The following is a 114792-nucleotide window of genomic DNA, read 5'->3' on the forward strand; positions in this document are numbered from 1 at the left end:
AAAAAAAAAGACAAGCCATTTGTAAAATCAGAACTTTTCCCCTTGGAAGCCCCTGTTTAATGGTGACTCATGTTTTTTATTCTGAACAGGCAGCATCACATCCAGAAATAAGCAAATATCCTCATTGGGATCACTGCAATTCCCCACTTCCATAGTTCTTTAATTCTTCACAGCTGTGGTCACTTCAATCCATCTTGTAGAATCCTGGACTTGGCATTTCCCTAAGCACGGGTGTTGTTAGGACACAGACTTGGCAGAAGACGAATCTTATCTCTGGTCATGCTTTTTTTTTTTTTTTTTTTTTTTTAAATTGTGGTAAACCATATGTAAACATAAAAATTGCCATTTTAAAGTATACAGTTCAGTGGCATTAACTACATTCAAAATTCTGTGAAACCATCACTACCATCTATTTCTAAAACTTTTTCATCATCCTAAACAAAAACTCTGTCACTCAGGTCGCATCTTGTATTTATCAAAGGAACACACACACAGAGTTAAAAGCTACAGTCTCTTTCCTCACCACTTTCTGACTCCAGTCCAAGTCCTAAGAGGCACCACTTCCAGGTCTGGGAAATTTGCTTAACCTTATCTTTTGATCCAGACACTGATTCTTTTGTTCCCCATGACATTTCTATATTTATTTTACAAGTGTTTATCCTTTTTCTATTGTTACTTTTTCATAACAATTTGTTTTTGTTTTATGAAAGCAATAGCTCCTCTGATAACTCAGAATCCACTAACTTGAGGTCTAATTATTAATTATTATGATTTTATCCCATAGTTCCTGCCTCGTGATGTTTGCTTTTACTTCATGGTTTTTTTTAACTGCAATTTTAAAGAGATATGGAAACCACTCAATATGTGAAGAAAATTGACTTTGCAAACAAATAGGACTAATTTTGTAGCCCTTGGAAAAGTAAATTTCTCTTTAAAATAAAGGGAGCTCAGGGGTGCCTAGGTAGCTCAGTCAGTTAAGTGTCTGACTCTTGGTTTTGACTCAGGTCATGATCTCATGATTCGTGAGTTCCAACCCTACATCGGGCTCCATGCGGACAATTCAGAGCCTACTTGGATTATATGTACATATATATTAATATATGTATATAAGTATATACATATGTGTTCAGATGTGTGTGTGTGTGTGTGTGTGTGTGTGTGTGTGTGTGTGCGTGTCTGTGCAATACAAGGGAAATGGTAGATGCTGAATTTATGGTGAGTCTAATTTTTTTTTTTTTATGTGTTCACTTCTCAAAAATAACTCCACAGTATCTACAATGTGTATGAGGTGTGCCAGCAGATGGCACCAGTGCACAAGTCTCATGATTGGAACTATAAAAACGGGTCCCAAGCTTTCTTTAAAAATTTGAGACATGGGCACTCATTTTACTGAATAAGATTAACCAATAAGTTAATCATAATTTTCTCTGGATGACAGAATTATCTGTGAAGATTAACCAATAAGTTAATCATAATTTTCTCTGGATGATAGAATATGGTTAATTGTTTCAATAGTATCTTAGTCTTCAACAATTAATATGCATTACTCAAGAGATTAAAATCAAAATGATATACCTCTGTAAAACAGTTCAGTTTCAAAATCAGATGTTACAATACAGCTCTTAACATTTGGAAGGGAAAGAAACTAACATAAAGGTACAAATTGCTGACTCATTAATTATTTCCTTGTCACTATTTTAAATTATTACTCCAAAGCTAATCTCATGAACAGACTCATCAGAATGTTCTTTTTCACCTAATTCTATTAAAAAAAAATTAAAAGCACTTCCATCTCCTCTGCCTCCTGTCTCCACATTTAAGGACTCTATAATTAAGTCTCTTTGATCTCTTTCAAAAAACAATAATATAAATCGACGATATAGAAAAGAATAAAAATAATACTAGAACACACACACTTCCATCAATACTTTTAAAATGTAAATGATTGGTCATATGTGGTTCAGATCTTTTTTTTAAATTTAATTTAATTTAATTTAATTTAATTTTATTTTATTTTATTATTTTACTTTTAGAGAGAGAGTGTGAGTGGGGGAGAGGGGCAGAGGGAGAGAGAGAATCCCAAGCAGTCTCCACGCTCAGCATGGAGCTGGACTCAGGGCTCCATCCCACTGAGCCTGGAATCATGACCTGAGCGGAAATCAAGAGTCTGACTCTCAACTGACTGAGCCACCCAGGCGCCCCTTACTATTTTTTAAAAGAATTAAGAGACTGCAGATGCAGCTAATGTTATTCCCCCATTGTTTTCTCTTCATTTTCTAGCTGTAACTACTCCAGAGACATTAGTACTATTTTCCCTGTGGATATTTTTATGCTTTTACTAGCTTTGCATATACCACAAACTATATATATATTATATATATATATTATATATATATAAATACATAAAGTATACCACTTTGTGTTTTTAAAATGTACATAACTTAATTCATGTTGTGCATATCCTTTTGCCACTTGCAATTAACAACCAACATCGTTACTGGGATTATCAACACTACTGTATGTAGATCCCATTTGTTGATTTTTTTTTATTAGTGTATTCTATAAGTATACTGGATTATGTATTTGTTCCTTTATAAATGGGCATTTAAGCTTCCAAATAGTAATTATATAAATAGCGCTTTAATGAACTTTTTTGTGCATCTTCCTTTGCCTGTATGTGTGTTTCTCTTGGGTATATACTTGGAAGAATTCCAAATTATAATATGTATGCAATTGTATCTCTTTATCATAATAGTTTACATTTCCCACATTGCCAGTGGGATTGAACATCCCCTCAAGTGCTTAATGACCATACATATTACTGCTTCTGCTACTCTGAGAATTGCTAGTTCATATCAGACTTAGAGAAAATTTGTAAAAATACTAAAAAAAAAAAAAAATCACAACTTTCTATACATCTTTAACCCCATTTCCCTAATTGTTAACATTTCACATTTGATTTCAGAATTCTATCTATAATTTTGGGGGCAACCATTTAAAAGTGAGTTTCAACATGATGCCTTTCTATAACATTGTTTTTTGTTGCTGCTAAAATTCTTAGTCTTACTATATTTGTCATTTTACTGCTGTATAACAAATTACCGCAAATTTAGTGGCTTGAAACAATACCTATTTATTATTTCACAATTCAGTAGGTCTGAATTTTGGCTCAACTGGGTTCTACGCCCAGCATCTCACATTCCAGGAGCTTCAGCCAGAAGCTGAAACTAGTGAAAACATGTTGGAGTATTTCTTAAACATCAGTACAATTGGGTTTCTATCTTGCAACGTACACTAAAAAAGATTTAATATGAATTAAAAATTTAAGACATTGAAAAATTACATTATAAAAGCAAAGCAGAAGATAAAGGAAAATGTATTTATAATGTTAAAGGATATGCAAATCATTAGTTGTAATTCACTGCATAAATTTTAAGACCTCTGGATGATGAAAGATACCATAAACTAATTTGTAAAAGAAACATCTAAACAGAAAAACTATTTGCAGCATACACTAGAAGGATTGATACCTATTGTATGTAAAGTGCTCTTAAGATCAATCAATAAATATAAATAACCCAGTAGAAAAATATGCAAAGTGTATGAATAGGGAATTCACAAAAGAAAAGAATAAACTGTCAGTAAACATTTGAGATATTTAACCTCACTAATAACCATAACCAAAAAACAGATTTTTTCTATCAGAATGGAATATGATATCTTTGATAGCAATGTTAGAAGGATTTAAATAGACTCTCTATAAGAGTATGCATTGACATTGCTTTTTTGGGAGAAAATATGTGAATATACATTAGGTTTAAAAATGTAATTTTTCTTTGATCCAGAAACAAATGTAAGACCCATTAAAGTTGAAGTATAACACAGTTATAGAAAAGCATGTAAAATATGTGTACATTTCGGTGACAATCACAAATCAAATACTCACATAACCAGTAAAGTTTACTTCTAGGACTCTACTTCTTGGAAATATCTCCAAAGACAAAGAGGTTTATTTAAGGATGCTGACTGCCACATAGTTTATTGCTGTTTGAATTTTTTTTTTAATTCCAATTATCTTAACATTTAATTTTTTAAGCTGTCTCTGACTAATCACAGCTATGCTTTGGATAAGTAGGGGAATGAAATAGTAGATCTTAGGGCCTAGGAGTCAAGGGGAAGCTGTGTTCTCTCCCTTGAAGCCAAGGCAGTGCTGGAAGCAGAAGCACCAGTGTGGAGGCAAGCTTGCAACATCCTCTGACAGGACAGTCAGTGGACATGACCCCTGAACAGAGAGAAGGACCTGAAGGATCTGTGAGATTGCAAGAAGTCAGCAACCCCAGGAAATTCAGAAGTTCCCCAAAGACAGTAAAGGGAGATTACATGCCTGTCTGGGGAAATGAGCACTTAAAAGTCTTTAAAATGAGCTTTTGTATTGGAAGTGTAGCTTTATTTTATACTTAGAGGCTATTGAAGCCTGGAAATTTAGCTTTCATGATTTTTTATGATTTTCATGATTTTTATCATTACTATTTGAAATTGGAAGGAAATCAGTACCTGTTCCCATGTAGGGAGAACACCTGACCTCTGATACCTCCTGAATAATGAGGCAAATGAGGTCAGTGTGTGCATGGACTACACATATCAGAATGTTCCTAATTTCCTACATTATTTTTTTTTAACCCATCAACTCTGTCCTTTGATCATGCCCAAGCTCTGCCCCAGGGGTTTCCCAAGGTCTCCAGTAAGGTCCAGAATCATCATTCTACTTGTCTTGGCCCTCGGCTAGAAACAGAAGTCCCAGGGCAGGCACTAGGCCCTAGCATCATTAAGATTTTTCTGTATGCTTGGCACTGAGCAGCAACTGAGGGCATGCAGACAGTACAGACTGTTAAGGAGCAGGGGTGTGAGCGTGGATGTGAGGTTTTTTGTTGCACTCAAGGCAGTTTTTCCAGAATTCCTATTAAGAATTTTATTTTGGGAAGGACCAAGATGGGGGAACAGCATGGAAGGTTTTTTTGCATCTCTTGTCCCTTGAAACACAGCCAGATCAACACTAAACCATCCTGCACACCTCGAAAACTGATTTGAGGATTAACACAACAATCTGCACAACCTGAACCAGAGAACTCAGCAGGTACACGGAACGGAGAGGTGAACTGGGAGAGAGAAGCCACAGAGGGCAGGGACCTGTTTTTGCATGTGGAGAGAGGATGGAGCCGGCAGGGGGAGAGGGGGAGTATGGAAAGCATCCCGCCGCCTGAAAGCAGCTGGAGAGAAAAGAAAGAATATGCAAGGGACTGAACAAAAAAGGGATAAAGGAGAAAGGAAAGGATTTAAATTCCATTAAGACTTCATACACAGGGGCAGTGCAGAGTCTAAAACTCCGCAGCTTGATACCTGGTGGTGCTCTTGTAAGAAGGGCGAATCTCCAGGAACAGAATGAAGTCCGAAGTTCTTTGGGCCAAACAGGGAGAGGCAGTTCCCCTGCTGGAAGGACCCCCCATAGGCAAAGGCCCCAGTGGACCCCAGAGAACAACTACATTCACTGGTGCTGGAACAAGGACGTTAAGGGTGAAGCCTGCAGCCAGATGCGTGTTGTGATTTGCCATAATCCCTGAAATGCTGCTGCTACATGATCATGTGAACTTTTTCTGGAGCAGGCTGGCACCCAGCCTCAGTCTCTGGGCATCAGCAGCAGCGCGGTCTCCAGAATGTTCCTGGGGGCAGTCTGGTCCCTGGCCTTGCTCAGTGAGACCCTCCCCCAGAAGGTCTGAGCAGGTCAAAGCCACAGTCCCACAGAAGTAAGGGGGTCAGGAAATAGCCACATCTGAGATAAAACTCAGGAGGGAGGTGCCACCTGGCAACCTGACGGCTTCATTACAGACAAAGCAGTGATGGCTTGGTGACGGTGTAAAAGCAGGAGTGGACGGAGGCTGGAAGCAAAGGAGGGGTACACGACTGCTGGTTGGGGAGAGTACAGAGTTCCGATACAAGAGACTGGGTAGCTGGTTGATGCCATTTTCACCTCTCCTGCGCATGCGTATACACACCTACAGGCACCACAACAATCCACCCGAGTAAGCTAAGCAGCGCCATCTATGGGAGAATGGAGCCATTACACTAAGCTCCGCCCAACTGGGCCAACCTCGCTCTTCAGGAACAACACACATCTCTCTGCACATTTAGTTTATGGACTATAAAGTGCTTCATAGTTTGACTTCTAGGGGAAACCAATGTAATTTCAATCATACTTCAGTCGGTTTGCTGGACCATCTATTCGATTTTTTTTCTTTTCTTATTCTTGAATACAGAAAGAGAAAAAAATTATCTTTTTTTATATCTCGATTAAAATTATTTTTCTTTGGGGCACCTGGGTGGCTCAGTCGGTTAAGCATCTGACTTCAGCTCAGGTCATGATCTTACAGTCTGCGAGTTCGAGCCCCATGTCAGGCTCTGTTCTGACAGCTCAGAGCTTGGAGCCTGCTTCAGATTCTGTGTCTCCCTCTCTCTCTCTGCCCCTCCCCTGCTCATGCTCTGTCTCTCTCTGTCTCAAAAATAAATAAAAACATTAAAAAAAATTTTTTTAATATTTATCTTTAATTTTCTCCACTATATTTTTTACTTTTTTGTAAATTTTTAAATCTATTTTTTTACTTCCATCATTTCATTTTATTCCATTTCATTGTATTCATTTTTTCAAATTTTCAAATGCTTTCCTTTTTTGTCTTTTCTTATCTATCCCTTTTTTCTCTAATCTATCAACCTCCTTTCAACAACCACCAGAACACACCTAGGATCTAGCAACCTTATTTAATTTTTTGTGTTGTTTTAAATTTTTTAATTTTAATTTTTTTTACCTTATTAATTCCTTTTCTTCCTTCAAAATGACAAATGGAAGAAATTCACCCCAAAAGAACAACAGGAAGAAATGACACCCAGGGACTTCATCAATGCAGATACAAGCAAGATGTCTGAACCAGAATTTAGAATCACAATAATAAGAATACCAGCTGGGTTGAAAACAGATTAGAATCCCTTTCTGTGGAGATAAAAGCTAGTCATGATGAAATAAAAAATGCTATAACTGAACTGCAATCTCTAATGATTGTCACAGCAGCAAGGATGGATGAGACAGAAAAGAGAATCAATGATATAGAGGACAAACTTATGGAGAACAATGAAGCAGAAAAAAAGATGTAGACTAAGGCAAAAAAGCATGATTTAAGAATTAGAGAAATCAGTGACTCATTAAAAAGGAACAACATCAGAATCATAGGGGTCCCAGAAGATGAAGAGAGAGAAGAGGGGGTAGAAGGGTTATGTGAGCAAATCATAGTGGAAAACTTTCCTAACCTGGGGAAAGACACAGACATCTAAACCCAGGAAGCACAGATGACTCCCATTAGATTCAACAAAAACTAACCATCAACAAGTCATATCAAGTCAAATTCACAAAATACTCAGGCAGGGAAAGAATCATGCAAGCAGCAAGGGAACAAAAGTCCTTAAGCTACAAGGAAAGACAGATCATGTGTGCAGCAGACCTATCCACAGAAACTTGGCAGGCCAGAAAGGAGTGGCAGGATATATTCAATGAGCTGAATCAGGAAAATATACAGTCAAGAATTCTTTATCCAGAAAGGCTGTCATTCAAAACAGAAGGAGAGATAAAAAAATTAAAGGAGTTTGTGACCACTAAACCAGCCCTGCAAGAAATTTTAAGAGAGACTCTCTGAGGGGAGAAAAGACGGAGGAAAAAAAAAAAAAAAGACCAAAAGCAACAAAGACTAGAAAGGACCAGAGAACACCATGAGAAACTCCTACTCTACAAGCAACATAATGGCAATAAGTTCATATCTTTCAGTACTCTAAACGTCAATGGACTAAATACTCCACTCAAAAGACAAAGGGTAACAGAATGGATAAGAAAACACGATGCATCTATATGCCGTTTACAAGAGATGCACTTTAGACCTAAAGACGGCTTAAGATTGAAAGTAAGGGGATGGAGAACCATCTATCTTGCTAATGGTCACTGAAACAATGCCAGAGTAGCCATACTTATATCAGACAATCTAGACTTTAAAGACTGTAACAAGAGATGAAGAAGGGCATTATATCATAATTAACGGGTCTATCTACCAAGAAGATCTAACAATTGTAAACATTTATGCTTCAAATGTGGAACCACCCAAATATACAAGTCAATTAATCACAAACATAAAGAAACTCATTGATAATAATACCATAATAGTAGGGGACTTCAACACCCCACTTACAACAATGGACAGATCATCTAAACAGATAATCAACAGGGAAACAGTGGCTTTGAATGACACACTGGACTGGATGGACTTAAAAGGTATATTCAGAACATTTCATCTTAAAGCAGTGGAATACACATTCTTCTCCAGTGCACATAGAACGTTCTCCAGAATGGATCACGTACTGGTCCACAAATCAGCCCTCAGCAAGTATGAAAAGATCGAGATTATATTGTGCATATTTTCAGACCACAAGGCTATGAAACTCAAAATCAATCACAAGAAAAAATTTGGAAAGGTAACAAATACTTGGAGACTAAAGACGATCCTACTAAAAAATGAATGGGATAACCAAGAAGTTAAAGAGGAAATTAAAAAGTACACAGAAGTCAATGAAAATGATAACATCACAGCCTGAAACCTTTGAAACACACCAAAGGTAGTCTTAAGAGGGAAGTATATAGCAATCCAGGCCTTCCTAAAGAAGGAAGAAAGGTCATAGATACACAACCTAACCTTACAACTTAAAGAGCTGGAAAAAGAACAGCAAATAAAACCCAAAACCAGCAAAAGACAGGAAATAATAAAGATTAAGGCAGAAATTAATGCTACCAAAACCAAAAACCAAAACCAAAAACAAAAAAAACCCAGTAGAACAGATCAATGAAACCAGACGGTGGTTCTTTGAAAGAATTAACAGAATTGATAAACCACTAGCCAGTTTGATCAAAAAGAAAAAGGAAAGGACCCAAATAAATAAAATGAATAATGAAAGAGGAGATATCACCACCAACACAACAGAAATACAAGAGAATATTACGAGCAATTGTATGCCAATAAAATGGGCAATCTGGAAGAAATGGACAAATTCCTAGAAACATATAAACTACCAAAACTGAAACAGGAAGAAATGGAAAATTTTAACAGACCCATAACCAGTAAAGAAATCAAACTGGGAATCAAAAATCTCCCAAAAAACAATAGTCCAGGGCCTGATGGCTTTCCAGGGGAATTCTAGCAAACATTTAAGGAAGAGTTAACACCTATTCTCTTGAAGCTGTTCCAAAAAAATAGAAAATGGAAGGAAAACTTCCAAACTCTTTCTATGAAGCTAGCATTACCCTGATTCCAAAACCAGACAAAACCACACTCAAAAGGAGAACTATAGACCAATTTCCCTGATTAACATGGATGCAAAAATCCTCAACAAGATACTAGCCAACTAGATCCAACAATACATTAAAAGAAATATTCACCAAGACCAAGTGGGATTTATATCTGGGATGTAGGGCTGGTTTAATATCTGCAAAACAATCAATGTGATTCATCACATCAATAAAAGAAAGAACAAGAACCACATGATCCTCTCAACAGATGCAGAGAAAGCATTTGACAAAACACATCATCCTTTCTTGATAAAAACCCTCAAGAAAGTAGTGATAGAAGGATCATACCTTGAGATCATAAAAGCCATATATGAAAGACCCAACACTAATATCATCCTCAATGGGGGAAAACTGAGAGCTTTCCCCCTAAGGTCAGGAACACGACAGGATGTCCACTCTCGCCACTGTTATTCATATTGTATTGGAAATCTTAGCCTCAGCAATCAGACAACACAAAGAAATAAAAGGCATACAAATCATCCAGGAGGAGGTCCAACTTTCACTCTTCACAGATGATATGATACTCTATATGGAAAACCCAAAACATTCCACCAAAAAACTGCTAGAACTGATTCATGAATTCAGCAAAGTCACAGGATATAAAATCAATGCACAGAAATCAGTTGCATTCCTATACACCAACAATGAAGCAACAGAAAGAGAAATCAAGGAATTTATCCCATTTACAATTGCACAAAAAACCATAAAATACCTAGGACTAAATCTAACCAAAGAGGTGAAAAATCTATACACTGAAAACTACAGGAAGTTTATGAAAGAAATGGAAGAAGACACACAAAAATGGAAAAGTATTTCATGCTCCTGGATAGGAAGAACAAACATTGTTAAAATGTCAATACTTACTACCCATAGCAATCTGCATATTCAATGCAATCCCTATCAAAATAACACCAGCATTCTTCACAGAGCTAGAACAAACAATCCTAAAATTTGTATGGAACCAGAAAAGACCCTGAATAGCCAAAGCATTCTTGAAAAAGGAAACCAAAGCTGGAGGCATCACAATCCCGGACTTTAAGATGTATTACCAAGCTGTAATCACTAAGACAGTATGGTACTGGCACAAAAACAGACACTCAGATCAATGGAACAGAATAGAGAAATGGACCCAGAAACATATGGCCAACTCATCTTTGACAAAGCAGGAAAGAATATCCAATGGAAAAAAGATAGTCTCTTCAGCAAATAGTGCTGGGAAAACTGGACAGCGACATGCAGAAAAATGAACCTGGACCACTTTCTTACACCATACACAAAAATAAACTCAAAATGGGTGAAAGACCTCAATGTAAGACAGGAAGCCATCAAAATCCTCGAGGAGAAGCCAGGCAAAAACCTCTTTGATTTTGGAGGCAGCAACTTCTTACTCAATAGGTTTCCAGAGGCAAGGGAAACCAAAGCAAGACTGAACTATCAGGACCTCATCAAAATAAAATGCTTCTGCTCAGTAAAGGAAAGAATCAGCAAAACTAAAAGGCAACCGACAGAATGGGAGAAGATATTTATAAATTACATATCAGATGAAGGGATAGTATACAAAATCTATAGAGAACTTACCAAACTCAACACCCAAAAAACAAATAATCCAGTGAAGAAATGGGCAAAAGACATGAATAGACATTTCTCCAAAGAAGACATCCAGATGGCCAACCGACACATGAAAAAATGTTCAATATCACTCATCATCCGGGAAATACAAATCAAAACCACACTGACATATCACTTCACACCTGTCAGAATGGCTAACATTAACAATTCAGGCAACAACAGATGTTGGCGAGGATGTGGAGAAAGAGGATCACTTTTGCACTGCTGGTGGGAATGCAAACTGGTGCAGACATTCTGGGAAACAGTATGGAGGTTCCTAAAAAAATTAAAAAAAGAACTGCCCTGGGGCGCATGGGTGGCTCAGTAATTTAAGTGTCCGACTTCAGCTCAGGTCATGATCTCGTGGTTTGTGGGTTTGAGCCCCGTGTCAGGCTCTGTGCTGACGGCTCAGAGCCTGGAGCCTGCTTTGGATTCTGTGTCTCCCTCTTTCTCTGCCCTTCCACTTCTCATGCTCTGTCTCTGTCTCTGTCTCTCAAAAATAAATAAACATTAAAAAAATAAAAAATAACTACCCTATGACCCAGCAATTGCACTACTAGATATTTATCCAAGGGATACAGGTATGCTGTTTCAAAGGGCCACATGCACCTCAATGTTTATAGCAGCACTATCAACAATAGACAACCTCTCTTTGGAAAGAGCCCAAATGTCCATCTATGGATGAATCAATAAAGAAGATGTTATATATATATATATATATATATATATATATATATATACACACTCACATATATATGTATACACATATATACATATATATACATATACATATATATGTGTGTGTGTATATATATATACATATACATATATATGTGTGTGTATATATATATATATATATATATATATATATATATATATGGAGTATTACTCGGAATTAAAAAGAATGAAATCGTGCCATTTGCAACTATGTGGATGGAACTAGAGGGTATTATGCCAAGGGAAATTAGTCAGTCAGAGAAAGACAAATATCATATGACTTCATTCATATGAGGACTTTAAGATACAAAACAAATGAACATAGGTAATGGAAGCAAATGGAAGCAAAAATAATATAAAAACAGGGAGGGGGACAAAACATAAGAGACTCTTAAATATGGAGAACAAACAGAGGGTTGCTGGAGGGGTTGTGGGAGATGGGATGGGCTACATGGGTAAGGGGTTTAAGGAAACTACTTCTGAAATCATTGTTGCACCATGTGCTAACTAACTTGGATGTAAATTATAAAAAATAAATAAATTATAGAAAAAAAATAAAAATAAAAGCAAAAAAAAAAAAGAATTTCATTTTGGTTTTAACAGTGGGAATTAAATTGGTTACAATTCAAAATGAAAACCCAGGGGCGCCTAGGTGGCTCAGTCAGTTAAACATCCGACTTCGGCTCAGATCATGATCTCATGAATTCTCGTGAATTCAAGCCCCGCATCGGGCTCTGTGCTGACAGCTCAGAGCCTGGAATTTGCTTTGGGTTCTGTGTCTCCACCTCTGTCTTCCCTTCCCCTGCTCATGCTCTGTCTCTCTCTCTCAAAATAAACATTAAAAAAAAATTTTTTTAAAAAACAAACAAAATGAAAAGCCATAGTTCTTCCTCAGTCTTTTAAGTTTAAATCGCAAATGTTATTATTTAAGTCAGTAGATACCTTATTGAGTTTTGAATATCTCACAAAGCTGTCTTTTGAGTATGGTCATAAATCATGAAATGGATATGGAGGGATCTCAGTTTGGGTCTTGGCTGGCGCTTACAGAGCCAAAAGGTTGACCAAAGAGCCTCACTTCTGCCTGCAATTGCCTTCGAATTAAGAAGATTCATCTCTGGCTAGCTAACGAAACACAAAGAATTTCCGTGGTCCTCCAGGCTCATAAATAAGTCAGTGATGCAGCTAAATATGTAATTCCCAATCTAAGAGTTGTTTCTGCTAATCCTTATATTTGAATGTTCTTTTGTTGTTTTCCCATGCCAGCATATTTGAGGTAAAGCATGGGGATTGAGCAGTAGTTAAGAGGGTTGACACTTCTCTAACATAGCATAGCTATTGTGCTTCTATTTTTCCAATTGTATCATTACATGTAATTCTTAAAATTAACACCAGGCATATACTTTGGACAACCTAGATCTCAAGCCTCACCAGTCGGTGGTTATTGATGTAATTGTTTTAATAGTAACCACCTACATCTCACGTGATTATGTTCCCTCCTCCCCAAATCCTGCATGTATCAATTGGAATTATTGTGCAGGAGACAGAAATTTCAAATAACAATGGTTGAAACCAGATAGGTGTTTATTTCTCTCACATTTCTTTTTCTAAAGTCTAGGAACAGACAGTTTAGGTCTATTATGGTGCTCCATGGTGTAAGATATCCAGGTTCTTTCTATTTTGTTGTTCAGTTTTATTTTGTTCAAACCAGGCATGTGGCTTCCATGTCAGGGTCTAAGATGGCTATTCTATACCTTCAGTCATCGTGTCCATGTTCCAACCATTAGGAATAAGAAAAGGAAAATAGGGGCATTCCCCTCCCCTTCAAGAATATGTCTCAGAAGTTACACTCATTTCAGTTATTTTCCATAGACATCCCCTGTCTAGAAATTAGTCAGATGGCCAATTTTACTTGCAAAGAAAACTGAAAACTACCTCTTTTATTTTGGGTGACTGACTATGTGCTCAGGTAAAACTTGAGGTTCCTATTATGAACCCCAGTGGAAGAAAGGAATTACCAATATTAAGGGACAACAGATAGTGTTTCCTCTACTATACACTCTGCAGAGGCTCTTAAAATCTCACTTGTGTCATGTCTGTCATATCTTGGATTCTCCAGGGGAGAGGATGGGTAGAGTGTTTTGGAGTTGGATACTTTCTTTCCCCCAGGTCAGTTAGACTCTGATAATTCCCCAGCAGATTAGCTTCGGTTTAACTAGTTTCTCCAGAGGGCAAGACTCATTAAGAAGAACAGGGTGCTTCTGTTAAGAAAACAGAACGTTAAGAACAGAGAAAAATGTTTCCTTTCCCCCTCTCCCTGCCAGAAGCACTAGGAGATTTTTTTGTGATACGGGAAACCTGTTCAGGGAACCTGCTCAAGCATGGGGAGGTAAATCTCACAAAACTTGGGACCTTCTCATGAAAAATTTCTCCTGAAATTTTTAACTCTCAGAGTTGTCCATACAACATTGCCTCCAGCAATGTATCAGTGACAGTTCTGATTTTCCTACCCCTGCACTGGTTCCCACAGTGGTTTCCCCTGTTAATGATAAATTGAGGCACACTGAATTTTTCAGTTTATTTGATCAAAAACCAATTCAAATCATGTGCCCAGTTAGAAGTGGTTAGAAGGGCTTCACCAAAGTAGCTAGGGGAAAGACTTTTATAGAGAAGAGGTAAGAAGCAAAGCAGGGAAATTATTTGTTTATTTTTTTAAATGTTTTTACTTATTTTTTGAGAGAGAGACACACACAGAGCGTGAACACGGGAGGAGCAGAGAGTGAGGGAGACACAGAATCTGAAGCAGGCTCCAGGCTCTGAGCTGTCAGCACAGAGCCAGAGCGAACTCACAAACCGGGAGATCATGACCTGAGTGGAAGCCAGATGCTTACCTGAGCCACCCAGCCGCCCCAGGAGGGAAATTATTTAATTGGCTATTTCCCACGCGGTCACCTTCTTTGGGAAAGCCAAGTTGGCTGCTTGTGATCGATTGTCCTTAGGTTTTAATTTTTTCACCTTGAGGCATTCCAGTCTTAGGTTTTGTAGTGCTTACCTAGGGTACTCAGGAATTAAAGCCACTTCAGTCTAATGGCCTCCTTGTCTAGTTAATTTAACACTTCATGAGCCTCTCCTCCATTAAGTTGCTATTCTCTGTATTTGCCTGTCAATCTCTCCAATCTTGGGGGCAGTAGTTTGTCCTCTCCTCAACTCTTTTACAGATCCTAAAAGAGTTGCTGATTTTTTTAGTCTGTTCAGCTTTTTACTTGTTGTTAGGGAGCACTGACAGCTTCCAACCTCTTTACACGTGGAAGGAACACCTTGCGTCCAGAAACAGGAGCTACACCGCCATTCTACTTTGTCTCTATGAATTTGATTCTAGGTTCCTCGTATAAGTGGAACCATACATTATTTGTTCTTTTGAGTCTGGCTTATTTACTTAACATAACATTTCAAGATCCATCCATGTTGTAGCCTGTATCAGAATTTCATTCCTTTTCAAAGTGAAATAATATTCTACCATGTGTATGTGCCACATTTTGTTTATCCATTCATTCACAGATAGACATTTGAGGTTTTTTCCATCTTTGGGCTATTGTGAATAATGCTGCTATGAATATTGGTGTACAAATGTCTGCTCCAGTCTTTGCCTTCTCTCCTGCCACGGTGCAGAAACAGAAACTCCTCTCCCCTCACATAGTTCCTTTCCACAGAGAAGTGGAAAAGGAAGGGAGACCCAACCAAATTCCCCATGAGTGGTGTCTCGTGAGAACGGCAGATTAGTTATCCACAAAATGAAGACTTTGCCTTCTTTTCTACACATCGGAGTTGTAGCAAAAGGTTAATTTTGAGATCGTTCTCTATGATGATTATTGCACTTAGGTTAGAGATGTGACAAAAATGTCCCTAATTGAGGCTGGCTACAATTACCTTGGTAAAACTGCTACAAGTGAGCATCTGTTCTTAGCTTTGCTTTCCAGACACTTAATTTTATTAACACACCCCAAATTAAGCAAATTGAGATTTATTGTTAGGCGTCATTCATATATTAACTTATAATGAAACCATACAAATTTATAATGAGAACCAGAACTGCCAGAAAGACTGATTCTCTTCCCTTGGTCATTGGTCCCATATTATTTTTCAATGGGTTGCTTTCTTCCACCAGAGCAAGGAGACTTAGGTGTAGGATGTTAGTGAATTTTCTCAGCCATCCGTGATAGCCTGATGCACACACCTCTAATAAAAGGAATCTCCTATCTTCGGTATAATCATCTTGCCGGTTTGTTTCAATAGTTAGACTTTTGGCATGGACGCTATTTTCAGTTATCCTGAACTCTGGCTGAATCTTAGAATTGCCTGTGGAGGTTGTGAAAGATACATATGGCTAGGTCTCATCCATACCTAGTGAATCAAATAAATCTCCAGGAGCTTCAGCAATTTTGTTAAAGTTTTACTAAAGATTCTGGTTCATGAGTGAGAGTTGAAAATCAATGGACCAAACCTTTGCTGGTGGGTTTTAGCAATCACTTTAGGCTGACATTACTGGTCATTGATTCTGTACTGTTCCAGGTTGACTGAAATAAGATTCTGCACAAGGAGCCAACACTCTATTCCTCAATAATAATCCTACCTAGAAATGCTCATACTTGAAGGCCAGTAAGTAGTGAGTACATTCCTTGAATTCCTATAGAGGTCTGCAGCTGGTCAAGGCAGATGTTTAAAGACTGAATAATAGCAACAATGATGATCAACTGCATTGAGAAAAACATTTCCTTAGGTCAGATCAGATGTTTGACAGACCAATAATTGCTTCCCTAGATACATTTTTCTATTCTTCCTTTTAGTATCAAACCACATTCTGCAGATTTCTCACCTTAAGTGTGCCCTTGGCACTAAGTTCTGGCCAGTGTGATATGAGCTGAAGAAATATGAGCAAATTCTTAGCCATGTCCCCTTCAGAGAAAGCTGGCTTCCCTCTACCTGTTCCCATTCCTGTGCACTGGAGTACAGATCTGTGGTGAGTTGGCTGAGGCCAACTGGACAAAGACAACACCTCGGAGCTGGGGAAATGATCATGTGGATCATGTGGAAGGAACCCCAGTCCTTCAGTGATCACATAGAGCACCGTCACCTTCCCACCCCGGACAAATTGCCTCCCCTGGATTGTCATAGAAAGGAGAAATAAACTTTTATCTGTTTGAGGTACTGTATTTTAGAATCTTTGTTGCATCAGATTCATCTATACCATAATTATAACAGAAGGTCACAGGACCAGTAGTCTTAGATATTTACTCACTTGCTGAATTCTTGTCACTATCCCCTTCTCCAAAATGCCAGGGTCAGAATGTCAACAAATGAGACACTAAAAAACTTTCACCACCCATTTGTCTAAATGTGCAACCTAACATCTTTAAGTGGCAATGGATTATGGCAACTCCATCTCTTAGTGAGTGTTCAACACCCTGTTGAAGATCAGCAAGGGAATGTGTGCTATTAGAAATGAGGCCTCGGTCTGTCTCCCTCTGCCTTCTCTAGAAATATTCTTTCAGACCTCCAGGCTGTCAGCACATAAAGGCACAGAAGGTGTGAAGACACAGACACTGGATAACGTTCACTAATGACTTCCCATGTGCTAACAGCGCCCCTTAAAATTGCCCTTTATTGACATAACCTTTATTCCTGGTATGAAGGCCTCCTCGTGACCAGGACTTGCTTTCATCTTCCCTCTCTACCTCTTTCTCTTACTCTTGCTTCCTCCTTGAAATTTCTCCCTTTCATATTCTTAATGTCTACTCTTTCTTAGAAGTGCTCCCTCCGTTTTGACATTTGTTTCACAAGCTTCTAGCCCAATATCCATAAAATGTTTTGCTTCCTGAAATCCTCAAAACCTGCTGCTCTTCCCTCTGCTCTGGCACTACTGTTAGAGCATATATTAAAGTGGTGAATTGCTTATACTTACTTATAATGAAGATTTTTTTCATTTTTTAAAAAGTTTATTTATTTTGAGAGAGAGAGAGCTTGCACACATGTGGGAGGGGCAGAGAAAGGGGGAGAGAGAGAATCCAAGCAGGCTCCGCACTGTCTGTGCAGAATCCAAGGCGGGGCTTGAACACACGAACCACAAGGTCATTACCTGAGCTGAAACCAATAGTCAGATACTTAACGGATTGAGCCACCCAGGCACCCCAGAATATATTTTAATAAGAGAAGGAAGACAATCTTCAACAACTGAATAATGTCAAATATTGACATTTTGAAATGTCAATTTGTATATATACTCATTATCACTGTGAATGTCCTTGTTCTCCTGAAGTTTATATTCTAGTAGTTGGAAAACATAGTCTCAGAGTCCAGTCTTACAGAAAAGGTGTTCCTGAGTTCAAAATCTCATTTGGATAAAGTATCTTCTACTTTTTGTTTTGATAGATTAGAGTCATGTCTGGAGAGGCTCTATGTCACTGGAGGTATCTCCTTTGATCTCTTAGAGAAGAACTTGATAATATTACTAGCTTTTGTAATATTCTGACTATGAAAACTGGGGTGGAATATTTATCTCATACTCAATGCAAATCATAGAATGCACCAAATGCAATAAGGGACAAACAATTTCTTTCTTGTGTTTCAAAAAATATGATAGCTCATAGATATCAAGATCTTTATATTTCATACATGTGAAAGATATCCATCTTAAAGAAAGAAAGAAAAGAAAGGTTTGGATAAAGTGTGTGATCTCATTGCTGATCCTAAGTTGTGTGTGATCAGGACAAGTGACCAAGCATATTTCTGAGCAAACAGTGGACAGAGAATATGTCTCCTTCATTTGTGACACAGGGTTATGATGACCAACAATGAACAAGTACATGAAAGCACTTTGAAATCTTTATATTATAGAGCATATACAGTGTGAGGTATTATGACTGCTATATACATTATAATTGAAAAACCGTTCTTGTATGCTTCAAGTCAACCAGAAATACAAATTCAACTTCGCACAAAAGTATGCAGGGGCAAATGAATAGGGTTCAACTAGGCATCATCAGTTTTCTTCAGTAAGGAGCAGGACAGGGATAGCGACAAGCTTTGGTTCTATACTCCCCCTAATGTTGTTGGAGAATGTTGTGCTAGAATAGAAGATATGGAACCACCGTGCTCTCTGCGTATTGGATTCTACTCTTCCACTCTTATTCAACAACATTATGTGCATCATAAATTTTCTAAAGACAATACCGATTAGGGTTTATTTTGGTTAGGAAACAAACACAATTTTTTTTTCTTACTGTTACAAATGTGGTGGCCTACATTCCTTCACTGAATAATTAAAATTTAAAATTAATGTTGTATCACCACTTCACACCCATTAGGATTGCTATTATTAAAAGAAAGAAAGAAAGAAACTGACAAGTTTTGGTGAAGATAAGATTGGAGAAACTGAAAACTTAGTGCACTGATAGTGGGATGTCAAATGGTGTAGCTGCTATGGAAAAGAGTGTGGTGGTTTCTCAAAAAATTAAAAATAGAATTACTATATTATCCAGCAATTTCATTTCCAGTCATAGGCCCAAAAGAATAGAAAGCAAAGGCTCAAACAGATATTTGTACATGCTTGCTCAAAACAGCATTGTTCACAATAGCCAAAAAGTAGAAGCAACCCAAGTAAGTGTTCATTGATGGATGAATGGATAAACAACCTGTAGTGTATACATCCAATGGAATACTATTCAACCTTAAAAAGGAAACAACTTCTGACACATGCTAAAATATAGATGAATCCTGAAGACATGGAATAAGACAGTCACAGAAGGACAAATACTGTATGGTTCTACTCATATGGGGTATCTAGAATAGTCAAATTCATAAGAGACAAAGTGGAATGGGGGTTGCCTGTGGCTGAGAGGAGGGGTAAATGGAGGAGTCATTGTTTAACGTACACAGAGTTTTGCTTTGCAAGATGAAAATTTTCTGGAGCTGGCTGGTGTGATGGTTGCACAACAGTGTGAATGCACTTACTGCCACTGAAGTATACACTTAAAAATGGCTAAAGTAGGGGCGCCTGGGTGGCTCGGTTGGTTAAGTGTCCGACTTTGGCTCAGGTCATGATCTCATGGTTCATGAGTTTAAGCCCTGCATGGAGCTCTCCGCTCCCAGCACAGAGCCCGCTTCAGATCCTCTGTGTCCTTCTCTCTCTGCCCCTCTGCTGCTCATGATCTCTCTCTCAAAAATAAGCACTTTTTAAAAAAGTGGCTTAAGTAGTAAATTTTGTGCTATGTATATTTTATAACAATTAAAAAAATTAATGTTGCATCAACTCAAGGGATTCTAACATAAAGAATGAATTGTGATATGAGTCAAGGTTATGGACAATATTCATCTTATTAATTTGGTATTAAGGAAGAGAGAATGCTAATGGAGACAGGATGATAATCTTTTGAAATCATACAATGGGTAAAGCTAAAAATTATAGTTTTGATATATCTTAAAGAATCTCACGGATTGAGGCCAGGACCTGGATTTTTTTATGCATTATTAGATAAAAAGAACAATCTGTATAAATAATCTTTGTTCTATTTCCATGACTCTAATGTGTATGGATCAGATCATTTATCTGGAGAGAAGGAGATATGTTATGGTCATTTCCTGCCTTATTTACTGTACTATACCATACTCTCACAAATATATTATATGTTGGATAATCCCAAGATAGGTGAAATGAGCATGTCCCAGATGAGATGGTCCATAGCACGTACTCATGCTAGCCTATATGCAGAACTTCTTCAGCTGAAGGTTGACTTTTAGAGATGGAAATTTCTAAAGTTTGATGGGATCCTCATTCACTCAGACATTACGATTAAAAGCCACAAGTCTCCATGTGAACAGTGGTTCCCCCTTAGTCACTGAAATGGGATCTGAATCTTTGTCCCTAGACCCTTATTTGCATCAACTAATTGATAAAGTAGGATCTTAGCTCTGAGTCTGAAGACAAGAATAAGGACTGGGGAAGAAATAAGTGGATTGGATTTCAGTACGATGTGCAAAAGTAACAGACACTCTCCCTACCATCTCCCTTCACTCCTTCTTATCCCATTTGCCTTAAGTTATTGAAAATAATAACGAAAAGATATTAAGGGGGGGCTGGGTGGTTCAGTCAATTAAGCATCCAACATTTGATTTTGGCTCAGGTCAGAATCTCATAGTTTGTGAGACTGAGCCCCGCCTTGGGTTCCACACTTACAGCTCGGAGCCTGCTTGGGATTCTCTCTCTCCCTGTCTCTCTGCCCCTCTCCCATTCTCATTCTCTCTCTCTCTCTCTCTCTCTCTCTCTCTCTCAAAATAAATAAATAAACAAACTTTAAAAAAGATGTTAAGAGATTTCACAAAGGGAGAGAAATTATTACCTGAACTGGACAAATAGATTTCCTTCATCATACAGATTCTCCAGCCTTTTTTGGAAGTGGTGTATTCTCAAATGAAGCCACATCTACTGGCAAGCCAGGAAAGGGATTGTGAATAAATGTGACTGCCAGAAAGTGAGGAATTTTTTGTAGTTTTGTGAACAGTGTTGCTGCCTAAGCTAAAGCAAAGGTGTGGGAATCTACAAAAATACTATTGGACACTTGAAAAGTACCTCGGGGAGCTTGCCATCCTGAATATTTCAGTATTTATCCTGAGATGTCTCTATTAGAATCTACATCTTTATGTTTTCGTTGAGTATTTTGTTGTGTGGAAAGAACAGAATGGGTGAAATATCTACAAATATAGCACTAGAAAGTTTAATTTCACAATTTCTTGAGGAGCTTTAGGTTCTTTTTCTTTCAAATTACATCACAGAGAAAAGTAATTCCCAACCCAGAAACCCCACATAACCATACCAGAGACACTTCACTAGGTCAATGCACTTTATTATTTCTACTGAGCTAGAGATGTACATGAAGACAACATAGGAGCACACTCCAGATAACCATTTCCTGTCCCTCTTGGAACCAGCCACCCTTTCCCTTCAGGCATTCACCCTCCAAACACATCCAAAATGTGGTAAATGACGTGACCTGTTTGAAGCCACATCCCAGAGCACCGTCTGCGAACTTAGCCCACATTGTTTGCATGGTGTCAGGAGAAGAAGGGAAGAAGGTGGATGATTAAAATTGATAGGATCAACGTTACCGTTCTCAATTTTGAACTGTAAGGATCCATATGGCGAGCGATGTGTCCTACTCTTGGCGTCTTAGAGAATACTCTTTTAGAAGGGTCACTGGAAGTAACCGTGGAGGACATGTTTCTCCTTGATAGTATCATTTATCTCCATAATATCATTTATGTAAGCAGGGATAACTTCTTGAATATCATTTTGCCATCGACAAGTCATAAGGACCTGTCCCTGCCTGTAAGAAGATTCATAGACACAGTCTGTCATTACCACTCCTTCGATTAAATTACAGTACACTCCTTTTATTGATTGCCTGCTCCTGTGACATCTCTTCACCCCATTCTTACAAGACACAAACAGGTTGTTACAGATGTCTTGCAGTTCCTCAAATGATATCTGGAGGAAGAAATGTTCTTTTACACAACGGAATCTGTTGTGGACATTTTTCATCTTTATTTCATCAGTGCAGTAGTTGGAATCAGTTAAGGGTCTTCCCAGATCGATAATGGTGCGCCTTTTGAAAACATCCTTAGGGGTTGGTAGGGTAGGTCCTGTGCTGCGCATTTCCTCCAAATAATCTTCAAATTGCTCTATCTCTTCCGCTGACAACGGAACATATTTGTGCAAGATTTTCAACTGCAGTGGCTGCAGTAGCAGGAGCAGCAGGAGCAGCAGAGTGAGGGGCCGCAGGGTGATCAGAGTCCACATGCTTTCCAGGGGGGACTACGAGAGATAAGGGGATGTGAGCCATTTCCATACTGTGCCCACTTCTATTCCCGTGCTGGGCAACATTCCTTTCTGCCACTTACCGCCGTTCTGAGCTCGAAGACTTTGAGCAGTATTCAAATTGATAATTCAGAATATATTTAACCATTTCTGAAGTATGGACTAAAAAGTAACCTTCCTAGGCCTGTACTCAGTCAGAAGACTGTCGATATGAGAGGAAAAGGTGAAGGAAGGAGGGAGAGAAAAGGAGAGAGAGCAGTGAGCAAACAAGGAAGGATGAGGAAGAGAGAAAAGGAGAGATGGAGGGCAGGAGGGAAGGAGAGAGGAGGTCAAGACAGCAGTGGGGAGAGGGGAGAGAGAGAGAGAGAGACAGACAGATAGACAGACAGGCAGAGAAGAGGCTCCCACCATCCGGAACAAATGCATCTGTTCTCTTCTTAGGAGTTGTGAACTCACACCGTAGAGAGCTGTAAGTGATCCTCCCTCCCCTCCGCCCGCTGCTATGAGGAAAATTCTTCATCTTATGACTTGTCCTCTTGCTCATCTCAGACCATAGACGCCCTGGGAGAAGGGATCAAGCAAGGTACATGGGGTCAGATGAACACCATCTGCTTTTCTTTGTGAGTATGCTTTCAGCACGACCTCCTTGCCTGGAGCTGCTCGGTCCATTTTGTAGCCTCCTCTGCCTGCTGTTACCACTCAGAATGGCTCTGCCACCAAGGGGCATCACTTACCTTGTGGGGGTGTTTTTTTATCCTATTTTTTTCTTCTCTTAGGTAGACTTCATGGTTTCTGCTGTGATCAGGTTTTGCATCCCTAAACTCTCTCCACCCTGTGAGCCTGTCTGCAGAGTTACAGTGACCTCATCAGTACCTCTCCTTACCTCATCAGTAAGGAGATATTTCAGTCCTTACTTTCCTCGCTGTCAGTGCATCTGCCTGTCTATTCACCCCACAGCAGGCTGCACCAAAATCCCCCAGTACTTTATTTATTTATTTATTTATTTATTTATTTATTTATTTATTTATTTTAAGTTTATTTATTTTTGAGAGAGAGAGTGTGAGCAGGGGAGGGGCAGAGAGAAAGGGAGAGTGAGAGAATCCCAAGCAGGCCCCTCACTGCCAGTGCAGAGCCTGATGCAGGGCTCGAATTCACAAACCCTGAGATCAAGACCAGAGCTGAAATCACGACTTGGATGCTTAACCAACTGAGGCATCCAGGCACCCCAATACCCCCCAGTACTTTAAATACACATGAGCAAGTGTCTCTGCAACACAAATGTGTAAAACTGAGATGACTTACATTATTTAAAAAATTGTCCTACCTTAAAAAGAAATGAAAATGTTTAATTTGTTACATACTAATGAAGCACATTATTACTAAGCTTTGTGGTCGTTATGTTAAATAATTATTTTAAAACTTTCCTTGCAAGAGCCTGAACAGTAGTAACATGTGTTACAGGGATTGTGCCCAACTGCTAGATACCAGGGGACATTCTACCCTTTAGTACAAAGTGTCATCTCTCACAGAGAACTCCTGGGCCTATCTATCATTTTCCATTTCTACTCCAAATCTGGCTGTTAATCAATTCTCCAAGGAGACTTCCCAGACAAAGGCAAGTGCTTTAGGTACACTGGAGAACAGGCTTCCAGGCCTACCTGTGCCTGGAGTCTCTTGACCTTGTTCAGTCCTTGTGGTGTCTATGTTTCAGAGAATGGATGCCTCAGGGCTGGGCTGCAGAGATCCTGATATTGGGGGAATTGGCCTCCCCTTAGAGCACAGGAGCTTGGAGTAGAAAGGGAGAAAAACAACTGTGAGCAGCTGAAATAAATACATAAGTAACATGTATAAATAATATTTATTTGTACATAAATAAATATACATACAAATAATAAATAATAATGGCTAACACAACAAGCAATGATGTACAAAGCACTATCTATACATTACCATCTTCATCATCCAAACAGCCTTATGATAGACATGTTGTTTTTTAGTATTGTTTTTGTCTTCATTGTAATCAGCATCTCTTTGTGAAAGGAGGTTGCTTAAAATCTTACATTGGGCCTGGCAAAACCCTGGTTCATGCTCAGGTCACAAGTCTGTCTGACATCTACAATTCGGTTCTTCACTGCTATTCTGTGGCCCTTATCAGTCTAGTTTCCCTTCCTGAGGCTAACCTGTGCTTCCTTCTCTAGGCTGTCTTTGTAACTCTGTCAGAAGAAACTAACAGAAACACAGAGATCACAAAAGTGGCAAGAACCAGGGGCGCCTGAGTGGCTCCGTCAGTTGAGCGTCTGACTCTTGTTCTCAGGTCTTCATCTCAGGGTCGTGAGTTCAAGCCCCACATTGGGCTCTGTGATGGGTGTGGAGCCTACTAAAAAAAAAAAAATAAGTGGGGAGGACTAGAATTGTGTTTGAACCACTGGAGTGCTGTAAGAAATTGGCCCACGTGCTGGCCCACGTGCCATGAAGCCTAGCTGAGCTGCTGCAGGAGAGTTTCCTGGGTTTTCTTACTCCACTGTGGCCTTGGCATAAGAGAAGTCTTCCCTTAAGGCAACCTGAGTGATTCTCCAATACTCATAACCCAGAGACTCTGAGCTACGTGGAGATGGAAACAGGTTGGATCTAACCTTTGTATATGTGAGTAGAAAAAGTCAGAGAATGGAGGAGTTAGAGACAGGCAGATGTTGGGGTGCCTGAATGGCTCACTTGGTTAAGCATCTTACTTCAGCTCAGGTCATGATCTCAAGGTTTGTGAGTTCAAACCCATTATCTGGCTCTTTGCTGTCAGTGCAGAGCCTGCTTCAGATCCTCTGTCTCTCTCTCTGCCCCTCCTACTTGCTCTCTCTCTCAAAAATAAATAAACATTTTTTTTAAAAAGGCAGATGTGGAGGGCACATATGAGAAAGTAGAGAGAACAGGAGGATTGAAGGCAGGAGAGCAGAGAATGGGACTGGAAAGAAAAACTGGCCTGCAGTGGTGACGTGAGACTGGGCAGTCTTGGTGTGGCCATAAGCACGAACCCTTCCTCCCATCCCTGCTTCTACACTCTTATCAGACTCCCCTGGGGAGTCTCTTCAGGAGAGTGAGACCATTGTGAAAGTCCAGGGAGCTTAGCACACATTCCCATAAATGAGAACCTGGAGTGTCTGCGGCATCTTGGGCTGCAGAAAACGGAACAACAGGTTCGTGGAGAGCAGAGTTCAGGCTCCTGCTGAGGACATGCCTCAGGGCCTGCCCAGGATACCTCCTTGACTTTTGTATCCTAAACTTCTTAATTTTTTTATTTATGAATTCAGATTGTAGTTTCATACTTGTCAAAATCCTTTCTGACCCCAAATTATATGCATTTTTGCTTCTATTCTATTGTATTACTTTTATGGATTTTTGAAAAATGTTAAGTCTCTTACCCATCTGGAATTTATTTTGAAGTATAGTGAGAGGTGGGTTTTGTTTTCACATGATTTTTCCATAATCCCAGTACCAATGATTTGGGGTCCCTCATCACTAATTTAAAAGTTAGCTTATATATTAAACAATTCTGTTTCTGAACTATCTGTTGTGTTTTGATGATGGTTTTATCTATTCACTTGCCAGTGATATGCTTTGACTTATTCTAATAAGTCAATATTTCAATAAAATATTTCAATATCTAATAAAGCAACTCACATTCATTCTTCTACCTGTTCAAAAGTTAGTACTGAGACAGAACAGAAAGTAGATTAGTGGTTGCTTGGGGCACAGGGTAGGAATGGGAATTTGCAGTAAATGGGCAAGACAGATAGACAGACAGAGACAGAAACAGAGAACAGAGAACAGACGGATTGAAACATGCTCATGCAATGCTTCTTAAGTTTTTGCCTGGCAACCTCACACAGCAGAACCACCTGGACGCCCTGTGGATTGCAGATTCCCTGGGTTTTGCTCAAACCTCATTAATCAGAACCTCTGTGAATGGGCCCATATATTTGCACTATAAACAAGTTCACAAGGTGAGTCTTAGCCCACTAAGGTTTGAGAAGCACTGCCTTTGTATACATAAAAATGTAATTTATGACATAGAAAACATCCCAAAATAGTGGGGAAGTTTTAGGCCTTTTCAGTAAATGTTTTTGGAAAAAAATTGAGATGAATTGCTTTCACTGTTTGGCTATAGTGAATAATGCTTCTTTGAACATGGGTGTGCACATATCTGATTGAGTCCCACTTTTCCTCTCCGCTTTTAAACGTGCTTGGGAGGGTTAGGGTAACTTATAGGTGTATAGGCAGGGAAGGGCCTGAGAGAGGTTGTCTATCCCGGGCCTTTTCTATTATGCAGGTCTTGAGTCCCTGGTCACAATTTAAAAAAATAAAATAAAAGAGTAAGATGGGTCAAAGTCTCCCCAGGGAGACAAATACATATTTCAGAGAGATTATTAGGTTGTATTTTAAAAGTAAATCATTTTTAAAATGCAAGACTTTTAACAGATCTTACAATAAGGCATCAAAGGATTATGATTGTGTAATAGTTATATAGCTTCAATCACAAAAGGAAAAATTAAAATTGTATCTTACAAATTGGTAACAGTTACAATACCTCATAAACTCAATGCTGGCGAGTGAGATAAGGTGGGCAATCACTCATTTGTGATCACAGTGAAAAAGTTGGCAAATATAATAAAAAGCTTTGAAAACCTGATAATATCCCCCCACTTGTAATAGCTAAGATTCTAAGCAGCAATAGTTTATATAGAAATATGGACAGTAAGCTTTACTTAATAAAGACAAAAATTTGAAATTTGAAAACATAAATATCCAAAAATTTGAGGAAAGGTTAAATTGAGTCTGATATGTTCATAAATATGGTAAAAACAATAATAACCACTGTAGTAAAAGCTAATATTTGAGATAGCATTCTGTAGTCAGAGAATTATATATTATAGAATAGATTGTTTTCCAGAATTTACAAATAAATTAACCAATGAAAATTTAAAAATATGAAATATATTTAATATTATAGTAGTAGGATTATCTGGTCACAAGTGATAGAAGTACCAAACAAATTAACTTAAACACAAGAGGAACTATATTGACTCACAGAAAACAAGTCCAAGAGGCACAGCAGGATGAAGAAATTAAATCTTTCACTGCACTCTTATTTTCTCTCTCTTCCACCACTGTTTTCTATGCTAACTTCATTCTCATGCAGGGTCTCTCAATGTAATGGCAGAGAAAATCATTGTTACCTTTATAGCCTATATTTAAGGTCACAGTAGGAAGTGTCATCCTCTCCCACTTTCATCCAATATAGAAAATAACTTTACCGATTGGCCTTGTTTCTGTCACATGCGTAAATCCAGGATTGTGAGGTCTTCTGATTGGTCAACCTGTAACACATGTCCTCCTCGGGGAAGTAAAGGCAAAACCACACCATTAAAATTCCAGCAGAATTCCAGTTGCTGACCAAAGGAAGGGTTGTTACCTACAAAACAAGAAAGGGATGGAGACCAGTGGCAAATGTCCATAACAAATGGCTGGGGAAAAAATAAAACATTGAACTATATCTACAACATGATCCCAATTAATGGAAATATAGATTATGTGGTGGGGGCGGAGGAACCAAAACAAAACCTCAATAACCTGTTATTTCTGAATGGTTGATTTCTTATTGTTGTCTTTAAAGCTATCTATTTTTCAAATTTAAAATAAGTTAGTTCTAAGAAATGTCACTTACGAAATGGATTTTTAAGATCTGGTTTTGGACGTGTTCTTAAATATGAAGTGCCAATTTCTCAGACTGCCACATTTGATATCAGTTAACTTCCACTTTTGCTCAGTAGCAGGAAGAGTCAGTTCCTTAGTTTGAGTGGTTAAGCAAAGATAAAAACTCAGTCTTTAGAGTTAGACTTACCTTTATGAGTAAATCCCAGAATATCTCTTCGTTGAATTCCATAAGAAAAATCTAGGTTTTAGCTAACCTCAAATTTAGACTCTGTTTAAACATTTTGAGGCAATATTTATGCTTCTGACCTTTACACCCCTAGCCAAACTGAGAATGGTGTCAGGTTGAGAAAATCTAGAGAAAAATGTGATTTTTGTAGGTCCTAAGAGGATCAGTGACTTCCCTGAAATGCACATCTTTTGTTCAAGACATTTACTAGGGCCCAGGCCCTGGTAAAGACCTGAATATTTGAGCTCACAGAGACAGAATACAGAAAGGAACTGACTCTTCCTGATGCAAAAGTGGAAGTTAACTGATATCAAATGCGGCAGTTTGAGATACTGGCACTTCATATTTAAGAACATGTGTCCAAAACCAGATCTTAATAGATGTACGCAAAATAAGAGTTACCAATAATTGAAAATCAATCTTCAGAGCACAAATATAGAGTAATTTTGACATCTTATATTGCAAAAATGGAGTCAAGCCAGCTCCGGGATGACAAAAATCTCTTTGTATTTGTTTGCAGTTTCCTGCAAGTTTATATTTATGCATGCCTTAATTACCTTTTTTATTGTATGATTCTATATAAAAAAATTTTTTTTGAGGTTTGTTACATTGTTATCTGCTATTTTTTTTTCTGTAATGTCAGTGTGAGTTTAGCAGGTACAGACTAAGATATCGCCACTGATATGGCTTGATCTCATAATTTGGTCCTTCTCAGTGATCAGAAATAACAGGAAAATAGAAGCATAGAATATATTAGGATAGAATATTTCATAGATTTTGCCAGGGAAAAGGAAAATAAAGCCCAGTGAGACAGTGGGTTCTATATCAAGAAAAAATAGGGGAACCTGTCTGGCTCAGTCAGTGGAGCATGTGACTCTTGACCTTGGGGTTATGGGTTTGAGCCCTGCATTGGGTGTAGAGATTATAAGAAAGAAAGAAAGAAAGAAAGAAAGAAAGAAAGAAAGAAAGAAAGAAAGAAAGAAAGAAAGAAAGAAAGAAAGAAAGAAAAAAAAACAGATTTCAGTGTTCACACCCACCCACCCATACGCACACAAACACATTCCTCCATGTATGATGGACTAGAGGTCAAAGTAATATTTTTAAAACAACATTAAGGATATTATAATGATACAAGTATATATAGTAGAATATTTTTCACAATTTTGGAGCTAGTGAAGGATGTCTTTCTTAAACCAAACAAGAGCACAGCCACAAAGAAAATTATTGAATTATTGAAAAGCTTGATTACACATGCATAGACTGAATTACATACCTGTATACATGAGTACAAAGAAAATCTGACCCCAAAACAAATAACATGACAATGATCTCTAATAGCAGAAGACACCAAAAAAATAAACTTCAAAAACCAGCAACAGCTTGGGAAAAAAAATGCTTTGGGGGTGCCTGGGTGGGTCTGGTTAAGTGTCCAACTTCAGCTCAGGTCATGATCTCACAGTTGGTTACTGGGTTCCAGCCCCACGTTGGGCTCTGTGCTGACAGCTCAGAGCCTGGAGCCTGCTTCAGATTCTGTCTTTCCATCTCTCCCTTTGCTCATCCCCTGCTAGTGCTCTGTCTCTCTCTCTGCCTCTCAAAAATAGATAAAAAATGTTCAAAAAAATTTTTAAGTGCTTTGAAAATGTGATCAGTGTGAAAGTGCTTCTCAAACTCAGGTGTAAGAAAAGTATGAATTTCTTTTCTCAATCCATTGTATCTGCACCAAAACCCTAGCTCTTAAGGGTGGCAGCACAATTTACCTCTGTTACAATTTTAGGTGTCTTCTGCCTTTCTTACATAGTTAGGAAAATCAAAGTATCTGCATTTGCCCTAGTAAAACAGAAAGTTACAGTTTTGTACATGAGTGTTGATCATCATAGTTTCATAGTTCCTCTTTCTGTTATCATCATAGTTTCTCTTTCTGTTATCAATTGTCTTAATATGGAACATAGGGTTGTTTTTTCCTCCCCTTTTAAACAACTAACATTTTTGAAACTTAACACAAAAGCCATTGATATCCCTTTGAGCTACCAAAGAATTTGGTAAAGAATTTCTTGTGCTGTAAAGAATTTCTCTCTTTCCCAATATTCTACAGCAGTAAAAGCAAAATGCTCATCTATGCCTTCACAAAGTATTCTTATTTCCTATGAGATCTTCATCAAACTCCTATATTTCTTAGCTTTTGCATCATTAACTCATTATGAGTGCAACTCTGCCATGATAGATTTACCTCCTCACTAGAAAAGCAAGGAGAGGTGGTTTATCTCCAAAAATTTTAAGGAGCCTGTTTAGACAAAAACACTTTAAACTTTTTTTTTTTTTTTAAGATTTTATTTTCAAGCAATCTCCACACCCAACGTGGGGCCCAAACCTACAAACCTGAGATTAAGAGTTGCAGGATCTACCGACTGAGCCAGCCAGGCTCCCCTAGACTTGGTTTTATTTATTTATTTTAATTTTAATTTTAATTTTTTTTAATGTTTATTTATTTTTGATAGAGACAGAGCACAAGTGTTGGAGGGGGCAGAGAGAGATGGAAATGGAAACCGAAGCAGGCTCCAGGCTCTGAGCTGTCAGCACAGAGCCCAACGCAGGACTAGAACTCACCAGCCATGAGATCATGACCTGAGCCGAAGTCAGATGGTTAACTGACTGAGTGACCCAGGCACCCCTAATTTTTGTGGTTTTTTTAACATACAGGTTTTTAAATTTTTTTTTAATTTATTAACTTAGAGAGAGAGACAGAGAGAGTGAGAGGGAGAGGAGCAGAGAGAGAGGGAAAGACAGAATCCCAAACCAACTCCACGCTGTCAGCACAGAGTCCAACATGGGGCTTGAACTCGTGAACCATGAGATCATGACCTGAGCTAAAACCAAGAATCAGACACTTAACTGACTGAGCCACCCAGACACCCCCAGATTTGGTTTTAAAATGAAAGCATACATAAGGATGAATATAATCTTCTAGTCAAGATGGAGTAACACGGACCTGATTTACCCTCCCACCTGAAACAATTTTTAAAACTGATAAAATGCTGGAAAAATTAGTTTCAAGACACTAACATGAGACAACCAAACACACTGATCTTTGAGATACAGGAAACTAACAAGGTGAGTCCTACAATTTGCCTGGCTTACTGCCTGGAGAGAGATTTCAGGCACAAGTGAAGGGTTGGCAAACAGGAGGAGCCTGAAAACTACAGGAGATGAGGAGGAGGAATTGAGGAAACAAGGAGGCCAAGAAACTTGAGTCCACAGGACACAGTACTAGAAAGGAGAGCACTGCCTTGAACAGAAACGTGGAGATCTGCACAGGGTTTCTCTCAAGTATGCAGCAGAGTACTGTTTATCATGAGTGTGGGAGAAAACCACCTGAGGCTGGGGAAAGAATTATCTAAAAGGATCAGAGAAGATAGTGCCTAACCCCACTAACCAGGCTGGAAAAAGTCAAGATGCATGGGATATTAGGTAGAGTACTCAGGAAGGTCTTGCCTCAGTAATGGGCAATAATTAGCCTTAGGCTGCAACTGCTCTGCACCTGCCTAACAAATCAAAAGGATCGAGTGGTTCCGAATAGCTTATGTGCATCCCAGAAAATAGTTCAAGAAAATTTATAGGAATGCAAAATTATCCTTACCTGGTAAACCAACAAGGTAAAATTCACAACATCTGGCATCCAATCAAAAATAACTAAGCCTGGGGGCACCTGGGTGACTCAGTCGGTTAGGCGTCCGACTCCTGGTTTCCGCTCAGGTCATGATCTCACAGTTCATGGGATTGAGCCCTGAGTCAGGCTCCATGCTGATGGAATAGACCCTGCTTGGGATTCTCTCTCCCTCTCTCTCTCTCTGCCCCTTCCCCACTCACACACACTGTCTATCTCTCAAAATAAATAAATAAAAACTTTTAGAAAATTACTAAAAAAGGAAGCAGATAAACAAAAACCATACTGAGGAGAATAATCATTCAATTGCATTTGGCCATAAGAAGGCATAGAATAAAGACATTAAAACTGTTATTATAAGGGCGGCTGGGTGGCTCAGTTAGTTAAGCATCTGAGTCTTGATTTCGGCTCAGGTCATGACCTGATGGTTCACAGGTTTGAGCCCCTGTGTTGGGCTCTGTGCTGACAGCTCAGAGCCTGGAGTCTGCTTTGGATTCTGTGTCTCCCACTCTTTTTGCCCCTCCCCTCCTCATGCTTTGTCTCTCAAAAAATAAATAAACATTAAAAAATTTTTTTTAATTATTATTATAACTGGATTTCTTATGTGCAAAAAATTAAGTAGATTCATAGACAATAGAAAAAAACAAATCAAACTTTGAAACTTTTAAAGATAAAAACTAAAATGTGTGAGATGAAAAGTACACTGGATGAGATTAATGGCAGATTAGATATTGCAGAACAAAGATTAGTGAATCTGAAGGTTATAGAAATGATCCAAATGAAACATCAAACAAGAAAACAAAGAGTGAAAAGAGCATCAGCAAGCTGTAGAATTAATTCAAGTGACTTCAGATGAGTAATTAGAGTCTTTGAAAAGGAGAAGCAGGGGGATAGAAAAAAAAATTAGAAGCAGTAATAGCCAAACACTTTCAAAAGTTGATGGAAAGTATAAATTCACAAATCAAAAAAAAGCTCAATGAACTCCAAGCACAAAACATGAAGAAAACTATACCAAGGCACATCATAACCAAACTGGGAAGAAAACAACCCTGACCTAGTCATGAAAAGAAAACCTTAGAAGCAGCCTCAGAAAAATGGCATGCTAGGATTGGAGAAGCAAAGAGAGGGGTGATGTTAGATTTCTTTTCTGAAATAATGTAAGTAAGAAGAGAGCAGGAAAATATTAAAGTACTCAAAGTAAGAAAGTTGTCAAGGTAGAAATTCTATACCTGGTAAAAATATCTTTAAAAAACGAAGGCAAAATAAAAGCATTCTTAGATTGCAGAGCTTACAAAAAGTCATCACCAGCAAACAGGGAAGGTAAACTGGCAAAGAGAAAATTATACCAATTGGAAATGTGAATCTCCACAAAGGAATGAAGAACATTGTAAATGGTAATTAATTAAATGGGCAAATACATACGATTTTTTTGTTATTATTTTTTAATATTTATTTATTTTTGAATGAAGAACATTATAAATGGTATTTAATTAAATGGGAAAATACATATGATTTTTTTGTTATTATTTTTTAATGTTTATTTATTTTTGAGAGAGAGAGAGAAAGTGTGAGTGGGGGGAAGAGCAGAGAGAGAAGGAGACACAGAATTCGAAAGCAGGCTCCAGGCTCTGAGCTGTTAGCACAGAGCCTGACGTGGGGTTTGAACTCACGAACTATGAGATCATGACCTGAGCCTAAGTCAGACGCTCAGCCGACTAAGCCACCTAGGTGCCCTGCTTTTTTTTTTTAATTTAAATTTATTTAAAATAAAACAGACTAACCAAAACTAGTAGCAATGTATAATGGGATTTATACCGTATTCCAAAGTAAAATGCATGAAAATAGCATAGAATCTGAGAGGAATCCAAGTATACTAGCATAAGGTTTTTATACTGAGTGAAGTAGTACAGTATCAGTTGAAAGTAAGCTATAATTTATAGATATATACTGTATATCCTAATGCAACCACTGAATTAAAACAAAGAGCTGTAGTTAAAAAGTCAACAAAGGAGATAAAAGTGGAATAAAAAAAATTCATAAATCAAGTGAAGGCCCCAAAATCAGAAAAGGGAGGAAAAAATGGAAGGGACAAATAGAACAAATAGCAGGAGTTAGACTCCAACTAACTGTATCAATAATCTCATTAAATGTAAATGGTCTTAGCATACCAATTAAAAGCTAATGATAGACTGGGATTTTAAAAAACAAAACAAGATTCAGTATATACTGCCTTCAAGAAATACACTTTATATGAAGACACATAAAGAAGGTAACAATAAAGGATGTAGAAACATATACCATGCTAGTGTTCATCAAAAGAAAGCTGGAGTGCTATAGTAATATCAGATAAAGCAGATTTCAAAACAAAGAATATTACCAAGGCTAATGAGGGTCATTTCCAAATATGAGGTTCGATTAATCAACAGGACGTAACAATCCTAAATTTTTATGCCCCTAAAAATTGGGCTTCAAATTACAAGATGCAAATACAGAAAGAACTATAAGGAGAAGTGAAATCCATATATTACAGTTTGAGCTTCCATATCCATTTCTCAATAGCTGATAGGTCAAGTAGGCAGGAAATCAGCAAGAATATTGAGGACTTGAACCAAATTAACAACAAATTTATCCCCAGTTACATTTATAGAACATTCCATACAACAAAAGCAAATACATATTTTTTCAAGCTCCTGCAGAACACTTACCAGGATACACCAAACTTTCTGCCGTGAAACAAGTCTTAATAACCTCAAAAGGATCCAAGTTAAACAAAATATATTCTCTGACATTGGAATGAAATTATAAATGAGTAAGAGAAAGACCTCTCAAAAATCTCAAAATATATAGAAACTAAACAAACCAATTCTAAATAATCCATGGGACAAACATAAAATCAAAATGGAAATTAGAAAATATTTTGATCTGACTACTGTTGAAAAGAATCACATAGCGTAGCAAAATTTGTGGGATGCTGTTAAAGCAGTATTGAAGAGAAAACTGATAAACATTACACATCCATACTAGATGCAATGCATATATATATGCATTATAATATATATGAATGCACATATATGCATTATAATATATATACGAATGCACATATATATCCATTATAATATATATGAATGCACATATATGTGTATTATAATATATATATGCATTGTAATATATATGAATCCATATATATATGCATTGTATACAAATGCACACATATATGCATTATAATATATATACAACTGTACATATATATGCATTATAACATATATATGAATGCATATGTATTTGCATCATACACACACACACACACACACACACACACACATATATAAAAAGGACTTGTATCCAGAATATGCAACAATGAAAATGCAAATAATCCAATAAAAAAATAGGAAAATGTTTTAACAGGCACTTCAGAAAAGAAGATATATGGATGGCAAACAAATAAGCACATGAAAAAGTTGTTCAATATCCTTAGTGTTCAAGGAAATGCTACTTAAAACCACAATGAGATACCACCAGACACCTACTAGAATGGTTACAATGAAAATGACTGACTTTACCAAGTGTCAGTAAGAATGTCGGTGAACTGGATTTCTCCTAATAGTGCTGGTGACAATATAAAATGATACAAACAAATTTGGAAACAGCTCAGTAGGTTTTTAGAAAGGTAAATACACATCCACCGTTTGACCCAGCCATTCCACTAGTAGGTTTTACTCCAGAGAAAAAGAAACGTATGGTCACACAAAGACTTTTACATGAACGTTCACAGCAGCTTTATTTGCAATCACCAAAAACTAGAACCAACTCAAATTTCTACCATTAGGTAAATGGATAAATGAATTGCAGTGTATCCATTTAATGAAATGCCACCCAGCAAGAAAAAGGAATGAGCTATTGATACACACAACAGCATAGATGAATCTCAAAATAATTAAATTGAGTTAAAGAAGCCAAACAAAAGATAGTACATAGTGTATGATTCCATTTCTATAAAACTCTAGAAAATGGAAATTAATCTGTAGTGAAAAGAAAGCAGATCAGTGGTTGCTTGGGGATTGGGGGTAGGGAAGGTGAGAAGAAGGAATAACTAAAGGGCATGAAATTTGGTAAATGTTGGATATGATTTAATGGGCATAGACATATGTCAAAACTTACGAAATTAGACAATTCAAATAAATATGTGCAGTTTATCATATGTCAATTACATCTCAATAAAACTGTGTTAAAAAGTTAAAATGTGGGGCACCTGGGTGGCTCAGTCGGTTAAGCATCCGACTTTGGCCGTGTCATGATCTCCCGGTTTGTGGGTTTGGCCCTGCGGTGGGCTCTGTGCTAACAGCTCAGAGCCTGGAGCCTGCTTCAGATTCTGTGTCTCCCTGTCTCTCTGCCCCTCCCCTTCTCACGCTCTCTCTCTCTCTCTCTCTCTCAAAAATAAAATAAACATTAAAAAATTAAAAAAAACAAAAAGTTAAAATGTGAAGGAATATAACAAGCCTTAGTGGCGATTGGCTTACACTTGCCACACCCTTAGCATTCCGTCGCCAGGGAGAAAAAAAACAAAGTCTTGGGCAGAGGCTGCGGTGTTGGAACAAGGATCACCGCATGAAGATGAGAACTATAGTCTGAGGAATCTGGAGACTGATGAAAGAAAAAGATACAACCACAGTGTGGCAGTAGCACACAAGCTTTATGTGGGTGCCGCTGGGCAAGTGGATGTGTGGGTGAGGTCCCACGCAGCAGGAGACCACCCAGAGACCACCATCATCATGTGGTGGTGGTGAGGCACCATCCTTAAGGCCAGGGCGGGGAGATGGGGTGGGGGTGGGGGACCAAGAAAACTCCCAGGGGAGAGGGAATTAAGAGGGGGGTTTATGTGTCTAAAAGATGGCGCTCAGCAGAATGAAGGGGAGTCTTTGAGTCAGAGAGCTCCAAAGGGCAGCAGCAGCTTGTGGGTGGTTGTTGTTGTTGCTGCTGTTGTTTTATAGCTAGAGGGCTTATTTTACCCTGTGGCTTGCAGATGTTGGGTGTAGTTTTATGGGTATGCAAAGCATACATGCTCTAAAAGGCAAAAAATATGCTTACCAAGGTGACATTTAAGACAACCAGATGGGTAAAAATTTGAATTTGACCCTGGTGACCTTTTAAGCCTATGAATCCCACTTGCTATAAAGAAGTAAACATAGGGCCTATATACAGTGACTATGTTTGGTTCATTTATATAATAAGAATCCTCCTGAGAGTGCACAAGAAAAAAAAAATCCACACGCCACCTCTGAACTTAGAATCCAGCCAACTCACATCTCCTCATTTGGGGGCTGTATGAATACTGGGTCACTACTTTCTTCTAGTTGCAGGAAATACACCATCCCCAAAGATAATTCTCCTTTCTATCCACTTTCAAGGAAATGTACTCTCTTCTTTCACTCTTGGCCATACTTTCTTCAGGGGCCCTAACACTCAAATTAATCTCTGGGAGACTAGCACACTCTTCATTACTATTCACTGCTGTTACCTGGCCTGAAATACAAAAGATGTTAATAACCCACGAGGTTTATTTACAAAAACTTGCCTTTTTTGGTAATGGAAAAGAGAAAAGTGATTATATTGGTTTTGTCTCATAGAGAAGGACCAAAAAAAAAAAAAAAAGTAAACAAATAAGTGTCTTAATAAATTATCCTGCCATGTCTGTAATATATAAAGAAAATTACTTCCTATTTGTTTAAAAGAAAAAAAGCAGCCACCCAACAGAAAATAAGTAGAGTGTTTGTAAATGGCCAGATGTCATCTGAAAAGAATCCCAACTTGAGTAGACATGAACAGATTTATATTTTTAGCAGAAAATTGTGTTTGCACACTAGAGAACGGCTAGGCAGGCACAAGGGGGTGCCAGAAGAAATCAGATAGGCAATTATTGGGAATATCTTAAACAAAAACTGGGCAGAACAGGGGCGCCTGCGTGGCTCAGTCGGTTAAGCACCCAACTCTCGATATTGGCTCAGGTCATTATCTCATAGTCGTGAGATCAAGCCCTGTTGTCAGCACAGAGCCTGCTTGGGATTCTCTCTCTCCCCCTCTCTCTCTACCCCTCCTCTGCATGCACACATGCTCTCTCTCTCAAAATAAGTAAAGAAAATCTAAAAAATATTGGGAAGAACAAAATGGAGGTAAATGATAGATTTAAGTTATTTAGGACATAAAAATCACAGGACTTGCTGTTAGGATGGAAGGAGATCAGGAAAATGTGTCAACAATAAATTCCTTGGGTTTTTCCTTAGCAGTTTTATTGAAGTATAGTTCACATAACATAAAAGTCACTCCTTTAAAATGCACGATTCTGTGATTTTTAGTAAACTTAGAGGTGTGCCATTGTCTCATAATCCACTTTCAGGACATTCCCATCACCCTCAAAAGATCCCTCGTGTGCACCTCCATCACTCCCCATTCTCCCGCCAGTCCTAGACAACTATTCATCTATTTTGTGTCTTTACTTGTGATGGTTTGGCTTCATGATTTTTTTGACTTTGTGATGATGTGAAAGCAATACATATTCAGTAGAAACTACTTTGAATTTTGAATTTGGACCTTTTCCTGGGCTGCCTAGCGATATGTGATACACTCTTGTGATGCTTGGCATTCTGTACCCACCCAAGCATTCTGTTTTCACTTTCAGTACTCAATAAATTCATGAGATATTTCACTATTCAATAAATTTCATGAGATATTCAACATTTTCTTATAAAATAGGCTTTGTGTTAGATGACTTTCCCAACTGCAAGCTCATGTAAGTGCTCTGCAATTGTCCTGCTTCAGTCAAATTGCCTTCGTCTGATGTAGTCAAATCTCTGCAGGCTCCTCTTACAGGGGCACTTATAACTGTACTCAGGAGCAACCCAGATAATCCACATCTCAAGATCCTTAACTTAATCACATCTGCAAAGTCTCTTGCTATATAAAGTAACACTCACCAGTTCTAGGGATTAGGACCTGGACATCTTTGGGAACCATTATTCAGCAACCACAATCTTGTAGGTAAAAAACATATAAATTATTTATTCTAATACTCCTCTGTCTATAACAATCTTTCCACCTACTTGTACTTATGTGTTACTTCCCATTCCTAGTACCTTTTTCTTCCTCCTATTCAAATCTTAGCTATTTGAATGGATCATCCATCAAGTTCAAAATTTTAGTTCTTTTACAGGTCCCTGCACTAATCACCCTAGACAAAAGAGATATGTCTCCCTCTTAAGATATTATTCTACTGTCCTGTATTCAATACCTTGTGCAGTAAGGGTACATTTATTTATGCTTTTTCCCCCACAACAGCTGGTATGGACAGCCTTACATATGGAAATTTCTCAACTGCTTGCCTATAAATATCTTCTCATTAACTGCTCTAATTACTCTGCCCCCGTAATGGACCACGTCACTGTAATCTCATTACATTTCTCTCACCTAGGTCCAAATGCCTATTCAACCAGTCTGGGCCTACATAGACATGCCTTTCAACTTTTATAGCTTAAGGACAGGTGACTGCCTGACATGAGAAATAAAACTACAAAAAAACATTATGGACAGATTTTTGAAGTGTGATAAAAACAAATTTACATCAATATAATTTGCCACACACTGAGCGATGTTCACAACCATGACCATATTGTCTGGCAGTTAGGCACAAAAATATGTAGTTTATTAAAATGATTACAATGAGTTTTATAAATATAGCTGAGAAATTCCAGTGTTTTCTAAAGGAAGACAAAGGGGAATTTAGTAGACTGGGAGGTTGCTAGAAGACTAGCTGAGGCACCCACTAAAAAGGCTCAATGTGTACCCAGGGTGAGTTCATCAATTCACACTGTTCTTGTCCTTTTCCACCTGGGCAACTCAGAGCCATGTGCTCCATGAGCCCCAGATTCACAGGAGCTGGAACCATGACAGACTGAATAGTGGTCTAAGTCTTATGGGTGACTTGATTCCAGAACCCTTGTCACTCTACACCTGGCAGGTGAGTATGAATGCAGGACACACAGAGAACACATAAAGTCAAGTGGGGCAAAGCCTAAAAGGAAACTAGAAAGCAAGAGGCCATGACAAGGTGCGAAAAGGAGATGTGTGTTGCAGGCACAGTCTGGGCAAGAGAAGAGAATACGGATGTAGGATGAGGAAGGGATGGTTGGGGGGAGGTGAGTGTCAGAAGGGGAAAAGTAAAGGTCACTCTTTGTGTGGGCATCTCCCAAGAGAACAGCCTCCCAACCTTGCTCTCATGCTCCTACCCCTGCTGATTCCTCCTCTGACAGGCCCTGCTTCCTGAGGCCATGAGAGCTCTCAGAAGGCGTGCTTAATGGGATGGGGTCTGAAATCTCAGCCCATGTTCCTGGAAAGAACATGGAGTTCTCAGGACAGCCTGAGCTGGGGAGAGCAAGGAAAGTGAACCAAGCAGCATAGCCTGGAGCTTTCATGCCTGGGGCTCTGCCCTGTTCTTTGACCATCTGTAGGACAAGCCCCAGGGCCCACTCAGGCACCTGGGGAGATCCCCAACTCAAAGTCCTAAGGGCCAGAATTAACTGAGTTGAGTCTCTTACCTAAAGGATGTATAAGAGGAAGGAGGATTGTCATCAGTGAACTAAAGGAACCAAATGTGCAGAGAGTCTGAAAACTAGAATAGGGCTTAGTTCTATCTGTTCTCCAGAGAGATGGCAAATGTACTAATTTGTTTTCCCAGGAGGAGTGCCCGAGAATTGTCCCTTTTCCTGTACCTATGCCACCACTATGTTATTATTTTAAGTTATTTCTGTTGATTGGGCAGGTAAACAATGATATCACACTGCTTTTATCTATATTACCTTTAGAAGAAAGGGGAAAAAAGATCTCCAAATGTTTAATGACTATTTATTTCTTTTGTTAATTTTCTGCGTCCCTGGTTTATTTTTCTTCAGGTATGTTCATCTTTAACTTATTAAATAGACAGAACTCTTCACATATTCAAGACAGAAACCCTTTCTCAGCAATAGTAAATGCTTTTCTTCAGTTGTGTGTTTAACACCGTGCCCTGATCTAATCATAATGAAAATAATAATGGCAGATACCATTTAATTATTGGAGCACCTGGGTGGCTCAGTCAGTTAAGCTTCCAAATTCGGCTCAGGTCATGATCTCTTGGTTCATGAGTTTGAGCCCCACGCCAGGCTCTGTGATGACAGCTCAGATCCTGGAGCCAGCTTCCGATTCTGTGTCTCACTCTCTCTACCCCATCCCTGCTTGTGCTCTCTCTCTCTCTCTCTCAAAAATAAATAAATAAACATTAAAAACCTAATTTATGATCAGGAGACTATAGATGCTGGAGAGGATGTGGAGAAACGGGAATCCTCTTGCACTGTTGGTGGGAATGCAAATTGGTGCAGCCGCTCTGGAAAGCAGTGTGGAGGTTCCTCAGAAAATTAAAAATAGACCTACCCTATGACCCAGCAATAGCACTGCTAGGAATTTACCCAAGGGATACAGGAGTACTGATGCATAGGGGCATTGTACCCCAATGTTTATAGCAGCACTCTCAACAATAGCCAAATTATGGAAAGGGCCTAAATGTCCATCAACTGATGAATGGATAAAGAAATTGTGGTTTATATACACAATGGAGTACTACATGGCAATGAGAAAGAACGAAATATGGCCCTTTGTAGCAACGTGGATGGAACTGGAGAGTGTGATGCTAAGTGAAATAAGCCATACAGAGAAAGACAGATACCATATGTTTTCACTCTTATGTGGATCCTGAGAAACTTAACAGAAACCCATGGGGGAGGGGAAGAAAAAAAAAAAAAAGAGGTTAGAGTGGGAGAGAGCCAAAGCATAAGAGACTTTTAAAAATTGAGAACAAACTGAGGGTTGATGGGGGGTGGGAGGGAGGGGAGGGTGGGGGATGGGTATTGAGGAGGGCACCTTTTGCGATGAGCACTGGGTGTTGTATGGAAACCAATTTGACAATAAATTTCATATATTGAAAAAAAATAAATAAAAACTAAAAAAAAAAAACCTAATTTATGGAATCAGACCATCCTTGTTTGTTCCTGGGGGACCACTTATTATGTGTGTGACTTTGTATATTTCCTGAAGTCTTTATGCTTCAGTTTCTTCATCATTGAAGCAGGGATAATAATAATCTACCTCATGGAGGTTGCTCTGAGAATAAAGAAACCATATGTACATTTTAGACAAGCGCCTGGCACATTATAAGATCTCAGTTGGTAATTAAATATTGCTACTACCTATTAACCATCCCTGTGGTAATTATCATATGTGATCTTGAAAAGTTTAACATATTAATAAACATGAAGGTCTGCCAGTTCTCTAGTTGCCGGAGTAAAAAGGATGCATTCCATGTGTGTGACGCCTCTTCTAACATCTCAGCCACTCTCGTGTTTTTGGAAACATGAGTCCCTCTTGCAGTGTGTTCACTTCCAGGGAGTTTGAAGACAACAATGCCATCTTGCTAGTTTGGGACACTGCGAACGAAGTTCAGAGTCAGTCGGAGTTAAACTGACTTGTTTTGCCCCAGTGCTGTCTGCAAAATCTCTGAACACAAACACAGCAACCTTTTTTCCCCTCACTGGGACTAGAATTAGAATGTTCTATAACTAGAAGGAAAGATTTTAGGCCATCTAATCTAGTGGTGTTCAAACTTCAAACCACATCAGCAAACCTAACGCTTGTAAAAGTCTTGTATGCTGTAGTCGTATCCCAGAACTATAGAACCCAAATCACCTGGACCAGGGCCCAGGGATTCGTATTTGATAACAGCTCCTACAGCTAGTAAATTTGTTAGGGTAAGGCTAGGCTAATGGAACAAAATATGGTGAATTTAAAAATATACATATTGGGGCACCTGGGTGGCTCAGTCAGTCAGTTAAACATCTGACTCTTGATTTCAGCTCAGGTCATGATCTCACAGTTCGTGAGTTCGAGCCCTGCGTCAGGCTCTGCCCTAACAGTGGTGAGCCTGCTTGGGATTCTCTCTCTTTCCCTCTCTCTCTCTCTCTAAACTAAATAAATAAAAATGTAAAAAATGTATATACATATGTATTTCTCTCTCATATAATTAAGCAGTCCAGATTGGTGAGATATCTCTGCTTCACACAGTTATTCAGGTACATGCCTTCCTTCCCTTTTGGTGTTCAGCTCATTCCTAGAACATTCCTAGAACACTATTATCATCTAAGGGATGAAAGGTGAGTCACACCCATGTCCATTTTGGGGATCTGGCAGTTGGGAAGAAAAAAAAAAAAGCACAGAGGAGGCCAGTTCCATGTCACAAAACCTGGATGTAGAAGTGGCACACATCACTCCTGCTCAGAGATCCTGGGAAAAGAAGTGTGGCTGGGCAGCTCCATGCCTCACTGTACCTCTTTGGCTTGAGGCCGAGCGGGTAGTTTGGGGCAGGCAACCAGAGAACACCACCACACTGATCCTGATGGCTATCCAAGTCAGAGAGCCCCGAGATCTAATCCAGCCTCCTCATCATGTAGATAAGGACATTGATGTGAAGTGACTTGGGGGTGGGGGAGCCTGATGAGGCAGTAAAACATATGAGGACTTATCTGTGATGTCACAAAGGCTCCCCTTACTTCAGCATCACCCTGGGCCTTGGGAGCCAGGACTTGTTTCGCTTCAGAATTGTTGATTAAAGGGAATTTAGTGCCCTTCATGTTGGGAAAGCAGAGGGAATGGCTAAAGGCAAGATGGGTATTACTTTTGTGCTACATACCCCCCTTAGTATCCCTTTCTCAAAACTCTCTATCATTACATTCCCAGCTTCCTTTCTCTATCCAACTCTCCCTTCTGTGGCCCTTGGGATTGGATCTGTCTCCTTTATTCCCTCATTTCATTCCCTCTAATGTCTCTCTGTAGCTGCAGAGAAATGACACAAATCTACCCTCAGTTATCTTTCTAGGAAGTCCAAGAGACACTTGTTTGGCCCTTTGTAGCCAGGCGGGCTTGTGCAGTTGAAGGGGCTGAGGTGACAGAATGAGACCATGAAGAGGAAGCCTATCAGGACCAGCCCACCAACGGAGTGAAGACAAGGAGGTGAGTTCTGGGGACTGTGAAGACAGCAGCCCTAAAGCAACAGAAGATGGACAGTGCTGGGGTCAGGCTAGGTGAGATGAGAATGGGGCATTAGTAGCCTTGGAAGCCAGGCTGAGAAATTTAGGTGTAAAGCTACAAGAAAAATGAAAGGAAAAAAAAAAAAAAAAAAGCTCTCTGTGGTTTGGGAACAGAGAAAGGACATTACAAAGACTCAATGTTTTAAAATGTGAAATCCCTTGCCTATCATCATCATGAGGGACCTCAGGCTGCACATTATGTCAAAGGGGTGACAGGCTTTGAGGGTGGGAAATGCCAGTAGTTAGGAGTCTCAACTCTCGATGACATCTCCACATTTGACATCTTTCAGACTTCACAGTATGATGATTAGATATGCCCTGGGAGCTCCCGATTCCTTCAGAGAAGTGGAAAGATTTGCTCTTAAGAGTCTTTAGAGGATGGTCCTGGCCTAGAAAGAGGTATCTACTATGGCTCTTTGCTCTTCTCTTCTGGTGAAGGAAGAAGTCTGTACTAAATTCTGAACGAGGCTGAATTTGCGTTTTCTTTGCATATTACCAAAAAACTTTGCCAGAGCTTGAATAGTTATTGTCTCTGGGGCTGACATGCCCATCACCCAGAGCTTGACTCTACAGTAGGACTGTACTGTAGGGAAGAAGTGACTCAAATGGAACTAAGTTGGAACCAAGAAGAGACCCGATGGACCGCTCTGCTCTGGAGAACCTGTCCCACGTGTGATGAGTGACTGGTAGCACCAGCCTTGCCACATAGAACTATCCCCAGAATGGACCCCAGGGAGCATACCTCTCCTCCAGGGCTCCAGGTTCTCCTCCTACGGAGAAGAAAACTCTGGGTCCCAGGCATTTCCCTCTATCACCTTCTCCTCTGGCTGCCAAGAGAAAATTGAGTGCTAACTACACACCTATTTGGCCAAGCTCATAGTGACTATTTAAGCAGGCACCATACTGACAAGGAAAACCCAGCTGAAAGATATAAAACTATCTGCCCTAATGCTGCATATTGGTTGATTGTCAGAGTCTTGCAGTTAATAAAATGAGAATCCTGCACATGATGTGAAAAGCATTAGGAAAATTGATATATTAAGAGTGCTGTACAGTAAGAAAAGTGTTACAGTGATGTAAAATTTGCTATACATGTATTTATTTAAAATCAGGACATTAAAAGAGTGGTCTCAGGATGGAGGGAACAGGAACACAAAAGCACCCACTAAGGAACAAGATAATTGCCCATACTTTGTGTAGAGTGTTGAACCCTAAAACTTACAAATAAACAATTGGTAGTGAAAAAAAAAAAAAACCAATACAACATCAGAAACAAGATCGAAGACTAACCCTGCCTAGTACTTGGCAGAGATGTCCTGTTTCCCATCTTTCTACCTGCTCTATTTCTCCATGGCTTGCATCCCTCTCCCACAGTCCCAGGGAATCAAGACCATGCTGAGTAAAAATTGCAATAAGAGCTTTATCATTCCATCTGTAGCAACTTGTGACATAGATAGGGACAAGGATGGAGGAATGGAGCTTGCATAGGGCCGGAGCTGTTGACCGAGGGCAACAGCTAAGCCAAAAAGCATCTTTTTCTTCTGGCATCTTTTGGAGGACAGGCAGCACCTGGTTGCATGGGTGGGTGCTCACATTTGTGAGCATGGATGCACACACTTATTTGAAAAACGGAGATAATAATATCCCCTATGCTCATTCATTATTTCTCTGAATAGTCTCAGAGGCAGTACAATTAACTTTCAATTATCAGTATTGGTTTTGGGCCTTTTCTCTTAATTTTGTCAGGTTGGATGGACTCTGCTTCTTGGCTTAATAGCTGAGCTAGGATAGAATTTGGTCTGGTTCCAAGAAAGCGTGTGTGTGTGTGTGTGTGTGAGAGAGAGAGAGAGAGACAGAGACAGAGACAGAGACAGAGACAGAGACAGAGACAGAGAAGTGGGGCAGAGAGAGAGGGAGAGAAAGAATCTGTACTCCAGGATCAGTTATAAATTTTAATTGAATTCACAATTTTGCATTTTTCATTCCTCCAGTTAGTATAGATAACCAAGAGTTTGCTATATTGCTGAAATGGTAGATACGGATAATAGAAGGAAATAAACAATAATGAGAATAAGGATGTCTTTCTTTAGAGAGACTCTGGTCTCAAAGCCCTGTGGGATTTACAACTTGGAGCCACTAACTAACCAGCTCATCAGAGAATGACCTGTCAGCATTGCCAATATTTTCTTTAATGAGGTATTGCTGTGGTATTGGCACCTGGCGAACTGTTTGTCCATAGTAAGCTGGCACATAGTGGTCTCCAGACGTGTGCTCCTAGAGCAGTTGATGCCAAGATTCTGTCCACACTTGCAGCTGGAGGCCTTGGGCACCCCGTGCATCACTTCCATGGAGCCATGGATGAAGTTATTGCTCAACCTGCATGACCCATTAGCTTCGGAAACTTTTCTCCAGACCACCACGTCATTGCAATACTCTTTGTCGTTACCTGGGCTGTCTCCTCCGGGGAAGCTATAATGTAATCTTCTGAATGTCAATAATGAGGAAGACAAACTATCCTTGGACGTACTGGCACTAGTATTTTTATGTAACAGAGTCAAGTTCATTAATACCTCACTAGTCCGTTTTTCTTGGTCCCTGTTTGCCACATCATAGTACATCTCTTCCCCCGAAAATTCTTCGTTAATTATCTCCATTATGCTTTCTGGAGCTCCTGCAAGAACCAAACCCAGGCCGAGGAGCAGCAGAAAGAAAGAATCCATCTCAGATCTGGGGTACTCTCTTCTGCAGTAAAAATAAAAAAGTAAAAGATGAAAATAAGGAGAATATTAATGAGATAGTTCTCTTTTCCTCAGGGCAGTTATTCCCAGGATTGACTCCTGCATGTAAGTTCAGGCTCCTTCTATGGAAGGATGATGGCATGAAAAGATACTCAGCTGTGGAATCTGAAGACCTAGCTCCAAATCCCCGCTTACCCGCTCATACGCAATTTACTTGAACTCCTTTAAGCTCAGTTTCCCCCATGCAGAAAAAACAAAGGGGGGGGGGAATGTGAGAATTGTACAAGATAGTATGTTTAAAGTGCCCCAAACGAAGTAGTTATTTCTCTCTTTTCTCTTTGTCTATAATCTCTTTGGGAGGGACTGTCATCTACATAGTGGTCACAGTAATCTCACCCAACACATTCCTTACTACTTCTGAGTTTCCTACGGCCTCAAAACATGTTATTTCCCCCATCTCTCATTTCTTTCCCCACCACTCGCAGTCATAGAATTTCTCTTTACCAGTTCCTCTGGCAAGTTGGTCCTGCAGAGAAAGAATCCAGCTGGTTACAGGGCTGAGAAGTGAAACTATTTGTTTCCTGGGAGTTTCTGTTATTGGTCTAGCTGAATGAGGAAGGAGGGGCAAGAAAGGGGTAGGTAGAATTGTATGGGGTAGAAGGAGGAGACAACGGGAACCAAGGATGCTCAGAGAATTTAATAAAGTGGGCATTTGGCAATGCCCAGTGGTGGTATCATTGTTTCTTCTTTGAAGAAATCATCCCTGTTTATATTTTAACCCACAGTGATTTGTTTTCAGCTTTTTTGAAACCCCACAGCATAGATTACATTGCACTTCATTTTATATGTTCTTTTTTTACTTTTCAAGTTAGATGATGTATGTAATTCTTTTCTCCCTCTTTTTAGGGTTGAAAATTCCTTGAACCTGGAACTTTGTTTCTGCTCCTTTTTATTTGGTACAGAATCAAACACTGAACTGTATATGTGCTAGTTTCTCAACATTTGTTAACAACATAACATGTAGAATATCCTCTACTTGAGCTCAATACTGGAAAATTCATCATGAGAATCTCAGAAAAAATGCTTATTCAGGGTGATGATTCCTTCTCTTGCTCTAGAAAGAATTTTTTTCCCTCCCACCACTGAGAGATTCATCCCCTTATATCTCCTGCATTACCACTCTAACCTCCTGACCACTGCTCCTGGCCCCTCCGATTCCTTCAATACACTGCTTTTCTAAAAATACCCCTTGCAATGACACTATTTCAAAAACCTTGAAATATTCCTCATTGCCTACTCAAGGCAATCTAATCCCCTGAGGCCATGTAGTCAAGGCGTTCTTGATCTAATCTCAACCAGCTTCTCAAGGTTTATCTCCCATTATTTTGGTACATGAACCAAATCAGCACTATCCACCCTTCTCCAAATGCACCCTATTCTGTGTCTCCATTTTTGGTCCTTTCTTGAGTGCCTACTCTTTTCCGCCTCTTGAAATCCTTCAAAGCCCAATTCAGATCACATTCTTTCTTTAACACATTTTTCACAACTTATGTCTACCAACTCTATTGTTCACTTCCCTAATCTTCTTATCACTCATTTCCTTTTTTATTATTATTGAAGTATAATTGACATGCAATGTTGTATTAGTTTCAGGTGTACAACATATTGATACGATAATTCTATATAATCATTCCCTTCTTATACCACTCATTTGACATTAACACACATGGACTTGTGGTTTTTATTATATGTAATTTAAAAATGTTCTGTGTGTGAGTTAGAGCAAAGACTCAGCACTAAGAATATATAAGCCTCATAACTGGGTTGATTATTGATAAATGATTAGGAATTAAGTGGATGTGTTTGTGTGTGTGGCTTAAACATAGACTTGCTGCAGATCGAAGGTAGAAGGGAAGAAGGATTTAGATTTTTTTTCTAAATATCCTCTACTGTCAACATCAATAATGAGGTGATAACAGGAAAACAGAAAGATACTGGGGAGAAAAATAAAAAGGAAGAGCAAGGCAGAGATTCTTGACTGAAATCATTTTTCTGAAACATCCATTTCAAGTGGATAGAATTCACAGCTACTTGGGTTTGATTGGGGCTTCTAGGTGCCCATTAAAAAAAAAAAAAAAAAACCCTCCCAAACTACAAATGTCTAAAACATCACAATTCATTTGAATTGGGTTTTGATCCCTATTGAATGAAAATATTCTGAGAATAGATTCCACTGGACAGTCTCAGTTACTAGCACCTTAATGAGAATGCATTTATCTGCAAAATTCTGTTTCTACTTAGAAGGAGGGGGCTTATGGGAGGAAGGGAAGGAAAAATAGTGAGAAGGAAAAAAAAAAAAGGACAATATATGCTGGGGAGAGGGGCAGGAAAAGGAATCAGAATTCAGAATATAAAAACAGGGTCTTTAAAGACACATTTCAGTGACTTTAAAATTTTGCCCAAGAAATGATGCTGCTACTTAGACTCTAATAAGTCATCTGCCAGGGACCACCTGTTCCTACTCAGCATCCGAGGGCTCTGCTTCCTTGGTGACATCCAAACTTCCACGAAGACGACGATGACAGTGGGACTCCCATGGAGAAATGGGTAATGAGTAAGCCTTGTCTACTTCCCAGGCTGCAAAGTGTCCTTCATTCACAAGTGTAAATGTCCTCCCTCCCTCAATCAAATCAATCAGTTAGAACTTGACGCTTGCAAAAGACAGAGTTAACAACTAGCACAGGTGTACCTCCTTTTTGGATCTGACCCTGAACTAAGTTCGAATAAATAATGCAATAGTTAAAATCTCTCAACTGAAAAGATGAGAACAGAAAGGGCCCTCTAAAGCTTGTACATAGCCTGTGCCAGCTCTAGCTCACTGTGTTTCTGGCTCTCACAGGATCGAAATGTCATAACTCAGAATTAGTGACCCTGTAACCTGGCACTCAGCTGCCAATTATCCCTTATTTCTCAATACTCCTCAGTACTAACCCTGTCGTCCAACAAGGAGAAACACAATTGTGGAGTAATAGGCCTGGAAACCTCAAAGACTAGCTGGTCCAAGCCCCTCACTTCCCAGGTGAGGGGGCTAATGCTCAGAGAAGAACAGGACTTAATCAAACCCCCAGAATGAGGAACCTCTCCTCTGCATTCTTTGGGCTCACCCTCTAACTCAAAAGACACCCTGCCCATAGCTGGATGTGGGGGAGTTAAACAATCAGTTCCACTGTAAGATCTATAAGGGGAAAAGAGTCAGGAGTTAGGATGCAAATTCTCTATTTCCTCTGCGGATGCAAGCATCCAGGTACTTAGCTCTGAGAGTCTCAATCTCTTCCTGGGAAATCTGGATTCATTTCTCACCACAGTCTTTAAGGGAAATGGTTTCTGACCCATCAGGCAATCCTTCCACTCTCCCTTTCCCCTTCTTTCAAGGCACAGAGGCAGCTGCTAAATGTAAACAGACGCAGCTTGAATTATATATGCCCTCTTCAGAGGAGACCCTCATCAATGACTCCAAATGCCTCCACACCTAGGATCAAGTCTGGGAGCATTGTGAGACAAAAGGAGGCACTCACTCCGGGTATGAAATTTAAGGGGGTACCCAAAAGCCCAGTAATCAAGATAAATACTATTTTAATGCAACACTTAAAAAATATTAATTTAATGCAAAGTAATCTCTGATGAAAAATACCAAAATGTCAAATAATAGGATCTGACCCTGTACTGGCTAACTCACTAATTCATGTCACCTTAAGTCCAACCCTGTCAGATTGGGTCTTGATTTAAAACTCAGATATTTTATTCATCAGAAAATTTTTGCATTAATTTTGATTTTTTTTAATGTTATTTATCCAGGTTACTGGGATTTTGGGCGCCTTTAAACTGTGTACATGAAGTGAGCACCTTGCTCACTTTACCTGAATCCCAGCTCTGCCTCGGATTCACTCTTGGCTCTCAACACGTGACCCAGAGAAAAGGGACAAGAAATTAAAACACATGAAGAGTTTATGATTCAATTCAGTCGAGTTTTTATTATTATTATTATTATTATTCCAGAATGAAATGATTCCAGCTTAGCCGTACCAGCAGGACAGATGAATTACTAGTGGCTACCCAATTCACACAAAGCATTACCCCATGTCCACAGTTGAGGTGTGCTCCAGGGCGAACCAGTTACTGGTACCCCTGAGAGAGGAACCAATATACCAGTACCCCATACAGAAGTTTGCAAGAGAGGAGAGTACCAGTACCCCTCAGACCCAGGCGGTGGTCTCAACTTATTTAACATATCTCTGGAAAGTAACTGGCCCCACGTTATCACAAGTGATAACAATAAACCCCTCCACGGAGGAAATGTGGTACCTGCAGGCAGGGTATCTGGTGCCTCCAATGAGCTGACACACTGTCATTCTGAACTTTGTCAAACTCTGGAAACACAAAGTGGAAGAATGGTTCTGACAAGTCATTTTCTTGGGAGAGGTGCAAACACTGTTGATATTTCGAGGCCTCTCGTGGATGAAAACATGCTCCTTTTTGCAGGTATTGTCAGGTCCCCTGATGACTCTTTGTAAGACCATGTGGTTGCAGTACCTTACAAGAGAGTCACTCTGAGGGTAGTCCACATGCAGATGCTCTATGGTGGACCCCTCTCCTTCCTCATTCTGCTCGTTTTCCCAGAACAAAAGCATCAGGTAAATTATCACCATTAGTATCATCACGGGTGAGATTCCCTTCACATCTGCTGTAAGCCCTACAGAGTAAGAAGAGACAGGACATAGCAGAAGGTGATCAGATTCCTCCAGCCCCATCCCCTGACTTTGCTCCCCCACCCTTGGGATGTTTTACTTGTCTCTGCTAATTAAAATCTCAGGCTCCAGCTGGAGGAACAGTTCCCCAAGCAAGCCCTTTTGATCTATTTCAGCTCTCAGCGTTTGGCATTGAACTGTTCTCTGGTCATTCCCATTGTGTCATATTTGTTTTGCTTCTGCAAGCTCCTTGAGATCTTCTGTTTCTCCTGAATCCATCAGAGTACTTAACACAGAGCTGGACATGTAGAAGGATGCTCAAAAGTACCCATGGCTGATTGTTTTATTCCTACTGCTGAATGACTTCCTTTATCCTAATTGTCTCAACACTAATTCCATCCAGTTCCACGTTTTCAGCACTATTAATCTCTTCTTCCCAGTTCTTCCAATCTCTCCTACCAAGCTAACTCCTCTCACCTTGTGTTTTTTCTGTAGTTCTCACAGGCAACATGTCCTTGTGACCATAGATCTGAGAAAGTCCTTTGTGTCTAGCTGTTCCTTGGCAATAACTGATAGGGAGCCAGGTGAGTGTGGGGAGGGCCAAAGTAAAAAGAGCAGAAAGGGAGGAGCCTGTGAAGAGTGTGCTTGGGTGTCATTGGGAAGGACGAGAAGTTATCTTCAGAGGGAGAGTTACATAAGGCAGGTCCTGAATGTGTCCTCATTAAACAAACGTGGATTTTCCAAAGCATTTATTAAAGTCCTGCTGTGTGTCAGACACGCTATCATCTATTTCCCAGATTTGCAGTCAGTCTTTCCTGCAAACCTAGGAAGTAGCTATTATCCCCATTTCATTCAAGAAGAAATGTTGCAGATAGATTACTGTGGAGATAGAAGAGGGCAAGAGGAACAAGAGTCTCACCCTCTTGACACTTAACACTTGAACATCGAGTCCTAGCAAGCCTCATTCCCACGTGGTGTGAAGGACAGAAACAACTCCCTGACATTAACATTAGCCTTGATCAAGCTCTGGGTTCCTGGGGAAGTATGGCAATGATTCCCAAACCCATTGTTGAACGCTGGAACCACCTGGGCATTTTTAAATGCCACCTTGCGACATTTGGCTTTAACTGGTGTTGGCTGTGACCTGAGCCTGAGATATTTAAAGCTCCCCCAATGATTCTAATATGGAACAAAATTTGGGAACCACTGGCCTATGGTATTCTTGGGAAACTGACATAGGGAACCAGTGGACGAGGGTTTGATACAAGACCGTGGTATAAGACACTGAGAAAATAAGAGCTTTTTTGTTGCTATCATCTCCTGGTCATTTGATATAGAAATGGGAAAATAGACTTAATTTTACTACTTCTTGCCCCAAAGTGATTTCTTTTTTGGAGAGACAGCTACATAGTCTCCTCTTTCTAACTGGTAAGAAGAAAGTGATTTTGGGGTGGAAAATGGTCTGCAATACTGGAAAAGGCTTCAAAGTCTTTCTATACATCAACAACCAAAGCAAAATCCCAGACCATGGAAATGAATGACTAAGGGGTTATTATTTACTTTCCCAAATTTTGCAGAATGGGAGTTCTTTTGGAACTCAAACTGTCCTTTTTGGGATATGTGTTGCACAGTGCCACAAAGATGTAAATGCATAATTAATTACTTCTCGTGACAAAATTTTGCTTTGCACACTATCTGCAGAAACATTTTCATCTTATAAAGAGAAATATATGTATAATTATAGCATGTTCATTATTTCCTGCCAGGACTTCCAAGTACCTGAACTATAGATGCTATATTAAGTTTACAGAAGGGGGAGGCAACATTTGTTACAAAATTTGTCCTCACCTGAGGCAGCTAGACCTGTCTGTACATTTCAGAGTATTACCCTGCAGAAATTGAACAAAGACTGGGTTCACATGTTAAATAATGCTGGCAGTCTGGGAGAAAACACTTGTAATACCTAAAACCAACAAGAGTTAACATCTAGATGTAAAGGACTCCCTCGTGTCAGCAATAAAAAGACAGGAAACTTACAAGGAGAAAAAAATGTCAAAAATTATAAAAGCCAATTTGAGAAGAGAAAGTCAACATGGGTGATGAACAATGTTCAACCTCACTAATAATCAAATAAATAGAAATTAAGATAACTAAGAGATAACAGTTTATAACCATCAAGTTTTCAAAAATTAGAAAATCTTATATTTGGGCTGCCGGCTGGCTAAGTCAATGAAGGATGTGACTCGACCTCAGGGTTGTGAGTTAGAGCCCTAGGTTGGGTGTAGAGACTAATTAAAAAAATGAAATATTCAGGGCGCCTGGGTGGTTCAGTTGGTTATACAACCAACTCTTGATTTCATCTCAGGTCATGATCTCAGGGTCAAGAGATCGAGCCCCAGGTTGGGCTCCATGCACTGAGCATGGAGCCTGCTTAAGTTTCTCTCTCTCTCCCTCTCTCTCTGCCCCCTACCCCACATAGACTCTGTGTCTCTAAAAAATAAAATAAATTTAAAAAAATATATATATATATATATTTTAAGAAAATCTTTTATCAAGTGCTGGCAAAAATATTAGTGGGCATGAAAATTGGTGTGGTGATACTGGAAAGTAACCTGGAAGTGTTTAGTGAAATTAAGAATGGGTATACCTGGGGCGCCTGGGTGGCTCAGTCAGTTGAATGACTGACTCATGATCCCAGGCTGGTAGGATTGAGCCCCATAACAGGCTCTGTGCTGAGCATGGAGCCTGCTTGATTGAGATTCTCTCTCTCTCCCTCTGACCCTCTCCCCCACTCATGCTCTTTCAAATTAATTAATTAATTAATTAATTTAGAATGAATGTGTATATGCTGAGCCCTTGTGACCCCATCCTGGGCACAGACTCCACCAGAATTTTTCCAGGTGGAGCACATGTATGGTTGCTCATGGCATGACTGGTAGCAGAGCAGGCCTGGAGGCAACTTATATGTCCCTCTTGAGGGGAATGGATGAGTGAAGATGTGTTGAATACATAAAATAAAATAGTATAAAGCAGTTTCAAAAAATAGATTTATAAATAGCAACATGGATAGAACTGGAAAACATAGTGCCATGTGAAAAATGGTAAGAACCAGAATGAAAGTTCTATTTATTAAAATTTAAAACATACATGCTCCAAAATAATACAATGTATTTTCCAAGGGTATACAATACATAGGATGGAAGAACATGGATTAAATACTCTAGCACATGTGTCCATGAGGGTGAGAGAAATAGAAGCAGTCACAAGGAATAAAAAGAGAAATAATAAAATTGAATAAAACAAAGGAAAGGCCTAGCATAGGCTACAAACAGAATATGATAAACTCAATTTTGTGCTCCTGAAGAGGGAAGGGAGGAAGGAAAGAAGAAAGGATGGAGGGAGGGTGGAGGAGGAGAAGGGGGAGGAGGAGGAGCTAGAGGAGGAAGAAGAGAAAAGGGAGGAGTTGAAGGAGGGAGAGGGGGAGGGGGAGGGGAGGAAGAAGGAGGGGGAAGAGGGAAAGAAGGAGAGGGAGGAGGGGAGGAGGGGAGGAGGGAGAGAGGGGGGAGGGGAAGAAGGAAGGGGGGAAGGGAAAAGGGGGGAGGGGGAAAAGGGGGAGGGGAGGAGGGAGAGAGGAAGGGGAGGAGGGAGAGAAGGAGAGGGAGGGGAGGAAGGAGGAGGGGGAGGAGGGGGAGGGAGAGAAGGGTAAGGAGGGGGTAGGGGGAAGAGGAAGAAGAAAAAGAGGAAGAAGAAAAGGAAGGAAGGGGAGGGAAAACTGGATCTATTTTTGGACTATTGAATTTTTCCTAAGACTCCTCCCCACATCCCAACCCCCCTTTGCTGAGCTTTGGGGCAAAAGCCAGGGACTACAGGAGGCACATAGCTGCTGGAAACTAAAATTAGTGTCAGGATGTAACACATCATTTGCAATTCCCTAATCACTCATTTCATCAAATGAATAAGCTGCCCTTCAGGACAGCTGGGGAACTACCCAGCTCCAGTATCCCATGATACCAGGCAAGAGTCTCAAAGTGACAGCAGAGGAAGTGAGCACTTACTCTGGGTGCCTTCAGCTGCTGTGTACGAAGTTCCACTGTGCTGAGGCCACCGCATGAAGAGGACACTTGGATAGAGAGAAGTGCTCAAAGAGCTCTCCCGGTTTTGGCTCTCCCACAGGAGACTGTGGAGGTCATTAGTGTCCTGTGGATGTGGTTGGCTACTCTTGCAAGGCGTCTGCAATTGCCCAATGCCATGCTCAACTTAAGGCTATAGAGCAGGTTGTAGTTTCTAAAAATGGCCACAAAATGTTTTCCATTCCACATTCTCTTCCAGAACCTTGCCACTCCTCTATTAAAAGGTAGAGTTCACAGTCTTTCCTGAGAACTTGGGTGGGCCTTTGTGCCTGCTCCCACTAATTTAGCCTGGTGCAATTGATCCCATCTCTTCTGATGACTTCTGAGACTAGGTCTGCTTGGCCATGGCTCTCTTGGGGCATTCACTCTGGGTGCCTTCAGCCACCAAGTACGAAGTCGGGTAACGTTGAGGCCACTGCAGGGAGATGCCACATGGATAGAAAGAGATGCTCAGATTGCCCCACCTGTTCCAGTTCCCTGATGCTCAGGTCTTCTCAGCCCAGATGCCAGATGGCTGAGTGAAAAAGCCTGTGGGATCATCCAGCTCCAGCCGCCATGTGAGTAAAAACAGGCATGACCTCAAGTAAGAACTGCCTAGCTGAGCTTGGTCAGCCTCCAGATTGAGGGTCAACATAATTCTTATTGTTGTCAGTCACCATTTTAAGGTGATTGTAAAACAGCAAGTAGATCAACAGAATAGAGGGCTCATCACTTTGCTGAATCTCCCAAAGCAAATCTAATTCCACAAGTTTTTAGCAAGTTGTAGATACCACTGAAGTGTTCTTGGGTGTAGAGTATAGGTTATCATACCAACAATAATAAAAACTAGTTTATAAATCTCCATCTGCTGTAAAAACCCCAAAAGTTCCTTTTTGACTCCTCCATCTCTCTCCATTCCTGTCCTGAGAGCCTCCCTTGCTTGATGGGATAGCTCATGAGGTCTCCTGGATTCCACCTTCCCCTCCCTGCCCCCCACCTTCCCATCAATCTACTTATGACCAAATAAAGACCCTTTTCTGAGCATCCAGTCACTTTAAAAGATCAGTGAAGTATAGTAAATAAATATTTTGCTACCTAGCCAATATGAGTCTTATTCTACAAACATGGGAAAGAAAATTACATTTCTTAATTGCTTCTATATAAAGTTGAATCTAATTCTAAGTCTTCTGTCCTACTAAGCTGGGGAGAAATTCAACTTATGCCATTATTAAGTTTCTTTTTTCCTCCCTAGGTAGGGGCCCAGGAGAATCTGGAAGGCAAACAATTCTTGCTCCTTCTCACTATGGGACCTGTACTAGCCAACAGCACCAACCAAGGGAAAACACTCTTCTTAATTTCCCTTATATAAACTCTCTATGTATGGAAACTTTACAAGAATACTTTCAATAACCCAATTTATTACAATTAGCATATTTATTGTTAGAATATATCTTTTAATCCTAAATGTTTTTAATAGGAAGGGCCCTCGCCTTATTCCAATCTTTCTTAATATCCTTTATTATTTTTGTTGGCTTCTATATACATTCCCAGGCTATACATACATCCTAATACACAACTGGTTTTGAAAAAATATTAAAAAAAAAACAAAACCAGTGGTGCCTAGGTGCTCAGTCAGTTAAGCATCTGACTCTTAATTTCCACTCAGATCATATCATATTCATGAGAGCAAGTCCTGCGTCTGGCTCCGTACTGAGCATGAAGCCTGCTTAAGATTCTCTCTCTCCCTCTCTCTCTCTCTCTCTCTCTCTCTCCCTCTCCTGATCACGCTCACTCTCTTGTCTAAAAAAAATTTTTTTTAAATTTTTTTAAAAAGAAAAAAAAGGGGTGTCATTATCTAACAGTTCGTGGTTTCGAGCCCCGCATCAGGCCCTTTGCTGACAGCTCAGAGCCTGGAGCCTGCTTCAGATTCTGCATCTCGCTCTCTCTGCTCCTTCCCCACTTGTGCTCTCTCTCTCTCTCTCTCTCTCTCTCTCTCTCTCTCTCGCCTCTCATAAATAAGCATGAAAAAAAAATTACAAAAAAATCTAAAGAGATTATCATTACACATTTCCCAAATGGCGGCTAATGACAGAAAACACAAAGTAACAGCAGTATGAACAAGATGGAAGTTTATTTCTCATGTAAAAGAAAGCCAGGGGTAGTTAGTGACGGATTGGTGAGGTGCTCCAAGGTGCTGGACTTCTATCCCAGGATGTGGCTTCTACATCACTGTCCAGATGGCCACTTTAGCCCTAGCTAGCATCTCCAGCCAGCAGGGAGCAGGGAGCAGCCAGCAGGGAGAAAGGCACAAAAGGGGAATGGCAGTGCCTTCTAAGGGTACATCCCAAAGTGTCACACACCATCTCCACTTGAATCTCATTGACAATGACTTGGTCACACGGTCATATTCAACTGCAAAGGATAGCGGCAAACGCTGGATTTATTCTGGGTTGTCATGTGCCCAGCTAAAATTCTGGTTGTTATTACTAAAAAGAAAGGGGGAATAAACACTGGAGGAAAAGCAGGCGCTTTTCCCACTTGCCTTCAGGTAAACAGTGTTCTGGAAAATGGCAATAAGTGCGCTTCAAGAAAAGTGTCCTGATCAAAAGCTTCAGAAACATTGTTATCATATTCCTTCCCTTGAAGAGTCATGAAATTCACAAAGCATGAGATTCTGAGAGGCTTGACTAATTTCCTTTGATTTGGAACTTTACAAACTGATTTGAGCATGAAGCTTCATTTGAGTGGCACCACTGTTAGCATCCAAAGGAACAGGATTCTATGGAATAGCAGTTTGGGAACTGCTGCAAGGCACTAGGAGCCATAGATGGCACCAGAGTGCAAACCAAGGAAACTATAAACAAAGGGAATGTAACTTAAGTAGTCCCAGGTTTTTTTTTGGTTTGGGGGGTTGCCCTTCAATATTCATTTAAAAATAATCCAAACCCCATCACTCACTACTACTAGAATTTTAGTGCCCTTCCCAAAGGCACTTTAGAAGCTCGTTGAGGAGTGCTTTTTAAATTTATAAGTCCTGCATTAACTTCTTTAATGCCCACCAAACACATATAGGGCTGAGAAAAAAATCTTTAACACTAACTCACATGCACTACTTCCAGCAGCCATCAGCAGCCCTTCACTAGAACTCCCTTTGAATGTCCCTTTCCTTGGTCATTCTCATATGGGGTTTGCTTATTCCCCTTATCATCCTCTGCTTTATATCTCCTCTTCCCCAAGGCCTGGGCCCCTCTGTCCTTGTAGTGGTGACCACAGAGTTCCCATAGAGGAGCGTGCAGGAGACAGTGATCATGCCACAAGAGGGCGCTAGGGGCACTCTTCTTGAAGATGGATTTTCTGAGTGCTTTACCTAAAGCTGAAGAAACATGAACTGCCCATAGGAAAGAATGGGAGTGGAGGTTGCAGAGTTATTAGGGAAGGGTTAATGACCTCACCACCAGCCCTTAACCACTCCTTAGTCTGCCCCTGCTTGGCGCATCTGGGTGGATCAGTTGGTTAAGCATCCAACTTCAGCTCAGGTAATGATCTCACGGTTCAGTTCGTGAATTCAAACCCCACATTGGGCTCTCTGCTGTCAGCACTTAGCCCGCTTCAGATCCTGTCTCCGTCTCCCTCTGCTCCTCCTCTGCTCACATGCATGTGCTCTCTCTCTCGAAAATAAATAAACATGTAAAAATAAATAAGTAAGGAAAGAAAAGAAAGAAAGAAAGAAAGAAAGAAAGAAAGAAAGAAAGAAAGAAAGAAAGAAAGAAAGAAAGAAAGAAAGAAAGAAAAAATATATGGTGGCTCAGTTGGTTAAGTGTCAGACTCTGGATTTTGGCTCAGGTCATGATCTCACTGTCAGTGAGACTGAGCCCTGCACTGGGCTCTGTGCCAACAGTGTGGGGGTTGCTTGGGATTCTCTCTCTCTCTCTTCTCTCTCTGTCTCTCCCCATGCTGGCATTTTCTCTCTCTCTCTCTCAAAATAAATAAACATTAAGAAAAAAATGTATAAATATATATAGTGAATGGAGGTGGTTTCTAAGTGAAAGCGTCCCTTTCTTGGCTACTAACTAAAACTACAGAAACCTGGGCCTTACCCTGGACCTACTGAATCCAAGTCTCTGGAGGTAAGGCCCTGGAATCTGCATTTGTAATCAGTAGGCCATCTCTGGTGATTATAATGCACACTGAAATTTAAGGGTCACCACAATAGATGAGCCCCAAATTGGTAAGCAGCATAATACTTTCTAAAGACTTGCAATCCCAGGATAGAACTGACTTTTACATTACAATACAGAGTACCTGGGCGCCTGGATGGCGCAGTCGGTTAAGCGTCCGACTTCAGCCAGGTCACGATCTCGCGGTCCGTGAGTTCGAGCCCCGCGTCAGGCTCTGGCCCAGAGCCTGGAGCCTGTTTCCGATTCTGTGTCTCCCTCTCTCTCTGCCCCTCCCCCGTTCATGCTCTGTCTCTCTCTGTCCCAAAAATAAATAAAAAACGTCGAAAAAAAAAAACAAAAAACAAAAAAAAACAATACAGAGTACCTGACACCTCAGTCTGAAAACACCACATCTGGATTCCTGCCCTGCTGCAGAGCTTCCATCCCACAAAGCCTGTGCAAGTGCCTCACGTCACATGACTCAAGCAGCTCCTCAGAGGGCCCCCTCCTTGGACACTGGGAGGGCCTGCCCCCAAATGCACCACACCCTTGGAAGAGGAAGGATTGGTCTGTATTCCTTAGCTGTTGTCCTCAATTACCTGTGTTCTTTCAGCAAATCTGGAGATCATTTCACAGGGATCATAGACATGAGCTGGGATGATCTGGGTTCCACCAGGGAGAGAGTTTCTGGGGCCAGGCATAAGTGTGGGAGAAGTGACAGTATGCCTGTGGTCTGGAAGCAGGGCTGGGGGGTGGGGGGTGGAGAGCACTGGCGCAGTGAGAAGCTGGGAATGGCTTGGATTCAGTAAGGTCACTTAGGGCACAGGGTGCACTCCTCCCCCCCCACCCCCACGTCATTCTCTAATCTTCTTTGTGCCCACTTTTCTATCACCCAGATGCCACCTTTTAGCACCTCCCTAAAGACTGAAAGGTTGGAAGCACTTCTAAATTGGGATCTGATTTCTTTCCCCCCTATTCATTTTCACCAAAGAACCCTCCCAAACCATTTTCACCTCCTATCCTGGTGTGAACAGTCAGATGATGGGTTTCTTTCCAACCTTGGAAGTGGGCCTTGCTGGTGAGGAAATTTGTGCTGGTTCCCACAAACTTTCATGCAACCAAAGTAAAGCCCTGGTGTCAGGAAATATCTCTAAGTGCAGGGCAAAGGGCATGGGGCCTTACCAACTCCTCCAGGAAGCCTTCTTTCAATTAACCACCTCCATCTCCTCCTTGCATCTCCATAAGAAGCCTGTCTCCACACTCCCTGTACATAATTTGGCTTAGTGATTGCTGTGTGGAGCAGCAAAGGGTTTATTTGGCCTTCTTTCCCACATGTGGGCTTCTGGAGAGCCAGGAAAAGGGACCTGTTTGCTCTAGCACACTGCCTGGTACTTCACAAGAGATCAAAAGTTGTTTGCAGAGTGGATATGTGAAAGAAAATTCGTAAAATGGAGTCAGACACGCTAAGGGGCCATAAAATGGAGCTGGGAGCCTTTGGGGAAGTGAGTCTGAAGCACGTCCTCACTCCGATGAAACCCAAACCTCAGCACTGTACAAACAACATCCTGGAAAACATCCATACACTTTGGCCAGAAGGCCGGAAAAACTCTTCTGCAACCTTTGCATGTGACTCTCCAGTAGCATTCTAACAGCTCAGCACTTTTGCAGCTAGCACCAATCACACCTCATTGAAAACAACTCATGTAAATTCTCTTTCCTCTTGAAATACCCTGACCTCCATTGTCTCTGCGGGGCACACTTTTCTTCCACTCTGCGCCTTCCAGGTGGCAATCCCCAAGACCCCAAATCAGCGCATACATTTATTCTGCAGTTGCTGCTTTGTCTTTTGTTGGCCAACAGATGAAAAAGTAAAAGACTTCAGGTCTTGTTCTCCCTCTGCCATGAACTAGCTAGGCGATCTTGGGCAAGTTGTGTTCCTTCGCAAGTCTGAGTCTATATTTCTAAAACGGACGTGGTAACAAAGGAAGAGTTTGACTCTGAGGTTCCTTTCTGCTATCACAAACTAAGTTTCTGAGCTAAACTGAAATGACACAATTCCTATTCTCTTAAGGCGACAAATTTCTGGCAACCAATTCTATTCTCCTCCCCACACACACAGGGAGGGTAGAGATGTGGTCTCCGCCCCCTGGCCTGGAGTCAAGGTAAGCAGTGGGGAAACGGAGATGGAGCCTGGCTACCAGGCCCGGAAGTGGGGAGGTGGGGCTCTGATTCAGGAATGTGGTAGAGGTGGAGGAGCCCTGTGAAATGGCTTAGGAAATTGACATTTTGGTCAAAAGAACACACACTAAATCAAGAAAACTAAGTATTGGCCAAAAAAAGGGGGGGGGAATGAAGCACCATTATTCTGGTGGGGTCATCAGCTACCTTTGGCAACTGGAGAGCTATTCCCTAAACACACTGTTAACTAGTGGATTCACGCAATACCTTTCTAAGTCTCTGGCCAGCTGCCAACCTGCCCTCCCACCACCTCACCTGTCTCTTTGTCCAGGTGAGACCATCAGCCTAGAGCTTGCATGTGTCCAAGAACAAGCAGCTCCTGACTTGGGCAGGACATGTTCAGACTCAGATCAGAGGCTATCAATCTCAGCCTTACACTTAAAAGTCTCAAGCTGTGAACATGGGAGATCCTGTTCTCCCTTGGGGGCAAAGTAAGCCTTTTTTTTTTTTTTCTTGGTAACTTTATGTGTGTCCCTGAAATGACTGCCAGCAGGCCATAACCCAGGGGAGGCCAGGTGGAGGGAAGCTGCATAAACATGTCTTTCTAACAGCTACTTGGTAGGCCCTCTGTCCCTTAGATTTCTACTTCTGAAAATGCTTTGATCTTAGCATATCTGGCTTCTCATGTGTGTCCCTGGACTGAGCCCCAGCAGCTTCCTCTGCACCCTCATTGAGGAAAGACCATTAACCCAGCCTTCCCCACAGCACCTCGAAGGACATTCAGATCCTTCATACCACTCCTGTCTCTGCCCTCCTCTCTGGGCCAGTTCCAGCTCCCCTGAAAATCAGTAAGATGCCCTTAAAGAATATGAATGATTGTCCCCCGAGCCCAAATAATCAGCAAGGCCCCAAAGAATCCAGATTCATTAAACAAGCAAACAAACCGTCTCCCCTTTCAGAAGCACCCAGCCAGGGCAGAATGAGCAGCGGCCTGGGAGTCCTGAAAGCTGGATTCCTGTCTTGACACTGGCTCTGCCACTAACTAGCTCTGTGGCCCTGAGCTTAATTCTGTGGTTCTCACCAACATTCTTTAAAAGTGGTTGGGAACTGGCAGAGTTGGTGGAATGCACGAGGTGAAAACAAGCAGGAGGTGAAAACAACTAATAATTTTAGAGTTGGCAAAAGACATCCAGCCATAACATTTCCTGATGCAGGGCTCTAGGCCTATTAGACACAGAAATGGAGCTCCCAGTGGCTTTTTGTCAACCTTACTACCACAGTAATTTTTTAATTAAAAAAAAATTTTTTTTCAACGTTTATTTATCCTTGAAAAAGCAAGAGAGAGAGAGAGACAGAACACAAACAGGGAAAGGACAGAGAGGGAGACACAGAATCTGGAGCAGACTCCAGGCTCTATCTGTGACCACAGAGGCCAAAGCAGGGCTCGAAGTCACAAACTGTGAGATTATGACCTGAGACAAAGTTGGACACTTAACCGACTGACCCACCCAGGTACTTCCCCCTCCCCCACCAAGTAATCTTTTTAAAACACAAATCTAGTTCTGGGGTGCCTGGGTGGCTCAGCTGATTAAGCATCCAACTCTTGATTTCAGCTCAGGTCATGATCCCACAGTTTGTGGGATGAAGCCCCACATTGGGCTCTGTGCTGACAGTGTGGAGCCTGCTTGGGATTCTCTCTCCCTCTCTCTCTCTGCCCCTCCCCACTTGTGTGAGCATGTGCATGCTCTCTCTCTCTCTCAAAATTAATAAAACACAAATCTAGGGCAGTGCCTGTGCTGTTCACCCCTATCCCCACCAAAAAGAACCTTTCAACACTTCTTCAAAATATTGACAGGGCCATATCATGGCCTAAAAGGGGGGCTGCCACAGAATATTTTCCAGGCATGCCCCAATGATGACCCATCCCTCACACTGGAAGAGTGCTCTCTCTATTCAAGTCCCCAGAACCTCCATGCTCCTGTCTCCCCTGGTGCAACAGGATCTGGCATTCTTTAAAAGCCTGTATAACTTTGTGATTTAAAGTAATTCTTGCAACTCATTAACCAAATATTTATTGAGTATCTATTAGGTGCTAAAAACTGTTCTAGCCTCTGAGACTTCAGCAGTAAAAAAGAAAGAAAGAAAGAAAGAAAGAGAAAAAGAAAAAGAAAACAAAAAACAAAAAAAACCCCAAACCTGTTCTCCTGGAGCTTGCAGTCTAGTGGTGGGGGGTGGGAGGAGAATTAAAAAAAGCAACAGCAGCAGCAGCCAAAATCATGTGGCATGTGCAAAGGGGGTGTGCAAAATTAGAGAAGGGGGGACAGAGAGCAAAGGGGGTGTATGCTATTTCACGTGGGTGGTCAGAGAAGTCCTCTCTGATAGGTAACATCTGAATAGGGATCTCAAAAGCAGGGAGGAACTGAGCTACACAGGCAGGAGGAAGATAAGATTCAAGACAGAGAGAAGGGCATGTGCAAAGGCACTGAGGCAGGAATTTCTGAGGTGCTCAGAAGGCTAATGTAGTTGGAATGCAGCCACCAAAGGGAGTGAGCTGTAGGAGATGAGGTCAGTGAAGTGAAGGGAGTTCAAGAAGCAGCAAAGTCATGTAGAGATTTTTTTAAGCCATGGCAAGGAGGTTTGACTTAATGCTGAATGAAATGGAGATGCACAGAGGGTTTTAAGCAAAGCAATGACCACCTCTGACCTAGGTTTCAACAAGAGTATTCTGTCTGCTCTGTTGAGAATGGACTGAAGGGGCACAAGGACCAACCAGAGAGACCCGCGAAGGGGCCATTGCAACAGCACAGGCAGAAATGGTGGCAGCTTATGTGACAGTGGTGGTGGTGGAGGTGGTGAGAAGTGTTTGGATTCTGGAAATGTTCTAACTGTGCAGCCAACATCATTTGTTAAAGGATTGAATGTGAGAATGCTAAATAATCTTGGGTTGGTTCCAACATTATTTTGCAGTTCTTCCAAATGTTGAAGAGGTACCAGAAGTTAAATACTCAGCAGTATAGCTAAGAGTGAGGTGAAAAATACCTGTGGTTTCTAGCTCTTGTTCATCAGGTGAGTCAGGGCACATCTGCCTGAGGGGGACGTAAGCACCAAACACCCAGCAGGCAGGGAGTGCAGGTGAAGGCTTGATGTTAGCTAGGGTCTCGACCCTGTGTGAGGAATGAGAGCCATGCACCTATCCACCTGTCCCCTTCAAACCAAGCAGGCTGAACTACTGGGCCGTCTCTTATCTTTTGGAGTTTCCTGTTCTTAGCACAGTCTGTTTCTGTGGCCTGGGGAAGTAAGGAGGGTCACAGAGAAACTAAATTTGGCATGTGGTTGCTCCCAGAACTACCCTTATCCAGGGAAGATGAAGTCCCAGCTGGGAGGCAGTGATTCTGAGGAGGGTGGATGGGATACAGGATCCGTAGAGTTACTGGGGGTACTGGGTAGAGTCTCCAGTTGTGGCCTGTGGAGCAACTGCACAGCTGCTGTAGTTCCTAGGCCAACCTTAATTATAGCTGAGGAGCTTTTAACAAATAGCCATGCCAAGGCCCTATCCTCACAAAATCCAATTTAATGGGTTGGACCCCAAACCAGTGAATGGTAAAAAGCTTCACAGGTGAGACTAATAAGCTGGCAGGCTTGAGCATCCTGCTTAGAAGTTCATTCCCAAGGTGCTACCATGCTTGAGACTCCCCCACCCCCAGAGGCACATAGCCCAAGTCCCTGGAATGTTAGGCTCGAAGGAAGAACGGACCCCAGGCTTTATGTGACAAGACATCTTGCTGCATTTGCTGACCCTTTGTGGTCCCAGTACCCAAAGAAGGGCCCCCATGATTGCAGTGGAGGAAAATTGAGGGTTATGCAAAATGATTGAGAGAAAATACAACTCTCCCAGTCCTGAATGAACAATTTTTGGATAACAACAAAAAACTGCAAAAGTGAAATGCTGGTCAATTTTAGAAATAGTGATTTTTGTCAAAGACCATATAAATGATATGTAATAACATCTGGTATTTATCCAGATTTAATAACACAAAGAACATTTGCCTGAGGATTAAGTATATAAACCTGAAGTAGTAGAGTATACAATGGTTTTCATCCAGTGACTTTAGCTACAGAAGGTGCTCCCTTCAGTGGGAAGGTGTTTAAACACCAAGAAAGCTGAAGGTCTACTGGGGGTGGAAGACAACAGACAGAAGGTGCTCCCTTCAGTGGGAAGGTGTTTAAACACCAAGAAAGCTGAAGGTCTACTGGGGGTGGAAGACAACAGACAGAAGAAAAACAGGGCTCGTCCGGGATTTGAACCCGGGACCTCTCGCACCCTAAGCGAGAATCATACCCCTAGACCAACGAGCCACACAGAACCACCCTCTCATTTTTAAAGTTTAGTAAAGAAAATTTTAGCCACGTAGACAGTTGGCCCGAAAGTCCCCTCTTTACAATTGTGGGCACGGGGTGACGCCTGGTGGATAAAGTGATCACTGCAGTTTCTCTCGCCCAAATTCCGGAAGGCGATGCCCCTCGACTACAGATCTTTTTCGGAAAAAAAGCCCAGGCATCAACGAGAATATTTCGTCACGTTTTGGCTTCCGAATGAGCCAAAGATGCTATACAGGAATGGTGGGAGGCCATCGCATCCAGGACGGTCACGGGCTGCGGGGCGACCCCGGGGGCGTGGGGAGGGCTGCCCGCGGTTGGCGGGAGAGCTGGGCAACGGGGAGGCTCCTTTCGGACTAGGCACTCTGCAGACCATTCCTGCGCTCCAACATCTCCCGCCCTGCCTCACACTCCACGGAGCGTGCTTTCCGGAAAGCTTTCTCGTGGTGTCTCCGCCAGCCGCGTCCGGGTGCCCTGCAGCCGGACGACCCCAAACTCAGTATCCTTCGTGGAGAGACAGCTCCTGCCTTGTGACGCCCTCCCTGGGTGGGAAGGGAAGCCGTGAGACAGGAGAGGGCCCTGACTCTTCCTGGTGACCAGCTTGCGCCTGGCCCAGGGCAGGTGCTTCGAACGTCTAAACCTAACAGAGGTGGTCCTGTCTCTCGGGACAGGACGTGTGTTACAGCTCTTTCCACCAGTCTCAAATACTGCGGCTTAAAAGACGAAAGAAAGCAAAACAAACCAGGAAGGAATGGGCAAAAAAAGAGATACGAAGAACCCGGGGAAACGACAAAACTACGAACCACAGGGCGGAAGGTGGAGGGCGGGGAGCCGGGAAGAGATCGAAGGGTAGAGAATACGCGTGCTTGCACTCCACCAGCAGGTAGCGTGGCCGAGCGGTCTAAGGCGCTGGATTAAGGCTCCAGTCTCTTCGGGGGCGTGGGTTCGAATCCCACCGCTGCCATATGCTTTTGAGCTAATTTGTAACAGACAGCAGTGTTTGCATCGGTGTGGCCACATAAGAGCACTGAATCTCTTCGCCTTCCTTTCGAGCCCCAACCTCTTTCTCCAGTTAGTGGGAATATGGGTATATGTTGTTTTGTAACTTCATATTTTTTACTCTTTCAAAACTCAAAGTTCTTATTAGTGAAAAACGATGCCATCATAAGATTATAATGATGCCTTTGAACCCATGTACTAGTACTTTAATATCATATACCTATAACCTTTGCTTTGCCTTTCTTCACTCAATCAAAGAGCATATTTTGATCACTTGTTTTTGGCACTGTTCTATTGAGGGGTGCAGGAAAGATGAGTAAAACATAATGCCTGCCTGTTACAAGGGAAGCCCACTGACCAAACTGGAAAAGTAAGCCATACAATTACAAAACAGTGTTGAACCATGGTAAGACATCATCAAGCAGAAAGCAAATGTCCTATAAGGAAGGCAATGTGAGGGTTTGGGGAGGATGCTGAGGACAGTGGACTCTGCAGTTAGACTACCAGAGCTCCATTTCTCACGTTACTAGCTGTGTGGTGTCAGGCAGGTGGCTTATCTTCTGTATGCCTCAATTTCCTCATATGTAAAATACAGGTAATACTGTACACGTCATGGAAGTGTTATGAAAATTAGTTCATACATATAAAGGTGCTTAGCACAGAGTCTGGCAGTCAAAAAAATGTTAAGTATTTTCATTACTTAAATACATATTTTGCCACACTTAAGACTACCCTTTCTTTTCTCCCATCTGGGTTGAAATTCCACTACAGATTAAATAATAAAAGATCAAACATTGTCTACAGAAAGCTACATGAAGTGAAAAAGTCTATATGATAGTCTTGTTATTATCAATACAGGTATTTGTAATTCTGGTGTCTGCAGATAAGCAGTTAGGTAGTTTCTTTCTGAGGAGAAGCCTGAATTGGGTACTTGGGCCCAAGTGGAAAGATCAAGATCAGTTTAGGCTTTCCATTTTTAATGTAAGCTCATTGCCATGGTTCCTACCCTTTGGGAAGACTTTAATATGAGTCTACAGAAGCCAGAAATAAATGCTGTTTAATTGTGGCTTCTGGAAGCCAGCAAGTATGTACAGGAATATGGTAACATTCATTCATCCATTCATTCATTCATCCATTCTTCACCTACTATGTATCGTATACAGTGCTAAGTGCTTAGGGCACAGCCACAAGCATAATAAAACTTTAGGCCTTTATATCTGGAATTTGTATCCTAATAGGGGGGAAAGACAAGACAAAAGAAACAAACAAATGTGTGTAATCATGTCAAATAATTATAAGTGCTGTGAGGAAAAAAATAATGTAGGGAATAGTGACAATTGGGGGCTATTTTGGAAAGGGTGATCAAGGAAGATGTCTCTAAAGAGGTGACATTTGAGCACAGAAGGAATTAAAGAGGAAGTCATACAAATATCTGAGGAAATAATATTCCAGGAGAAGAAAACAGAAAGTAAAGCTCAGAACAGGAAACCAGGGCCATGTATTTGAGGAACAGAGGGCCAGTGTGGCCAGAACAGAATGACTGAGAAGGAGGAGAAAAAAAGAGAGAGAGAGAGAAAGGGAGGGAGGGAGGAAAAGGAAAAAAGAGACAACGCTATGTGACAACACATAAAAACCCTTGTAAAGGATAACACATTGTACATTTTTAAAACGATGACAATGTTAGCATGCATCAGCCCCCAGTTCCCTCTCAGGAAAGAAAACAGCTCGGTATATGTGGCACCATATAAAGTTTGCAAGAAATTTCCCGTACACTGTTTTATGTGACTGAATGAGTCCCTGGAGTCAGGCAGGGGAAGGGAATGCATTACCATTTCCATTTCACAATGGAGGCACTCAGAGGCCAAAGAATGACCTGCTCTTGGACCTGCCCGCCGGCCTGTCGGCCCAGGGGAGTGAGGAAACACGTCGTGGGACAGAATTCCAAAAGCTAGCTTGGAGCTGTCTCTACTTTGCTATTTCACATCGCGTAGGGAGCCTTCGGTTGCATCATTTTAAGCAGAGGAGAGGACAAAATGCAGCGACAGAAACGTAAACAAGTTGAAGGAAGCAAAACTGGGCTCGTCCGGGATTTGAACCCGGGACCTCTCGCACCCTAAGCGAGAATCATACCCCTAGACCAACGAGCCAGCCTACAAAAGCCTTTTAACTCTGCCTCAAGGCTCATTCCCGTCACTAAGCGTATCCAGAATCGTATCACTCGAGTGCCTTCTGTTGGAAGGAATCCGTGTTTGTTTACCCAGAAAGCGTAAGCCTCACAACACTCCTTTATCAGCTGCTATAATCACCAGACAGAAGCAGGGAAAGTATCGGGCATTGCCTCAACGTCTCAGTAGGTGCGGAGGACCTGGGAGATTCTGAGGCTTTAGAACCCACCGTCCTCGGTTCTGCCGGGTCCTGCCCTCCTATATCTTCTGAGGCGTCTGGAAGTGAGGTTTTTTCGGAGGAAAAAAGGACCACAGGCCCCAGCGAGATTTGAACTCGCGACCCCTGGTTTACAAGACCAGTGCTCTAACCCCTGAGCTATGGAGCCTCATCCTGTGGGCTCTTTCTCTACCTCTCATCTTATAGAAGCACACAGTAAAGCCAACATCCCAAAGCACTAAGAACTTTGACCAGAGCAAAAATCCAAGATATTCTTCCATAAAATGAGAATTTCTTCATGTCCTGTCAACCCTCTAAAAAAGTTCCTTTCGAGTAGAGCCACCACCAGGCTGTCTTGTCTTTCATCTTGATACTCTCCTGAGACAGTGCATCCCTGTGCATCTGGAGCCACAGAAAGGATGCAGATATAAGAATCTCAGATATTTGGGCACATGGTAGACCCACCTGAGAAGTAAGAGACTCCTATAGAGGGTGTCTGATGGACAGATTATAATACACTCCTTTCATTTAATATTGTGATAAAATCTGGGGAAGGTGAAAAAAGATTTATCATGGTTTTGTCCTTTCTAAAAACCTTAAGTATTTTTGGGATCGATTCCTCTCTCTCAAAGGCTTAGGGGTAGGAGCATGTCGGGAAAAGGGGTGTTGGGGAGAAAGAGTTTAATCCTTCCTTAAAGGAAGATTTACCTACATCTTCGGTATGAAAATAATACAACTTTTTAAAAAGGATTTTCACTTTTTAGAAACCTTGTTTATATAAGCTAGTAAACAGGAACAAAAAAATTATTTAAGAAAGATCTTGTACTTATTTCTTACTGCAAATATAATCATAGCTGGGAACACTGGAAAAAAGCACTGATTCATGCAACCCCCAAAAGTGGACCAATTCTGTTTAGCAAGATTTCGACTCTGTCCACACGCCTGTTCTTGTGCCCACTATTTTTTAATGTTTTCATTTGTCCAAGATCATGAAGTTTCTAAGAAATCTGTAAGCTTATCTGTAAGCTTATGATTCATTGTGTTAGAGTAGGCAGTAGTTAGATTCTAACAGGATACCTGGAGGCCAGCAAGGAGGAAGTCATGGTCAGATCCAAGAAAGTCAGAGGCCTGTCCTGGAGGCATTCCATACGAAGGGGGACCAAACCCAACAGGCCCAAGATGGAGGATGCCAAGACAGGAAACCCCTGACCCAATTAGGAAGAAAGAGTGGGAAGCCCTGCTTCCAGCCCCAAGTAATGAATATTCTATGCCCTAGTTAACAACTGCTGACAAAAGATAGAATCCCAAACCCCAGGGACACAGTGCTCTCTCAAATTCGCTCTTGCTCTCATATCTCGAGTGTACTTTTTGCTTTAATAAACTTTCCTGCTTGTGTCGCTCATCCGCTGTGTTGCATCTCTGTCTTTGGGTTATTTTTCATGACAAGACCAAGAACCTTCCAAGACTTCTTCAGGTCTGCCTGGGTTTAAGCCCCAGGACCTCAAGTCTCTGCAGCCTAGAGGCCCCTTTCAGGCTCAGGCTTGAGCAATGGAAACTTGATCAAGGTAAAAGGGCCTGCAGTAACCCTCTGGCTGAATGCAGACAGGCCCATAAGATGACCCACTTCAAAATATCCATAGGCCCTAACTGACCAATGGGCTACTTACACATAGGCACAGTTGCCAAAAAGGGAAAGTCCATACATGCTCCCCTTCCCGGTTTAGATACATTCCTCCCCACCCCCCACCTCTTGCAAGCAATATCTCCCCTGCTCTTCCTCCTGCTTCTCCCTTGAGGTGTATTCAATAAATGTCTACCACCTTTGTTTTGCCTCAGGTGTTCTTTCACCCCTCAGGCTACCTGCTTCCACCTGACCTTGCCCCACATTTGGTGGCCCCCATCCAATCAGGAAAGAAACCACACATAGTTCACCTGGCAACAACTGGCAACAACTATTTTTCATTGTATCAATGTAAAACATGGTGCCACTAACCTTACAAATCTTGAAGGAAGAGAAATCTCCATACAGGCAGAATCAGGCATTTATGGCAGATATTCTTGGTTCAGGGATGAGTCACGGAGAGGCCTCACAAGGTTGTCCTAAGACGAGAGGAACATATCCAACTGTTCAGGGCCAAGAGGGTAATAGGATCTTCTGTGGCTTGACAATAGCCATTCCTCCCAATGTTCCCTTGGTGTGCAAACCTCAGTCTTTCTCCAGACAATATCCTCCTTGTCTGTAAGACAACTACAAGGCTTTGAACTGACTGCTCTGCTTTAGAGAATCAAGAATCGGTCACTGAATCCCATTTGCCTACACAAGGCATTTTATGCTAGAAACTTCCAAGGTAATCAGCATGGTCATCCCTTTGGACTTGAGTATGTAGCATAGTGGTTAGAAAACACCTGGGTCAGTTAGTTAACCTTGCAAAGTTGCTGTATCCTTGTTTTGGAAATGAGAGTTCATTACTATCATCATGGTTATTGCCATCTTTATTATTATTTTATTCAGAGACACGGGCCTTAGGCAAAATTGCTAAACAGTCAAAACCAGCTCCCCAACAGCTTTCTCATCCCCTCCCTGCTTGCTGTTTCTCCTCTCTTTTTCTCCCATTGCATTCTTGGCTCCTCTTAACCTTTTCCTGAAATCTGTTCCCTCATGCTCACCCTGTCACAACTGAGCAAGCTTCTATTCTTTTCTATTCTCTGTATGGACTGAACTCTTCCCTATAACTGTAGACTGCTTGTTACACATCTGAAAGGAATTTAAAATGCTCAAAGGAGCCTCCAAAAAGAGAAGCTAGGACAACAACCATGGGCCTGATGGTTTTTGTTCCCCTTCGCAGAGGCTGTCTTTGGGTTCAGGGTCCTCCCTCTCTTCACAGGATAAGTAAACCTTTGCCCAAGAGACCCTATCTACATTCAGTCTATTTCCTACCCCTGAAGTTTGTCCCAGGACCTTACATCAATCTCTCTCATTCTTCCAGCCACTCACTGCCCTCAGCTCACTTGGGTTGGCCTGACTCAGGAGGTTCCAAGAGCCTGCTCCACTAGTCCGGTCCAGAGAGCAACATTAAAAAGGCCTGTTCCAGAGTGTTCTGGCCAATTAGAAGTTCTCTAGAACAACTTGACCCCTGGTAGGGATCTTAGGATTTTTTTTTTTTTTAACATTTATTTATTTTTTGAGACAGAGAGAGACAGAGCATGAACAGGGGAGGGGCAGAGAGAGAGGGAGACACAGAATCTGAAACAGGCTCCAGGCTCTGAGCTGTCAGCACAGAGCCCGACGCGGGGCTTGAACTCAGGGACCGTGAGATCATGACCTGAGCCGAAGTCAGACACTTAACCGACCAAGCCACCCAGGCGCCCCTCTTAGGATTATTTTTAATTACTTTTTTGCATATTTGTCTGTATTTCATCCATTTCCCCTCAACTTTTTATTGTGCAAAGTTTTAATTCTAGTGTGGAAATAAAGGAAGACCAAGTAAATGACAACAGCAACGGCTATTTATTCAGAGTTTGCTGTAGCAAGGAAGTCAGCCATCATCATTTGAGTTTTGTCAGAGACTCAAAGGCAGACAGAAAAGTGGGAAAGCTTTATAGTGGAAGGCTTCAGGTGTGCCTTGATTGGAGGCCATTGGCATGGGGGAGCTATAGACAGTCTACCTAGAAGCAAAGCATCCTATGTGATTGGTTAGGGGTGCATATTTGGCTTTCTCTGGTTGGTCCTAAATTGGAAGCAGGGACAAATATTAGGAAAGCTGTCAGTTGCTAATCAAGTCTTGGCCATTTGGGGCTGATTATTACAGAATTCTTGCTTGGCTCCCTGGCTTGTTACTAGAGATAGTGGTCTGAGTTCCTAGAAGTCTGACTTAAAGATAGTAGGATGGTTTCCTGAGCTGATGAACATTGTAAGGGAAAAATACAAGTTAAAAAGAAGAGGTTTGGGGCGCCTGGGTGGCTCAGTCGGTTAAGTGTCCGACTTCGGCTCAGGTCATGATCTCGCGGTCTGTGAGTTCGAGCCCCGCGTCGGGCTCTGTGCTGACAGCTCAGAGCCTGGAGCCTGTTTCGGATTCTGTGTCTCCCTCTCTCTCTGCCCCTCCCCTGTTCACGCTCTGTCTCTCTCTGTCTGAAAAATAAATAAACGTTAAAAAAAATTTTTTTTTAAATAAAAATAAAATTAAAAAAAAATTAAAAAAAAAGAAGAGGTTTGATTCTCCCTGTCAAAACTGAGAAAAGTGATTACCCTTCTCTCCTTTTCCTTTGAACATTTATTTTAGAAAACTTGCAAGAATAAGTACATCACAGTGCTTTGCATTACTATGATGAACAATGTAGGGGCGCCTGGGTGGCTCAGTTGGTTAATGTCTGACTTCAGCTCAGGTCATGATCTCACACTTTGTGAGTTCGAGCCCCATGTCAGGATCTATGTTGACAGCTCAGAGCCTGGAGCCTGTTTCAGATTCTGTGTCTTCCCCTCTCTCTGCCCCTCCCCTGCTCATGCTCTGTCTCTCTCTGTCTCAAAAAAAAAAAAAAAAAAAAAAAAAAAGAACTATGATGAACAATGTAATTAACATGTGAGACCATAAAGGAACTAAATATTTAAGTAGGGGCTCAATAAATACTCAAAAGACTATCTATTACATTCATCCAAAGGAACATATCATTCGCTAGTATTTAATTTTGAGCACTATTTTTACAGTACAGGCCACTACTTGGCTGGCTCTGTACTGGAGCTAGAGACAGAATCTTACATTGCAATGTAACGCGAGTCTCCTGCTGATCTAAAAGGATTCTGGTGGGAACTTTCAAATGCCCTAAATTGACCATGGGGGCATTTGATACATAGATTGGAACAGAGAGTACCTGTCAAAATTCTCTAACCTTTGGGGAGCTTATTAAGATTCCAATTCAATAGACCTAAGACCCTGCATTTCTAATAACTTACCAGGACATGCTGATCCTGCTGGTGCCTGGACCACAGTTTGAGTATCAAGGTCTTGAATTTACTGCTTGTAAATAAATTTTCATCATTTGGACTATTAACAAGGTAAAGATAGCAGGAAATTCAGGGGTAAACTCTCCGGCATTATTGCAGAATGCTAGAGCTTAGAATACTAGCATTCTGTGTTGAAGAGGGAAGGAATAACCATGTGTCAGATAAATCCATCACATTTATCTGTATCAGGCTTCTTTCCAAAGGGGCCGTTATGCATTTGCTTCAGATACTGGACAATTAAATGTGTGACAAAGGAAATCTGAGATACCTGGCTTATGAGTCTCTGGGCATTTCTTTCTTTTACTGTGCAATCCAACATAGCAACCACTTCTTGAGGGAAGTAGACCAAGGATCCTCCCTCCACTGAAGGATCCAGCGAGTTCAAAGTAAGCAAGGAGTACTCAAACACTATCCAGTGATTCAATAGGGGAAGCCATGCACACTGGTCAGTAAAGGAATTTCAGCCAGGTATGAGAGAGGGTAATACTTTCTCTCCTGATAGGAAACTGATTTCAAGTCTGTCTGTTTGGATGCTGAAAATGCAACATGCCAGGATCAAGGGGAGCTCTACTGTAAACCAGGTTCTTTCCTGTTGACTGGTTCTTTTTATTGCCTGATCAAGAAGGGCCCAGAACACTTGCACCTTATGACATGTTGGTGGTGGTGGTGTTTTAAGTTAAAACATAGTTACATAAACTCTGGTTTATTTAAATGTGTGTGTTTACCAAATTAGCCCTAACATACACATACACAAGTGTGCCTGTATAATCCCATCTGTAAGAGCTCATCAAAAGACCTTCCCAAGGGAGGCGCCAAGATGGTGGAACAGAATGGAAGTTTTTTTTGTGTCTCACATTCATGAAATACAGCCAGATCAACACTAAAACATCCTGCACAGCTAGAAAACAGATTTGAGGATTAACACAACAATCTGCACAACATTCACCACAGAACTCAACAGGTACGCAGCACAGCGAGGTTAACTGGGGGAGAGAGAAGCTGCAGAGGGCGGGGAGCTGTTTATGCTTGCAGAGCAAGAACAGAGACTGCGGGGGGGGGGGGGCCGTGGGGAGAGAACGGGAAAAGCACCCCCCCCCCCAAAAGCAGCTGGAGAGAAAGTGGAAGAGTGGAAACAGCCACAGAAACTGAACAAAAAAGGGAGAAAGGAGAAAGGAGAGGGTTTAAATTTCATTAAGACTGTAAACAGGGGGAGTGCAGAGTCTGAAACTCCTCAGCTCAATACCTGGTGGTGCTCTGGTGGGAAGGGCGAATTCCCAGGAGCAGAGTGGGGTCCGGGAAGTTCTCGGGCCACACGGGGAGAAGTGGTTCCCCTGCTGGGAGGACATTTGGTAGAGTCCGTGTGGCCACCTCTGCGATTCCAGAGGTCTCAGCTGACCGCAAAGAACAACAGCATTCGCTGGTGCTGGAACAAGTTCCTTAAGGGTGAAGCCTGGTGCCAAATGCATGTTGTGATTTTCCACAATTCCTGAAACACTGCTGCTACACAACTGCGTGAACTTTTTCTGGGGCGGGCTGGCACCCAGCCTCAGTCTCTGGGCATCAGCAGCAGCACAGTCCCATAAATGTTCCTGGGTGCAGCCGGCACTGGCCATTGCTTGTTGACACCCTCCTACAGAGGGGCAGAAAGGGTCAAAACCGCAGTCTCTCAGAAGTGAGGGGCCAGGAAACACAGCCGCATCTGGGATAAAACTCACGAGGGAGGTGCCGCCTGGCAACCTGATGGCTTGGTCACGGACAGTGTAAACGCGGGGAGTGGACAAAAGCCAGAGACAAAGGACAGGTGTGCGATTGCTGGTCGGGGAGAACGGAGTTCAGATACTAGAGACGGGGCAGTTGGGTGACGCCATTTTGACCGCTCCCGCGCACGCGCCTATGCGCCTACAAGCACCGCAACAATCCGCCCCAGTAAGCTAAGCAGCGCCATCTAGTGGAGAACTGAGCCGTTACACTAACCCCACCCACTGGGCCAACCTCGCTCTTCAGGAACACCACAAGTCTCTCCGCCTGCTTAGTTTACAGACTCTAAAGTGCTTCATAGTTTAACTTCTAGGAGTAAACAATGTAATTTCAATCGTATTTCAGTCTGTTCACTGGTCCATGTATTCAATTTTCTTTTTTTTTCTTTTTCGTTTCCTTGAATATAGAAAGAGAAAAAATTTATTTTTATTTTCAATTTTTATTAAAATATTTAAAATTTTTTTCTAGTATATTTTTTACTTTTTTGTAAATTTTTCAAATTCTATTTTACTTCCATCGTTTCATTTTATTCTATTTCATTGTAATCATTTTTTTTCACAGTTTCAAACGTTTTCCTTTTTTTTTTCTTTTTCCCTTTTTTCTCTAATCTATCAACCTCCTTTCAACACCTAGACCAAAACACACCTAGGATCTAGCATCATTTATTTGATTTGTGTGTGTGTGTGTGTGTGTTGTTTTTAATTTTTTAATTTTAATTTTTTTACCTTATTAATTCCTTTTCTTCTTCAAAATGATGAAACGAAGAAATTCACCTCAAAAGAAAAAGCAGGAAGAAACAACAGCCAGGGACTTAATCAACATAGATACAAGCAAGATGTCTTAACCAGAATTCAGAATCATGATAATAATAATATTAGCTGGGGTTGAAAATAGTTTAGAATCCCTTTGTGTGGAGATAAAAGAAGTAAAAGTTAGTTGGGATGAAATAAAAAATGTTATAACTGAGCTGCAATCTCTAATGGATTTGGCAGTGGCAAGGATAGATGAGGCAGAATAGAGAATCAGTGATATAGAGGACAAATTTATGGAGAATAATGAAGCAGAAAAAAAAAGAGGTAGACTAAGGCAAAAGAGCCCAATTTAAGAATCAGAGAAATCAGCAACTCATTAAAAAGGAACGTCAGAATCATAGAAGTCCCAGAAGATGAAGAGAGAAAAAAAGGGATAAAAGGGTTATGTGAGCAAATCATAGTGGAAAACTTTCCTAACCTGGGGAAAGACACAGACATCAAAATCCAGGAAGCACAGAGGACTCCCATTAGATTCAACAAAAACCAACCATCAACAAGGCATATCATAGTCAAATTCACAAAATACTCAGGCAAGGAGAGAATCATGAAAGCAGCAAGGGAAAAAAAAGTCCCTAACATACAAGGGAAGACAGATAAGGTTCAGCAGACCTATCCACAGAAACTTGGCAGGCCAGAAAGGAGTGGCAGGATATATTCAATGTGCTGAATCAGAAAAATATGCAGCCAATAATTCTTTATCCAGCAAGGCTGTCATTCAAAATAGAAGGAGAGATAAAAATTTTCCCAGACATACAAAAATTAAAGGAGTTTGTGACCACTAAACCAGCCCTGCAAGAAATTTTAAGGGGGACTCTGTGAGGGGAGAAAAGACAGAAAAAAAAACAAAAGACCAAAATCAACAGACTAGAAAAGACCAGAGAAAACCATGAGAAACTCCAGCTCTATGAGAAACATAATGGCAATAAATTCATAACTTTCAGTACTCACTCTAAACATCAATGGACTAAATGCTTGAATCAGAAGACATAGGGTAACAGAATGGGTAAGAAAACAAGATCCATTTATATGCTGTTTACAAGAGACCCACTTTAGACCTAAAGACACCTTCAGATTGATGGTCAACAAAAGAAAGCTGGAGTAGCCATCCTTATATCAGACAATCTAGACTTTAAAATAAAGACTGTAACAAGAGATGAAGAAGAGCATTATCACCGTAAAAATTTATGCTCCAAATGTGAAAGCACCCAAATATATAAATCGATTAATCACAAACATAAAGAAACTCATTGATAATAATACCATAATAGTAGGGGACTTCAACACCCCACTGACAACAATAGATAGATCATCTAAACAGAAAATCAACAAGGAAACAGTGGCTTTGAATGACACATTGGACCAGATGGACTTAGCAGATATATTCAGAACATTTCATCCTAAAGCAGTGGAATATACATTCTTCTCCAGTGCACATGGAATGTTCTCCAGAACAGATCACATCACACACTGGAACACAAATCAGCCCTCAACAAGTACAAAAGATCATACGTACATATTTTCAGACCACAACACTATGAAACTTGAAATGAACCACAAGAAAAAATTTGGAAAGGTAACAAATACTTGGAGACTAAAGACCATCCTACTAAAGAATGAATGGGCTGACCAAGAAGTTAAAGAGGAAATTAAAAATTACATAGAAGTCAATGAAAATGATAACACCACAGCCCCAAACTTCTGGGATGCACCAAAGGTGGTCATATGAATAAAGCATATAGCAATCCAGGCCTTCCTAAAGAAGGAAGGTCAGATGCATAACCTAACCCTGCACCTTAAAGAGCCGGAAAAAGAACAGCAAATAAAACCCCAAACCAGTAGAAGACAGGAAATAATAAAGATTAGAGCAGAAATTAATGCTATCTAAACCAAAACAAAACAAAACAAAATAAAAACAGTAGAACAGATCAATGAAACCAGAAGCTGGTTCTTTGAAAGAATCAACAAAATTGATAAACCACTGGCCAGTTTGATAAAAAAGAAAAAAGAAAGGACCCAAATAAAATCAAGAATGAAAGAGGAGAGATCACAACAAACACAGCAGAAATACAAACAGTAATAAGAGAATATTATGAGCAATTACATGCCAATAAAATGGGCAATCTGGAAGAAATGAACAAATTCCTAAAACTACCAAAACTGAAACACGAAGAAATGGAAAATTTGAACAGACCCATAACCAGCAAAGAAATCGAATTAGTAATCCAAAATCTCCCAAAAAACAAGAGTCCAGGGCCAGATGGCTTTCCAGGGGAATTCTACCAAACATTGAAAGAAGAGTTAACACCTATTCTCTTGAAGCTGTTCCAAAAAATAGAAATGGAAGGAAAACTTCCAAACTCTTTCTACGAAGCATTACCTTGATTCCAAAACTAGACAAAGACCCCACTGAAAAGGAGAACTATAGACCAATTTCCCTGATGAACATGGATGCAAAGATCCTCAACAAGATATTAGCCAACTGGATCCAACAATACATTAAAATAATTATTCACTCATGAACAAGTGGGATTTATACCTGGGATGTAGGCCTGGTTCCATATCCACGAAACAATGTGATTCATTACACCAATAAAATAAAGGAAAAGAATCACATGATCCTCTCAATAGATGCAGAGAAAGCATTTGACAAAATACAGCATCCTTTCTTGATAAAAACCTTCAAGAAAGTAGGGATAGAAGGATCATACCTTGAGATCATAAAAGCCATATATGAAAGACCCAATGTTAATATCATCCTCAATGGGGAAAAACTGAGAGCTTTCCTCCTAAGGTCAGGAACACTACAGGAATGTCCACTCCCGCCACGGTTAATTCAACATAGTATTGGAAGTCTTAGGCGCAGCAATGAGGCAACACAAAGAAATAAAAAGCATCCAAATCACCAAAAGAAAAAAAAAAAAGACCTTCCCAAGAGCTACCCATAGACTCCAAGTTTCTTATCTGGCTCAGTAGGAGGCATAATAGTTTAAATATTTTTAATATTTCAAAAACATTTTAGCAATAATTTATTAATATTTAAATTTTTTATTTTAACATTTAAATATTTTTATTTTAAGTAGGCTTCATGCCCAACGTGGGACTTAAAGTCACTGAGATCAATGGTCGCATTCTCCACCCATTGAACCAGCCAGGTGCCCCTTAAACTATATTTTAAATATTTGTTCTCTCCCTCCCCACTTTTTTCAAGTAATGAAAAGCCCCAAGGTCTTTTCTTTCTTTCAAACTGATGCTTCCTTATCTTACACTCAGAGGTGGCTATACATGACTTCTATGTTCTCCACAATTTGAGATTAACAACAATCTTCCCACATCATTCTTTCCAAAGTGGCAAAGACTTTTGTGCACTGCTGAAGGCAATCAGTTCACACTCGCTTTTTTCTGAGGATTCTGAAACACAAAGTGAAATTTCTTAGAAGTCCTACACTTCAGCCAAAAGGGCCAGGGAGGGGTATTGGAATCCCTCTGCCTCTAGCAAGTAGGGAGCAGAAGCCACACCCTTGACCAGTCCTCTAGACCGGTGGATCACTGGCCTCCCATGCTGACCACCTCCAAGCTGACCACTGCACCTCACTCTTAACTCTGGGAGCTTCTGGAGAGAAAGAGAACTTGGTTGGAGCCTACTGGGGGACACCCAGTTCTGCTCAGGGAGCTCAGATTGCCCATGAACTCGAACTAGAGAGAGGAAAGCAGGAGGCAAGAAGCAACCAGGAGGCACTTAATTTCTTGTGTGCAAGGAGGGACCCGGTTGGGGTAGGGTGGAGGTGGCGGGGTGGAGGGGAGATGACCCACCAGACAGCCGGGCCTGGCTGCTGATGAGGCGTCTAAGAAGACCCCGCCTCTGACCTTGGACCGTCCAGGACTCTTCCTTCGCGGACCCCAGCCTTCTACCCCCATTTCCCCGCCTGGGTCTACATCCATCAAATGCTCTCGACACCCTATTTCCAAGCAACTTTTCTAGAACTTTTCTGTTCATCGTCCCCCACCCGTGGCAGCGAGAGCGGGAGCTAGCGGGACACTCGCCCCGTGAAGATCCAGTGAAGAACAATTTTGCTTCTCTCGGCGCACCCCCAGCCCCCGACCCTCAGGCCACCAAGTCTCGGAAAACCCTCAGGCAAGGAAAGGCAAGAGGAGGTGGGTGGGGAGGGGCCCTTGAAGTTCGGAAACAGATTCCTGGGAGAATTTCTGGTTCTGAAGACCCAGAAATGGCCAATCAGAAACCGCAAAGAATAGAGCTAAGGCAGAATCCAGGGCCTTGAGCCGGGTAGAGTTCACGTACAGGTACAAGATCCCACTTTGGGTCAGCAGACCGCAGGTATCACTCATGAAACTTTTATCTAGATTTCTCTCTGCTCCTTTTAAAAGAAATTGAACGAGCTAGGGGCGCTTGCACGCAAGGGAAGCCCCGAACCCACCCCTTCCTGGGCTGGGGACGCTCCTGGAACACAACCTCCCTTGGTGAGGTGGGGGTGGGGGGTCATTTTGGTCCCTACGTAAGGGAAATAGTTCCGATACTACAGCAGTGCGGTAGTTACTGACCCAGAAGGCCGCAACTCGACCCAATCTCTCCATTCTGACTGAATCTGCAGGAGGAGGCGACCAAGGAGTTCCCTGGAATTCTGTGTTAGGCTGGCGAGATCTGTAAAGGAAAGGGCGCTTCCTTCTGGAGCTGAACTCAGACTCCATTTGCACTCAGGCTCACAGCCACAGACCAACGACGCAACGGCAAGTAGGCCCTTATTCAATCTTCTAATCACGGCAATAAGTCGCCGGCGGGATTTTTTTTTTTTTTTTCCTGCGTCTTATTGCCTAGGTTACAGAAAAGGTAAAAATCTTCTAAGGACATTCACTGTAATGATCGTTGACTACTTTATGTTTCACTTCACAGGCGTGTAAGAACACGATGACTCCTCTCTTGTTCAGATCCGTAGGGTTGAATGAAAACCCTGCGGGGAAGTCCACTAACCGCAAAGAAAACTCCAAATTTTGAGCTCATATGCTGGATAGGTACATAACTTAAAGGTTAAAAAAAAGCCTTTCATGCCATGCGGTAGTGTGGCCGAGCGGTCTAAGGCGCTGGATTTAGGCTCCAGTCTCTTCGGAGGCGTGGGTTCGAATCCCACCACTGCCATCGGTGTGTTTTAATCTAGCTACAAACGCCGAGTTCTTCGGCCCTGAAAGAAGGGTTACGTTACGTAACAATAACTCGCATAATTCATAGGAATTCCTCTTCTCCGTTCTTCCGTACTCCATCCACCGGACACTGATTTCTATGTTTGCAATCAAACCACCTCGGTTTACTACACGATAATCTCCCACTTCGAGCTCCTCTGACATTCCCTTCCAGGTTGTATTTGCACCTGACTTGCTCCTTGTCACGGCTTTTGCACTGCTTTTGTGTTCCCTCGGCAACTCTTTTGGTCTCACTCTTGTAAAATCCACATTCGCACTGATTCATTCTTTTGACCCAGTTTAGGCATCATCGGGTCAGGAACACTTCCCAGAAATTGTGTGGTTGCCCCAATCAGCCTGCTGCTGACACTGGTTTAAGAGCTGCAGGTCTATACTCCGAAAATAACCTGCACAGATCCGATTTGGATTTTAATCACATTACTTTTGTAATTGAGTATGATGAATGAATGAGAAAACCAATACTTACCAGGCTTCAAGCTTTCACTCAGGCTTGATTGCTTCATGGGGGTGGGGTTGGATAGGTAAACAGTTATTCTGAATTTCATTTGCAGGTGGGTTTCTGATTCCAAAACACTTCCAAGCTGATTCTTGGCTGACTCCTTGCATCCGGCCCAGGGAGTGTGTGCTGTGAATGGTGTTGACTTAGCCACTCCCCTGTCCTTCCAAATGAATCTACTTATCTTGGAGACTACTTAGATTTGGAGACTAAACCACTCAACTGCTAGAACTGTGCAGCACCTGATTCAGTGTGGGAAAGAGAAGATACGCTCAGGGACTACTTAGTGGTGTCTTCTCAGAAGGGCTGTCCCACTGCACTTTTCAGCCATGACAGTCCCTATTTCCTAACAGTAGTATTCCTGGATTTGGGCAGGCTGCTCCCCTCAAGAAGGAAATCCCCTGCAATTTCCCAGCACTGTCATGAAGAATGAATGAAATAAATGGAGGAGGGAACTAGGACTCTGCAAGAATCAAGGTCTTGGGGCTTTTCATGCTACATTTTTATTGTGTCTTCTTTTTTTTTTTTTTTTTTATTACTTTCTGTCTCCCCATTCAAATCCTCTTCCATGTTTCCTAGGCCACCTTCATGTCACTTTGATGACTCCTTTTTGATGTTCACTTCCTTTTCACCCACCTCTCACCAAGAAATATCTTTGCCACCTGAGGTTTTCACAAAAGAGGCCATATTTTTCTCAGAAATTGAGAGATTTCTCTCTTACCCATGCAAGGCTACAGAGGCAAGGCAGTTGTCCACAAGCCAAAAAGCAGGGATTTGTCAGACACCATGTGTTGGCCCCTGGATCTGGGACTTCCCAGTCTCCAGAACTGTGAGCGATACATTTTTGGTTTAAGCCACCCAGTCTATGGTACTTTTGTTATAGCAGTCTGAACTATGACTAGCAGTTTTAGGTTTATAGCAAAATTGAGTAAGAAAATACAGAGTTTCTATGTACCTTCTCTCCTCTCTGCCCACCCCACAGCCTCCTTACCATCAACATTCTGCACTAGTGAGATTTGTTACAGTGAATGAACTAACAATTACACATCATTATCAACTAAAGTCCATAGTTTATGATGTGGGAAACAAAGGCAAATGAAAAATTAAATTCCTTTACTGCCTACAGCCCACTGACAAAGCCTTGAAACAGGCAGAGTGACCTTCCTCTGAGGCTCAGCTGCCTCAATGATGACACTTTGCTAAGGGCAAAAGGCAGTCTTAGCTTAACATTTTCCCAACCCCTCAGGATTCTGTATGTCTACTTTAACATATAAAAATCCCTTTGGAAGCTTCCTTTGTATCTTACCCCCCCCCCCCACCCTCAAGATATATGTTGGCAATCATACTCCAAGCTTATGGCCTCCTGATATACATCTGAAGGGTATCATGACTGAGTTTTTACTAAACAGTAATAAATGATCTTTTCCCAACAACAGGCAGCCCCCTCAGGATCCTGAAAACCTTGTTTCCAAAACACCTTAGAGACTTAGGCTATCCCTAAACTCTCCCAATCTGAAGGTATATAATCAGTCACCCATCACAACCCCAGTGCAGCTCTTTCTGTCCATGGGTCCTGTCCCTGTGCTTTAATAAAACCACCTTTTTGCACTGAAGACATCTCAAGAATTGTCTCTTGGCCATAGGCTCTGAACCCCAACATTTCCACATAAGTTTACACTAGGATTTGCTCTTTGTATTATGCACTCCATGAGTTTTGACAAATGTGTAATGACATATATCCGCCAGTACACTGTAGTATCATACACAATAGTTTCACTGCCCTAAAAATTGTGTTCTGCCAATGCACCCCTCCCTTCTTTCAACCATTGGCAGCCACTTTTACTGTCTCCATAATTTTGCATTTTCCAGAATGTCATATACTTGGAATCATGCAGTATGAAGCCTTTTCAGATTGGCTTCTCTCACTTAGTGAATGTGCATTTAAAGTTTCTCCATATCATTTCATGGCTTAATGTCCCATTTCTTCTTAGTGCTGAATATTCCATTTGTATCAATGTACCATAGTTTATTTACCTGATCACCTGTCAGAGGACATCTTTATTACTTCCAAGTTTTGGCATAAAGCTGCTATAAACATAAATGGGCAAGTTTCTGTGTGGACATAGCTTTCTACCATTGGGGATAGTAGTTACCTAGGAACATGATTCCTGGATTGTATGATAACAGTATGTCTAGTTTTATAAGAAAATGCTAAAATGTCTTCCACAGTGACACAGAGTATGTTTAAACTTCATTTTGTAAGATTAAAACACTGTTTTTTATTAATGTAATGTATACACGTGATATATTTTGAAAAAATACATAAAAATATAAAGATACAAATCACCCACAAATAACTATTTTGCCATATATCCTTTTTTCATGTATGAACGATAAATTTCTAAGAGTAGAATAGAATACTTGATCAAACATTATCTTTTTAAGGTTCCTGATTTACTTTTTTTAAAGATTTAAAAAAAATTTTTTAAGTAATCTCTACATCCAACATGGGGCTTGAAGTCACCCCAAGACACCCCAAGGTTCCTGATGTATAACACCCAATGTCCTCCAGAAAGTAGTACCATTCTACAAGAAAGTCCTCACTGCATCTTGGTCAGTATTATATATTAGTCAACATTTTCTGATTTGGTGATGAAACAATATCCTCTTGTTTAAATTAGTATTTCTTTCTTATTAATGAAAGAACATCTCCATGTGCATATTTAGTCTTTTGCATTGCTCGCTCTCTATTGTGTATTTACCTTTTCCAAAGGCAGACTTTCTAATATATTTCTCCTTAAGGCCTGATTTGCCTAGTATGCATTATTTGCGCTTATGAAAAAATATAGGTATCTGGTGAGGTGGAGCGCAGTTACCCCAATATTTAATCAATGTAAACTGGTTCTAAAGATTAGAAGGTAACAGATTCAAATCTAATATGAAAGCCATTAGTTCACATTTCCTGAGTGAACCACATCTACTCCATGATCATAAAGATAAGTGAAATTAGGTTTCTTGGCAGGTGGAAAGCTCTTCTCTTGTTGCCTGAAAATAGAATCAAAAGAAACCGGAGGGCAAAAGTTTCAGGAAGTTTGAGTACGGGATTACATCAAAACAGCAAGCACCTCCTTCGAGCCGGAGTCGAACCAGCGACCTAAGGATAACAGCAGACGCTGTTCCTCTACAGTCCTCCGCTCTACCAACTGAGCTATCGAAGGGCGCGACTCCTGCGCGTTACTGCAGATTTTTGTGGATATAGTACCAGCTAGTGAGAAGTCTGGCTTCTTTGTATTTGAGGTTCAGACTAAGCTTGAAGCTCGTCAAGTCGCCCGAGAGTCGAATCTATAATAAATCGAATCCCAGGAGTAGCCTGGGGCGTAGGAAGCAGACTCTGAGTCGGAGAAAGTGAGTATGGAAGCAGAGCAGAAGCCCGATTGGGGTTTATCTACCTAGTTTTTGGCCTAAGCTGGCCGATTAACCCACGAACCAGTTCTCCAGGAGCGCAGGAGAAACTGGGCGCCCGGCTGATGCACTTGGGAGGTGTGCCGGACTCCACGCCGCCGGGGGTCACTGCTATCAATGGGCCCGAGCTGATTTGCTCTCTTCCTCAAATACGGAGGTGTGGACTCCGCCAACCCATCCAGTCTTCTAGCAGAAACTTGAGGAATCTGGTTCCTCTCCTATTTACCGAAAGGTACACACACACATTGTCTTTTCCTTGGGATCCCAGGAGCTCCGATTCTATAACCCTCCGCCCCAGATCTCCAGGATCTGATTTTACCAAAAAGATTACACAGTGCTTCCCACCCCCCCTTCCCCCATCAAGACTGGGTCAAGAAGTAGACAAAAACGGAGAATGATGTTGTGGGAAAACAAGCACCCGCCTAAGGCTCCAGCGAGATTTGAACTCGCGACCCCTGGTTTACAAGACCAGTGCTCTAACCCCTGAGCTATGGAGCCGCCCTACAGCTCCATTTTTACCGTTGTATCCCTTGTTTTAAAAACTGCAGCCAAACTGGCTTTTACATCTAAACAAAATTTAATAGATAAATCTAAATGAAAACAAATTCGTTTTGAAGGAAGCATCTTCAAACAAGAGAATGACTAAGAAACATGTTCCTGACTAGGCCTAAACTCGAATGTAGGTCTCTAGAAGACCACCGGTAGAGCCCATAGCACAGGCTCCTCAGCCTCAGTCCTAACAAGTCACTGAGCTCCGCCAACACCTGGGCTTCGAGTGAGCCCTGGGGTAAAGTGGGGTAGGGTGAGGGCTCCTTACAGAAGAGGATGCAAGATATGTCCGCGACCTCATTTCTCCCATCTGCTTGGACTCATAAAACTTTTTTTTTTTTTTTTTTTTTTTTTTTTTTTTTTTTTTTTTTTTTTTTTTTTTTTTTTTAATGGAGATGGTTTTCTCTAAGCACAGTTCATACCCTTCGGACCCTCAGAATTTGGGGACCGCCACAGTGAAGGCGCCAAGGCATCCAGACATCCCTCGCCCCCTCCCCAAGCCTTTCATCGGAATCAGACCCCGCCATAGTCGATCTGGACCTGAGACTCCTCCAGGTTTCCTGAAGCAGACGCTGGCTAAAAGAGGGTAACCCTCTCCTCGGCCCTTTAACGCTCTTCGCTAACAACGTGGACTCCCCCGAGGCAGCTTCTCTCTGGGCCTCCAGGCTCTCCTGAAGTCCAGAACAAATACAAAGTGGAGGCTCATGAAAGGATTGTAAAGGGAACGCTCCTTTTTTCCTTTTCTCTCCTCTGGTCTCAGCCCGCCCAGGAGTCTGGGGCCTGGTTCAGGAGATTCAGTAGCTATTTACCCAGTGTGCCAGAAATGTGCTCAGCACAGGGTAGACAGTGTGACCAGGGCGGACAAGCTAGAGCCCAAGAACATCGTTCCCTTTGCAGAAAGCACTGCAGAGCAAGGACAACGCCCTCCCTTCCCTTTCCACCCACCATCTTCTGGGTGATAGAGAAGCAGGAGGGTCCAGCCTTCTCAAAAAGAGGGTATGGAAAGGACAACTCTTTCCCAAGGTCACCTTATGCCCACCTTTGAAGGGTGCCTTAAATCTAGACCTAAAGCACAACATTTATTAAATAAAGCTGAAAGGAACAAGCAAAAGCAAGCTCAGTGGACTAAAGCAGTAGTTTTGGGATTTGACTCCAAGGGTGGGGCATAGTGTCGAGCTCCTCTCTTGGTTCCGGAGGTAACCTTTGCCTCTTTGTGAACTCGGTGGTTCGTATTTTTACTGTGTCCTTACACCCCGGTGCGCCTGCGATGGTTCTGGTCCTAACCCTGTAAGCAACCAGACCCCACATCAGGAGGGTCCGCGGACAGACTCGCGGCTCAGCCTGAGCTCCATAATGAACATTCCTATCTCTGGGACGCTGTGGCTCAGATTCCTTCGAATGCGCTCATTGATATTCTTGGGGTCTGGAAGAAATCAGTGGGTTTACGAGAAGCGTCAAAAACGGTCCAGTAGTGTGATGCAACAAACGAGGATAAATGATCATTCCAAGAGAGGAAAGCCCACCTTCAGGGCTGGCTCGTTGGTCTAGTGGTATGATTCTCGCTTTGGGTGCGAGAGGTCCCGGGTTCAAATCCCGGACGAGCCCTGCTCTTTTTGGGTTTTTTCCCTTTTCTTCCCCGTCCTTTTAGAGCCAAATACAGCTAATACAACCCAAGCTTAAGTCCACCTAGGCTGAGGTCCGTTCCAACCTGGACCTGTTTCGAGATCAGCTTGCGAGCAAGTTGGACACTTCTGTGGACCGATGCAAGGACAATGAAGATGCTCTGGTGAGCCAAGGGCTTCGTGAGATAGGGGTGCCCCAGTCTGGCTCTGACGGGCTCTTTTGTCGGGAGTAGCTTGCTCCGGCAGTGTTTAGCGAGGCACATTTCGCGGGAAAAAACTCGTGCAATTCTCACTAGAGCATTTCACACGGAAGAGAGTGGTACCTGGAGGTGTGCTGGGATCACAATACCAGGCCAGAACCCTCTTCCTGGGGCCACACTGGTCCCCTGCAGTGATCCCTGGGCGGTGCGGAATCTAGCACCCGCCTGGGAGCAGCCGCGCGGTTAGGAGCGCGACTGCGCTCTTGGTTGCGGACACCGTCTGCCGCACAGTCACAAGTGCCCTGGAAATCTTCCCAAAAATGCAAAGTTGCGGCCTGGGGACCCTTGGGCTCCAAAGGCTCAGACATCCGTTCTATTCAAAGAGAGCATAACTGAATTTTTTCCAAGACTCAATATAACCTAGTGATAGTAGTCTTGCCATTTCTAGCAAGAATCCACGAGCCCCGTTGGTATTCTTTGATTGCTTACCTGGAAAGCCAGCCGGCTGTAGTGTGAGGTGTCTACCTGAAACCTTAGAGTATGGTTGATTCCGGCTTGTAGAAGTGGCCCAAACCTGTGAACTGTTGGAATGATAGGCCTTCAAACCTACTTATCTTCCCAAACTGCTTGTACACTGGGAATCTTCGAGTTTCTGACTGACTCCATCATATTTGTCCTTTCCGGAGTTGTTAGGTTATGTGGCCAGGCAAGAATAAAGAGTTTTGTGATTGGTTATTGGATGACAGGAAAATAAAGAGTAGAATTTTCCAGGATGCCCTGACTTCCAGTTGGTTGTCCCGTCAGAAATGTGATACACCTAGCCTGGGCTTTGTTGTGTTTGATGTATTTGCTACTGGGGAGATGCACAGTAGGAATCTGGATATAAAGGCATGGGGTTCCAGAGAAAGATTCAAACTAAAGGAAGGAATTTTAGGAATTAAAAACACCGTAATTGTATATATGGTGACAGGTGGTAGCTACGTTGGTGGTGAGCACAATATAATGTATAGAGTTATTGAATCACTGTGTTGTACACCTGAAACTAACGTAATATTGGGTTTCAACTATACTTCAATTAAACACGCACACACATACACACGGTGACGGTTAATGTTGCTTTAGCTAAAAATGTGCAGGGAAGAGCATTCGCAGAGAAAGAATTTAAGAACCAGCCCTGGTGATCATCAGTGTTTAAAAAGTTGAGAATGGAATCCAGTGAGTAGAAGAACTAGAGAAGGAAGCCTCCTGACAGTCACTTGCTCTGACAGCTGATTTGGTTACTCAGGGGCTGTTGACAGCCTTTATCAGCATTTAAAACAGAAAGTATAGGGAAGATAACAGAGCTGAGTGGGTTGAAGAATGAGGGGGAAAGTGTGGCCATGTAGGTAAAGAATTCTTTATAGGAGCTTGGCTGTGAAGGGGAAGACCTAGTCCTTTCACATGTTTGGCTCAAAGGTCTTAGGGGTAGTTCGTGATTATTTAGTGAGTCCTTGTCTTTCCCTGCCCTTAAAGGTTCCGTGGGTTATCAAGAACTTGTAAGGACTTTTAAGACCAGCACACATGAAAGTGGCACTATTACTGCTCCTATTACTGTGTAGAAGGCAGGAATACTGGTTGGGCTGACAATCAAGACAGGAAGAACTCAGCAGCACTGGAACAAAGGCAGAAAGGAGCCAATTAAAGGGGGATGATAGCTCACAGCCTGAGGAGGGAGGTAAAAGAAGGCAAGCCAGTTCTGAAAAAGCAGAAATAGGTGTAAGATAATCTTAGGTGGGAGAGAAGTGAGGGTTTCAGAACCCAAATAATGGTTATATTAACTGAAGTTCCTAACGGTCTAAGTCTGCTTTTCATTGTTTATCTGTTTACTCTTAGAGTCCTGATTGCTTGTGTTTTATAATATAACTGCCTTAAAAAAATAATATTGATTTGTGGGAGCTGGTGTGGGCCTTTAGTACTCTCCACTATTATGAACATGACCTGTCCCCCTTGAATCATGCAAAAGGGTCCACAGCAAATCACCAGTGAGCATGACTATTTGATACATATTTAACCCTTATGTAATCTGTGCTTTCAAAAAACAATATGATGAGATTTTGCTGTGTTCCAAATTATCAGGTACTCTTCTGATTGGCAAGAAAACAAACTCAGGTATGACCCAGTTTCTGTCTTCATTTTTAAAAATAATGGGGATACAGGGAAAATGGGGGCTGATTACCAGAGAAAATGTATCAGGATTCAAAGCAGAATCACTATAAGTGATGAAACATAAGATTCATCATAAGAATTATTGATATAATTTATCCACTTAAAATACACAAATGTGGTTTTTTACATATTTGCATATTTTCAGATTAATGTAATCAATTTTACAGCATTTTTGTCACTCCCAAAAAACCCCATTATACCCAATTAAAAGTCACTCCTCATTTCCTCCCATCCCTCTCCTGCAGCCCAGGACAACTACTAATCTACTTTCTCTCTATACAGATTTGTCTATTCTGGATACTTTAGGTGAGTGGAATCATACAATGTATAGTCTTTTATGACTGGCTTCTTTCACTTAGCATTAAGTTTTTAAGATTCATCCATGTTGTAGCATGTATCAATACTTCATTCCTTTTTGTGAAGCAATATTCTGTTGTATGGATATACCACGTTTTATGTATCCATTCATCAGTTGATGGGCACTTGAGTTGTTTCCACTTTTGGCATTATAATGCCGCTATGAATGCCATGTCCAAGTTTTTGTGTGGACACAAAAATTTTCATTTCTCCTAGGCATATACCTAGAAGTGGAATTGATGAGTCATATGTAACACTATGCTTAAACTTTTGAGGAGCTGCCATATTGTTTTCTAACGTGGGAATTTACATTCCCAATTTATGAGTGTTCCAATTTTTCACATCTTCATCACTACTTATTATTATGTCTTTTCCATTATAACCATCTTAGCAGGTAGGAAGTGGTCCCTCATTGTGGTTTCATTTGATTTCCCTCATGACTAATAATGCTGAGTTTCATGTATTTATTGACTATTTGTATAAATTCCTTGGAGAAATGTCTCTTCATATCATTTTGAGGTTTATATTTATACTGCCTATGAACATTAAAAATATTAAAATATTAAAAATTTTAAAAACATTAAAAATATTTGTGTCATCTGGGAAAATGGGAATAATGTTATATTAATGTATTAGTTTGCAGTGTCCCAGATGACACAAATATTTTTAACGTTTTTTTATAATCCTTATTTTTTTAATTAAGTTTTTGTTTTAACTCTAGTGTAGTTAACATACAGTGTTATATTAGTTTCAGGTGTACAATATAGTGATTCAACAATTCTGTACATCACTCAGTGCTTATTACAAGTGCACTCCTTAATCCCCATCACCTATTTCACCCATCGCCCCACCCACCTGCCCTCTGGTAACCCCAGATGACACAAATTTTATGTAGCAAGGAAGAGCTTCCGTTGAGAATTTTCAAGGATGACTTTTTCCTAGAGGCAGAAAAATTTGTTGATTGCTGTAAAGGAAATTTTTTCTAGTCTACTGTTAATAACCCTCTAAGGGCTCTAGCTACATGTGAGAGGTTCAGTTTCTAATGGTCACTGGAGTGGGCTGAGTGTGGGAATGAGTACTAACACTCAAGCTGCTGGATACTTGAGTTCAGCATCTCTCTCAGGGCTGTGGCTATCATCTGCTCATGAGTCTCTAATTCATTCAGCAAATTTTTCTTGGTTACATTCAATGGACCAGGCTCTGTTCTAGGTGTTGGAAATACATTCTTATTTTCAGCGTCCTCTTAATTTGTGATTTCTAGAAATAACTTTACAACTTAGCTAATGTTTAATAGCTTTATTGAAGTGGATACACCTGCAAAATAAAACAAAGTAGCTGGAAATGTGGACAGAAAACCAGGCAAGTGCAGTCCCAGGGAAACCAAAGAACAAAACTATATTCAATACAAGTCCAAGATCAGTTGTGCGAAGTGCTGTTGAGATTAAGATGAAGAGTAAAAAATTCATGGGGCAACTTGGTGGCTCAGTTGGTTAAGTGTCTAACTTTGGCTCAGGTCATGATCTTCATGATCTTCATGATCTCCATGATCTTGTAGTTTGTGAGTTCAAGCCCTGCATGGGGCTCTGTGCTGACAGCTCAGAGCCTGGAGCCTACTTCAGATTCTGTGTCTCACTCTCTCCCTGCCTCTCATTCTTTCCCGCCTCCCCCCCCCCCCCCAACCAACCCGCTCAAAACTAAACATTAGAAAAAAAATTTTTTAAGAGTAAAAAATTCCTATGGAACAGGAACTTGTAAAGTAAGATTGAAAAAATAAAATCACAGATTGCTCCCTAGTACAATTTTTATTGTGATATTTCCATTCTTAATCACATTCAATTACCTAATATTTGTTCTTATGCTTTGTTAGTAAAATGTCATTTTGTCAGACCCACTTTTAAATTTTACAATGGTCTATTATATTTTGACCCACAGTCATATATATATTACTTTTATTTTATTTGTATTTATTAATATAATTTTATTATATATTATAATATTTATACCTATATAGTCTGTGAGTTCCTTGATGGCAGAGATCATGTATTTGTACTTCTCCATACCAACTTATTTCCCAGAATATGGTATTCGATAAACTTTTATTGAATTGAGTCCAAAGTCATTTCCTACAATAAAATAATTTTGAAAATAGATGGTTTAACACACTTTATTGCCAAAATATGGGAGTGGTTCCTTCCAAAAATATCATAAACTGTGATACGAATTCCTCTCTTTGGTCAGTGTCTGGGATTGGCTGAAGGTTTTTAGGCTTCATGAAATTAGGTAGATTTTAAGGTAATAAATAGTTCATCTGCTCTCTGGGCAGCGCTCCTAGATCACTCCTGAAGAATTCTTTTTCTCTCTCAAACCACTGGTCATTCCTTCCATCTCTTTCGTTTTCACTCAGAAATCTTTGGGGATTGAAATATTTAGTGTGTGTTTGTGTGTATTATTAACAGAACTAGATGAAAGCATTACTATTTCCAGAGCCCACTGAAGCTTTATGGCTATCTCTGCATGCTAATGCTCAGCTTGCCAATGTTGAGGTTGATGTGCTGTTTCTATATATATGGTGTCTGTGTATACAAACACACTCTAACATGGAATTAATCCCTATTTAATGAATGACAGCCTCTGAACATTTCTTTAACAAGAAAATACTAGAGAGGGTAGATCAGTTTTCATATAATTTCCAATGTTGTTTTATAAACCCCTTTATCATTCCCATTCCTTTGCATTATTATTTGTCTCTCAGCCTTCCCCTCTAAAATCAAAGCTGCATGAGGTGAGGAACCATTTCTTGTTCCTCTGAGCATATATCACTATATATGATATATAGCATATGTCAGATGCCTAAAAGACCTTTGCGGAGCAAATGAATAAATAAATGGAAAAAAAATAAGTGAATGAAGAAATAAGTGAATATTTGTCCAAGATTTCCAGGGGTACCACAAATAGGAATCTTCACTCCCTTTCAAATATCTAGTGAAGTACATAAAACGTACCACAAAGTCTGGTTCCTGGCAGGTACAGCAATAGTTGACATTTGTAATTCTTTGATATTAAAGGTCCTTGTCCCAATTCCAATTTTACTAAAAACAAAACAAGACTGAACACAACAGATATAAGGATATAAAAAGTGGACAAAGGAAAGGAACACAATCCAGTGAAAAAATGAGTGATATCTTTAAATCATCTTTATAATAAAATGCAAATTAGAAAACCACATTAAATGCTAATATTCATGAACTTTCTCTTGGATCTGCTTTTGCAAAGACACTGGGATTACTGTGGGGAAGTGCATAAGCCCCTTACTCAGTTTGCTTTACCTCTTTTCCACCTGACAGTAAATGCAATGTTTTCCATAAAGTGTATACAAAAATACACAGGTAATCTATTTATTTTATTTTTTTTATTTTTAAGATTATAAGGAAATTTTTCTTAAAATTCTTGTTTTTCATAAATAACCAAAAGATACTACTGAAAATTTTAATCAGTTTTTAACTTTTGGCAAAGGTCACACAGATCTCCCAAGAATTAGATTAAAACTGTGGATCCTCTTCCCACACAAATGCATATGAAGTCAAACACATAAAATTTAAATAGTAAGGCAGCTTATAAATTTTCTGAAGTCCATCCTTAGACTCCCTGGTGACCATGGACTCTTAGGTTAAGATCTCACCGGCTGGAGGATCTTATGATGTAATGATGGTATTGATCATGATACATCAATAATATGGGGGTATGTATGAGATAGAATCAAGAAATTTTGCCTGAAGGAGAAGAAGGGTAGACTTGATGACTTTGGAATTCTTTTGGGATTACAGAATTTGGTCATTTGGTGATGTCCATGATAACCACTGGAAAAAGAATGACAACGGAGAAGACTTGGACTTATGATGGTTATTACATCCCCCTTCACTTTCACTTCACTCCTTCCTACTGAAACTCTTAGGAAGCAAAAGTTCCCCCCAAAAGCTTGCTACCACTTTCCTAAACATATCCTTCAAAGCTTCCTTGACTCGCTCATTACGTAAGGCATAGATGAATGGATTCATCAGTGGTGTCACAAATGTTGTTACCACTGTCACTGCCCAGTTAGTATCCACAGAGCCACTCTGTGATGGTCGCACATAAAGAAAAATGGCACTTCCATAGAAGAGGGTCACCACCATCAAGTGGGAGGTACAGGTAGAGAAGGCCCTCTGTCGGCCTGAAACAGAGGGGATGCGCAGGACAGCCAGAACTATGTGACCATAGGACACAGCAGTAATCATCAGTGAGGATACAATGACAAGAAAGGCCAGTACAAAGTCTGTTTCCTCCAGCTTCTCGGTGTCGGTGCATGCCAGGCGGAGCAGTGGACCACTGTCACAGAAGAAGTGCTGCACCATGGCGTCCTGTTCACAGAAAGGAAGTAAGGCCACAGCCACTGTGGGGCCAAGCACAGGGAAAAGTCCCCCCATCCAGCAGGCCAAGGCCACCCAAAAGCACACAGTGCCATTCATGAGCAAGGGGTAGTGCAGAGGATGACAGATGGCCAGGTAGCGATCCACAGACATGGCAGCCAACAGCAGGAACTCCGAGGCCCCAAGAAAGAAGTAGAAATAGAACTGGGTAATACATGCAGCAAAGGAAATAGTGTGTTGCCTTGATAGGAAATTGCTCAGCATCTTGGGAATGATGACAGAAGTGAGCAAGATCTCTAGGCAGGACAAGTTACCCAGAAAGAAGTACATAGGAGTCTGCAGGCGAGTGTCAGCTCTTACCACTCCAACAATCAACAAGTTGCCTGTTAGAGTCAGCAGATAGACGAGAAGGAAGGCAGAAAACAGTTCTGCTTTTGTGCTGTTGAGATTTGGGAAACCTGCCAGGATGAACTCTGTAACACCAATGCTCTGGTTCCCCCCAGGAGCCATTATCTTTCTCACCTGTGCAACAACATGAACATGATCGTGGCGAGGACACTTCATCTCCGGAACAATCCTGAAACTTATTTTATCGTGATATGGCACACATTTCCCCACTTTCTCCAATCACCGTTAAGATCTGAATAACCTGAGGTCCTCATCTAATTACTTTTAAAGCTGGAGAAGATTTTCCAGAAAGGGTGGCAAAAACTTAGATATGAAAATGCCAGGAGTCTCCTTCTCAGATCTTAAATAGTGATGCCCCATTATTATAATACTGATATCATTGAGTATATGAGTTGGACAAAAATATCAAAAACTTATTTCATGAAGAATATGATTCCCATTCTACCAGGATCAGGACTTGAGCCAGACTGCCTGGTTTTGAATTCCATTATCTCCATTTACTAGCCGAGTAGCCTCAGAAAAGTTACGTAACCACTTCTGCGCTCCTCAATTGTAAACTGCTAAAAGAAGCAAGTTAAATGAGAGTGCAAAGGATTCAAAAGTTTCTAGATATTAGTCGACAAACACTGTGGTATAGAAAGCCCTGTAAGTTAGGGCACCAGACTCTAGGCTTGACTTGCCATTTGCCTTGGAAGGCGTTCAATGCATCCACCTCATTTGTCCTTGAACTGTTCAGCTATGAAATGAGTCATAAGAATCTAGGTCATTAGTACATCTATTACATAAAATTACCCTTTTTGTGAAGAATTTCCACAGCAACCCAAGGGTCTAACTGAAATCTTGTCATAAAGTGCTTGCCTATCTAAAGCAAGTTATGGCATATTTAAAAGGGAGAATAGGGCTAAACTACATTGAATCATCCAGTCAGGTTTCCACATCTATTTATTTAGTGTCAACTTTAAGCTAAGTATTCTGGGTAATATTAGGATGAATTTCGTATGCTTTTCCAGTCCATGATACTAATCCAAAGGCCTTTCACAAACTTGGGCTCTATTAGATGACTTGTCAGAGACAGAAATAGGAATTCCTGAAAATCACTCATGAAATCAGAAATTAAGTCCTTGCCATCTGACTCAAGTCCTTCTAGTTTTGAAGACCACCAACAGTTGTAAGGACCAAATCAATGATATTCTGAAAGTGTTTTTAAAACGCCTCAGTTATTAGGAGAATACTGATCCCCTTTAGCCATGCAAAGCATGAGACTTGACCTTAAGGCCTTGATTCTCAGCCCTACTATTCTCTGGCGCACCGCAGCAGTCCTTGCTCCTAGCAAACAGGAACCTCTTTACTTACAGTGTCTCAATTGTGGGTCCTACCTGAGCAGAAAAATATTTGTGCCTTTTCTCTAGGATAAAGCAATTCTATGGTCTTTCTCCTTAAGGATTCCATTCAGAGCCTCATGTCCCTCCAGCTTCTATAGAAATTGCCTTACTATCAGTAAAATCATTCAACTCTTGCTCTGTATTGATTATGTATCAGATGCTATATGTGGTGATTCAGAAATAAAGGAGATGTTGTCACTACTCTCATGTAGCTCACTGCCTAATGAGAATGATGGAAAAGTTAATATGTGTCACAGGTGGAATGTCACAGGTAAGAATAGGGTCTAAGGGGGTACATGGGAAAAAATCCAAACTGAGACTTTAGAGAGATAGGAAGTATTTTGGATAAAGGTGATGCCTAAAATAAATACTAAAAAGTGAATATGGATTTGATAGGAGAGAAAAGAGGTTTTTTAATGGAAAAGGGCAGCATGTGAACATAGTACATCTGGGCCAAAGCACAGGACATAATGCATGGAGTGCAATGAGATAGAACCGGTCACCTCAAAGGGGACTCTTTCTGGCTCTCTGTGAAAATATTTCCACTGAACTGAACCTAACTATACCTTAAGTAAGAGGAAGATGAGTCGCAACCTTAAATGTGGAAGGAATCCCTCCTACCTACCCCTGAATGTCCTTGATGTTTCCATGAGGGTGGGGATCACCTTGTAAGGATTCTCTTTCCCTTTTTATGACCCAATGGTCAGCTCCACCCTGGTCCTTTTCATACCCTGTAGTGTGAGGCTAATCATAGCCTGGAGTTCCTAAGGATGGGCAAAGCATTTGGGAAAACAGGCAGCAGTTAGATAATCTGCTTCTTCTCTTGTGTTTTCCTCTTGGGCATAATTCCTCTGATGCTATTCTGCCTTGTAAACAAATGGGCTTTCTGATCCTGGGGGGCTGCATCACACTTGTCCCTTTGTATGGCCATGTACAGGTCAGCCATCAGGGCCCACCTTTCCCTCCTTGTAAAAAGAGTGCCTTCTACAATGTGATCAGTGTCTTAGGCTTAAACAGGCACACTTCAAGTGAAGGACCACGATCTCTCAATGCTCCAAGGTATGGTACTCTAGAATAACATGGGGTTGGAAGGCAAAGGGTGGATATGGAGGGGTCAAATCGTTCATCTAGCTATGAAAAGACTTACTGCACTTACCTATAGTTCTTTTCATTTCCAATAGTTGAAAAATGTTCCATCTAAAGGCAGGTCTTCACTTTTTTGCTGATGCATTTATGCACAATTTTCCTGTTCTACAATGCATCCTCCCTAAATCCTGGCATTAGCTTAAGTGCAGAGAAGGAAAAGCCTGAAGACTTGTTTCTAACTAACCCTTGTATTGTAGGACAGAATCCTTTGTGCATAACTTCAGTTTCCAATGGAGATGTCCTAAAATGAGGATTGATTAATCCAGACATTGGGAGCCTGGTTAGCAGCAGTACCTGCTAGAGAAGTGAGACCCAAGTGTTGAGGTAAAACCATGAGAGAGAACGAGAAAATAATTCTGAAAAGACCCAAGGGAGATACGCAATTCAATGGAAATTTTCCAGACTCCATTACTGATAAATCTGAAAAAGAGGCTGATCCTTCATCCAACAAGAGGTGACTGGGAATGTTTCTGCCTCCATCTGCCAACCCCCTCAAGCCCAGCAGCCCCAAAAGGCTTGGGGCAATACAGTGGGAATGAGAGAAAAAATTGAGTCAGACCAAGTGTGGAAGACCATAGTCATCATCCAACTTTCTTCTGCATGGCACTTAGGGGAAATGTTTACTCCCCAGGTAACACAGACATGTGTCTTCTCCCTGAGGACTTAAAGTGATATTGGGAATCCCTACCCTTGATTCTGGGTTGGCCAGTGATAGGAGCCTTCAGGGTATAATAAGATAGGGAAAGATTCCTCATGTCATTTCTATCTTCTTCTGCTTCTCCCAGTCTTTTACTTTGTCCTCTGGTAATATATACCATACCACACACCCAAACAATGTGTAGAATTCTGGACTGTTGTTCACATTTTTTTTTCATTTGTGTCTACTCTATGCTCCTGGCTGAAAACTTGACTAACTCCTATTCATACTCCATGTACTCTGGTGCATATCAGTTCTTCTGAGAATCTTCTCCTACCCACCACTCCCTATCCCACCACTCTGCCTGCTCTCCAACCTGAATTGGGGCACGTTCTGCTGACCTCACTCTTCATACTTAACTCTTTGTATTTCTGCTTTCTCATCTTCATCCCCTGTTAGACTCTAAATTCCTAGGTAGGAATTATATATTTTTTTAATTTTTTAAAAACATTTATTCATTTTTTGAGAGACAGGGAGAAACAGACAGAGTATGAGCAGGGGAGGGGCAGAGAGAGAGGGAGACACAGAATCCAAAGCAGGCTCCAGGCTCTGAGCTATCAGCACAGAGCCTGACGTGGGGCTCGACTTCAGGAACTGCGAGATCATGACCTGAGCCGAAGTCGGACATTCAACTAACAGAGCCACACAGGTGCCCCAGGAATTATATTTTGACCTCTGTATTTCTAGCACCAAGCACAGTGCCTGGCACACATTAGGTGCTCAATAATGGTATGTGAACTAAACTGCTCTGAACCCCAAACTTCAGAGCAGCAGCTCTTGCAACTCTATGTCAAAAAATAAGTTATAGCAAAATGATATATCTGGGATTTGCTTCCAAATAAAGTGACTGGCGGGGGGGGGGGGATAGGTAAAATTAGCTTCGCCCTGAATTGGTAATTCATGGAGCTGTGCATTGGCTACACCGTGATTCATTATATTATTCTATTTTTAGTATGCCTGAAAGTTTTTATAATAAAAAAGCCTCAGAGATATGACAATCACATCTCTAAAGAAAATTCTAAGTTTTTGGAAATTAGTTAAAAATTAATGTCAGAAATACTTTCTTAAAGATAGCAACTCTAATTCCACAAAATTAGCCAAGTAGCCACTGGGGAATATCAAATACCATGTGGGCTACTCAGAGCCAGAAAATGTAAAACTATAATGAACTACTAACTCCAAGAGGAATTCAAGTCTCTCAGCAACACCCTGTTTTCTGATCCAAAAATAATGGAGGCAATGCCAAAACACACACATAGACAATCATAGTTCAGAATCGGGAGACTGGATTAAAATACTACACTGAATACAGAAACCTATCTTTCTCACTATGACAAGTTCCTTAAAATGAAATAAAAATTATGTTTTCTCTTCTTCTTTTTCTTGCCTTTTCATTTTTTAAAAGGGTAACTACATAACTGCACTACATTAAAAAAAAAACAAGGCAGAGTGCCACTACTAAATGTTTATGTAAAAAGAACTTCTAGGAGAAAAAAACATGGCAGACAATTGAATTAAGAACAGAAAAATACAATGCAAATCTAAAATACAAACAGGAGATAACCACTCCATAGTCCTTAATTGATACATTTTAACTGACCCTCAAATATCACCTGGCTTTGAATATAGCCACAGTGGAAAGAGAAGGATAAAACAGGACAAGTGGCTTTAGAGGAAACACGTACTTAAAAGTAGAAAAAAAAACTTTAATTTTTCAAATTTGAAAAAGACATAAATCTACATCTACTCCTTCCTGAAGCCCCACTAAAACCATAGCATGGAAAAGGAAACAGTAGCGACACCATTTCAGAAGAAGAAAAGCAGATAATTTAGCCGTGGCTGACATGAAAAGATTTGTCAAAAAAGATGAATTCTCTTCAAGCAGTGAGAAGAAACAAAAATTGGTTCAATTTATTCCAGACTCCCTCTCTTTTTGGAAGTGGAGTGAGTAGAAGGCTAAATTAAGAATTGGATGAAAAATGTTTAAGAAGCAGTTTGGGTCTACATACCTTCTCTATTACCCATGCTAATTGTCATCCCCCTCATTCCCAGCAAGAGACTGGATGGTTTGTCTCTGGACAGGTAAAGCAGAAGGTCTTATACCTTTGAAACTAGGGGATTAAATAAATTATTTGTACTGGTTACTGTGATGTCTGTTTTAGATGCCACATATTTAGCAGTTAGATAAGAAACTGAAGAATTTTCTTTTTTTAAATCAATTTCTTTGTTGGCTTTTCTTTTTGTATCTCAGTCTCTTTTTCAAAGCTCATTTTCATTTTTTCCCCCTTAAATCAGAAACAAGACAAGGATGATCATTTTCTTCATTTCTATTCAATATCGAACTAGAAATTCCAGCCAGGGCATTTAGGCAAATAGAATAGAATGGAATGCTATGCAATGAAATGACACAAGATGAGATGAAACAAAACAAAACAATATAATATATACAGTGCATCCAAATTGGAAAGGAAGAAATTAAAACTATCTCTACTGGGAGATTTTATGATTTTTATATAGAAAATCCTAAGGAATCCACACACATATTCACACAAAAATTAAAGCAAATAAATGAATTCAGCAATGCTGTAGGTATCAAAGTCAACATACAAAAATCATTTGTATTTCTATTCACTAACAAGAAATAATCCAATTAAATTGAGAAAACAATTCTACTATTTACAATAGCATAATAATGAATAAAATACTTAGAAAAAAATTTAACCAAGGAGATGTAGGACTTGTACACTAAAAATTAAACATATTGTTGAGAGAAATTTAAGTATCCCTAATTAAATGGAAAGACATCCCATGTTCATGGTTTAAAAGACTTAATACAGTTGACCCTTGAACAACACTGGGGTTAGGGATACTGGCCCTCCTGCACAGTTGAAAATCCAAGTATAATTTTTGACTCTCTAAAAACTTAACTGCTAATAGCATACTGTTAACCTGAAGCCTGACTAATAACATACACAGTCAATTAACACACATTTTATATGTTATATGTATTTTTATATGCTATATTTACAATAGAGTAAGCAAAAGAAAATGTTATTAATAAAGTTATAAGGGGCACTTGACTGGCTCAGTTGGTAGAGCATGTGACTCTTGATGTCAGGGTTGTGAGTTCAAGCCTCATGTTCAGAGTAGAGATTACTTAAAAATTTTTTAAAAATTAAAAAAAAAAAGTCACAGGGAAAAGAAAAAACACTTACAGTACTGTACTTTGTTTTTTTTTTTAATCTGAATATAAATGGACCTATGCAGTTGAAGGATCAACTGCATTGTTAAGATGGCATTACTAACCGAAGTAATCTGTAGCTTCAACGCAATCCTTATCAAAACCTCAACTGCATTTTTTTTTCAGAAATGAACATGCTGATTCTAAAATTCTTATGGGGTTTCAAGAGACCCCAACTAGCCAAGCCAGTATTGAAAAATAAAAATAAAGTTGGAGGATTCACATTTCCTGATTTTAAAATCATCTACAAAGCTACAGCACTCAAAACAGTATGGTACTGGCATAAGGACAGATGTGTGTGTGTGTGTGTGTGTGTGTGTGTGTGTGTGTGTGTGTATATATATATATATATATATATATATATATATATATATATATATCTCAATGGAATAGAATTGAGAGTCTAAAATTAATCCATACATCTATAGTCAAGAGTGCCAGGGTGCCTGGGAGGCTTAGTCAGTTGAATATCTGACTCTTGATTTGGGCTCAGGTCATGATTTTCTCTCCCTCTCCTTCTGCCACTCCTCAGTTTGTGCATCTGCATTCGTTCTCTCTCAAAATAAATAAATAAACATTAAAAAAAAAAGAGTGCCAAGACTACTTAATGAGAGAAGAAAAGTCTTTTAACAAATGGTGCTAGAACAATTAGTTATTTAATTGTTGCAAAAGAATGAAGAATGAAGTTGGACTTTTAGCTCACACCATGTACAAAAATTAACTCAAAATGGACCAAAGACCCAAACAAGAGAGCTAAAACTAAAAAACTGCTAAAAGAAAACATAAGGGTAAATCTTCATGACCTTGGTTTGGCAACAGACTCTCAGACGTAACACCAAAAGCACAAGTATCAAAAATTTTAAAAAATAGATCTATTGTACTTCAGCAAAAATAAACACTTTTTAAAAATAATCTCTACACCCAAAATGGGGCTCAAATTCACAACCCTAAGATCAAGAGTCACATGTGGGGTGCCTGGGTGGCTCAGTCAGTTAAGCATCTGACTTTGGCTCAGGTCATGATCTCATGGTTTGTGAGTTTGAGCCCTTATCGGGCTCTGTGCTGACAGCTCTGAGCCTGGAGCCTGCTTTGGATTCTGTGTGTGTGTCTGTCTCCCTGCCCCTCCCCTGCTCACTCTCTGTCTCTCAAAAATAAATAAATGCTAAAAAAAAAAAAAAAAGAGTCACATGCTTTACTGACTGAGCCAGCCAGGTGCCCCAACAATAAAGACTTTTGAATATCAAACAACATCATCAAGAAACTAATGCCCTTGAAATATAGTAAATTTTCAGGGATTATTTTGGCAATTTTTCTGTCTCCATTTTTCCTCTCTTCTTTTATCAACTGGAAATACAACCTCCTTTACTGATCCTCAAATGTTCTTACCTTTTCTATCTTATTCTCTATTAGTATTTGCTTTACTTGCCTTTATGTTATGGCACATTTTAAAATCTATCATATTTTTTAATTCATATAATTCTTTTTTGTTTGGTTTGGTTTTGCAAAACTCTTTTCTGTCTTATGATTGTAACATATTCTCTCTGAGAACATTAATGACATTAAAAAAAATTTTTTTAACGTTTATTTATTATTGAGAGACAGAGAGAGACAGAGCATGATCATGGGAGGTGCAGAGAGAGGAGGAGACACAGAATTCAAAGGAGGCTCCAGGCTCCAAGCCATCAGCACAAAGCCCGACGCGGAGCTCGAGTCCACAAACCGAGTGAGATCATAACCTGTGTCGAAGTCAGACGTCCAACCTACCGACCGAGCCACCCAGGCTCCCCTGTGACTTTTCTTTTTTTTTTTTTTTTTTTAACGTTTATTCACTTTGGAGAGACGGAGAGACAGAGTATGAGTAGGGGAGGGGCAGAGAGAGGGAGACACCAAATCCAAAGCAGGCTCTAAGCTCTGAGCTGTCAGCACAGAGCCTGACGCTGGGCTGGAACTCAAATTGTCAGATCATAACCTGAGCTGAGGTCAGATGCTTAACCGTCTGAGCCACCCAGGCACTCTGTTAATGACACTTTCAAATTATCAGGGCATCTGGCAAGCTTAGTTGAGCATGTGACTCTTGATGTACGTTGGGTGTAGAGCTTACTTAAAAACAAAATCTTTAAGAAAAATTTTTTTAAGTAAAATTATCTTCTCCCTATATGGTCACTGCTTCCTCCAAGTTATCTTCTCTCGCTTACTTGTTTCAGACAAATAAAATCACATTAGATGATTTTTTTCCAATAATTGGCTGATCCTTGGTTAAATGTTTATAGTAAAAGAGGGAAACTAAGTAGCTATTTGGAAGCTCTGAGTGCATGGATGGTACTTGATAATTCTCAGCCTCACTCTATGGTGATACCACTGGCTTGTATCTTAGGAAGCACCTATGCCAGTATCTTCATACTTTTCCTTTTGGACTTGTCAGATAATGCAAAGAAAATTCTTCAGTTTCCTATCTAACTGCTAAATATGTGGCATCTAAAACAGACATCACAGTAACCAGTATATACAATTTATTTAATCCCCTAGTTTCAAAGGTAAAAGACTTTCTGCTTTACCTGTTCCAGAGACAAACCATCCAGTCTCTTGCTGGGAGTGAGAGGGATGACAATTATCCTGGGTAATAAAGAAGGCCTCAGCTTCTTAAGACCACATGTGACCTATGTTCTCCACCAATCACACCTGACAGGACAAGAAGTCCCTAACCCTTACCAGAAGCCTTCATGTTCCGAAGCAATAATGTTTGTGAATATTCCACCAAGGGAGAGTCATCTCTTTCATGAATGTGTGGACTCTTTCCCTTTGATCCCCAGAGGACAACATGGTCTCTGAAGTTGAAGTTCAGCCTCCTTAACCTCCCACACAGGAACTATAATATGTTCGCTAAACTGTTACGCAGGAATCCAGGTGGATGTGCCTAGCAGGGATTCTAGGGGAAGGTTTGATTGACTCAAAGCAGTCTATCCCCATTGAGACTTACAAGGTTGCCACCATGGAGGTCTTACGTTCCTAGAGGGAGCGTGATCACTGTGGCCTGCTGATTCCCAGTTTCCTGTAGGAGTCTTGCCTGACAGGCCAGGGTTTCTTTCAGACCAAGCTGTCTCTCTGTGCTCTAAATTTGGAGTTGGAATTGTTTGCACATGGTGGGCAAGTATTCGAGTTGGGTTTCCTCCATCCTAACTTGCTCTGAATCTCAATTTTAGCACCTCTCCCAAATGGTGCTGGTAAAGAGGCTGTGTTCTCAGGAGTTAGGGCTGAATTGTGCATTAACTGCCAGAGACTTTAAGCTTCTTAACACCTTCTTGCTGGGTTTGACAGGAGTAAGCTCCTTCCTTACTGAAAAGGATTTTGCAATTTAGGATTTTGGCTAGGAAAAAAAAAGAATCATTCTAGTGCTCTCCTTGCTGTACTGATGTAAGCTGATTTTGGTGGACCACAGTCTGGGTCATAAAATACATGTTTACAATTTTAAAAGAATAGAAACTATATAATTCTCTTAGACCACAATGGAATTAAACCAGAAAGCAATAATACAAAGATAGCTGGAAAATCCCCAAATATTTGTAGACTGGACAACACACTTCCAAGTGACTTATGGGTCAAAAAAGAAACATGAAAGGACGTTTTAAAATATTTTGAACTAGGGGAGCCTGGGTAGCTCAGTCGGTTGAGTGTCCAACTCTTGATTTTAGCTTAGGTCATGAGCCCAGGGTTGTGGGATCAGGCCCAGCATTGGGCTCTGCACTGAGCATGGGAACCTGCTTAAGATTCTCTCTCCCTCTGCCCTCCTCCCCTGCTCACACTCTCTCTCTCTAAAAAAAAACCAAATAGGGGCGCCTGGGTGGCTCAGTCCGTTGAGCGTCCGACTTTGGCTCAGGTCATGATCTCGCGGTCTGTGAGTTCCAGCCCTGCGTCAGGTTCTGTGCTGACCACTTGGAGCCTGTTTCAGATTCTGTGTCTCCCTCTCTCTCTGACCCTCCCCCGTTCATGCTCTGTCTCTGTCTCAAAAATAAATAAACATTAAAAAAAATTTTTTTTAAATAAAAATAAAACAAATAAAATATTTTTAACTAAATTAAAATGAAAACACAGCTTGTCAAAAAGTGTTGAATGCAGAAAACACAATGATTAGGGGAAAATTTATTACATTGAATACACATATTAGGAAAGAAGAAAGATCTAAAATCAGTAATCTAGGCTTCCATCTTAGCAAACTAGAAGAAGAGGAAATTAGATCCAAATAAGCAGAAGAAAAGAAATAATAATAATTAGAACAAATATCAATGAAATTGAAAACAGGAAATTAGTAGAGAAAACCAGTGAAAACAAAGGCTGGTTCTTTGAAAAGATCAGTAACATTTATAAACTTCTAAATAAGCTAACCTATTTAGTGAAATATAAATTGAAAAGATGCAAATTACTAGAAAGAAAGAAAGAAAGAAAGGAAGGAAGAAAGAAAGAAAAAAGACACAAATTATTAATGTCAGAAATGAAACAGAGGTATTCACTACTCATCTCATGGACATTAAAAGGATTACAGGGGAATATTATTAACAATTCTATGCCTGTAAATCTGATAACTTAGGTGAAATAGGCCAAATCCTTAACAGACACATTTTACCAAAACTCACACAAGGAGAAGTAGGTCTTGTGATTAGGCCTTTCTATATTAAAGAAATTGAATCAAAAATTTATAACCTTCTAAAAAAAAAGCACCATTCCTGGATGGTTTCACTGGTGAATTCTATCAGACATTTAAGAAAGAAATGATACCTGTTTTCTACAATCTCTTATAGAAGTTAGAAACAGAAGGAATACTTCCTAGTCATTCCATGAGGCCAAAATTACCCTAATATGAAAACCAGACAAAAACAATAAATGGAAATTACCGACCAATATCTCTCATGAACACAGATATAAAAATCTTCAACACAATTATCAAATCAAATCCAACAATGTATTTTACACCATGACCAAGTGGGATTTATTATAGATATGAAGATTTAACATCAAAAAAACAATTAATGTAATCCATTACATCAACAGCCTAAAGAGGAAATATCATATAATCATATCAGTTGATATAGAAAAAGCATCTGACATATCCATCATTCATTCATGATAAAAATGCTCAGTAAACTAAGAATAGAGGGGAACTTTCTCAACTTGATGAAGAATATCTACAAAAAAACCTATAGCTAATATCATACTTAATTGTGAGGAACTAGATGCTTTCCCCCTAACATCAAGAACAAAAACAATGATATCCTCTTTCATCACTCATATTCAACATCATACTGGAAGTCCTAGCTAATGCAGACAATAAGATAAAGGTATACAGATAGAGAAGGGAGAAATAAAACTGTCTTTGTGCACTGATGATATAATTGTTTATATAGAAATTTCCAAATGGACCAAAAAACCGTCCTCTTGTAATTACTAAGTAATTATAGCACAATTACAGGATACAAGTTTAATACCTAAGTCAATTGTTTTCCTCTATACCAGCTAGTATATAGGAACAGTTGGGATTTGAAATTTAATGGGCTCCTGGGTGGCTCAGTCGGTAGAGTGGCTGACTTCAGCTCAGATCATGATCTCACAGTTCATGAGTCCCAGTCCCTTGTCGAGCTCTGCGCTGACAGCTCGGACGGACGGAGCCTGGAGCCTGCTTTGGGTTCTGTGTCTTCCTCTCTCTCTGCCCCTCCCCTGCTCTCTCTCTCTCTCTCTCTCTCTCTCTCTCTCAAAAATAATAATAAAACGTTAAAAAGAAATTTAAAACACAGTATCATTTATATTAGCACAACAAAAAATAAATCTTTAGGTATAATTCTAACAAAATATGTATAGGGGAAAGGGTTAAGATGGAGGAGGAGTAGAGCAACCCTAAGCTTGCCTCCTCTCCGAACAGCTGGATAAATATCAAATCATTCTGCACACCTAAGAAATTGATTGGAAGTCTTAGAGAGAAAAGCTGCATGTCTACAAACAGGAAAATCACTGCGGAACGTAGGAATTGCGGAGAGTTGATTTGTGGGAGAAAAGAGCCATGGGAGCAGAGTGGGGAGGGAGCCCTGACCTTAGAGAGGTGAGCTAGAGAGAAAGAGAGAAAGACTAACAAAATATGTATAAGATCTGTATGAGGAAAACTACAAAATGCTGATGAAAAAATCAAAGAAGAATTAAAGGAGAGATATTTTATGTACATGGGTCTTCATAGACTCAATATTAAGGTGTCAGTTCTTCTGAACTTGACCTATAGAATCAACACAATCCCAATAAAAATCCCAGCAAATTTTGTGGTATCAAAAACTTAAAGTTTATATGGAAAGGCCCACAATTCACATGACACTGAAGATCAATGTTGGAAGACTGACACTACCCAACTTTAAGACTTACTACACAGCTACAGTGATCAACACACTAATGGAATTGGCAAGAGAACAGACAAACAGATCAATGGATTAGAATAAAAAACTCAGAAATAGACCTACATAAATATAAGATTAGAAGAAGGGTACTTTGAAGAAGTAGCAAGGGCAATTCAATGGGACTGTCTTGGGGTACCTGGCTGGCTCAGTCAGAAGGGCATGCAATTCTTGATCTTGGGATCATCATTGGGTGTAGAGATAACTAAAAATATAAATGAATACACTTTAAAAAAGAGAGAGAGAGAGAAAGGGGATAGTCTTTTCAACAAATGGTGCTCAACTAGACATCCACATACCAAAAGAAAAAAAAAAGCCTCTAGACACAGATCTTACACCTTTCACAAAAAGGAACTCAAAAGAGATCATAGACTTAAATGTAAAATGCAAAATAAAATTTCCAGAATATAGCATAGGAAAAAAATCCAAATTACCTTGCATTTGGCACTGGGTCTTTTAATACAACCCAGAAAGCAGACTATGAAGAAAATATTGATACATTGGACTTCATTAAAATTGAAAGCTTTAGCTCTGTGAAAGACACTGTTAGAAGGATGAAAACACAAGCCACAGACTAGGAGAAAATATTTGCAAAACATATGTGTGGTAAAGAACTTGTATCCAAAACATAAAATGAACTCTTAAAACTCAACAATAAAATAACAAGCAGCCTAGTTTTAAAAATGGGTAAAAGATCTGAACACACATCTCACCAAAGAAGACACGCAGATGGCAAATAAGCATATGAAAAAGCATCACACATCATTAGGAATTGCAAATTAAAACAATGAGATACCCTACATACCTAGTAGAATGGCTGAAATCCAAAACACTGACAACACCAAATGCTGACAAGAGTGTGCAGTAATAGGAATAGCAATTAGTAATAGTAATAGGAATAGCAATTCATTGCTGGCAGGGATAAAAAGGATACAGCCACTTTGGAAGACAGTTTGTCAGTTTCTTACACAGCTCAACATAGACTTACCATATGATCCAGCAATCATGCTCCTATGTATTTACCCAAATGAGTTGAAAACTATGACTACACAAAAATCTGCACATGAATATTTATAGTAGCTTTATGCATAACTGCCAAAACTTAGAATCCACCAAGATATCCTTCAGTAGATGAAGGGATAAATAAACTGGGATTCTTCCAGATAAATCCATCAGTGCTAAAAAAGAAATGAGCTATCAAGCCATAAAAAGACATGGAGGGAAACTTAAATGCATATTGCTAAGTAAGGGAAAATAGTCTAAAAAGGATACTGTGTAATTATAACAATATGATATTCTAGAAAAGGCAAAACTATTGGAAAAGTAAAAAGGTCAGTGGTCGGGTTCCTGGCTGGCTCAGTCAGTAGAGCATGTGACACTTGATCTCAAGGTTGTGAGTTCAAACCCCATGTTGGGTATGTAGATTACTTAAAAATCTTAAAGAAAAAAAAAGTCAGAGGTTTACAAGGGAGGGATGAATAAGTGGGGCACAAGGCATTTGGGGGGCAGAAGAACTACTCTGTATGTTACTGTAATGATGGATACATGAAATTATGCGTTTCTCAAATCTATACAACACAAAGAGTAATGTCTATAGACTTTAGTTATATATCAATGTATCAATATTGGTTCATCGATTATAACAAATGTATTACATTAATGCAACATTTTAATAATAGGGGAAACATGAGGAGTATGGTGACTTGTAATTTCTATGCAATTTTTCCGTAAACCTAAAACTGCTCTAAAAAGTAGTCTAATGACTTTTTAAGAGATTCTTAAGGCTCCAATATCTAACAACATAAATTAACGGTGGAGGAAAAACTAAGTTTCCAGACTTTACTGTCATGTATTGGGTTGTAAAGTGATATTTATTTTTTAATTGCCTATCTTTAGAATATCATACTTGAATTATGTATGGGATATCAATGATCTCATATAACTTAAAATACCCTTCAAACCATGCAATTCCTTCTGATTTTTGACTATCTAGAAACAATGTCACTTGCTTGTTATTGGCTTTTGAGCTATTTAAAACTATAAGATAGTTCTTTAATAGGTGAAATCTGAACACCTTTGGCTCCATAATAGTTGAAAAATTTGATTCATGTAATTTCAAGTTTTTAAACAGCTGTAGTTTGAGAGTTTGTTAAAGATAGTGAAATAGTTTGTGTTTCTCTTTAGGAAAAAGGTGATAAAACCACTTTTATTTTTGTACGAGCATTCATCCATTTTTAAAAATAGTTAACTTTAGGGATGCTTGGGTGGCTCAATTGGTTAGCCATCTAACGTTGGCTCAGGTCATCATCTCACTGTTCATGGGTTCAAGCCCTGCATCAGGATCTGTTCTGTCAGAGCCTGGAGCCTGCTTTGGATTCTGTGTCTACCTCTCTCTCTTTGCCCCTCCCCCCTTTCATGCTCTGTCTCTCAAAAATAAATAAAAGTGTTACAAAAACATTTTTAATAAAAAAATGATTGAGTTTAATATCTTTTTCTTTAGATATTAAAAGTTATTTCCTGAAGAAAGTAAATGTTTCACATAAAACCTCAAAGAAAAATTTAAGGCTTTTAAAATGTTATATTTAAAACCTTTGGAACATAGATACATTGTTTGTGAAGTTCTAGGAGAACCTATTTTTTCTAATAGAATAAAAGGTCATCAAAATATTATTTCAGGAATTACATTGCTTTAAAAACTGATGAAAGAAAAAGCATTTGGGATGGGTTATCAATTGTTTTCCTTATAAATTTGTAGTCATTCTTCACATATTTGGGATGTAAATCCTTTGTTGTATACACAAATACATTCTCCACTCTGTGCAGGACTGTTCACTCAATGGAATTTTTTGTTTTTTGTTTTTTGTTTTTTTCAGTGGAATTTTTTAAATGAGTTTTTACTTCTAATGTAGCCCAATTTATCATATTTATCTCTTTATATTTGTTTTTATAGGTCTTGTTTAAGAAATATTTGCCTGTCTCAAGGTCAAGACATTCTCTTTTGTTTTTTAAAATAAGCTTTACTATTTTACACTTCACAATTGGGTTTATCATTTATCATTTTACATGTGATATGTGCTTTAATAAATCAAGATTCATTTCCCCCATTATGTTAGGTGAATGATCCATCACCATTTATTGAAAAGTCTGTTCCCTCCCCTCTCTCACTAATCTTTGTCATAAATCAGCGACCAACCATTCGTCTATTTTTCTAAACTGTACTGTTCCATTGGTATATTTGCCTATCCTATATCACTACCACTCTGACTAAATTGTGTCTTCATAATAATTATGACTACTTTCTGATACAGCAAGTCTTCTCTATTTGTTTTTCTCCAAGAGTCTATTAAACTAGTTTTGGCCCTTTGCATGCCCATATATACTTTAGAATTGTCAAGTTGCACTGCCTAAGTGTGGAACTTTTATTGGATTTTAAGATCATAGATTACTTTAAGATTTGACATTTTTATAGTATTGAGTTTTCCAGTACAGGAAAAAAACAGGGGCTGTCTTTCCCTTTGTGTAGCTTTCCCTTAATTCTCCAATAATATTTTGCATTTTGTGCCTGGAGATTTTTGCACATTTTAAAAGATGTGTTTCTAGGTATTTCAATGTTTGATGCTATTATAAAGGTAATCTTTTTAAATTTAACATTCTAACTAGTTGATTATGGCATAGAAGAATGTAAGTAATCTTTGACTATTGCTTATTATTTCTAGTAATACACCTGTAGATTTTTTCTTTGGCTTTATGCAGTGAAGATTTATTTCTCACTCATTTCACACTCTTGTGGGCTGCAGCAGTGGCTTGGAGATCCAGGCTCCTCAATGTAAGGTCTGCACAGTCACCAAGGATGAGGAGGAGAGCACAGGGTTGGCATACGAGGACACTTATATCACTTGTGCTCACATATGTCTGGCCAGGACTGATGAGGTTAACTGCAAGGGTGGGAGAGGGGTGTGGCGGTGTGTGTCATGGTGTACATGAGCCTTCACACCTCACCACAGACACCAGAGAGAAGAGAGAGGCGAGAAGAGAAGGTGTTTCAGACTATTGTCACCAAAAGCCATCCCACTAACCAAGAGGGACAAACACCTAGGAATTCATTGATTTTCAGTTGGTGGATCTTAAATCCTACAAATGGTGTCCACAGTATTGTTACTTTGTAGATTTCTTCACATTTTCTTTTTACTCAATCATTTCTTCATTTTCATTTCTTCTAACGAAAACCTTCAGTATAATGTGAAACAGCAGATTAGTGGGCATCCTAATCGTGTTTCAGGCTCAAACAGAAATCTAACACCATTTCACCATTAAATATATTGTGAGATACAAGATACAATGAGACTTCCTTTTTGCAGAAACACTTCCTCAAAATAAGTAAATTGACTTCTATTCCTAGTTTATTTATCATTTTTACCATGACAGATATTGGATTTTATTAGACAAATTTTCTGCATCTATTTTTCTCCTTTGGTATCTTAGTGTAGTGAAGAACATTGATTTTTCTAATGTTAAATCAATCCTACTTTTATCTAACAGCTCCAGTTCTGTCAGATAAGTTATAATTTCTATATATGTCACTATTTGGTTTGCTAATTTTCTGTTTACAATTTTTTATATCTATGTTTATGAATGAAACTGGCCCATGGTAATTTTCTTATGTTCTTGCTTGCTTCTGACATACAATTCACATTGGCAGCATAATATGAATTATTTCCTTATACGTGGGGAGTTTCTAGTTAATATCACTGTAGATTTCTAGTTGTTATCACTCCTATATTTTGGCTAAATAACCCTTAAATTTGTTTTATCTCTCCGATGTCATCAAGCAGATATTTTCATGTATTTTTTTCCACTTTCAAATTTCCTCAGGGGTAGAGTTAATTTGAATATCTTACTGTGTGATTCCCAGATGCTTCCTCATTCGCTTTTCATCACAGAAAACCCTGGGCTCTTTACATGGGATATGTCATCTCTGGTTGTTATCTTAGAAGAAATTATGGGGCTTTTTTTGGTCTTCCAATAAAGCAGGTCTCTAGTTATTACTCCGAGTTGTAATGATTCATTCACAACCCTCATCTTCCTTGAACTGATGCTGCAATGCCTTAGGCCAGTTAATATTTTCACATATGCTGGGTCTGTCCTATGCAAAATGAATACAGCATTGCCCCAAATTTCAAGGAGCTCACTCCTAAAGAGGATGTGAAAGTATACCATCAGTATGTTGTGATAGGTGGAAAGGTGAAAGTAATCAAGGAGTACCAAAGAGACAAAGAGGAGGAGAACCAAATTGAATCTTGAGGAGCTAGGAGAAGATTGTGGTAAAAGATGATCCTGAAATGATTCAGAGATAATGGG

General features: G+C 40.4%; 4 protein-coding genes, 1 long non-coding RNA gene and 8 other non-coding genes across 16 annotated transcripts; 4 read left to right on the forward strand and 9 right to left on the reverse strand.

Annotated features, from left to right (window-relative positions):
• Window positions 1-21631: 21631 nt before the first annotated feature.
• RNASE9 (ribonuclease A family member 9 (inactive)) lies at window positions 21632-76751 on the reverse strand. 4 transcript variants are annotated; one of them, XM_053889232.1, is made up of 5 exons: window positions 76301-76751; window positions 72052-72158; window positions 27848-28083; window positions 24278-24404; window positions 21632-22616 (listed from the first exon to the last, which is right to left on the reverse strand). In XM_053889232.1, exon 5 carries the CDS (start codon window positions 22599-22601, stop codon window positions 21996-21998), a length of 606 nt encoding a protein of 201 aa, XP_053745207.1. In that variant the 5' UTR covers window positions 22602-22616; window positions 24278-24404; window positions 27848-28083; window positions 72052-72158; window positions 76301-76751; the 3' UTR covers window positions 21632-21995. The 4 variants fall into 4 exon arrangements, with proteins under 4 accessions (XP_053745207.1, XP_053745209.1, XP_053745208.1 ...); XM_053889234.1 differs by lacking the exons at window positions 72052-72158; window positions 76301-76751 and adding an exon at window positions 43615-43775 and having other exon boundaries at window positions 27926-28083; XM_053889233.1 differs by lacking the exons at window positions 72052-72158; window positions 76301-76751 and adding an exon at window positions 28336-28395.
• RNASE11 (ribonuclease A family member 11 (inactive)) lies at window positions 46229-47093 on the reverse strand. The gene has a single exon (XM_019430644.2). It carries the CDS (start codon window positions 47091-47093, stop codon window positions 46494-46496), a length of 600 nt encoding a protein of 199 aa, XP_019286189.1. The 3' UTR covers window positions 46229-46493.
• RNASE12 (ribonuclease A family member 12 (inactive)) lies at window positions 51194-51895 on the reverse strand. The gene has a single exon (XM_053889236.1). It carries the CDS (start codon window positions 51824-51826, stop codon window positions 51389-51391), a length of 438 nt encoding a protein of 145 aa, XP_053745211.1. The 5' UTR covers window positions 51827-51895; the 3' UTR covers window positions 51194-51388.
• LOC109255785 (uncharacterized) lies at window positions 56006-57380 on the forward strand. Its single transcript, XR_002075347.2, has 2 exons — window positions 56006-56543; window positions 57218-57380. It is a non-coding gene; the product is annotated as an uncharacterized LOC109255785 (long non-coding RNA).
• TRNAP-AGG (transfer RNA proline (anticodon AGG)) lies at window positions 66585-66656 on the reverse strand. Its single transcript has one exon. It is a non-coding gene; the product is annotated as a tRNA-Pro (tRNA).
• On the forward strand, window positions 67560-67641 carry TRNAL-AAG (transfer RNA leucine (anticodon AAG)). Its single transcript has one exon. It is a non-coding gene; the product is annotated as a tRNA-Leu (tRNA).
• TRNAP-AGG (transfer RNA proline (anticodon AGG)) lies at window positions 69752-69823 on the reverse strand. The gene has a single exon. It is a non-coding gene; the product is annotated as a tRNA-Pro (tRNA).
• Window positions 70155-70227, reverse strand: TRNAT-UGU (transfer RNA threonine (anticodon UGU)). Its single transcript has one exon. It is a non-coding gene; the product is annotated as a tRNA-Thr (tRNA).
• A 5943-nt stretch (window positions 76752-82694) lies between the features above and the next one.
• On the forward strand, window positions 82695-82776 carry TRNAL-UAG (transfer RNA leucine (anticodon UAG)). Its single transcript has one exon. It is a non-coding gene; the product is annotated as a tRNA-Leu (tRNA).
• A 3684-nt stretch (window positions 82777-86460) lies between these two features.
• Window positions 86461-86552, reverse strand: TRNAY-GUA (transfer RNA tyrosine (anticodon GUA)). The gene is given in 2 exon segments: window positions 86461-86496; window positions 86516-86552. It is a non-coding gene; the product is annotated as a tRNA-Tyr (tRNA).
• Window positions 86553-87221: 669 nt separating this feature from the next.
• TRNAT-UGU (transfer RNA threonine (anticodon UGU)) lies at window positions 87222-87294 on the reverse strand. The gene has a single exon. It is a non-coding gene; the product is annotated as a tRNA-Thr (tRNA).
• Window positions 87295-88878: 1584 nt separating this feature from the next.
• Window positions 88879-88950, forward strand: TRNAP-UGG (transfer RNA proline (anticodon UGG)). The gene has a single exon. It is a non-coding gene; the product is annotated as a tRNA-Pro (tRNA).
• A 6658-nt stretch (window positions 88951-95608) lies between these two features.
• Window positions 95609-96744, reverse strand: LOC109255723 (olfactory receptor 6S1). The gene has a single exon (XM_019430509.2). It carries the CDS (start codon window positions 96697-96699, stop codon window positions 95656-95658), a length of 1044 nt encoding a protein of 347 aa, XP_019286054.1. The 5' UTR covers window positions 96700-96744; the 3' UTR covers window positions 95609-95655.
• Between the last annotated feature and the right edge of the window lie 18048 nt (window positions 96745-114792).

This window comes from Panthera pardus, unplaced genomic scaffold (genome assembly GCF_024362965.1).
Source record: "Panthera pardus isolate Hobbes unplaced genomic scaffold, ASM2436296v1 HiC_scaffold_24, whole genome shotgun sequence".
NCBI lineage: Eukaryota > Metazoa > Chordata > Mammalia > Carnivora > Felidae > Panthera > Panthera pardus.

Bases quoted from the DNA above. Each gene is read 5' to 3' on its own strand.
- RNASE9 (XM_053889232.1), bottom strand. From the start codon at position 22,601: ATGTGGACTCTGATCACCCTGCGGCCCCTCACTCTGCTGCTCCTGCTG.
- RNASE11 (XM_019430644.2), bottom strand. From the start codon at position 47,093: ATGGATTCTTTCTTTCTGCTGCTCCTCGGCCTGGGTTTGGTTCTTGCA.
- RNASE12 (XM_053889236.1), bottom strand. From the start codon at position 51,826: ATGATACTAATGGTGATAATTTACCTGATGCTTTTGTTCTGGGAAAAC.
- LOC109255723 (XM_019430509.2), bottom strand. From the start codon at position 96,699: ATGAAGTGTCCTCGCCACGATCATGTTCATGTTGTTGCACAGGTGAGA.